We start from the raw sequence: 121896 nt of genomic DNA, 5'->3' as shown, positions 1-121896 counted from the left end.
TTGTAAAATCCTTTCTCAAATATTTACCCGAAATGGCCGATGTTTCTTTTGAAAGAGTCTTATTTTATCACGCCGAATGGCAAGACGCATATCGTCAACTACAATACATGTTTGCGAAAACAAAAGAGAAAGTGGGAGGACATGGAAGAGGGGAGGGTAAAATAAAGAGAAATATAATCGAGTTTCGCGAAGGGCTACCGCAAACGGACGATTATTCTTGCGATCCTTTCGCACCAAAATTGGTGATAATCGACGATCTTATGAGAGAATCATCCTCGTGCGACGTAATTGTGGATCTTTTTACAAAGGGTAGTCATCATAAGAATCTCAGTGTTATACTCATCACGCAAAATCTATTTCACCAGGGACGCGGACAGCGCGACATATCTCTTAATTCTAACTACATAGTCGTCTTCAAGAACCCGCGCGATCGCGCTCAAATTCGCCATCTCGCGCGACAAGTGTACCCCCATGACCCAAAGTTTCTAGAAGAAGCATACTTTGACGCAACCTCACGCCCTCACGGATATTTATTACTCGATCTGAAACAATCGACTCCGGACAAATATCGATTTCGGACAAACATCTTTCCCGACAATGCGTTGCATTACGTCTACGTATCGCGCAGATCATTCTCAAGTGTATAAAAAGTATGTACTAGCGTTCGCGTGACGTCAGTTGCGAGAGACTTTCACACGATGAAAGAAGCGGTAGCAGCGTCAGACAGTGCAACGAAAACCGCTAGACGTTCGATCGGAAAGAGAAACGTTTGTCTTCTAGAGGCATTGTGTCATCTAAACAAAAATCAACGCACCTCCTTCCTGCGAACCGCGGATGAAAAATTTATTCGCTGTATTTGCGAATGCGTTTTCAACACACTCAATGGTAACGTTGCGCTCGAACGACGCGAAAAAAATCGTCTGAGCAAATACAAAACGGCGCTGCGTCGTATCGCGTCAAAGCGTGGAAATTGGAAAAATAAAAGAAAGCTATTGGTACAACGAGGTGGATTCTTATCCTATATCATCGTTCCTTTAGAGGCCTTATTTTCGCGAATTATAGACAGGGCGACGGATTAAAACACAAGAGAGAAAATAATATTGAGCGTTATGGAAAGAGCGAAAAAAATGGTTTTAATTTCTACGAAAAATCTCGAGAGAATGCAGCGTCAATTACATCATCCGCAGCCGACTACCGACGGTGTACCTCTGGTGGAAAACACATCGGGGAACAACGAAAGCGCTAATAATAATAATTCCGTGCGAACTCCCGGGACTCCTTTATCCAGACTCGATGCGGAGTTGAGTCAAATTCTTAATTCACCCTATTCGAAGGACGAAGCCGAGAGATGGAAGATGTACAAAGAGGTTCTTTGGCGATATCTTCACTTTGTACGAGTAGCACGAGGACGACGAAATCAAGAGGACGACACGCGTAACGCCGAGGAAGAAGAAGAGGAAGAAAAAGACGAAAATGCGTTGGACACACGTGAAGGAGTACCGGTGCACGATCTCACGGGCTCATTCGTTCCGGACTCTAGTCGTACGAGAAGCTTCCCGAAAGAACACGACACAAGTCTCGAGGTGATGAAAAGCGTCGGAAGAATAGTGGAAAGCGTACCGAAATCTTACCGTACCGAAGCTCGCTTACTAACGAAACACCTACTCGATAAAACATCGTCGAGTAAAATTAGCTGGGATGAGCAAGGAGTCGTGACTATAGACGGTAACGTCGTAAAAGATTCAAATATCTCAGACCTGATAAACGAGGCGATGCGCGATAGAAAAACCGTGAAAGCCGTGGGAAGAGTTCAGTTCGCGCGGTTACTTCACGACTTGAACATTCCCTCCACACTAGTGAGAAATAAAAAATTATTAGCAGTCGGTTCTTCGCAAAATATCACGAAACTTAGCAGTCCTACGGCGAGTTCCACTCCTAAGAGAAACACGGATTCTCCGGTAGCGAGACGCCTGCTCGATTGGAATAAATTGGAATAACGGGTCTTGAAAAATTGTACTATGATCCCGCGCATTATGCCGGTTATTCGGCTGTCGATAATCTGTTTCGCGCGGCGAATTTATCCCGTAACAATGTCGTGCGATGGCTCGAAGCGCAAAATGCGTACACACTGCATCGTCCATTGCAACGGAAATTTCCACGAATGCATTACAACGTAACGAATATCGACGATCTGTGGGAGGCTGATTTGATCGAACTCCGAAATCTCAAAAGTTACAACGACGGATATGCGTATTTACTCGTGATTATCGATGTACTTATTGTTAGTAAATACGTCTGGGTAGAACCATTGCGCGACAAGACGAGTAATTCCGTAATGGGAGCTTTCCAGTGCGTGCTCTCGAGAAGTAACGGACGCGTACCCGTATACCTACAAACGGACAAGGGTAAAGAATTTGTCGGGCGACCGCTACAAAAGCTTTTGGAAGAAAATGACATTCGTTTTCGCGTAGTCCGCAATCCGGATGTCAAAGCCGCCATCGTCGAGCGCTTCAACAGAACGTTGAAAGAACGAATGTGGCGTTATTTTACGCATAAAAATACGCGACGCTACATCGATGTTTTGCAAAATATCGTAAACGCCTATAATCACACCCGTCATTCGAGCACCAGAATGCAACCGTATGTCGTTACGAGAGAAAATGCACGTATCGCGCGTGAAAATATAACGCGTCAATGGAGGAGCAACGACGACGAAGCGAACGAGAAACGTCGAAAGGCTAAATACCACGTCGGTGATCTCGTTCGTATCAGTAGAGCAAAAGTCGTCTTCGAGAAAGGATACGAGGCACGGTGGAGCGAGGAGATATTTCGAATTCACCGTATACTTGATTGGCGAAAACCGCGTGTGTACGAGCTGAGCGATTAGCGGGAGAAGTCATAGACGGCATTTTTTACGAACAAGAATTGGCTCGGGTTGAGAAAAACTTGCAGGAGGAGGAGTTTATCGTCGATTGTGTGATAAGAAGTCGGGGTCGCGGTAATAATAAACAGGTGCTGGTTAGCTGGCGTGGTTATCCCAGCAAGTTTGATTCTTGGATCCCTGCTTCAAGTTTAACCCCGCTTGTTCGAAATGAGGATGGATCAATTTCTCTTGATTCTTCCCAGCAATAGTAGTATGCGTTATTTTCCGGACAATGCAACCACTTCCTTCATTACAGAATTACCCCATCCTATACACTTACACGGCGAATGGGAAGTCGCGCTTAACGAGATCCAATTTTCCACTACTTTTTTACACATAAATCACGGTGAAAATGTCATTAGATTCGTCGATATTGAAAATGGTCGCGAGACGAGGAAAGGCGGGACGACGTTAACGTCGACGCAAGGAGTAATACCGAATGGTATTTACAAAAATATCGAGGAACTTATCTCCGTTATTAATTCGGCGTGCAAAAATGCGAATTCGCATATTAATTTGACACTAGAAGACGCTAGTGGTGGTAAAATCTTGTTCGAGATTACATGCAATGAAAATAAATGCAATCTGGTTCATCATATGAACGTTTCCGATAATCTTCTACGAATACTCGGTTGCGGTGGGGCCCTAACGACTAGTGAAATCGAATTCTATACAACACTTACTGCAACTAATCCTAATTCCAAAGATATTTTTACAGCACCTTTTATCAAACTCGGGTTTAAAAGAGAACAAAGAGGGCGCGCTGGAAATTTCTATACTCTCGAACCACACGGATTGCTGCGCGGTATTCCCGATAAACTCTTTGTTTATTGTGATATTTGTGAACCTTATATAACCGGCGATGTGCAAACTCCACTTCTTCGAATAGTACCGGTCGAGCTGCAGCATTACGGTCATTATTACGCGTACGGAGCGAATCAAGTGAAACATTTCTCCGTCCCGCATTATATACCATTACGACAAACGTATTTTCGTAGGATTGAAATAGATATAAAAGATCAATTCGGAAAAAGAATACCATTCCAATCGGGAACGCTGACGGTGACGTTGCACTTTAGACGTTTCCAGTAAGAAAAAATCAGTCGGAAAAGCCGCACGCTATGACTAGACCGGAGGACCATGAATATTACGATATACAAAACGGAGGTCGGAGTGAAGGAATCACACGAGTTTTCGTCGGAGCACCCTATCAACGAGGACACGGAATCGGTAGTTTTCTCGGAGGATTATTCAGGAGGGCGCTTCCTTATCTGAGTAAAGGTGTACGAGCGGTTGGTAAAGAAGCTTTACGCGCCGGCATTAGCGTGATGGAGGATGTTGAAAATAATACACCGTTCAAGGAGGCGGTCAAATCTCGTTTCAAGGAATCGAGTGGAAATCTCAAAAGAAAAGCCCAAGAAAAAATAACTAGCTTGATGAAGGGTACAGGTTATAAAGTATCAGCGAAAACAGCCGCGCTTCAGTTTCCTTTCTTCAGTCACGAAAGACGCATCGCGGTTCCTAAGTGTCGTCGTCCTCATCGTCAGACGAGCAAAAAGAAATCGTCGAAAAATAGCAGCGTGCGAAGGAAAATCACGAAGAAAAAAAAGACAACGAAAAAAAAGAAAATTCGCACAGCGGCTAGAAAGACCAACAGCAAAAAGCCATCCGGCACCACGAGGCGTCGTCGAGTCAAGAAACGTAGTGTAGCCGACATATTCTCTTAATCAGTGCGTGAATTAGGAATTTACGGAGCATGTCCTTTCTTCATACACATTCAAACGAGTGTTTAAAAAGTGAACTCGATCTCTTTTCTTTACCACTCACACAAACCAGCATCGAGAGTTCGCAATGGATTTATTACAAACTCGTAACGTCGCTCGCGGACGATGCGCCTATAGAATTCGTCATACCTGGTCATGGAGAAGATTATCTAGATCTCACGCACACCATGCTGAGCCTTCGCGTACGCGTAGAATCTTCTCCCCTAGCAGGAGGCGGTACCGCCGTTGGCACCCCCGAATTCAAAGTAGGCCCTGTAAATCATTTACTGCATTCCATGTTCAACCAAATCGACATATATTTCAATCAAAAACTCGTGTCGCCCCCAAACAACGCTTACGCGTATCGGGCTTACATCAAGGCGTTATTAAATTATTCTTCACCCGCAAAAAACTCCCATCTGACCTGCTGTCTGTGGGATATAGATACCCCAGGTTTAATGGACGCCCTCCTAGAGTCGCAAACCCCAAATCAGGCTCTCGTGAGACGCTCGCGTTACATTCGAGACGAACAGGCGCTAGATCTCATAGGCCATCTTCACTGCGACGTTTTCAATCAGGATAAATTCTTAATCAACGGGGTGGAAGTTAGAATGAGGCTCGTTCGCTCGAAAGATTCGTTTTGCCTTATGGAATCTAATTCACTGTCAAAAATACGCCTTCTAGACGCTAGTCTGCTCGTTAGAAGAGCAAAGATAAGCCCTGGTGTGTTACTCTCGCATGCGAGAATGTTGAGTAAAACCACCGCCAAATATCCTCTCACAAAAGTCGAGGTTAAAACATTTACGATTCACGCTGGACTCGTAGGGGAATCGATAGATAATGTAATACTCGGACAACTGCCAAAACGTGTAATAGTCGGTTTTGTCGATAACAGAGCGTTTAATGGTGATAGAAAACTGAATCCGTTTAATTTCAAAAACTACGGTATAAATTTCTTTTCTCTGTATGCCGATGGTATGCAAATTCCCAGTAGACCGTTACAACCGAACTTCTCGAAAGACGAAGGCCTTTACGTCGAAGCCTACCACACACTCTTCTTGGAAACCGGCATTCACTTCTTGAACGAGGGAAATTCTATAAGTAGAGAGGATTATGGTCAGGGCTACACTCTTTTCGCTTTCGATCTTATCCTCGACTTGTCCGCTCATTGCACCGGACATTGGAATCTCGTGAAACATGGTAGTTTGCGATTAGAAGTGAAATTTGAAAAGGCGCTTACCGCGACTATTAATTGTATCGTTTACGCAGAGTTTGATAACATTCTAGAAATAGACTCCTCTCGACAAGTTATCGTCGATTTTGCCGGTTAGACTTTTATAACGCCAAACCCCCGCCTCCCACCACTACTACTACACACATTTTTCCCTCACGTCTGTTTTCTTAAATGGCGTGTGAAGCAGCGGAAACAGATTCAGTCCTGTTCGAGACACGAACGTCGTCGCTTCGTTTGAAAATAAAGAGTGAGTACTTGGACATAACTATGGATATAGTCATTGATATACAGGGTTTCCGCGATGCCGCCGAGAAGTTTATTCCGAAAGAAGTAGCTGTCGTTGCGATTAACTCACCAATCATCGGACACTGGATTATGACGCCTCCCTATCCCTTTGACGATTTACCCGATAAATCGAGACGAGAAAACAACTGGCTTTCGCGAAATTATCACGGAATCGAGTGGTTCGATGGTGAAATCTTAAATGTTTCGTAATACAACTACGTGAAATAACACGTCGAGCGCGCTACATCTATAGCAAGGGGCAGGAAAAGGCACACTATCTGAGGCGTCTACTTTCCAGAAACGTATATAATCTCGAAGGAATTTCTCCGGCATTTAAAAATTTACCAGAAGTCAAAGAGAGCGGACATCGGTGCTCTCACCACGGCTTTCGATTTTGCTCTACAGACAAATTTCTTTGCGCGTTACGCAACGCTTGCAAATTGAAACGCTGGATAGTCACTCAAAACACTAGCAGCGAGTGTAGCATCGTTTCGAGCTGCGATGATCTTTCTCATGAGAATTGGAGCGTAAGCGAAAAAACCGACAGTGCTGTTTTTATGAAAAAGAATAAAAATCTTGATATAATTCGCAATATCGAAGCGTGGCGTAACGCTACGGAAGAAGAAGAAGAACAGACGGAAGAAGAAGAAGAAGAGAAGAATCAATCACTTTATTACATTGCAAAAGATACACCGTACGTAAAGAAAGAAGAAGAATATCCTACCGATAGCTACGCTCAACAAACCATCTCCGTTAACACACAATCATTCGAGAACGTCTACTCTTTGCGTAAGGAGGTAAACCCCTGCGACTCTACTATACAAATAATTCCTCGCACGCGAGCACCGTCTTGTTACGCGACAAATGAATTCGTTGGAAATCTTACACGCGTTGCATCGTCTCAATGTCAGATATGCGGGAGTCTATCCTGCCGACAGACTACCGAGGGTGTGGACGAGGTCGACAGCCATTGTCGCTAATACAGACGAACATGACCGCCCCGGAAGACACTGGGTCGCCTTTTACATCGACGAGCATGGTACTGGCACATATTTCGATAGTTATGGAATCCCGCCACACTCGGATCAACGATTTCATCTGCGACTTCGACGAAATTCCATCACGTATCGATGGAACACCGAGCAGCTACAAGGATTTTTTTCGCAAACATGCGGTCAATATTGCTGCGTGTTTCTTTACTATTTGTCTCTTGGTTACAGCTTTCAGCAATTTCTTCGTCTTTTCACCAATGATTATAACCAAAACGACAAACTGATAGTATGCTTATATCGCAAAATTTTTCTTTGCAAAAAGAATGAGCAAACGAAACTACCTACTAGTACTTGTAATATTCAACGATGTATTTTAAAAAATTTAAAATAAAACATTTTTTTTCATATATTTAACATTTCTCGATGCGCGCTTTGAAATAATATTTTTAGAATGTATTTAGTAAGTCGAATAAAATATTTTTATATTTTGACTGTAATGTTCAATTATGTATTTTTAAAAAAAATTCCAAATAAACGATTTTGTATTTCATTTCTTGCATTCGTTTCCTTCCCCTTTTCGCATGTTCCTGCACGCTCCACTCGCCATCGTTAATTTTTACAGCACGCTTAATCTGCGAAAACGGGTGGCTGACGCTCACCCCGTTCACGCAATTCGCGCGCGCGGCCCCTTAACCATCACACCAAATATCAAACTAAAAGTCGCATGATCATTCGTCGCTGCGACGTCATTTTTTTGTTCGCTACACGTGCCAGAGAGTCCGGGGTACCTCATATAGACGCGGTCCCAGTATAAATACGCCCCTTCCCTTCACATACTAGAGGCGACATTGTGACGTCGTTTGTTTACATGTCCCATACTTGCCAGAGAGTCCGGGGTACCTCATATAAACGCGGCTCCAGCACATATACATCCTTTCCCTTCGCAGATTAGAGGCGACTGTGTGACGTCGTTTGTTTACATGCTCCATACCTGCCAGAGAGTCCGGGGTACCTCGTATAGACGCGGCCCCAACATATATACATCCCTTCCCTTCGCAGACTAGAGGCGACTGTGTGACGTCGTTTGTTTACATGCTCCATACCTGCCAGAGAGTCCGGGGTACCTCATATAGACGCGGCCCCAACATATATACATCCCTTCTCTTCGCAGACTAGAGGCGACTGTGCAACGCCGTTTGTTTACATGTTCCATACCTGCCAGAGAGTCCGGGGTACATCATATAGACGCGGCCCCAGCATATATACATCCCTTCCCTGCCAGGTCCCATAGCCATAAATACGACACACCATTTTACTATCATTAGATGTATAGGTAGCCCAGCAGACTAGGACCAGGACTAGAAATCCAGCGATCCAGGTTCGAAGCCAGCTTGGATTTTTTCAATTCTGAAAAATAAAAATCATTTGTCAACACCCGCCATCTTGTCAACAGCCGCCATCTTGTAGACGTCCGCCATGTTGGACCCACTGCCGCCATCTTTTCCCCCTCCCCTCCCTGTGACGTCATTTGTTTTGACGCCAGACCAAATGTAGGTCAGTGGGTCAAATATGGGGTAGGTAATGGGGGTTTGTTGTGACGCCCCATACCTGCCATATACTACTAATATATGTATAGATATTTAGATATTGTTAAATATACTGTTATATGTAGCAAAATAGAAATATAATGCAATGTTCTGCAATGAAACATTACGTTGTGTTATATTTTAAATGTCCGTAATGTAGAAAATTTTTCGTAGGCTTTTCAGAAATATTGTAAGAAATGTAAGATTTCAAATATTTAATATGTTGAAGATTATTACATCATCTATGGATGGCAAACTATGTACTGAAGTACACAAGTATTGGATAGCAAAAGAAATGAAAATAAATGAGATATTTCATCACATTGAAAAATACAATATTACACAAAATGTAAGTATATGTGTGTCAAAGCTTTAATATTGTTCATGTTTGAAACTCTTTGCCTTGATTTTTTCTTATTTTCTGCACTATTATCTATTTTTAGAACGCACATATTTTCAATAACTTTACAATTAATATAATAACAAATATTTTTTTTTACGAATTTGATTGCATGAAATATCTATTGTTTTTTCTCTATTTACAAGTTAATAGATATATAATATTAATTAATATTTATTTTATTAAAAATAGTATTAGTTAATAGTTTATAGTAGTAAAAAATGCTTTCTATTAATGATAGTGTTTATTGAATATATATGCATGTTTGTTCTTATATCAGTTATGGTTGATATGCTTATATGTAAAATCTGCAATGTATGTTTGTAATGCTTAAATGCTTTAATGCTTTAATATATATATGTGTGGGTGTGTGTGTGTGTACTTGTAATGTTTGTCAACTTACGTAACATGTTTTTAATGTGCACTTATAATAGCATTTGCTTGGTATGCGTTTGTTTTTATTTTATATAAAAATAATAAACGTTTTAAATATTTTTGCATGATAATAATTTGCAAAATTGATACATTATTAATAAGGTTTTATGTTATATAGGGACACCGATATGAAGAAAAAGAAAAGGCTCTCGCATTAACGATGTACAAAACGATGGGGAAGCGTGCATATACTTGTTTACGCGAAGTTTTTACAGATATTCCCTCGATTAAAACTCTACAGTTAGCGGTACATAGAATACCTGTGACCACTGGAATAAACCCTTTTATTCTGACACATTTGGAGAAAATAGCCAAATTTGCCATTGAAAGATAAAGTGTGCATTCTAATGTGGGATGAGGTTTCTATTCAATCTTCTGTCATCTATGATATCCGAAAGGATATTATATGTGGTCTTGAGGATTGGGGCACCAACCGTACCGCTAAAGTAGCAGATCACGCGTTAGTTTTTATGTTACGTGGTTTAAATTCGGGGTGGAAATTGCCAATTTCGTATAGTTTTTGCAGTAAACAAACTAATACCGCGCAGTTATTACGTTGCATTAAGAAACATATTCATGATGTTAACAAAGCAGGCTTTTACATCGTTAGTACTGTTTGCGATCAAGGGTCAAGCAACGTTGCCGCAATAAAAGAATTATTGTTGCGCACTAATATTAAACGAAGATTGGAAAATAGGACTGAAAGTAAGTATTAATATTTGATAGTATATAATAGTTATAGGTAATAATATTTTAATATTAAATTGTAATTATTAACTGTTAACAGGTGAAACTTTCGAAGTGGATGGTGTGGAAATCGTTCCATTGTACGATTATCCGCACTTAATCAAAGGTGTGAGAAACAATTTATTAACGAGAAACTTGTTAATAAATAAAAAGAACACTGCTTCCGTGGCATCGTGGGATATAGTGAAGACTGCATGGCAAATGAACAGGACCATGAACACCATTCGACCGCAATTGAAGAAACTAACTGAAGAACATATTTTAGAAAAGAAAATTAAGAAGATGCGTGTTAAATACGCGACTCAAGTGTTGAGCGGTAACAGTTGCGAGTTACATTGAAACGTTAGCTAGATCGAAGTATAGCAATTGAGTACAGCAATAATTAAAAGCAATAAAGATATATGTATTCGTAGTAGAAGCAATTTAGTGTTATTTTTTTACATTAATGTTTGTTACAGGTACCGTATTAATAGACAACGAAGAAAAGAAAATAAATGAGGAAGAAGGACTTGCGACAGCGAAGGCGGTGAACTTTTTCAACAATCTTTTTGACTCAACAAATAGTTGCGATAAAGTGAAGGATGACAATTGTGAATTGCGGTGTCCAGTAGTTGAGAACAGTGTACATCATGCGTTCTGGGTGAGTGCAAAAGAAACATTAGGAAATATGGTTTTTATAGAAAAAACATCGCGGAAAATTGTCAACACAGTGCGAAGTATAAAAAATTGGAATTTTACTATTAATAACTTTCAAAAATTATGGAAAATTGTTCATGTTAAATTTAATTTTAATAAATTATATACGCGATATTGTAATCAAGATCCGTTAGAAAATTTTTTTGGTCAAATTAGAAGTCACGCTGTTCGTCATACCAATTCGACACCTGCACAGTTTGAAGAATCGTTCATCACTTTATTGGTGAGCAACATGAAGTCTATTAAAATCATTGGCGGTAATTGCGAAATCGCTAATGATGGCTTCATGTTGTTTTCATTAGAAGAGTGTTTGAAAAGTGATGCTTCAAATGTTCAGGTGCATGATGTTCGCAACGATGATTGTGATGAACCCGTGGAATTTATTACTGATAAAAATGTTTCGGAAAATTCTATTGTAACATTATTGTTTGAAAAATTAGAAGAAATTAATGTAACTATTTAAAAAAAATTAATTTTTGTTCGGAATGTGAGGAAAGTTTTAAAAATAGTAATTTTCCAATTTGTATTAGACAAATAATATGCACTATAAATAAGTTGTTAAAAACACGAGCCCACCAAAAAAATATTTTAAAAGTAATTATTAAACATTTTGAAGAGTGGAATATTAATTTGGATTGGTATGAATGTATAGAACATTATAATAGTATTTTTAAAATAATAGTACGTATAATAGCGATAAAAACTTTAGTATGGTGGTGCAAAAAGAAAAATTGTTTAATATTAGATATTAATAATTTGAATATTTATTGTTAATATGAATTAAAAAATTGTAAAATTGTTATATATTTATAAGTATAAAATTGGTATGAAATATGAGTGTGTAATTAGAAAGATGAATTAGGTAGGATTCTTCTACTCTGAATCATCTGCCTGAAGAAGTCATGTTTTCCTTGCGGGCATTATCCGGGAAGGCGTGCCTTCAGGTATTGGCAGTGGTGGTTGTGGTTGATGATCTCAGAGGAAAGATCGGCTTCTTTGCGGTAGCGGGATATGCCGATCTAAGAAGAACTTTAGCTGTATGATGTATGAATGTGGCATGTATGAATTATGTTTTATTTACAGTTGTATCATTATTGTATTATTTTTGTTAGGTATGAGTGATGCATGTTGAGATGCTGTGGTGCATGTAATTATACATGCTTTGCATCTCATTTTTTAATCACACCGGATATTTAATAAATATCTATCCGACAGTCCGCAGTCTGTTAAGTGGGACGGAAAAATGAGCTGCATTGCATTTTTATGTATTATAAATTTGTTATTTTTGTAATGTTGTATTAAAAATTACAAAATATTAAATTAATTGTTTTAAAGCTAAGTAATTATATATATATAATATTATACATATAAAATTTATATAACAAATAAATGTTATGAAAACTAAGAATAATGTCTCTCAATTTTACTGTAATTAATAATAATCATAATTAATAATAATAATGAGTCAGTAATCAGTACAGAAATGTGTGTATATATATTGTTACGTCCTGATCAGACTTCACGATTCTTTTCTTTTTATTAAATACCAGACCTAGTAAACACGGGACCAACAAAAACTCTTAAAGAATATTATAACGCCAGAGCTGTTTTTCTCACGAGACACCATGAGTTCGAACTTTCTCACAGAGAAAAATAGCAAGGGGGATAGATATTTGAAAATACTTTGGTCGGTCAGCGTGCCTATCGTCGTCAGAAAAATCATAAAAGTCAAAACTCGCGGTAACCGGAGTCCTTAGTCGACTCCAGATGTTTAAAGTAAGAAATAAAAACTGGCACTAGCTAGCCATATATTTGGATTCCGCCTACGGGAACCCTAGTAGATAGGGTTTTACCGAGTGACGATCGGGCAATGACCACAGTCGCACGCCTAGAAGGCATGACACCTGATACGGTGCACGTGTTCAGTAGGTCTGGGAAACCGAGATGCATTAATCGCACTCTCCACGCGATTCCAGGGCCACGCGACAGTCGTAAACTGTCAAATTTATTAGATCAGTGACCCAAGGTCTCGCGAACTCATATACCGATTCTCAACCCTCCAATCCGAAAGCCGGGAATCGGGGCAAGCACCTCTATAGACCACCCTTCGTTCCGTCGATCGGTCTAAAGACTACGCCCACCTAGATCTTAAGACACTGAGATGCACCCCACCTATACTAATTAACACCAACCGGGTTACGCCACCTCAAAAACCTACCCCCATCGCTTATGGACCCGAAACGACGCTATTTCTTATTCGTTAAGGCCCCTTTCTTCCTACCCCCATTCCAAGTAACTTAATTACCTAAACCTAATCCTATTAGCTAAAAATGACGCCACCCTCCCCCACATTAAAAATCTTCTCACAAGACTAATTCCTATTCGATCCCCGCTTCAAAAACCTAAGATTTTCCAAATAAATCCACCCCAAGGAAAGGGTATAAAAACCCGTGTTTTGGTGGCTCCAAACCGTCAATTACACACAATTAGTCACTCAGTTTATCAGGCGAGTTTGCCAAGTTCTTCAGACAGTTTTTCGAGTGGTTCGGGCCGCAAAATAAAAAAAGTCGATACTTTGTCGCGACCAAGTGGTGCATCTCAACCAGAGGGTCCATCACTCTGACGACACCATCCCGCAGCAGGGTGCCCACGTTTTTACAAAGGGTGCGACGCCTACACACCATCCCTCAACGGGGCGCCTGCTCAAAACCACCGCATACACTCAACCCAATCCGAAACTATATTGTAACGAGTAAGTTAGTTCATTTGTTTTATTTTTCTCCTCATCAGTATTTTCTTTATTCTTATTATGTCCTCCGTCCCTATTTCGTTTAAAATTTTTGTATTTATCAGTGAGAACTGAACGTTCGGCGCGACCCAACAATCGTCGGAACCGCTCGGACCTTTCGGCATTCGCTCTCTGCATAGCTATATTCCTCCCACCATACATCAGATACGCGACGAGGGTCACCGTAAGACCCGTTAGAATTAGGAGACACACCCCACGTAGTAACTCTCGTATAACCACACACACTCAAACCGACCCACCTCCGGTATCACCTTCGATTCCTCAGGAATCTCCTCAGCAATCTCCTGAACCCTTTCTTGACCTTTCACCACTTCCTACCCCCAGGTCCATTTCTCCGATCCTAGAAGAGCTCCTGGACTACAGACCCTCTTTGCCCGTCCGTTTCCACCCTCCTCCAGTAGAGGCTCAACTGGAGGAACTCCCACATAACGATCCGAAGTTTGACAATATATCCGTCAACTCCGAAGCCACCACCATTGAATACGTCGAGCCTCCTCCGCATCTTCCTCACCCTGTATTCACAGGGTTCGACTTTTTAAATCTAGTCCTCTCCCCAGAGGAATAATCCACACACACACACACACACACACACGCGCACACACACACACACACACACACTTGTAAAAAATACACAAATAAAATTATTAACACCTGCAATTAAGAATTAAGTTTTGTATCGTAATTATAAATTTATTCGAATTAAAATGTTGTCTTTAGTAAATTAAACTTTGTTCTTTTTCATTTGACCACACCCTCCTCGTTCGTCACCCCCTCACACCTTCCCTCTCAAATTGCGCACAAAAGTTCCGTCCCAGGTAATAGGGATTCAATTCCTTGACCCAAAAAGGGAACCACGAGCGGTTGACTCGTTGACGGAGTAAAAACGACTCTTCCAGTCGCTGACCCGTCGCAAGTCCTAAACTTGCCGCTCGGCTCGTGCGGTCAGGCCCGTTTACGTCGATCGCCGAGCCCAACGAAAAAATTCTACATCTATCAGGACGTAACAATATATATATGTATATATATAGGTTATATGTTCCCGCGCGTCCCGTTAGTTCCTTATTTCCGATGGTACAAGATATGGTGGCGCTGAAACCGGTCCCCCCATTTTAACAAGAGCGAGTGTCGACCCCCTGACCAGTAATGCGATATTTCCCACAGCGGTCCCGGCTCCGCTGCCTCACACAATCTTACAGAAGCGCTACGTCACGTATCCGTGTGAGCCCTGTGAGAGAGAGAGAGGGAGAGAGAGAGAGAGAAAGAGAGAGAGAGAGAGAGAGAGAGAGAGAATAGAAAGAGAGAAAGAAAAAGGAGAATCAAGTAGAGAAAGTAAATAAAATCCATACAGGGTGTTAAAGAAAAACTATTCAATATTTTTGTGATAGATAGTGCACGTCATATTGAGTAAAAAATCTTAGCAAACATAAGTCAAAAGTTGAACCATTTGTGAAATATATCATTTTTGTATATTAGCATCATGATTGATTTACATTTTTGAATATTAAAATTTACATTTTTGATGTAGAAGCCAGTAGTAAATCAATTATGATGCTAATATACAAAAAAATTAATATCTCAGAAATAGTTGAGTTTTTAACCTATGTTTATTAAGGTTGTTTTATTAGAAATATATATGTGAAATAAAAGTACATATTAAACTGATATATTGTATCTTTTTCTATGTTATATATAAAGCTAAATAGCGCGCGCCTGTATTGTTCTAGTATATTTATAAATCACATGGAAAAACAATTAGCATAGATTTGAGATACAATCAGCCAATCGTTTCTAGAATTAAAAATTTTAATGATGCGGAGACCGCTTTAAAAGCAATAAGTAAAAAAAAAACACATAATTTACATGTACAATTATGAATTGTATATTGTTATTATTATTTACTAAAAGCCTTTTGTTTTTGTATATACATATATTTTATATTTTATTATATTATTCTTTTTTAATTTTGTATAAGTTATTTTTTTAAATTACTTACGGCACCAGTAAAAGGTATGAGAACACCTGCGAAAATATTCGCTAATAAATCAGTAGCTTAGCATCCGATTATCATACAGAAATTAATAAAAAATTAATTTGAAAAGGAGATTCTGAGCTTTTAAGTTGCCGAGATTGTGCTGATATATCAATTTGTCTTTGAACTCCGTTCAATTTATTAACGTTGTTTTTATATGTTTTTCTTTTTTTATTTCAACCAGCTTCCCGTTTTCATTACATTGATTAAGATGAAAATTGTAAAAGGCTGATAGCTAAAATATATGTATTATTGTTCAATAAAGGTCTTTTACACAAGAATATGAAAAGAACAAAATTATAACACATTAATAGCTTTAAAGTATAAAACGTCTATCATAATATAGTTCAATAAAATTCATGATAAGCCACAAATTACGTGAATGTCATAAGCCGAACGTCTATCCTATACTCAAACATAGTGTATAAATCAATTGTTACTACAGATGCCAAAGGCTTTTAAAGAGTTGTCTAAACGGCAAAAAAATCGCCGTCTTTGTGCATACGCGAGAGAAGACAGTACTGACACATCTGAAAATCAAAATTCGGGCACCATTAACGCCATTGAAGAATCCAATTCAACAAAATCATGTAATGAAGGAGTAGTACATGATGATGAAACTATTCATGATATTGACGATTATAATGTGTTATTACCTGAGGAGGAATGGAACACGATTGATGGGGAGGATGAAATAGCCTATACTCAAGAGGAGTTTCTACAAGAGAAACTATCACTTTTGAATGATTTAACAAATTGGGCAATCACTCATAAATTAACTCTGATTTTGGTAACTAATTTATTGAAAATATTGAGATCTCATGGCATGACGGAACTACCAAAAGACGCCAGAACGCTTTTACAGACACCTGCTAAAACCAAAATTATCGAAATGGGTAAAGGACAATTTTGGTACAATGGGATAAAAAGCAATCTATTATCAGCTCTTTCGGATGGCAAAGTTCAACGACCAATGACGAAATCGTTACTTTTTAATATTGATGGCATGTCACCATTCAATAGCTCTGTGCTGCAATTTTGGCCAATTGTATTTATCATTGACGAAATGCCTCATTTACGACCGATGGTTGCAGCGGTTTATTATGGCGAAAGCAAACCGCCATTTCAATTATTCTTTGAGCAATTCGTTGAAGAATTGAAAGATGTTTGCAGTAATGGATTGATCATTGATGGGCATAAAATAAACATTGTAATAAAATGCTTTGTTTGTGACACGCCAGCTCAAAATTTTATCAAAGGTACAGTTTTATTAAATGTTTTATCGCGTACACTCTAAATTTGTAGAAGATATTTTATTCCAAGGAGAGTGATGGTTGCGTCAGTCTTGCTTGGAGTGATTTTCACTGAATTTTTACTCCAACAATCCAAAGTAAAAATTCAGTCCGTAGAAGTGAAAAATCACTACAAATAGAACTGGCGCAACCATCACTTTCCTGGCGCAGTTATCACTTTCCATGCAGTAAAATATCTCATTCCTCAAAATGTACAATGTAAACATATTAATTACATTAATTCATTATTTTAACTTATGAATGTCACATTTGATCCAAAATCCAAAATCGTGTGACTAGTGTAACATAAGTGTTGACTGATAGTCTGGCATATAAAGGTTATAATCATGTGATATGTTGTGTGTCGAAAGATCACAACGTAATAATTATAGGTTAATTAGGCAATAGCAATAATAAACATTTAGAAGGCCATTAATCGAGGCCACTTCTCGAGAATCCTGTGACAAAAGTTATTTAATTATTAAACAATTAGGCGCTGACGCGAGCACTCGTTCTTAGAAGCCCGAGTGTCACTTGCGTCTAAAGTAGGTTAAACAGATCAGCATTTTGGTAACACAATGGATCGATATAGTTCAAGTCTCATTGTGTTCCGAATACTGATCCGTATAAATTAAGGCGGCACACAAGGCGCCGCGGGTTTTTTATCAGCAAAGTTCCGGACGAAGCACGACACGTCGCGTACACGCGTAACCACGGTAGTACGGTCGCCGAATAAGTGAGGTGACAAGTGTAATAAGAAAATACCAAATAAAAGTTATTCTATCTATTCAGAAAACCTTAATTATTCCAAACTCTCCGAGCCAAAGCCCCCTTGACCAGCACGGCGAATCCCGAATCTATACGCAGCGCCTACCGCTACCGAAGTAGGCGCAACAGATAATTGTTATTTGTATATCATTATGGATAAATAATAGGCACTCCGAGTTCAAATACTGAGTACGGAAGTTGTATAAAATGCACTGTAGTTGGCGAATGGGATCGAAAAGGAAGACACATGAGTTACCCAAGAATTGATTGTCCTCTTAGAACTGATGAGAGCTTCCGCAACAAAACAGACGAAAGTCACCATAAAGAGGATACTCCTTTAACACAGCTACCAATAAATATGATAGAAGATTTTGTTGTCGCGGATTCCCTTCATTTATTCGACTTAGGTTAATTTTCAATTCACACTTTTTTACTATTGCTTTGAGTAGCTATTTTTTTAAATTTAATATAATGTTATTCAGGTCTTATGCGCAAATGTCTGCATGGTTGGCGCGAGGGCAATTACAATTTCCGCACGAAATTGTCCACAGCCCAAGCGGATTTAATGTCAGAGATGCTAAAAGAATGCAATGTAACCAAACTATCTGATTTTCACCGAGCGATAAGGACTCTAAAACATTTAAAATATTGGAAGGGTTCTGAATACCGAGTATTTTTACTGTACCTTGGTCCGGTTATTCTGAAAAATATTTTGCCCACTGAGGTGTACGAACATTTCTTGCTACTTAGTGCTGCTGTTACCATACTTTCATGCAAGCACTATCAACATTATTTACCGGTTGCTGACACGTTTTTAAAACGATATATTAAAGGATTCATTCAGATTTATGGAATTGATTCTATTAGCAGCAATGTTCACAATTTATGTCATGTTATACAAGATGTTAAGAAGTTTGGACCTCTTCCTGGCATTAGCTCATATCCATTTGAAACGTGCCTTGGAGATATGAAAACATTAATACGCAGTGGTCACTTACCGTTGAGCCAAATAAGTAGGAGAATTACTGAATTATCAAAATTACATAATTCAGGTTGTAGAAATGATCAAGGCACATCAATACATGTAACACGCGAAGTAAGAGCCGAAATTCCCGACTTGCCAATGTGCAAGGTTTTTTACGAACAACTCCATTTGGCGAATAATTTTATTTTATGTAATGATGCAAAAAATAAGTATTTCCTGAAAAACAATGGAGATATTGTATTAATGAAAAATGCTACTTATCTTGAAGACAAAATTCATATATATGGTGCTTGTCTTCGAAGTAAATATAATTTTTTTTGTGAGCCTTTTGCTTCATCTTACATAAACATATATGCTTCGAAAGGGAAGATGGTAGTATCATCGGAAGGAGACAGTAAATATATATGCAACATCCATAATCCGACCTTACATTTGATAAATGACATCAAATGTAAATTATATTGCCTTAAATATTATCGCGAATTCGTGTTCTTTCCAATATTACATACATTAGATGTCGAGATTAAAACGTAGATATGAATTTTCAAATTTGTATATTTGTTTTTTAAACATATACCTATATAAATCTTTGCTCAATCTTGAATATATTATATATAATTTAAACAGTGTGTATATTACAATTATTTTGCTTTGCATGTACCCCCGTATTAATAACGACATAATGCTAGTTTTATGTTGAGTTTGTTAAGCATATTGAGTAGAATTTACAGTCACTTCCAGTAAAACAATAAGGAAAGTACTCTATTTCTAACCATTGTGGTTGAAATTTTAATGTCTGAAATATTTTTTTCTACAGTAATATAATTTTTATTTAATAACAAAGATGTGTCTTCTTTAATATTACTTTTGTGATACGTAGAATTTACATGTCTAGAAATGCTCGTGTTGCAAGAAATATTTTTATCACATATAATGCAATGAAACAAACTGTCATCTAATGGTACTTTCTGTATCCAATATTTATATCTATCATCGCGAAGCCAAGTTTCTGAAAAGCTTCGCTTGCATTTCTTTTGTAATAAATCACACATTTTTATAGTGAATATAAAGCAAAACTATAGAAAACAAAAAAAAACGAAGATTCAAAGAAGAAAAAAAATAAGGAAAGAGAAGAAAAATTACGTAAATGTACAGAAATGTTTGAAAAACTTACAGTCGAGACTGCCTAAGCTTTTTCAACGGAAAGAAATGGGCGACATATAAAATATTACTATTAAAATTTGCCGTGCTCTTATATATACCACGCAATGCAGACGCGGTTTACGCGCAAAAACAATTGAGAATCGCAAAAATGCTGCGCATTTAGTTTTCCTTAGTTCCTTAGTTTTTCACAAATTGTGAAAAAAGCGGCGTTTGAAGAACGTGGACGCGACTTCGATGCGCAGAACGCTATGCGCATCGAAGTCGCGTCCACGTTCTTCAAACGCCGCTTTTTTCACAATTCGTGGAAAATTAAGCGCAGGTTGCCATGAAGAACGCTTCGTCCGGTAAGTAATTAATATTATAAATTGTATTTTTGCTAAAATTAACGTTTTACGTTTTTAAAGTAACTACGTAAAGTTATTATTATAATTGTATACATAATATCTTTGAAAAAAAGAATATATATATATATATTTTTTTATTTTTACAGAAAACGCAATGCAAGTAGAAGCTCCACATTTGCAGCAACTGCTGCTGCAAGTGCAGCAGCAAATGCAGCTGCAACATGAGCGGCAGCAGCAGCGGCCTCAACAACGGCAGCGGCCTCAACAACGGCAGCAGCCTCAACAACGGCAGCAACACAACAGCAGCAGCAACAACAACAACTGCAGCTGGAGCGGATGCTGGAGCAACCGCAGCAAAAAAAATATAGTAAGGTAAATGTCCCAGTGGTTGAACGCGTTTTAATGTTTGAACGATGCAATAAATATTTATAATTATTAAGCTTTCTATACATAGTTACTAAATATATTAATATTTAAAATTTGCATTTTTTAAATATTTATTGAAAAAAACGAAGATTCAAAGAAAAAAAAAATTATAAGTAAAGGAAAAAATTATTTTTACTATGACTGTCTACTTTTATTCATGCTGTCAGCGATTTCTTAATAACTTAGCTAAGATATGCCGTTTACAATGTAAGTGTATATTTTCTATATAAATTATGCTTTTATCAAAAATTAAAGCTATTTTGATTCGTAAAACAATTTACTATTAAAGTAAATTTTTTATTTTAATAAATAAATTTATTTAAATATAATAAATTTAGTGTTTATTTACTAGTACTCAAAAATTTAATTTTGCCCAGTTATTGATCATTCGTTTATTTATCGGTACGATTACGTTAGAAACACCCCAGACAGCACACATGTCTAAAATCGGGACATAAGACATCTTAAAGACATCATTAAGACGTCTTTTAGATACCGTGTCTAAAAGGCGTCTTAATGACGTCTTTAAGCCGTCTTATGTCTCGATTTTGGACATGCGTGCTGTCTGGGACTTGTACCAGTAGAATAGACGACAGCACACGTAAAAATAAGAGTACTTACTTTTTGTTTTCATTGTAATTTTTCCGTAAATATTTTTATTTTTTAAATAATCTATAATTAATTCGATAGTAAAACTTAATGACTAATATGTATTTATATCGTAATAATAAATGTACATGTAAAATATCATGATGACACACAAATAACCTAAAAATTGTATGTCAACATTTGTTTCATTTTTCGTTAACTTTTCTTATATTTAGATAATTTTGAAAGAATGCCGAAAGAAAAGAAAAAGAGACTTGAATATGGACAAGCAGATGTCAATGCTGCTTTAGAAGCAATAAAGACCGGTATGTCATTAGGAGTTGCTAGCATAAAATTCGGTGTGCCTAAAAGCACACTTTACATAAAAAATAAGGAAAAGCTTACAGTTAAAGCTAAAATGAGTCCATCAACGTATTTAACAAATGAAGAAGAAAGTGGATTAGTTGATTGGATTTTTTTTCTCGCTGAACGTGGATTTCCAATAACAAAAAACCAATTATTGGATAGTGTTCGACAACTTATTATTAAACTGGAAAGAAAAACACCTTTTACTAATGATAGACCCGGTAGACACTGGTACGAAGGATTTCTTCGTCGTCATCCTGAATTAACAACAAGAGTTGCTCAAAATTTAACACATACTTGTGCTTCAGTAACAGAAAAAGAATTACGTAATTGGTTTAATGAAGTCCATTCACACTTGATTAAATTAAATTTATTGAACATCCATCCTTCTAGAGTGTTCAACTGCGATGAAAGTGCATTTTTTTGATGTACAAAAGCAGACCAGGTCATCGTTAGAAAAGGATCTAAATCTGTGTACAAGGTAGTCAATGCAGACGAAAAAGAAAATCTTACTACTCTATTTATGGTAAATGCAGCAGGATCTATGGTTCCACCTATGATAATGTATTGGTATAAAAGAGTACCATACAGTGTGTAACGGTGCGTATTTTCACGCCTCACGGGCGGTGCGTAATGATGCGGAATTTCGACGATATGCGGATTTTTCGATGCGGAATTACGACGGTGCGTAGTTAGCGAAGCGGATTCTTACGACGCGGAATAACTCGTCGGTTTGCCAGAATTCGTTCGTGTGGTTTATCGGGAGACTCCAAATTAACAAAAATAATTTAAAGAAAAATAAATATTTATTCAATAGAGCGTGTAAAAAGAAAACATTTATAAATGAGTACATAAGTAATCGGTTAATACTATCTAATATCTCAATGGTATAAACGGATACAAATATCGGAAGTAAATATTTATTAATGAGTACATAAATAATTCCTTATCGGTTAGACGAGTTAATGGTTTCAACGGTATAATTCTAACTGTGAACGAATGAACTTTGATCGGAAAATAAACTGCGTAAATCGTTGGTGCGCCTTTGGCTAAATAATAAACAAATTAAACTATTTCATTCTTAAATCGGTCGGTTCGTACGGTACGGAGCAAAGTAATAAAAAATAAGCGATACCGCGTATATCCGAGCCCTGCGGAGTCGTCGACGGTTGCCGGTGCGCTGTGTCCGAAGACAGTGAGAGACTTCTCTCGTGCAAGGGATATCGGAAGTCGAACGCCGGGAACATCCGACCGAGGCAGAGAACGCCCTGCCCCTAGAACGACGGGAAGTCGGAAGTCGAACACCGGGAACACCCGACCAAGGCAGAGAATGTCCTGCCCCTAGAACGACGGAGAGTCGGAAGTCGAACGCCGGGAACACCCGACCGAGGCAGAGAACGCCCTGCCCCTAGAACGACGGGAAGTCGGAAGTCGAACGCCAGGAACACCCGACCAAGGCAGAGAACGCCCTGCCCCTAGAACGACGAGAAGTCGGAAGTCGAACGCCGGGAACACCCGACCGAGGCAGAGAACGCCCTGCCCCTAGAACGACGAGGTATAGGAAGTCGAACGCCGGGAACACCCGACCGAAGCAGAGAACGCCCTGCTCCTAGAACGACTATCGGGATGGGAGCGAGTACGACCGGAGCTTCAGAGTGCGCCCTGAGGCTTGTCCGAGTCGTACTCGGGGGAATGGTCTCGATCTGTTCCGCGAGCCGGCTTTTATACCGGTCGCGCTACCCCCACTTGGGGTGCTACTCTACCCGGTAGCTACCCCTTCTTGAGCTTTTACCCTCGAGTTGGGGGATCGGAATGCGGCCCGAAATGGGGGTGCTCACGTGGAGCCCGCGTGACGCTTAGTAACAGCGCGTGCTGTTACAAGTGTATCCAGTGAGTTTCCAAAAGACTGGCACATTGGATTATCAGAAAAAGGATGGATGACTGCAGAATCGTTTTATGAATACATTTTAAATTGTTTTCATCCATGGCTTATAAAAAATAATATAGAATTTCCAGTCATTTTGTACGTCGACGGACATTCATCCCATTTGACGTTGCCAGTGGTTGAATTTTGTCGAAAAGCAAGAATCGAATTAATTGCATTATATCCTAATGCCACTCATATTTTTCAACCATTAGATGTCGCTGTATTTCATCCACTTAAAAATGTATGGAAAGAAGCAATTAATAATTGGCGATTAGAAAATGGGGGCGAACGTTTGAGAAGAGAAAAATTTGCTCCATTGTTAAAAAAAGTACTAGATTCTGAATTTAACAGAAACTATAAAAAATGGTTTTAAAGCTTGTGGTTTACTACCGTTTTCGGCTGACGCAGTAAACTATAATATTATGAACAAAAATAAAAAAAATGCACTGGACGAACAAGAAAGCAATGTCACAATTACTACTCTGAATAATGATCAAAAAGAATACCAAACACATTTACAATTTTTTGAACAGAATTTAGAGAATAAAATATTACAAAGTTTCAAGACAGCGCTATTAAATGGTTTAAACAATGTTGAAATTCAAAATAAAGGTCTTTTTTTATATTGGATAACATTGAAAAATAAATCTGGTATATCTTAAGATTTTTCTATTATTAGAAATTTTATTTAGTAACTTTAATTAATATTTGATTAAATTTTTATACATTATTATTAAGTATATAAGATTGTAAATATGGTATCTTTATAATTAATTTAATATTCCTTTCAAAACTAATCAATTTAGGAGAAGAAATTATTATTGAAGAATATAAGAAAGCAGAAAATGTAGATTCTGGTTTAAGAAATAATAATGATATATTAATAGATTCAGATAAAGATATTAATACTTTAGATATAATCATGCAACCAGACATAGGCTCTGAAACATTATTAAATGAAATTGGTGATATTTCTAATTTACATAATGAAGAAAATATAGAAACTGTCTCAGCGCAAGCAATAAAAATTACTAATACTGATGTCTCAACCCAGTAAACAAAAAGATATCTTTTAGATGCCTAATTGCATGTCTTTTAGATATCTTAGAAACTGCTCAAAAGACCTTGAAAAGAAATCTAATAGATGTCTTATGCAACACTTTTAGACTTCTTTAAGAAATTTTAAAAATATCTTGAATTATTCTTTACGATCTTCATAAAGATATCTTTCAGACAATTTCGAGGTATCGTTAAAATATTTTAAAAATATATGTTTAAAATATGTCAAATATATATGTGTGAACGGTGTGTGTAACGGTGACATTGATGAGTGACATGTATGTATTGCGACGTGAACTGACCTCGGAATCACGCCAGATCCGAGGGAGCACGCCCAATGGAAATCGGTAGCTTGCGGTATCGACAATAAATGCTCGATTCGGTAACTTACGGTATCGGAAGCAGATGCTCGATTCGGTAACTTGCGGTACTCCACGCTCGTCGGGAGCAAGGTAACTCGCGAAATCGGCAATAACTGCACGATTCGGTAACTCGCGGTACTCCACGCTCGTCGGGAGCAAGGTAACTCGCGAAATCGGCAATAACTGCACGATTCGGTAACTCGCGGTACTCCACAAAATTCGGGAGCAAGGTAACTCACGCGATATCGGTAACCGGAAATGGGCGCCAGGTGCGAATAATCGCACCGCGGTATCGGTAACTTTAACAGTTCACAAAATTGCTCGGCCGCTCCCCGCTCAGTATATGGCAGAGGGGCGCAGTTCTTTTACTTAACGTTAGATATCTGGAGTGAGAGGCTAACGCAAGAATAACTCAATAATTAACAGTTAACAATGATGTATTTCAGTGATTTAGTTTACAAGGGTAAAGATGCTTAAACTATTCGGCCGGAGCCGATACGGCGGAAATAGGTTGATACGATGGTAGGGCCCTTCGCCCTATAAATTCGGTAACGAGAATCGAGTTCGATGCCTACATCAAATCTCGGGAACGTGATTACGATAATTCGCCGCTGATCCGACTATATACAGCCAACGAAGGACTTATATTTTGATCATCCGATACGGCCGGTGAAGGCCAAATAAATAGACTTTAAACGACGGTAGCCTAACGGTCAGAAATGATATGTCGCGGGTCGGCTATTTTTCGCGGGCTCTCACGCTTCTCGCCGAGACGCTAACTTTGCGGTAACAGCAGTCTCGCGGAGAACGTTCCCGAATCAAAATCCGCCCGCGAACATTCACCCACGGTACGGTGCTAACGCGACCAAAAGACGGTAATAATCGGTACTTTCAAAACGGTAACGGAACGACGGTAGCAATCGGTATCTTCGAAAGAACGGTAACGGTAGAACGGTACGGTAACAAGACGAACGACAAACGAAACGGTAACGAGAAGAGACTGTCGGCACTTAATTCCCGCAAGTCGGAGAGACTTTTTACGCGCTATCCGGAGCCGGCTGGACATGCGGTAATTGAGCGTAATTGAGCGCTCACGGTATCAGAACTATGGTTAATTGTGTGAGAGACACAAAATACAGACATAACTCACGCTACCAGCCATAACCGGACGGAACTCTACGGCTACCCGAGAGGCGGCTTACAACGAGTGGACGTCTTCGGCGTCTTCGGTGTCGTCGGGCTGAGTCCCGGGTGTCGTCCTCACGCACTTGCGGCACACCGAACAGTGGCTCTTCTCGGCTCTGCACGTAGGTCCTCTCCAAGTCCGCGTCGCCTTCCTGCGCATCCTGCCGATTTTCCGAAAAGGGGGGCCCCTGAGAACCGCCCACAGTTCATCCAGGGCGCCCCCCTCCGCTCTCTGTGGTTTCCTCAAATCTTTCGGCCGTTAATCGTGTCGAGGAGTCGATGTTCCCGGAAGAGACTGGTTAGGCTGGCCGGGCCATACTCCGGTCCTTCCGGGTGCAGCATCTTCGGGGTCCCCGGAGCCGTCTGCAGCCGGGCGAGGTCCGCTGCTGCGTGTTTCTGCGTTTCTTAGACTCTGTGGCTGAAACCAAAGCGGAGTTAGATAGGGCTTGGATGGCGGAGGCGACGGGATCGCGGTACCTGACCTTATGCCGTGGGGTCACTGACGCGTGACACCCGTCGATGATCCCTCGGCGTCCGGTCTTCCTGGCGATGCTGCATCTTCGCCCTGAGGCACAAAACACGCAACGCCGCCCGCACGGGGTCTCGCCTTACAATTTAAAAAACGATATTAATGACATAAAACGGGAATGACAATACAAACAACGCGTACAACTTGTGGAGTCTCGCGGGTTGCTCTCTCCACGCGAGGAGCAACACCAGGACTCTTTGCTCCCTCGGCCGGGCCATCGCCCTTGTGACGGCGCTCGAAAAGCGTCACGTCACAGTATATGTCACTCAATGTTACCGTTACACATACACCGTTCACATATATAGATAGATAGATAGATAGATATATTTATTTGTTCCCCTCAGGGTTACAATCTCCCTCTCCTTCTCCTCTTCCATACACATCCAACTTACTTCTAACTTATTCTAACTTACTCTAACTTATTCTATTTATACTCTATCCTTAACCCTAAATCTACATCATGAGTATTCACGAGCCCCTCTCTCTCTCTCCCTCTCTCTCTCTCTCTCTCTCTCTCTCTCTCTCTCTCTCTCTCTCTCTCTCTCTCTCTCTCTCTCTCTCTCTCTCTCCCTCCTTCTCCCCCTCTCTCTCTCCTCCTCTTCTCCTCTCCTCCCTCCTCTCCTCCCTTTTCCCTTCTATCTCTCCCTCTCTCCCTTTCCATCTCTCTCATCCACCATTCCCCTTCCCCTTCCTCTCCCAGTATTCTTTCTACTACTTCCTGCCAACTTTTCCCTCCTTCCTCCCATTCTCTACATTCCTCCCAAATGTGCTCCCACGATTCTATCCCTCCTTCACACAGCCTACACCTCCTTTTTTCCTCCTCCTCCCAATACCTCCCTTCTCTCACCTCACTTCCTAATCTAAACCTCGCCACTCTCTTCCACCTACTTTCCCCCCACCCTTTTTTTAAATACCCCGGTATCCCCTCCCTTTTCACCATTCCATACCACTTATTATACCTTGATTTTTCTATTCTTTCCCATCTTTCCTGTCTGTCCCTCCTTTTCCCTTCCTCTACTATCTCCTTCTCCCATTCCTCTCCCATCTCTCTCCTCCTCTCCATTTCTTTCATTTCTATCCCTCTTTTCTCAAAATATTCCTTTCTTTCCCCCTCCCAATTCGATCCTATTTTTCCTTCCTTACTTCTCTGTCTTATTTCCTCCCAACATCTTCTCACTAACTCCCCTCCCTTACCCTCCCTCAATCTTCTTTCATACCTCCACGCTCTTATCCCTGCTCTTTCCCTCAATTTCTCTCTTTGCATCTCCTCCCTCACCATATACCCCGGCGTCCTACTCTCCACTCCTAATATCCATCTCAAATATCTTTCCCCTACTTTCTCCACTTCCTCTCTCTCCTTCCATCCCCAGATCTCCACCCCATATCCCATCACCGTCCACACTAACTTATCAAAAAGCCATATCCTTCTTCCCCAGTCCCTTCCAAATCTTCTTTTCCCTATCCCCCACACCTGTCTCATAACCACCACTGCTCTTCTCACCCTTTCTCTTATTTGCGCTTCCTGCCCCCCATTTCTCTGTATCATATATCCCAAGTATCTATATTCTTTTACCTCTCCTAGCTTTTTCCCTTTCCACCTCCAATCCTTTTTCCCCATCCTCCCTCCCCTCCTCCTAAACCTTAGGATTTTCGTCTTTTCCGTGTTCAGCACCAAATTTTTTCCATCCAGATAACTTTCCAACCTCCCTATCATGCTTCTCATTTCATCTTCACTCTCCGCCAATAACACCATATCGTCCGCGTACGACATTGTATATACCCTACCATCTCCTAACTTTACCCCACCCCATTTCACCTTGCTCATCTCCTCCTCTAAATCCGCCATCAATATATTAAATAACAAGGGACTTAGCGGGCACCCCTGCCTCACCCCTCTCGTCGTCCAAAAACATTCCCCTGTCCTCTCTCCTACTCTTACTCTGCTTTTAGTTTCTTCCATACTTTCCATACTTCTCTCTATAATCCCCTTTTCAATCCTTCTTTTTTCCATATCTCCTCTCAATACTTCCCTATCTACCATATCAAATGCCGCTTTCAGATCCACAAACAATGCTACCATTTTCCCTCCTTTCCTTTCCAGCTGCCTATTTATCAAATAATTCAGTACATATATATTATCTATCGTTCCCATTCCCTTCCTAAAACCCGCTTGATTCGGTGATAAACTTTCCTTTTCTCTCATTTCCTCCTTTAACCTTTCCGCCAATATCATCATATATACTTTATATGCTGTCGGCATTAACGTTACTCCCCTATAATCCTCTACCTTCACTCCCTCCCCTTTCTTAATTATCGGAATTACTTCTCCTTCTCTCCACACCTCCGGCCATCCTTCCCCTTTCCATACTCTCCTGCATACACCCCATAGCCACTCCTCCACCTCCACACCTCCATATTTCCACACCTCTCCTGGTATTCCGTCTTTTCCTACTGCCTTTTTCTCCTTCAGATTTCTTATCGCCCTTTTCACCTCCCCTCTACTCAACTCTTCTCCTCCTCCCTCCTCTGTTTCTTCCCTCTTCCTACCTCTTCCTTTCACCCTGTTTTCCACTCCTCCCAACATATCTTTGAAATATTCTTCCCATTCCTCCATTTCTATCTCCTCATTCACTCCCTTCCTTCTCTTTCTCTCTCTATTTATTATCTCCCATACATCCCCCTCTTTTTTTGCCTCCATCGCTCTTCTCTCCCACCTCTTATTCTCCTCTCTCTTCTTCTCCTCACACAATTCTTTGTAGTCCCTTTTCTTTTCTCTATATCTCTTCCCCTCCCCTCCCTCTCTCCTCCACCTCCTCATCTCCCTTCTTAACTCTCTTTTCACTTCCTTACATTCTTCATCCCACCACCCTCTTCTCTCCTCATTCCCCCTTTCTCTATCTTCCCTCCCCCTTTCTCCTAATACCCCTCTTATCCTCTCCTCTCCTTTTCTCCATACCTCCTCAATTTCTCCATCTCCTACCTCCAAATTTGCTAATCTCTCTTTGAATCTCTTTTTCCCTTCCTCATCCCATTTCCCTCTCCATGCCTTCTCCCCTCTTTTGCCTACCTTTCTCCACTTTACCTTCCCTTTTATCTTTATCTCAATCGGCTGATGATCCGACTCTACCCTGCTCCCTATTCTCATTTCTCTCACCCTTTCCTTAGTCCTGCTACTGCCCAATATGTAATCAATTACCGTATTTCCCTTCCCTCCCGTGAATGTATATTCTCCTCCTTCATCCCCCTTTACCCCTCCATTAAAAATTTCCCACCCTTTCTCCCTTATACATCTTAACAATTTTTTTCCCTCTTTATCCACCTTCTTATCTCTCGACATCCTCCATCCATCCTCCTCTCCCCTTTCCACACTTCCCTCTATTCCCCCACCTTCTCTCCCCGTTCTCGCATTAAAATCCCCTCCCATCAATATTCCCTCTTCCTCCTCCTCCTTCTCCATCCATCCCTCCAACTCCTCCAATGTCCTATCTATCCCTTCCCTCCTAACGTATACTCCTATTATCTTCCATCTCTTCTCCCCTATTTTTATATTCCCCACCATTATCCCCTCTTTCTCCTTCTCAATTCCCGTCCCTTTCTCTAATATATCCTTCCTTATCCCCATAATCATTCCCCCCATAGCTCTTCCTTTCTTATTTACTTTCTTTGCTTCCTGCATCCCCCATATAAATCCTCTCGGTAACCACCTCTTTATCTTCTCCCATCCCTTTTCCCCCACCCACGTTTCTGATAATACCATCACATCCCAGCTCTTCAGATAATTCCAAAATTCTTTATCCTTGTTTCCCCTTCCCGCCACATTCCAAAATAATATCCTCCATTCTCTCTCCTTCTCTCTACCTTCCCCTCTCTCTCTTTCCCTTCCTCCACTTTCTTGTCAATCTCTCCCTTCTCCAATTCTCCCCTCCTCTTTTTTCCTTCCCTCCTCCCTCGCCGTTCCTTTCCCATTTCTCAATACTTCATTCTCCTCATCCCATATCCACCATTCCTCTTCTATTCTTACCTTCCCGTACACTCTCCATACTCTTTTTCCCTTTCTTCTTTCCTCTTTCGCTATTTCTTCCAATTTCCACTCCATTCTCCTCTCCCTCCATGTCAAGTCTTCCCTAATTATTTCTTTTCTCCCCCTTAACTCCCTCTTCCTTCTCATCACCTCCCTCTTCTGCTCTTCTTTTTTTAACTTCACCCACAGCGTCTCCGTTCCCCTTTCTATATTCCTTCCTAACCCCCTCATTTCCTCTATCTCCACCTTTGCTCCAATCTCCGCCATTAATCTCTCCACCGCCTCTCTCCTCCCCCCTTCTCCCACTTTTAACTCCTTAACTATTACATTCTTCTTCCTCTCTTCCCTTTCCCTCCTCTCCAACTTTCTCTCCAATTCCCTTATTCTACTTTCCACCTTCCCTTCCTCCCCCACCTTTCTCTTCTTTTCTCCTTCTTTCTCCTCCCATCTCTTTTCCATGTTTTCTACCCTTCCTTCCACCTTTTTAAGTCCTTCTTCCCACCTCTCTCCTTCCTTCCTCCATCTTTCCTCCCTCTCCCTCATTTCCCTCAACTCTCTCTTTAAATCCTCCACCTCCTTCCTCAACGCCTGCTCTTGCCTCCTTCCTTCTTCTATTATTTTCTCCGTTATTTTTTCCTTCAACTCTTTGTTCGCCTTTTCTCCATTTATTTTCATCTCTTTTACCTCCTCCATTAATCCTCTTATCAAATTTTCAATCCCCTCCCCTTCTCCTTTCCCTCTCTCCGGCGACCTCATTGTTTTTTTACATGTCCTGAACACTTCCTCCTCCCCCTCCCCTCCTTCTTCTCTCCTCCTTTTCCACATCTCATCTACACTCACACTCCTATCCCTCATCATTATTTTCCCCCTTGCTCCTCTCACACTCATCTTCTCCCTGTCACGCCTGCGCACTCTCTCTACCTGCCTCTCCCTAGTTACTCTCCCGCACTCTCGCTTTCCAATCTATCTCCTACCTTCTCCCTGACCGACTCGAGCCACTCGCTTACCTCTCTACCTTCCCTATGTTCCGCGCCTTTCACCTTCTTATATCACCTGTCTCTTTTCCTTCCTCTCTCCTTGCCCTTATTCTTTCTATCCCTGCCTCTCCACTTTCTCTCCCCTTCACATGCACCTCCACTCACACCCCCTCCACTCTCACCTTCCCTCCTTATCTCTATACCCTTTTCTCACTTAATTTTCTCTCACTACCGAACCACGTATCCTTCTCACTACGCACCGGAAACGGAAGTCCCCGTTCACATATATATATTTGACATGTTTTAAACATATATTCAATGTCATTGACATTATCGTCGTTTGCCTCGGATGCTTAAAAAACATCAATTTTTTCACAATGTTTCTCTTTCGTATCATTGAAAATTTTATTTTTATCAAAGTTTGATATTTCCTTTCGTCAACGCCATTGTTGAGATCGAGAAAGATCAATATATTTTTTACGCTTTGGCATAATTTTGGCCGTTCTAAAACTTTAATATGTTGCGAGTCTTTCCGATCGCAACCGTAAGTTCGAGATCCGCTTGGGGAACAGGACGCACTGCTTAGAGGTGTGGAATAACTGGACGCAAACCTTGTCTCGAACAATTTATTTAATCACTCACAAACCGCCAGGACGGTGTTAGATTTCCGTGAGCCGTGTACGGACACGGGGAAACGAGTCGGTGTATTCGCGTATCGTAAACTGAATCCGTCGCTGCTTGCGCGCGACTGTATTTATACGAATCGGCAATCAAGAGTTTTGTAATATTATTGATATGTTATTGTTGATATTTCTCGGATTGCTGATTCGTGTCACCTTGAATCCGAGGTTGTTTCTCTGCAGCCTCATCGTTATTCTTTATTTGCTAAATAATTCTTTCTTAGTATTTTTATTTTGGTATTTAACTTAATTAACCTTATAGCGACACGTTGTGTTACGACACACAACATCCCTCCCCCGCGAATGGAAGGAAATGTAGGTACGGAGTTTCCGTGCGGAGTAGGCGGTGCGAGTGTATAGTTTTACAGTTAGTTCTTGTCCTACCGTCTACCTATTATTCCGCAGTAGTCTTTCTTTTTCGTAATAATAGTATTGCTCCTATGCCTAGTGCTAATACAATAATCACGATGGCAAGCGAACTTGTGACCACAGGATACAAAGTCAAGGGTTGAATAATTTTTCCCTCTGTTAACTCGTCGTCTACTTCTCTTATTTTTTCTCCCAAATCTATTAATTCCCTTGAATTTTGTATCATCTTTTTCAATTTTAACGGTTTGATTTCCATGCTCGTTTCACCATTAGTTATACCTTCTATTTTTCCCGTTAGATTAAAACGTGGTATATATGCCTGAATGTTCGGGCCTTCTATTATTGTTCCTGTGTTCAGGGTCATGTCCTTCGCAATTATTTTACAATTATTTAATAGAGTTATTCTACCTGTTCGTGTGATTTTGGTCTGTATTTCCTTATGGTTTAAACAAGTAATCATTACGTCTTGTTCGCTGTTAGTCGAATATAACCAAGAATTTTCCTTCGTTAATGCTATCCAAATAGTTTGGTTAAAACTTACATACTTATTTCCGCAAATTGCCCTTTTTGTCAAACCTACATACAATTGTACTTCACATAACGCTCGAGGGTTAATATTATATATCGGACTATCCGATTTACATATATATTTCTTGTCTATCTCAATACATTTTTCTAAGTTTTCTTCGCTTATCGCTAGATATACAGATAATTCTAAATTTACAGCAAACAATTGTTGGTTAATCTCGGTAAATACAAATATCCCGCGTTGGTCAGGGACAGGTAAAGGTATGGCTTTTATTAACCTGTATTTCGGATATGTTACAAGTGGCAATTTCAACGTTACAAATATAGTCTCATTCTTAACATACGAGTTTACACTTGTAATTTTTTCAAACGTTGACCAATCACTTACATCTAGCTTGAGAGGAAAATACGTTCCGCGTGGTAAATACGGCGCAGCAGCCCGCATTTCGGCGAAAATTCGTTCGACGGGTAATAGACTCGGATTCAACATTCCATGCGACGCCTGCGTTAAGAAATCATACACATTTTGAATATCTCTGTCGGAATCTGCTAGCATTCTGTCGAGTAATGCACAGTACTCGTTGATTTCCTCACGTTTGATGATTAATAAAGTACCATTAAAAATGCGTGCGTCTAAGTCGTACAACAATTCGTTATTTTCGTCGATCATCTTTTCCAAATCGCTTATGTGCGCTATTGTAGAGTTTAATATTTTTAATTGATGCCTCGTGACATGATTAAAAGTACTCTCGCTATTTTGCAACAGTGTTAATTGCTCGTTGATGCGTTTCTCATCTCCGGCATCCATAGTGCCGAATAAATATTTCGCTACCTTTCCTATCCCGTCAATTAGACCGCGTTTCTTCTCGTTCGGATTTCCGTAAACTCTTTTTAGTTTCTTCAATAATGCTGTTATTCTAACTTCGTCTTTTCTAATTAATCGTAGTAAATTCGCGAACTGACTCTTTTCTGCTCGTGTAGAGTGTATCGTGTTCTTTGCGCTTTCCGCTAATTCTAGCCATTCTTGTACACGAATATGTCGTTTTCCTAATGCCGAAATATCTACAGTTATCACGAACTTCCAATATGATTCGATGACGTTAATCTCACCTACTTCTTCAAAGTATATTCCTGGTTCGTGTGAGAATCTTTCTATCTCCACGGCTAAATTCGTCTCGGTTTTCGTTGCTGACATCAGAGTTCCAAGAAATATAATGCACCTACAGAATAAACTTTTCTTTAACTGTTTGTCGTCATAACTTATTCTACTGCTTAATATATTCCGTCATATTTTTATTCCTCCCTTTTTTTTTTTAGTTTTCTACAAATAATTTTAGACGATTCGCATGCACCGTTATCTCTTTCCTCCCCTTTTTAATAGTGTAGTTTACTTCCGAATTCCTTTTTACTATTACGTATGGCCCGCACCATAACGTTTCTAATTTCTTTGAACGTCCTCGTCGTAACGTTTCATCATATAATAACACTTTATCACCTTCCTGGAAGATGACTTGATTAGCCCGTTTGTCGTAATACCGTTTAGCTTTTACCTTTTTTTTATGCTTTTCCGGCAACCGGTACGGTCGCGTGTTGGCGGGCGCCGTCCCCGGCCGCGTCGCGATCTCGTGTTTCATCGCCACGGTATGAGTCAGCGGTTCTCCTTCTATATGAAAGATATCGCTGTACTCTTCACAAATCTTTGCTATTGCCTTTTGCTCTTCCTTATTCAAATGTTCAATTCTTAATGCGTCTCTTATTTTCTCCAAACGAGACATTGGCTTATCTGTTGCCTTGTTAACTTCAGTATTAAATACTTGAATTCCTGTTTCCGCTTCTAACAATGTTAACTCTACGTGTGGAGTCTGTATGTCTACTGGCTTATCGGTAGTGTTGATTACGCTTATGACACAACCGTAATCTTGAGCTGTCGTCACGCAACCTCCTATGATAATTCCCGGCTGCATTTCCAATGCATGCACTATTCCTGTCATATTTTTATTTGTAGTGGCGGATATTATGGTCTCACTTCGTGACTTCAATGTGACTGGTCGGCACGGAAATAGTTTAAATTTGGTGTCCCCTATCGTTAGTCGCTTAGTGGGGTAATCCCATTTCATCACGTGCTTTTTAAGGAAATCAACTCCTAATATTCCTTCATGACTTATCGGAAAATTGTCCTTCACCACATGCATTTTATGCGTAATAACTTGCCCTTTCAATAGTACGTGAGCCATTATCGTGCCCAACGTTTCGGCCTTCTGTCCAGTAGCGCCTATTATCATTATCTTTTCATCGTAAACTAAAGTTTCTTCTTTTAAGGTTTTCAATTTAATTAAAGTTATTGCAGCTCCTGTATCTACGAGCATAACTGCCCGTGCTGCTCGAATTTCTTGCATAGGTACTGCTAATAAATCTAGATTAAGTTCGGCCTGTGCATATTCGCCTACTGATGCTATCTGCAATGTTTTTGCGGGTCGTGCTGTTTTTATGTTTGCCTCTTCTCCTTCGCCTTGCTTGGCGTTTTTCCTCGTTCGGGCGTCGTCCTTGTCTGGCCTTCCATGCAATGACCAACAGGTATCTTGATTGTGCCCCGATCTTTTGCAATGTTTACAAAACATGTTCATCATGTTGACCTTCTGGCCGCTAGCTCTCGGTAATTGATACCGGTTATTATAATTATGAAAGCGTCCTATTCTGCAATCACGCCCTTCATGACCCAATTTGCCGCATTTGATACATTTTAGTATCTTTTCTCTTGCGCCGTTATTATTACTGTATTTGTTATAATTCCTATTTTCGGAATACGGACTTTGCAATTTTTCTTCAGCCGTCGCTATCGCAATCGCCTCTTGTAGCGTTTTGTAATTGCGTGCGCGTACTATAGTTTTAATGCTTTCGTTTAGTCCGATTTGGTAGTTTTGTAGCGCTAAGTTTTGTATAGTGGTCTTTATTGTATTTTTCTCCATGACCGTGAGACTTTTTCCATCGATCATCGCTTCGTAAAGTTTCATCGCGAGCTGATCTGCTCGTGTACCGAAAGCTTGGGCGTTCTCTCCATGCTTCTGCTTTAGCGTGTTAAATTCAATTTGCAAGTGCGTTATACTCTTATGAGTTGTATATCCTGCTTCTATTTCTCGTTTTAATTGCACGAACGTTTGAATATCTCTTGTTTGAAAATCGAGCAAGACCTTTCCCTTTAACTTAGTACACAGTATCGCCTTCAGCAACTGTAATTCTTCCAAAGGGTCTATACTTTCCACCGCGTAAGTACTCGCGCTGAGGAACTCTTGTATTTTAGCCTGTGACGTTCCGTCAATCTCTGGGATTAAGCTTCGCGCTTCTTTTAGTTGCATATACCCATGCATGGCTATCGGCCTATTTCGTATATCCGACATACCCCGTCCGTATGCTACATCCGCGTTATCAGTTACGCGCCTAGTAGTCAGTGGTACATTCAATTCTCGTTGGCCCGGTATAGCTAAGAGCCGTTGCTGCCACTCTTGCTGTTGCCCCCGTACGTTTTCTATTTGTTCGTGGAATTGCTCTTGCATTTCGGTCAACTGTTGTCTTATTTCGCGCACAAAGTCCATCATTGTATCTGTTAGCTCTGAGTTTCGCGTCGCGTCTTCAGTTTTTGCCCCTGCGTTTTGCGTCATTTCCTTTCTTAGTAACTCAATATCCCGGTCGATTTCTGACTCGGTAGTCTTCGGTAACTCTTCATCATTATTCATTTTTACTTCAGTGCGGAACTCGTCTGGGTCGAAAACGCAACTATCATAAGATGTGAGTGCGAACTCACTGTATTCCGATACGTGACTCGGAGTTCTACTTGGCAGATGCCTACTTTGTCGCGGTTTTTTGTCCTCGCGAGTAGCTTTCAAAGCACTGTCGAGCCCTAGCAATGTACGATTGCGCTCAACGGTTGGTTTTTTCGAAATGGTATCTGTGTTCGCGTCTCCGGTACTTTGCTTCTTATTTCCAGTTTTCTTTCCTGTCGTCTTACTACGTTGTTCGCTTACGCTCAACGCTCGTTGATCTTGGTTGCGGATCAACCGAGATTGGTTTGGTTGGGATTCTATGATTACGCGCTTTTCCTCTCCGTTCGCGGAACTATCTAACGCCTCACTATGACTTCGGTCGTCGTTCAACCAAAATTGGAAGCCTAATTTCTCTCGTTTCCCGGACATTCGCTTTTCCTAATATTATTTCTTATTATTGACTTACATTAGGCCGCTCGCTCGCATGATGCACGCTGCTGGTTAGCTGATCCGTTGTTGAGGTAGGTCGCGATCCTTGCCTGTCGTCGTCCTCTCGGGTTACGCTGACTCAGCTTGGTCGTTGCTCCGCCAGGCACCTTTCCGCCGCTTTGTTGCCCGGACTGTCGTCGCCTTGTGAATCCAGGCGATTTTCCACACTGCCTTCTCACCTCACTTTTGTAGCTCCAGGTGATAGATTCTCTCAGTGGTCCCTCTGTTACCACTGCCGATATCCGATCATCGGGTGTCCAGAATGAACTTCGGTAATTGCGGATCCCACCGCTGCCACCAAATTTATGTTGCGAGTCTTTCCGATCGCAACCGTAAGTTCGAGATCCGCTTGGGGAACAGGACGCACTGCTTAGAGGTGTGGAATAACTGGACGCAAACCTTGTCTCGAACAATTTATTTAATCACTCACAAACCGCCAGGACGGTGTTAGATTTCCGTGAGCCGTGTACGGACACGGGGAAACGAGTCGGTGTATTCGCGTATCGTAAACTGAATCCGTCGCTGCTTGCGCGCGACTGTATTTATACGAATCGGCAATCAAGAGTTTTGTAATATTATTGATATGTTATTGTTGATATTTCTCGGATTGCTGATTCGTGTCACCTTGAATCCGAGGTTGTTTCTCTGCAGCCTCATCGTTATTCTTTATTTGCTAAATAATTCTTTCTTAGTATTTTTATTTTGGTATTTAACTTAATTAACCTTATAGCGACACGTTGTGTTACGACACACAACAAATATTAAAATGATATAAGGCTCATAAGATTTTCAAAATCAAAATTATTAAAAAGGAGCGTAAAAAGCCAAAAAGCAAGATGATCGTGCAATAATTTATTACTTAATTTACATAATCATAAACGTTTCGACTTGTCATCAAGCCCTTATCAATATAAATAATAAAAATAACAAAAAGTCGCAACGCATTAATTATAAAGAAGTGAGAACATGTTACAGTTTATTGGAAAAATCCATAGAAGAACAGCCGTAACGTTCGAAATCAAACGACATTAAGACTGTAATCAGATCAAAAGAAAACAAATAAGAATTCCTATTATATTAAAGCCGCTAGTCGAAAACAGAGTTAAAATAATGTTACATACTTGTGGTAAAATCATAGCGTAGGCGAAAAGAACAACCCCTCAATAGTAAGATAGAAGAGAAGCACTTAGGTCCATCTTAACTGATGGTCAAAATCTTAATGATTATAAAAGAGTGAACCAAATTAAGGTGAAAGTAAAGAGAATGAAAGGAAGGGAGGGGAGGACGGAAAGGCAAGGAGTAGAAGAAGGGAGGCATATGTAAAATGGAGGGGGTAAAAATGTTAGTGTAAGAGAGAGAAGTAATAAAATTATAAAGAAGGAAACAGATTAATAATAGGGAGATAAGCATCGGGTAACCTTTCAGTGTCATTCTGATTATTCAAGCCTGCACGTTGTCTCTTAATAAAAACCATTTCTGAAATCATTCTTTTAGCATAAGAAGGTTCACCGTCCAATATTTTTATTGGTCAAGAACATTGAAAAAAAGTTAGACGAATTCGATGAGCAGACCGCTTTTTCAATCAGAAATAAATGTATCCAAGTAATGGAGAGATTCTACAAAAAAGATCCTACTCACAATTCTAGTGACAAAAAATTGATTTTATGGCATTCAGCCACTAAACGGTTCTTGAAGTCTAACTCTGATATCATCATCACCAGAGCGGACAAGGGCAATACCACGGTAGCTCTCCTTATATATCTCCTTTAAACAGCAACACGCAGCGAAACAATGTCTCGTAAAATATTAAATTATAATTATTATAATAATTATAGCACTGGGAAAATAAATATACGTATTCAACAAAGATTTTCAAAGATTTTTACTGGACTGTAACCGACGGTAACAACCAAGAAAGTGAGCATTGTGTTTTGATATTAGGAATTATATTTTATAGATGTATACAGAATTGACCGTGAGACGTGCGAGTGAATAAACGCAAAATCTTGAAACAGACGAAGACGGAAGAAGTGTGTTAAGATTGCTGTTTTCGTATTCAGCTGTTGTTGTATTCAGCTGTTTTGATAGAAAAATAAAATATATACAGAAATTGTTGAAAATTAAATTACATATAACACTAAACTTTCATACATTTATTTTCAATAATTTCTTTATACATTTTATTTCTCTATATGTACTTTATACTACTTTATAACAATCTTCAAACCATAAAAGAATTTTTTAATAGACGGTCAAGAATTTAGAGAAATTTACTTTTATTTTAACTTTAATTATTTATTTTATTTTTATATTTATTTCTTTTATTTTTGCACAAGATATGGTCCATCAACATCAAGACAATAAAAATTATTTTTACCTTAAATTATAATTTTAAAAAAGTGGTACGATAGGGCTCCAGGCGACGATTCACTTAAAAAAAATCGAACGCGCCTAGTTAGTGAAACCTCAAAGGTGGTGTGGAAGACCACTATTAATAACACTTAAAATTACTAATGAACTAATAATACGCTACACATACTTTAACATGCTAACAAGAGTGCAATAAATCTTCGATCTATTTGACTGCATTGTATGTTACCGTTTCTCCACTAATCTCCACAGTACAGTAACTTTTGCTAATATGCAGTAATTTAAAATAAATAGTTAAAAATTTTCCAGGTGTGTAATCTTTCGATAGAGATAAATATTAAGAAGCAAGCGTGGCTAATCGATTAAGGCGAGTGGCAGGAATATTGAAAATCTTGTATTTGAAAACTGCTTTTGTAACATTTTTTTTCTTTTTCGATATTTGTTTCTAGCACTGTACCATCAAGTGAATCATTAGATAATGCTTTTGGCTAAAAAATATTATTTTATATTTATTAACAATAATTGCACATGTTAAATTGCACTTGTTGCAATATGTATGTTGTAAAATGACTTCATTTTTCTATTTATAATAGCAAATTAGTATTCTTTTTAAAATAATTAGTTATTAGTTTAACATATGCAAATATATTATTAATATACGAAATAATATTTTTTAGCCAAAAAAACATTATTAACTAACTTACACTGTTAGAAACAAATGTGGAAAAAAGAAAAAAAAAAGTTGCCAAAATCAAGTCTCGAATACGGGACTTCGAATCCGCTAGGCACTCGCCTTACTCGATTAAAAGCGCTTGTTTCTGAGCATTTGCCGTCCGCAATGTGTTTACGTCGGCTCGATGGTAGCAAGACAGAGACGTCCGCTCTCTCTCTATAGCCGAACGGCCGAGCGCACACAGACGCGTGACGTAAGCGCTTCTTACTTGTGTTGGGGCTCGAGAGCCGCGAGCCCGGTAGTAGATATCGCATCACTGTTAACACACGTACCGTGCCAAATACTTATAGGCGAAAACGATTGCCGCGCCATCAAGCAGTCGCGTCGTGCAACACGACGTCTTTGCGATACCGTTTAGAGTTCTTTTCAAAGTGCCTTCAAGATATCTTGCTAAAGATATCTTTTAGATATCTTTTAGAACTTCCACCAGCAAAAATGTTTACTGGGAATAAATTGCGTACAAGGTTTGTAAATTTAAATTATATTATTTTATTTGGACTAATATATAGTAAGCATTTTTATCCACGTATTATTCTTTCAGAAATTCAGAACAATGGCGATTTAAATGACTCTATTAACAATATCAATATTAATTTTAATAATCATGATTCTACGCTTGATATTACTCCAGGATTAATTGAAAGTGAATCTGCTGTGCCAAGAGATATTTCATCTTCATTTAAAAATACTTTATTTTGGCCGAAATTGACTGAAAAGAAAAAAAAATCGAAAGAAAAAATTCCAACGGTTGCCACTTCCGAGGAATGGTTACAATACCATTTGTATAAGGAAAATGAAAAAACCAAAAAGCAACAAGATATAGAAGAAAGGCGCAAGAAAAGAGAAGAAATAAGAGAGAAAAAAAAACAAGAAAGAGAACTAAAAAAGAACAAATAAAAAAACGAAAGAAAAAATAAATACAGAAAAAATTTATTATTAATTATAATGTTTTTATGCTAATTAGAATATATGTAATTGTAATAGGTTAAAAATAAATTTCTTTCAATATGTGCTCATAAAAAAGTCTTAATAATTATTTCTACAGTTATAATCTCATAATGTTCAAACATTGGGACAGCTTCCCGGTAAAAAATTTCTCATATATAATCATGTAGCATTTAATAGAGTTATACAATATTTTACATAATTGTGTAAAAATATGTATAATTATACATGACGAAATATAAAACGTTATATATATATATATATATATAAATGGAGCGACTGCAGTATAGAATTACATGTAAGTACTTTTTATACATACTTATATATAATGTCCACAATATTTTATATATAATTATATATGAATCTCTGTTAGTCTAATATATGATTATGTATAAGTCTTGCATCATGTATAAACATATATAAGTAAGAAACAAATTTCAGATATAGTCATACGCAATTGTATATGATTTTGTATAAACGAGAAATTCTGGCTAATTGTGTCACTTTTTCCTTAATTTCACTTAATGCCTTGATTTAAAAATATTTTACTTTTCTAAAAGTTTCTATACCTTTTTCTCATCGCGCGCGTGCATGCAAGAGAGGAATATAAACAAAATAAAATAAAAAAACACTATTTTACATTTATAAGAAATATATGTTATTTATTGTATTTCTAAATAATATGAGAAAAATAAATAACATGAGATATAAATACATTTTATGAATGATACAAATAGTTCGAAAATTAGTGCTTGGGGTATTTAAAGAAGAGATTTTTAAGAAAGGACCTCATCAAGTCACTCTTACTGCCCATACAGCACAGAACATTGCAATTACATTGCAGCAATGTTACAATCTTGCAAGTTGCAATGTAATATTGTTGAGACATTATTGCAACCTGTAATTGTAATATTTCATGAGAATGTGACAGCAACATTCCAGTAACATTGCAATAGCAATATTCGGTAATTGCTAGTTCGTTCGTTTACCGCTATGCGACGCGCGTTGCAAAATCTATCTCGTATTTAAGTTTTAGTCATGATGATTATATGAAACTTGCAAAGAGTGACTAGTAAGATTAAAGACATAGTAATTATTTTTATCAGTTTAATTTTTCTGATACGACCTCAACACAGGGAATTCAGATATTGAACTGATTGTTCAAAAATTGGACAGATAAATGTCCGAATAAATAAAAATATATGCAACATTATTCTAAGATTGCAATAACAATGCATTATTGCAAATTCATTACATTGCAATATTACTGTAATCTTTCGTTACAATCTTCCTAAAAGCGGACATTTTAACGTTGCTGCAATCCCACAGCAATGATGCAACAACATTTTGCAGTGAATTTGCAATATTGCAACATTGCGATGAAAGATTGATGCAATGTGTATGCAATCTTTGTGTACTGTATGAGTATATATATATATATGATGTGATGTATGTATGATTATGTACTTTATGTTTGCGCAATAAAAACACAACAAAATAAAACAAGAAAATGTATATTTACTCATACACACCTTTATATAATCATATATAAATATATATATTCATATTCATTTATATATAGGTGTATCTATTTATGTATGGACAAATTCGGTATATAATTTTGTATAATTAGATATGTACTATTTTTGTCTAATTATGTATGAGAAATTTTTTACCGGGTTCGTTTAATAATAATAAGGACAAATGTGTTTTTACCGTCTAAACATTGGGACTTTTACATAGCTTAACATTTTATTATATTTTTGTATGATAAAATTAATTAAAACAATTGTTTCAATACTTTTTAAACAGTAAAGATATCAATTTACAAGATAAATAAAAATTCTTAAGAAAATTTCTTATTTTTGTATATTGAAAATATTAATAAGTGGATTAGTATTCTTAATCGTTCAATCACTGGGACATTTACCTTATGTAATAAATTTTGAATTATTACATTATTAATACACATATACAATTGTTTTATTTTATTGATTATTTATATCAATATTTATCTTGTAGGAAAAAAAAGAAGAGGAGCCGGTCGTGCACGAGCCCGCTGGTACGTCCAGCGGGCTATTCGCGGGGCCGGAAGAGGCAATCCAGCCAGAGGAATCGGAGGCGGGAGGGGCGGCCGTGGCGGGAGAGGTGGCCGCGGCGGAACACGCGGAAAACCATATGTACAAAATATTTTCATTAATTATTGATTCATTTATATATATATATATATATATATATATATATATATATATATATATATATATATATATACAGGGTGATTCAGAACAACCCAGGTGTCCTTGCACAGACGTATTCCTGAGTTAATTCTGAGACGATTTTTCCTTTACAAAAATTTTGTCCGCGGCTTATTTTTCAAGTTATAAAAGAAAAGTTATCAAATCACGGGACGAATACAGAAGATAAGCAGGAGCGGCGCAACTGGGCGCAACTCCATTCGACACGGATGATTACAGGACGCACGTTGCGATCAAACACACGTGATGAAACACGCGCCACACACACACACACACACACACACACACACACACAACTCTCTCTCGCTTTCTTTCTCTCTCTCGCTCGCTTACTTACTTTTACAAATTCGACGTCTTCATTCTGTTTGACGGATGAATAATTTTACCGGGGATAAGCAATAAAAATTTACACAGCACTTGACATGCAACAAATCCATACCGAGATTTATAAGACATACATTTTTTTTTCGTATCACGTATCGAATTTACTCACGTAAATGAATGATTTATAAATCGATTCATTACTATTAATCACTGCCGAATAATCATATACCGCTTACTTTTATTAAGAAAAAAGTACACACTACATGCAATTACAGTAATCAATACTTTTACAGATTTACACACACTCACACACGAATCTATCGGTTTGTTATTACTACCGATTAATTATTCGGTGACTAAAAATTATTCGAAGGATACGCCTAACGTTTACACAACGCACGTAGCTCGATGCGGAGACAGTACTCGATGTAAACAATGAACCAGATTATGTTTTTATTGAAAAGTATTGTTACGCCTGTGCTTTTCGCCGCTGATGCTGTGTGTTACAGCTGACGGACCGATCGATAATATCGATCGGTCACTATAAGTTCAAGCCGTATGGCATTTGTAAATAAACAAGTTGTTGCTAAGAGAATGTAAACAATCGATATTATCGATCGGTCCGTCAGCTGTAACACACAGCATCAGCGGCGAAAAGCACAGGCGTAACAATACTTTTCAATAAAAACATAATCTGGTTCATTGTTTACATCGAGTACTGTCTTCGCATCGAGCTACGTGCGTTGTGTAAACGTTAGGCGTATCCTTCGAATAATTTTTAGTCACCGAATAATTAATCGGTAGTAATAACAAACCGATAGATTCGTGTGTGAGTGTGTGTAAATCTGTAAAAGTATTGATTACTGTAATTGCATGTAGTGTGTACTTTTTTCTTAATAAAAGTAAGCGGTATATGATTATTCGGCAGTGATTAATAGTAATGAATCGATTTATAAATCATTCATTTACGTGAGTAAATTCGATACGTGATACGAAAAAAAAATGTATGTCTTATAAATCTCGGTATGGATTTGTTGCATGTCAAGTGCTGTGTAAATTTTTATTGCTTATCCCCGGTAAAATTATTCATCCGTCAAACAGAATGAAGACGTCGAATTTGTAAAAGTAAGTGAGCGAGCGAGAGAGAGAAAGAGAGCGAGAGAGAGTTGTGTGTGTGTGTGTGCGCGCGCGCGTGTGTGTGTGTGTGTGTGTGTGGCGCGTGTTTCATCACGTGTGTTTGATCGCAACGTGCGTCCCGTAATCACCCGTGTCGAATAAAGTTGCGCCCAGTTGCGCCGCTCTTGCCTATCTTCTGTATTCGTCCCGTGATTTGATAACTTTTTTCTTTTATAACTTGAAAAATAAGCCGCGGACAAAATTTTTGTAAAGGAAAAATCGTCTCAGAATTAACTCAGGAATACGTTTGTGCAAGGACACCTGGGTTGTTCTGAATCACCCTGTATATGTTTACAAATAAAAAAAATGTTAAAAAAACAAAAATTTTATGAATATTTTTATTTGTAGTTTCTTGAATGGTGTAATCGTAGCTAAATTCGAATAATAGAGATGTGTGTGGGTATCTGTACGTGTGTGTACGCGCGCGTACCATACACATCTATTATTTATACGTGAATATGATACTAATATATATGTATATGTTTATAATATACATATAGTTTTTATATTGTAATATACATAATATTTACATAGTAATATATTTTTTGTGGTATTTTGCAATAATATGTGGTATAATAGGGCTACAGGCAAAGATCCACTTTAAAAAAATCTAGCGCGCTATTAGTGGCACCTCATGGGTGGCGTGGAAGGCCACTATTAACTACTAATAAATTATTAATATCTTTCTTTTAAGTTTAAAGAGGAAAATGTCAAGTAGCAAGCGTGGCTAAACGGGTAAAGCGATTAGCTAAAATGTTGAAGATATTGTGTTTGAAAATTGCTTCTTGCAACTTTTTTTGCACATGAGTTTCTAACAGTAATCAATCAAATTATTTAATAATGTTTTCAACCAAAAAGTATTATTTTATATTTATTAATAATCTTGGCATATGTTAAAGTTGCATTTTGTTGAAAAATTGTAAAATTATATTTTATTTTTCTATTGACAAGTCATAGCAAATTAATATCTTTTTCAACAGTTAATAATTTAACTTATGCGTATATTTTTAATAAATATAAAATAATACTGTTTAGAAAAAAAATTTATTTAATTATTTACTCGATTGTGCATTAGATTGTGCGTTAGAAAGAAATGCGAAAAAAAAAAACAAGTTGCAAGATAAAGTCAAGAAGACGGAATCTTTATTATTCAAGCGATTCGCCTTACTTGATTAAAAACGCTTGGCTTCTTAGCATTTTTTGTACGTAGCATTTTTCGCGGGCTGGGGAAGTGACAAAATATAGCATGCTACGCTGACGCGTGCGCACACGGACGCGTGACGTGCAGTTCTTGCTTGTGTAGTACCCGCATGGTGGGGGCTGTTCCCCTCATGTTGCTTTGTTGCAGGATGCTCGATCTTGCAGCACTGATTGAAAGTAATCCACGAGCCTGTTGTCGATTCTCTGCCTTCTGATCATTGTTATTTGAAATGTTATTCAAGACTCGTTTTATTGCAGAAAAGCTGTGTAAAAGTGCTTGTATTGCATCAGCACGAGCTGACCAATCTGGTATCTGACATTCTTTTCACAATAGGCGAATGAGTTCCACCATCAGATAATGCAGTAGAAAAAAGATTCCACCGATAAGTAGAAGCAGAAAAAAATGTGTATAGATTTCCAACAAATTCAAAAAAAATTAATGCTTTTTGACAACATTCAGCAGCACACTTTCCAACCAAATTTAATGAATGTCCGGAGCATGGAATGTAATCTGCAAACTCATTCATCTCTTTAATTCGTGCTTGTAAGCCATTATACTTGCCACTCATGTTACTGGCATTGTCATAACTTTGACCACGGCAATCTTTTATATCAATGCCATTTTCCTTTAAAAAGTTAAGTAAACTTTAAGCGAGCTGTTCAGCTTTATGCCCTTCCATGTCCAAAAATTTTACAAATCTTTCAACTGGCCTAGACGGCAAAACATAACGCATAGTCAAAGTCAGTTGGTCCACATTAGATATATCTGGAGTTGAATCTAATGAAACAGAATAATACTTATATTTTTTCACTTCAGAGACAATGTGATCCAGTATACTGGATCCAATCAGATTGATAAATTCTTCACATGTTGTTTTCGATAGGTATGATTTATGTCCCTTTCCTTTGTTTGCATGAGTATTTATATGGTCAGCCAAAAAAGGATCAAACTTGGCCACTAATTTTAACAACCCTAAGTAATTTCCGTTATAAGGAGAACCAACAGTTTCATTACTACCACGAAATGAAAGACCTCGTTCCGCTAAAAATTTGATTACTTCAATTATTCGTTCTAGAAGTGTGCGCCAATACTTTTGTTCATATTCTATTTCCTTCACAAGTTGGGAATCAACTCGTAAACATTTATTTTTGCGCGTCAACAATGAAATTAAAGCTTGTCTATGTGAAGAACTTTCTTCATGTCAACGTAACAGATTGCTTGCATTTTTCCAATCATTAAATCCCTCTTCAGTAAACTTTGATGAGCTTCCTGAAGTCATAACTTTGCAAGGGAAACAGAATAAGCTTCCTTTGCTTTCTGAATAGCATAACCAATTTCTTGCAAGTTGCTTATTTGTAAGTTTATGAACATGTGTGAAATAAAGCTTCTGACAGTACCGAGGTTTCTTTTCATTTTCATACAATCGCATGGATGAAGAGAAGTCACTATTTTTATGTTGACATTCATTATTTCCCTTGGCTATCCAATATTCATGATCAGAATCATTTAAATTGTTTGGCCATTGCCCAATGTCTTCAGAATACTTGTTCTGTTCACATGTTTTTTTGCATTCAATAGATGTTGATGGTTGTTGTATGTCTTCTGCCACTAGTACTAGTTCACTAGTATTGGTTGTTTCTATTTTTTCAGTTTCAGCAGTTACAGCACCATCATCATGAACCTCAAAATATGTTGTCAATTTACGTGTTTTTGATAGCACAAGTTGGTCTCTTCTTTCTTTTTCCTCTTTTGCTTTGCGTTTTGTACTTCCAGAAGCATATTGCCGCCCAATATCTCTGACTCTACTGTTCATTGCTATCTGCAATGTAACAGTCCAGAAAAAAGTGGCTGTGAGAAATAAAGAGCGTTCAGATATGAGAGTCAAAGCGCGTTTAGCTATGAAAGCCAAAAAGCGTGATGTAGCTATGAGAGGCAAAGAGCGTTTGGCTCTGAAAGCCAAAAAGTTATAAGAGCTAAAAACGAATTTATCTGTATTTAAAATAATACGAGTTAGTTTTTAAATAACAATGTTAACGAGTATACTCTAGAGATTATAGAATATTTCTACTTATAATGCTCGGCAGTACGCGCGGCGTTTGCCTCTTAAAATTCACGTGGCACACTTCTCTTGCGGAAACCAGCCTAGGCTGCGTTCGGAAATCACACACTGTGTGAAACTCTCTGTATATTGTTTAAATGTGATAAATATAATGAATATATATAATACGAACGAACGAATATAATAAATTATATATATACAGGGTGTTTCATTTTAATCCCTGATCTGCTCGGGCCCAAGTAGTGCTGAGCCCAGCATCTTGTGTCTCAACCCTGCATGTGCAGGACAGTCGCTAAGTACATGAAGGCTTGTTTCCTCGTCGTCTCCACATGCCCTGCACCTGGATGTATCGCTACGCCCAAGCTTGTACATGTGGTAGTTTAAGGTGCCATGACCCGTCAGTATGTGTACCGCTGTCCTGGCATCTCTCCTACTCAGAGCCCTTATGCTCCAAGCCAGTTCCCTATTAAGAGTATCTCCCATCAGAGCTCTAGCCTGTCTGCATTTGGACTCAGATTCCACTCTCCAGTGTCTTAGATGTTCTCTGCGGAGCCATTCTTTGATCCTCCCCCTTCCTAGACAAAAGGGGATTCCCAGAGCCGGCCCCGGTCCTACCATCGTTATCTCTGAACCCGCTTTTGCCAGCTGGTCCGCACATTCATTACCCTGGATGCCTGAGTGACCAGGCACCCATGTAACGGTGACTTCTCTCTCTCTCTCACCAATTCGTTCAGAACGCCTCTGCACTCCTGAACCAACCGCGACGTTATTGTCGGAGCCCCCAGCGCCTTGATGGCTGCCTGGCTGTCCGTACAAATTCTGATGTGCTCTCCCGCTTCTACCCTATTCCGCACGGTCTGAGCACAACTTAGGATAGCCACAATCTCCGCTTGGAATACCGTGGCATAACTGTCGAGAGAAATGCTTTCCTTCCATCTCTCTCGACTGCCAAAGAAGCCGGCCCCGGAGCCCGTGTCAGTCTTGGAGCCGTCCGTATACCAGACATCCCCTCCACGCACTCGGGCCCCTAAGTTTCCACCTTCCTTTTCCCACTCCTCCGGCCTCGATATATGCACTTTGAAGCGCCTATCAGAAGCCCGAATAATAGGTATTCTGTCCTGTCGCATCTTGAATATCGGATCCAACAGTGAATCCAACAGAACGTCTTCCGGCAGCCTCGTATGCCGGGCTCCCTTCTTCCATTTTAGTTCGCATCTTAGACGGTATGTCGCCACTGCTGCCGCAGCCACCACCACCTGATGAAACGGTTCGATGCCGAACATTACGCCCATCGCTGCCACTGGTGTCGTAACCATAGCACCCAGGGCCCCTCTCAAAATCAGAGCCCTGACATGCTCCAGCGCAACTTTGGCTGTTTTCTTTCGCACCCTAGTCCACCATACTACGGCTGCGTATGTGAATCTGGGGCGAAATATGGCTGTGTAGATCCAATGTATCATACTCGGTTTCAAACCCCAAGTCTGGCCAAAGGTCCTTCTGCACATCCAAAAATACTGGCACAAGCTTTTGCACCGGTTACGAAGGTGCTCCTCCCAAAGCAGTTTCCTATCCAGGATAACTCCCAAATATTTCACTGATTCGGTCGGAACTAACCTTACTCTTCCAAGAGTGGGTCCCACAATGGTGCCCACCTTGTATTTGCGAGTGAAGACAATAAGGCCGGTTTTCAGTGTTTTAGTTGCTTTCAAGAAAAAATATGTAATTTACAACATGCAACTGCATACTTTTTTTTAAAACTAATGTGTTTTCTTTATACCAATTGATTCGTCTCATTATTTTATGCATAAAAGTATTAAGGTAAGATTCCCAAAAATTGAATGTTTTACAAGATATTTTGTATTTTATGTCAAAATGCTGTAATTTACAAGCTTTATAACTCGAAAAGTACGTAATGAAAAATAACTTCATAATAGTGTTTTGAAAAACTCTTGACACCAGCTATTAGATTTTGGAATAAAAAATTGGGGTTTCCATTTAAAAAAATAACTCTGACCTTCAAATGACCTTGAAAACTGACTTCAAGGTCAAAGTCACTAGCACAAATAGGTGACCCCCGTTGTCCTGAACAACTTTTGTCTGAACCATTTTTCTGTATCTCCTATAGTTTTTGAGAAATTTCAGTGCGTCACTTAAAATGACTCACCCTGTATATATATATATATATATATATATATATATATATATATATATATATTATTTATTATATTCGTTATATTTAATATATATACTGGATGTCTTATTTTAATAAATACAGTTGATTTTCTGAAAACTAAAAGAGATACGAAAAATGTTTCAGATAAAAATGGAACGATTTCGAAGAGGACATAAGATGGTGCCATTAGTTTAAAGAGTGATGGCAAAAAGTCCTGTTTTTTAGCCCATTTTTTGGACCTCGAATTTCAAACTTTTTTTTATGCCAAATAGTACTGTATGATGGAACATTAATCCCAAAGAAATTTTAAGATGAGCATAAGCGCGGTTCCGGAGATATAAAGGGTTGATGATTTCTCATAATCCATGAAAGTACACGAAACTCTTTAAGTATCCATACCAAGGAATAAAATATATATAACAAAGTGAAACATACCATTTCTTATGGATTTTTATACCGGATTGAAATATGACCTTAGTTTTCGTCTAGCATGAAAATTCCCCGAAATAGATGGAGTTGAAGTGACACGTGACACCGCCTTTTACGGATCAAGATGCTTTTCTGCTGAGAGTCCCCTTGCCTCTTACAGATTGGGATGCTTTTTTAAGGTGAGTCCCCTTGCCTCTCACAGATTGGGGTGCTTTTTTAAGGTTAGTCCCCTTGCCTCTCACAGATTGGGGTGCTTTCTTAAGGTGAGTCCCCTTGCCTCTCACAGATTGGGGTGCTTTTTTAAGGTGAGTCCCCTTGCCTTTCACTATGCAGGGTTGTTTTGTGAATCATAATAGATACATTGCATATTTCAGGATTGGGTATTTGTATCCCATGGTATTGAGCAAATCCAAGGAACCATACAATTGTCATTACATGACTGCAACAACCTGCAGTCCGAGCACCACTTTGACAAGTACAATAGTACTCACAAATAGAATCCCGTCCAGTTTTTGCTTTATCTATCAAAACAAAAATGTAGTGATACTGACCACCACGGTAACGAGATTTCATATGCGCTTTAATCAATGTAGGTTCTTCAACTGAGATACCATACTTCTCATAGTTCAAAGCTGCTGACGGGTGCTTCGGTCTTGGATTAAACTTCTGCACCAAGAATATATATTCTTTCTTTCTGATGCTCTGCATAGTATGAAATTGCATTGCGTATTTGATAAGGTCCGAGACTCAAGTAGTACAGATCATCCATCGAAAGTTCAGGAAATCCAATGAGTCGATTATTTTCTTCATTATCGAGTGATGTATACTCGACTCCAAAGAATGATGCTCTCAGTTGAGGAAGATTGAATTCTTGGACGATGATTTGCAAACGATTAGGGACATTAAGTCGAGATTTCAGAGTCTGTGCTATGCTTTCATGCATAATATCACTCAGAATTGATTTGTGGAATAAATTCAAGAGAGCAAAGGCGATATAGAGAGAGTTGAGATCGTGTTTGAGAGTTCTATTATGTGCTGGCAAAGAGAAAATCTTGAATTTCTTCTTGCGGCGACCGAAGACTTGCTCTATCACCCAGCGACATTTTTACACATCTTGAAGCATTTGCTTCTGCGGTATTGAGTTGGCCAAGTCCTGGACAATAAGCTTTCAAATTCTTCTCTTTAGTTAGGAAATTCAGCACATCACGAAAACTTCTATCAACTAATATCGTATCACCCTCGTGAATAGTATGCAAGTCGTTCGCGTATCTCTGGAAACAATCCCGTAATATTGTCGCATCATTATGCGTTGCGTCAAATAGTCCAAAAACGTATAGAATGAAACCATCTGAAGAGCAACCTACCATAGGTTTGACCAGCGGCATTTTTTTCTGCTCACTCCACATATGTTTTTGTCCTGCATAATTCGCAGATTCTTGTGCTAGGCAATAGGTGGCATCGAATACTATGCAGGCTTTATCGTCGGGAACGTCGAATAGTACTTTTGACATTGGTGTCGTATGAGCAAGGAATACTGAGCAATCATTCCGATTGATGAATTGTGGAACAAAGTTTTTATGGAAATCTTCTCTTGCTGAATTCATATGGTTTTCAATAGTCCTCCGACAAACACCGAATAAGAATGAAAGTTGTTCATCAGAAAGAGAAGTTCGCATTTTACAAAGTAAAACAGCAACATGCTTAGGTTGACATGTTACAGAAAAACTGCATACAGTTTGAAATTGTTCTTTATCGAGAGCAAACCAATTTTTGAAGGTCGTATTATCAATGGAGTCGATATTATTTACATCGAATGTTTTTTCATTTTTCCCTTTCAGCTCTTGATAGTAAATAAACATAAGATCACTGACTGTTTTTTGTTCTTCAGCACTTACTTTTTTTGTAATTTGCTTCACAAGTGGCCAAAATGTAGAATTATCGACATGATTGCTACACATACGAGCATTATATTTGGTCAAGAATTTATAATCCATGAGTAGTTTACAACGGATAATTCGGGGAATTGCGATCAACTTCGAGGGGTTTTCACAGCCAAAAGTGCATCGCGAATGAGAATTAATACCTTGACGATAAATCGAGAGATCAGGTATATCTGGATCATCATCCATCTGGAATCTTAAGATGATTTTTGACTGATTACTAAATTCGTAACAGTTTTTACATATTTTGCTCTGTAATGGAATATGATTCAATTTTTCTAATTTTTGTTTCTTTGGATTATTTTTTCGCAAATTGTTAACCATCATCAACGAATTTGATGTGTCTTTAATAGGAAAAAATTGATCATTTTTCGATCTTTTTTGGTCATTACAGCCTAAACATTTAGTGAAAGGCATTGTCTTATTGAAGAATCAACGATCGTCAAGATATGAAAAAATATACCTGAAGAGACAAGAGAATGTAGAAAAAATTAAGATAAAACAAGAGAAAAGTAGCGAGAAACCATAGATATATATAAAAATAGACCGAGCGCTTATATGACACAAGTTAAAGTATCGTACAAACAAAAAAATGGAAAACAAACAAGCAAGAATAGAATAGAATACATTAGAATAGTATGTAGATAGATTTTTGGAATATACTTCATGTGATAGTACAATATTTCAACTGCGAGAGAACTTGTCAATGCGTCATGTAGCGAGACTCTATCTTTCAGGGTGCTTTATAAAGCACGCCTCCCCCTCCCCCTCTCCTCCATAAATGAAATAGTGGTGAATAGTAGATCGTTCATTCTCTAAACAATGAATCCATTCGATAGAATATATCCTCAATATTACATGAACTTCAGCCACGTATTTTTCCTTATGCGATATATTCTGACTGGAAATCATCACTTTCACCCCCTTGTATCTCCGGAATCGTGCCTATGCTCATCTTGAAATTTTACTGATGAGATTAATCTTTCATCTAATAGTACTATTTGGCATGAAAAAAAGTTCGAAATTCGAGGTCCAAAAAATAGGCTAAATTTGCCATCACTCTTTCAAAGTAATATCTTTTACGAAACAAACAATTTAATAATTTATTTAAATATTGTATTAGAATTAGTATTATAATTGTTATAAACAAATGCGGAAAAAAAATTGCAAGAAGCAGATCTTGAATACGGGATCTTTACTAAATTTTAGTCTTAGAACGCGCTTTATAACATATTATAGAAATTTTTTTGTTCATTTATCACTCAGAATACAACCGAGCGCTCACAGATTTGCGTATGATTCCCACTTGTGTGCATGGCCCCTACCATTCATATTGTCGTACTGCAGGATGCTCGAGTTTTCATCACTGTACGATAGTAATATAGGATGTACAGAATCGCTGAATCGGGATTGATAGTTTCTAGGCATTTTGCGCGGGGCCCTTGAAAACGCGGGGCCCGTAGCATATGCTACTTTTGCTACTGTGTTAATCCGACACTGAATGTAATAACAATTACCGTGCTGCGGCAAGGCGTTACGCTGAACGCTTTCCAGATAGAAGACACCCTAGTGATATGACAATACGCAGTTTAACTGAAAGAGCTCGCGGTGGACATCTTGCTCGCCCAAGATCTATAGAGAGAAGGTTACCTCACGCGCAAAGAGGGACGAGCGGCAAGAGGGGCACATGCTGAGCGGGGTGAGCGGCAAGAGGGGGGCAATGATGATCTCATCGTCAAACAGTAGCTGTCTCTCTCGCACGCTTTAGTGTTTTCTCTCTCGCTTCTTTAATATAGAAATGCTTTGAGTTTTTATCGAAAAAATACTTTTATTTTGTAAAATATTGATAGCACTGGAAATTGCGTAATAAAAATTGAAAAGTAAATTAGAAAGGCGCTATAAATTACATATATTGCAAATTATAGCGCTAGATATTTAACGTTTATAATGTTAAATATCGCTACAACAAATGCATTTGTGATACAAATTGCTTTGTACTCGTATTTAGACTGTAATATCAATGAAAATAAAATATAATTTGGGGATATACACAAAAAACATCATTTGTAAAGTAGTAAAATAAAAGAAAAAATAGTACATATTTAAAAATTATTTTTAAAATAATATTTACTGCTTATATGCATTATTTACAAAAGAAATACTATAAAGAAATTTATTTTTTATATTTAATTGTGAAAATCTCAAAAATTATCAAGAAATTGTAACTGAAATTCATAAATGTAAGTTAAATTATTTCTTCGGTTTTGTTCATTTGAATATGTTAGGGGAAATAACAGACAAAATAATTAATATACGCACCTTCGATTTTTACTATATAACCTCTTAAACTGATACATAAAAGTCAATAATGAGAGCGAGTGACAGAGTTAGAAACAGTTAGAAAAGGAAGAACTTTGAAAGAGAGAGACAGCTACTGTTTGTCGATGAGATCATCATGCTCTCTCCTTCCTTCATCGCCCTTCGCCACCAAGCTGTTTCTAGCTCCCCCTTTACTTCATCGTCCCTCGCCCACAACCGGTTTGCCTGAGGTAACCTTCTCTCTATAGATCTTGTTGCTCGCCAACGCAGGCGCCACGAATACAACGAAAATGATGTTCGTGCTGTGAATATTCTTGCAGTTATTTGTCTTGATCCTCATATTGGCAGTCGCCAAATTGAAAGAGAAATTGGTATACCACGAAGAACGTTTCTAAGAATTATGGAAGTCCTCAAATATTATGATGCCTACCACATAACTTTAGTTCAAGAATTAAGGCCAAATCATATTCAAATGCGTATTAAATTTTCCCAATGGGCTTTACGAATGATAGAACATGATCCGAATTTTTTCAGATATGTGCTTTTTTCTGATGAGGCTAAATTTTATAATGATGGACATCTTAATAGGCACAATTGTCATTATTGGTCAAATGAAAATCCTCACTGGCACAGATCTGTAGATCATCAAAATCGATGGAGCTTCATGGTATGGTGTGGAATAGTAAATGGTTAGTTGATTGGTCCTTATTTTTTTGAGCGAAATGTTGACACCGCCAGCTATTTGGAGTTACTAAGAGATTGGTTGCCAGGACTGTTAAAAAATCGATTTAGCAACAAGACAAAGAATGTGGCTCCAGCAAGATGGTGCAGCACCACATTTTGCACGAATCGTACGTGACTTTTTAAATGAGAGTTACAATGGGAGATGGATCGGACGAGGAGGTCCAGTTGCCTGGCCTCCTTGCTCACCAGATCTCACATCACCAGATTTTTATTTATGGGACTTTTTGAAGAATATTGTTTTTGAACAACGGCCAACAACTAGAGCAGACATGGAAGACCGTATTCGTTGAGCTTGCGCAGCAATTCCCAGAGAAACTTTGCTAAGAACAGTGAAAAATTTCCAAAGGCGTTTAAGTTTGTGCCTTGAAGCAGATGGAAGCAACTTTGAACATTTGCTTCGTGGTTAACAATTATACAATTGATTGATACAATAGTGAGAGGCAAGGGGACTCACGGTAATAAAGCACCCCAAAGGAAACAGAACTTACTACGTCCACGTCGTTGTTTCTGGGTAGCGCTAAAAGTAAGGATAGCACATGTAAGCAACAACTTCCGAGTGCTTGTGGAATATTTAACCTTGAATTGTCCTTCTCAAAGTCACACAAACAAACTTTAAAATATCATTTTTGACGTTAAATATTTTCCGCTTTCTTCGAATCCGGTGTCAAAAATATGGGTTTTCATTTAAAAAAATAACTCTGACCTTCAAATGACCTTGAAAATTGGCTTCAAGGTCAAAGTCACTAGCACAAATAGGTGACCCCCATTGTCCTGAACAACTTTTGTTTGAACCATTTTTCTGTATTTGGCTTACTTACGGAGAAATTTGGGTGCATAGATTAAAATGGCCCATCCTGTATATCTCTCTTTTGTAAACATAGAATATAATAAAATGTGGTATAATAGGGCTACAGGCGAAGATCCACTTTAAAAAAATCTAGCGCGCTATTAGTGGCACTTCATGGGTAGCGTGGAAGACCACTATTAGTTATTACTAATTAATTATTCATAAATCTTTCTTTTTTCAGTTGATAGAGGTAAATGCCAAGTAAGGTGAGTCGCTAGAATATTGAAGGTATCGTATTTGAAAATTGCTTCTTACAACTTTTTTTCCGTTTTTACACATTAGTTTCTAACAGTAATCGATTAAATTATTAAATAATATTTTCTACCAAAAAATATTATTTTATATTTATTTATAATATTCGTATATGTCAAACTTGCATTTTATTGCAAAATTGTTAAATTATTTTTTATTTTTCTATTGACAATAGCGAGTATTCAGTATTTCTTTCTAGAGTTATTAATTTGACATATGCAAATATTTTTAATAAATATAAAATAATATTTTTTAGCAAAAAAACATTATCTAATTATTTATTTGATTGTGCACAGTTAGAAAGAAAAGCGGAAATGCGGAAAAAGTTGCAAGAAGCAGGTCTCGAACGCGTGATGTTTAATATTCTAGCGCGACTCGCCTTACTCGATTAGAAACGCTTGATTCTTAACATTTATTGTACGTTGTGGCGACCGAACGGCCGAACACACACGGACGCGTGACGTTCTCGCTTGTGTGGTGCTCGTATGGTGGGGGCCCTGTCCCTCACGTTGCCTGTTGCACGAAGCTCGAGTTCGCATCTCTCTTTTACCATCCCGGAAAGTGGATGTAACACGGACCTAAACCAACCAGCGCTCTTTTATCATCCCGGAAAGTGGATGTAACACGGACCTAAACCAACCAGCGCTCTTTTACCATCCCGGAAAATGGATGTGGCCATGTAGTTCCAGGCAGGCTGTAAAATGGATGTACGCGCCGCTAGTGTACGGCCTGGTAAAAGCGTCGTACGAAAAACAGCAGCGTGGCCCCTCTCAGATTTCTCTCTGCTATCACACACAATTTCCATAAAGTTCCATTACTTAGCTAGAACATAACATAATAAAGTTGGCAAGACACACGATGATCCATAGTCCATAGTACAGTGGCGCCATATGTAATAGTGGCAATACCGCACACTCAAGTGACAAGTGACTCAAACGCGATATTTTAAATTGTGTTGCTATTAAGAAAGTGTTTTATTGATATAAAAAACTATTGACATTTTACATTAATAATAAAATTGTACGGAAGCATTCTACCGTTCTTTTCGCTGGTAGGTACACATAATGTTTTTTATGGCACAAATATAGAGAAGACGGAGAAAGAATATAGGTTAATTTTTATGTTTTGACCTACAAAGAATATAAAATTTTAATTTTAATTTATTTATATTTTACAAGATATGGATTGGGTGCTGCTTATATATACGTGGATATATGGATATATACTTTTACGTAGAAGACGTGATAAACGATAGATTAATCGGAAGTGGTGGGTGAGACCAATTAATGAAAACCGTAACAACCAGGGAGACTTCATGTTCCTATTCCATGAATTGAAAGACGACACGGAAATGTTTTTCCGGTATACACGCATGAGTGTTGACGTCTTTTATTCTCTATTGGAGCTGGTTTCACCAAGTTTACAGAAGCAGAATTGGCGAGCTCTCTGTCCAGAACAAAGATTAGCTGTAACTTTGCGGTAAGTTATATATATATATTGCACCTGGTGGAAATTCTAATTTGAAATTACAAATTTTCTTAAAAATAATCTTACGATAAGTTTTTTACCATAATGTATATAACAATAACAATAAACTAAATTTGCTTATGATAATTTTCTATGATCGTTATTCGATAATTTCTAACATTTTAGGTATTTAGCTACTGGAGATCAACTCCTTTCCGTTGCACTGGCATACCGGATTGGTCAATCAACTGCATCGTCGATTATTAAATATACTTGCAAGGTGATATCTAGAATTCTAGCTCCACTCAACTTGGACAAGCTGTTAAATACAAAAAACTTGGTGTACCACAAGGACGGATATAGCTTCCTGGAAGTGATAAATCGACACCATATTTTTTCATCGGTGACCAAGTCTTTCCATTAATGAAAAACTTTATGCGGCCTTTTGCTGGACGTCGATTGGAGGAAAAAAAAGAAAATATTCAATTATCGATTATCTCGTGCTAGAAGGACAATAGAAAACGCATTTGGAATTTTTTGTTCTCGTTGGAAAATTTATCGTCGTCCAATATGTTTGGGTATCAGTAGCATTGACGACTTGGTAATATCTACTGTTTGCTTCAACAATTTTTTAAAAACCAAGGATGAGGAGCGTGCGCCAGGAAATTGAACATATTGCGATGCTCAATCGATTGATAGAGAATTGGAAAGCGGCGAAGTAATTCCAGAATCATGGAGAAACAATTGTCAACCGGAACAACTAATACCGAGTAGCGCGCATCGAGCAAGCCGAATTGCAATGGAAACCCGCGATATCTTAGCAGATTATTTTATAACACCGGAAGGTGAAGTTCAATGGCAGTACGATTATATTAGAAGAGGCAGGAACAATAATTAACTTTCAGAATATTAAAGTCTCGAAGTACTGGCTGTAAAGCTAATATGTGAAATTAAATATATACATTATAAGTAAATATATATGTGTAAGAGTCGAGCCTGGGGTAAAATGAACCGTAAAGTGTATAATAAATTTAGATTGATGTCAGGATGAAAAAATAACTTTATTACTCGGTATTATACACCGTAAAATACAGTATCAAGGCGCAACGCATGTTAGCGCTTGGACGGTTCGACTCAGACTCCTTTGTCCGAAGTCACGCTCATGCAGCCCAACTCACATCACCTTAGCTCGATCACGTGAGCCAATGAGAACACAGAATTATTGCCGTTGGCGGGAACCCACCGGATTGGTCTGGGGAAACCCAAGTAGCCAATGACGACTTAAGGCTGACATTCACGCTTCAGATTGGCCGGGAACACAACACTCTAGTGACTAGCCTCTTACAGCTCGGCCAGCCTGTAATTGCATTCGACCCGAATGTGTAATGCTAATGGAATACAATGTTAAAAAATACAACAAAAGCTTTTAACAACAAAAATATGGATGTACATATGCTGTAACTTATTGATTATCACAAAATAAACTTTCAAACTTTCCGCTGAGCATTGGTAATTAACTCGATGCGTTTATATCACATTTTCCTTAAATTAGACAAAATACTTTGGTTAATATCGCAGATAGACAGTATCGCAAGACTAAACATTAGATAATACAAATTGCAAAAACGTAGAACTTATAGACTAATCGCGTAAATATAAACCAAACTTACATACTATACTTAAGTATATATTAGTCATTATCTGGCTTGACCCACGGCTTGATCCGATCAGGTGACAAAATAGAGTTATAAGGTCGCGAAGTTATATTAAACCCTGGTACGTCTTGTACCACGTAACGATTGTTATCCAAAACCTTAGCGATATGATAAGGCCCCTTATAACTTGTTTTCAACTTTTTATCCTCTCCAGATTTGAGGATAGTGTCCCTGATTAAGACGAAATCTCCCACTTTATATTGGGTCGGTTTTCTATGTCTTTTGTCATAATAAATTTTATTGTAGTCTCGAATTTTATTAGAGACTTCTATAGCTAATTTGCGACTAATATCGCGTTCTTTATCGCAATCAAGTTCAATTCTAGCAATATCGTTCAGTTTACTGACGAGAGAAACATCGGAATGACCACGCAAATCGTATCCAAGCAGCAGTTTTGAAGGTGTCGTTTTAAGCGATGAATGATACGTATTATTTATTACGTACTGAATCAGTTCTACCTTGGAACTCCATGTTTGAGGTTCATCTACGACTTTCTTTAGAGAAGTTTTAAGAAAACGATTTAGGCGTTCCACGAGACCGTTAGCCCATGGAGCTGCAACAGCTACTTGACGGTGGCGAATGTTTCTTGCCTCCAAGAACTCAGAAAACTCATGCGACGTAAAGGCAGTGCCTCTGTCCGAAACCAGCGATTCAGGGTTACCGAAGATATTAAAGACGGAAAGGAAATGTTGTACTACTTCCTTCGATCCGGTAGACCTAACTGAAAACAACCAGGTAAAACGAGAGAAAGCATCTACCAAAAGTAAGATGTGTTTGAATCCATCAAAGGATTCAGTGAGCGGACCGAAATGGTCACAATGCAAAATTTGCATAGGTCTATTGGGATTGTCGACTAACTGTAACTCTCCTTCTCGAGAATTAACTGAAGAATTTGCGATTAAACAATCTAAACAGTTGTCTATGTAATTACGTACTCTTTTACGTAGCGAAGAAAACCAGTAAGTGGCGCTAATACCTTTAAAGGTTTTTTCTGTCTCACAGTGAGCTTGCTCATCATGGTAGACCCGAATAATATTCCGAATCATTGATTCTGGAACGACAAAACGCGGTTTGTCTGGCCCCTTTTTAAAGATTAAACTATCGATTAATTCGAATTTATCGCTTTCTTCTAATTCTAAATTTTCCGCTATTTCTTTAAGTCTGCAATCTTGCAGTTGCTTAAACTCTAAATGTCTTTCTAGAGGTAAGTTTTCAACATAGCACGCAACGCGGCTTAATGCATCTACATGGCACATTTTGTGTCCTGATCTATGTGAGACTCGAAATTTATAATTTTGAAGTCTTAATGTCCAGCGCGCTATACGGGGGTTTAAATGGGCTTTGTTTACTGCGTAAACTAGAGCGTGACAGTCAGTCACGACTGTGAATTGCAATCCATACAAATAAATGTGAAAACGTTCGATTGATTTTACAACCGCAAGCATTTCAAGCTCAAAACTATGATACTTGGCTTCTGCCTGATTGGTGGATTGACTATAATACGCTACAGGTCCCCATATTCCCGTTTTCTGTTTCTGAAAAAGTATAGCTGCTAACGCTATCGCACTGGCATCGGTATGTAGCTCAGTCTCGGCATTGGGATTATAAAGGCTAAGGACTGGCGGAGATGTCAACTCCTTCTTTAAAGTTTCGAATGCGATAAGACATGTGTCATCAAAAACGAAATCGACTGACTTCCGAAGAAGGTTATGTAACGGTTTAGCGATGGACGCGTAACCCTTTATAAATTTCCGAAAATAATTAGTAAGGCCTAAGAACCTTTGCACTTCAATGACCTTTTTAGGCCGTGGAAAGTTTTTGACAGCATTCGTATGACGTGTACTTAAAGTGATGCCATCCGGTGAAATAATATAACCGAGATATTCGATTGAAGTCTTCAAGAAAAGACATTTATCATAGTTTAGATAGAAAGAATAACTTTTTAAAAGCAATAGAACTTGTTTAAGGATCTCGAGGTTTTCCTCAACTGAACTTGAAGGAATAAGAATATCATCGATGTACACTATTACTGCGTCTTTCCGGATTAACGGCTGAAGAATGTGTACTATCCTTTTTTGGAATTCGGCTGGAGCTTCGCAATAACCGAAAGGAAGTTTTTTAAATTCAAATTGCCCGTCTGGGGTCGCAAAAGAAAAATACTTAGGGTGATCAAGATGGACTTCAATCTGATGGAAACCATCCTTAAGATCAAGTAAAGAAAAAACTGATTTATCTGCTAGACGAGATAAACAATCCTCAATCAAAGGAAAAGGATATTTTTGTTTTATCACCCGATCGTTCAGCGGCCGTAGATACGCATAGACGAAGGGATCCGTTCCTTTTACGTACCGGAACAATCCGTGCACAATACGGCGACGAACTGTATTGAATAATATCTCGCGCTAATAAATCGTCAGTAATTTTACGCATTTCTTGACGCTCGGAAAAGGCGAATCGCCTTGGCGCAAACGCATACGTTGTATTATCTTTCAAGGCTACCTTGACCGAATATCCGTCCTTGACAACCGGAATTTCTTTATTTTCAACTTCCGTTACGATGTCAATCAAATGCTTTTTAACCTGAGTGTCAAAATCAATAGAAATTCTCTCAAATAACGATGAAATAGACGAAGATGATTCTTCCAAGACATCAGCAGATGCGACTTGCTGTATTAGACGGAGATTATCGTCCGCAGCTTTAGCTGATGGACTGAATATTACGGTAATCTCGTGCTTGCGTAAGAAATCACGTCCAATTATAATATCTGCAGCAAAAACATCGTTTTGTAACACTTGAAATTCTATATCTGTCTTAAAATCAGGTAATGATTCAAAGCAAATGACAGATGAAACCGTTCCTAAGACTGGAATAGGTAAGCTATTGAGACCCATATATGAACGAATTGCCACATTAATTGACGTAGTACGGTCAAAGTACCTGTGAAACAACGAAGGACGAATGAACGAGGTAGGACTGCCAGAGTCCACCAACGCAAACAAATTACAGGTTATATTATTAATAGTAAGAACCTTAATTTGCGGATCAGAAATTTCCAACCTTTTCGCCGACTGCGGCGCAATGGACGCTACCAGTGAAGACGACGAGTCCGCTGGGACGGCAGCTGCTGCATCGGCTGAGGCATCGACGGCTGCAACAACAGGTTGCTTCGTAGGCAGAGAAGTCGACTGCTGGAACTGCTCCTTCTTCTTTAATTTCAAACAATCCGAACGGATGTGTCCTTTGTTTTTACAATAAACACAAAAATTGTCTTTATTAACTTTCGTTGAGTCAATGTTTTTAACTGTAGAATCACTAGGCTTCATTTTCTCAGCCTTGTAAAATGAAGATTGTTTTTTACCAAGATCACCACTTACAATAGTGATATTATGCATTTTCTCAAGAAATTGATCCACTGTGATTGCATCAAGAGAAGCGGCGGTTGCTCTAAGAGACGCACTTCCAATACCACTGATAAGAAAGTTAATTGCATCACTGTCAGACAAATTCATATTTTGCATAAGTCTGAGTTTATTAAGAGCATACTCCTGGAAGGTTTCTTTTGTAAAGTTCCACCTTCTCGCTTCCACTTTCTGCACTATAACACAGAACGGAATTTGACGATGAAAACGCCTGATGACTGCCTGTTTGAAAGATGTCCAGGTGTCATTAATGGTTCCTGTGTCGAGATCAAACCACTCGCGAGCCAGCTTCGTTAATTTACTCGTGGCCGCCAAGAGCGTAATGTCCTCGGAAACACAGTGTATACGCGATACGCGTTCAACTTTTCGTAACCACAATTCAATGTTCTCATCTTGCGTACCACCAAAACTTGGTATTTGTGATGCAAGCAAACTGATTGCCTGTGCTGCTGGTACTGAAGAAAGCACAGAATTCCGAGACATACCTGACGTGGCGGTAATAATGCCCGGCGAGGCACTGGTGAGTCTATCTGACCCGGCAGGATTAAAACCTTGATCAAAACTACTGAACGGCAACTATAGTTGTCCGACAGGAGCGGGCGAAGCCGATGGCCCTGTACGCAAAGCCGATAAGACTTGCTGAAAGGTATCCCGTTGTTGCCTCATTTCCGCTGCAAGAGAAGCACAAATTTGTGAAAGATCACTGACAGATGGTGCAGGCGGTGCAGTATTGCCAGACACAGCACTTGTAGACGCCGCACTCAAAGAGTTTTGAACTTGTGGCACAGTATTACTGGCTGTCACTGTGTTGCCACATGTCATTGGTCTTGGCCGCATGTCATTTAGCGGACCAAATTGTTCCAAATGCGCCATAATTTGGTCGATCCAACCAGCACGGGATGGCAGCGGCTCAAGGCCGTATTGGCGAACCTCGGCTTGCAAATCCTCGTTGGAAAGCTCTTCTAGACGATGTCGATCCATGTTCAAGATGGCGTGACGTCAGAGAGATGCAAAATGGATGTCCAAGATGGCGACGAACACGAAGGACCACGCGACTCGGAAAAGATGGCGACGCTAACCCGTGAACCGGCAAAAATAGCGACGCACACCACGAACCACGTGTCGTGTACTAAAATATGATTAAAGGCACTATCCTGTATAAATTAGCCCAGTCTAATACGCGGGAACCGGAACCACCAAAGCCAACCGCGACGAGAAACACAAATACTCGTAAAAACGGCAACGCACGTCAAGATCAATTGTGACCCCTAAAGACGACGCCAACGGCAATGTCCCGATTTTTAATATATGTCTCACTTCTGAACTGTAAGAGTCGAGCCTGGGGTAAAATAAACCGTAAAGTGTATAATATATTTAGATTGATGTCAGGATGAAAAAATAACTTTATTACTCGGTATTATACACCGTAAAATACAGTATCAAGGCGCAACGCATGTTAGCGCTTGGACGGTTCGACTCAGACTCCTTTGTCCGAAGTCACGCTCATGCAGCCCAACTCACATCACCTTAGCTCGATCACGTGAGCCAATGAGAACACAGAATTATTGCCGTTGGCGGGAACCCACCGGATTGGTCTGGGGAAACCCAAGTAGCCAATGACGACTCAAGGCTGACATTCACGCTTCAGATTGGCCGGGAACACAACACTCTAGTGACTAGCCTCTTACATATGTAAATAATTGTTAGAAATAACATGTGAAATTATCATTAAAAAAAAAAAACAAATTTTCAGAAAAATTTCTTTATTCATAAATAATTTTTACAATTTCTTGTATCTTTAATTTACTCTTCTCCTCTGGCATTTTTTCAAGCTCTGTTGCGATCCAATTTGCAAATTTTTTACAATTGCTTTCGGGCAATCGTGGCGCCTGGTTTGTAACCATAGTTTTCAATGCCGCTGAAACCTCGCGAAACTCCTGCTCCACCGAATCTGTATTTTTCCTTTTTCTTGTCCAACGCCCAGTAATCGAGCTCGGGGATCTCGAGATGCTTTTCTCTTTTTCTTCTTCAGCATCAATTAATTTTTTTTTTTTCGAGAACCTTTCTCGCAATCGCAATCAACGCCTTTGACAATGTTCAACTAAAATTTTAATAATTAATTTGTACAAATATCAATTCTATACACTTATTTCGAAATATTTTAAATATTTTAAAAATAAGAATTTGAATTTAGTTTGCATTAATGTAGATATTGGTTTTTCTGTAAGTATATATATTATTCATTGTAATTTTACTTACCGGAACAGTTTGCAATAGTTGCAATCTCAATTCAAGATTGCTCCCGCACCACCTGATTCTTGAAATTTTTATGATTTTTATGATTTTTGATGTAAAGGTGCGGATAACCCCTAACTAAATCTATTATAAACGCGTCTGTATCATTTTCATTTTCCACAGTAGATGTGTCTATATTATCGTCGCAATTAAGAATAAAGTTGTTGTCGTAACAATGATCCATTTTAAACGTTTTTTTTAACTAACTCCTTTGTTATTCATTACACTACAAAGATTCACTTGAATAAACAATACAGAAAAATAATGAAGCACATGAAAGATAGTAGAAGCACATAACCTAATATAACTACACGCTACGCTGTCAGTAACGTTGCAATGGAGATGAACGCTACAATCTGATTGGTAGTCCATAAAATCTCTATGGAAAAATTTTAACCATACTGAATTTTTCGTCACTATGGCTATGTCTTATGCCTATGTTATGGCACATTATGGAGACGGCAAATCCAGCAACGTGATTGGTCAAAACCTTATGGACGCATTTATGGCTATGTTATGGAAACTGTGTGTGATAGCCTTAACTGTTTGAGATAGCTCTGTTCGCAGATGACATCATCATTGCTCCTCTTGCCGCTCGCCCCTCTTTGCGTATGAGGCAGTGATGCGATCTTTCCCACAGCGATCCCGGCTCCGCTGTCTCACACAACCTTACAGAAGCGCTACGTCACGTATCCGTGTGAGCTCGGCCGTTCAACCAATGGAAGAGAGCGAACGTCTCCCTTCCACCGAGCCGACACAACAGACGATAAATGCATGCTACTTGCATGTTAAAAGCAAGCGTTTCTGATTCAGAAAAGAAATTCTGAGACGAGTGGCTGGAATATTAGAGATCACCTGTTCGAGACCTGCTTCGTGCAACTTTCTTTTCTTTTTTCCGCATTTGTTTCTAACATAGTAAATCATTAGATAATATTTTTTTGCCCAAAAAAATAATATTTTCTATTTATTATTAATATTCGCATATGTTAAACTAACAATTTTAGAAATAATACAGATCTGCTATTGTCAATAGAAAAATGAAGCTATTTTACAATGTTGCAACAAAGTGCTAATTTAACATATGCGAATATTTTTAATAAAGATAAAATAATTTTTTTTAACCAAAAACGTTATCTAATAATTTACTTGAAACAAATATCGAAAAAGGAAAGAAGTTACAAAATCACAGTTTTCAAACACGAGATTTTTAATATTCTTGCCATTCGCCTTACTCGTTTAGCCATGCTTGCTATTTTACATTTATCAACATGAAAGATTACACACCTGCAAAGCTTTTAATTATTTATTTCAAACTACTGCATATTAGCAAGAGTTACTGCAGTAACTACATATACATGTACTGTGGAGATTAGTGGAGGAACACAGTGACATATTAAAAATGCAGTCAAATAGATGTAAGATTAGTAATTTTATTAGTACTATTAATAAGTAGTGGTCTTCCGCACAACCTTTGAAGTTCCACTCATAAGTCGAAAACTTCAAAAAACGCGCCATAGCGCGTTCGATTTTTTTTTTTAAGTGGATCGTCGCCTGGAGCCCTATTGTACCACTTTTTTTACACCTATTATTTACAGGTTAAAATAATTTACAGTAGTTGACACTGTATTTTTGTATCTATATACTTACTGTACTTTGTATACTCACTGTACTTGTACTTTTGCGCGTTGCGCGTATATTGCGAGTTGGAAAAATTACTTTATAACTTTCTATGAATATAAAATATATTTTGTATTTATTATGTCTGTAATGCTTGTAAAATGTTTATTATTTTATTTAAAAATTATTATATGTTATTTTGATATTGGCGGTCCATTATCAATATGCAGCATGTAGCATTATATTACTTTTTTTTTCATGGGGCTACTAGCATATAATGTCTTTGCCGACAAATGAGAGACAAATGGTTTTCATCAATCACCATGTTTAGAACCGTTTCTTTTATAGATTTTAAAGCCGATTTTAGAACACAAAGAGCAGTCACATTGGTAACCAAAAGTTTATTGCGTTTTTTTATATCTGATAAAACAAAAAACACTCTTTCTGAATCAGCATTCGAATTTGGAAGTGATCTAACAGCATTCAAAAAAGATTTTAGATTGGGATATTTGCAATGTTAATAGAGTTCTGACTTTTTAAAATTTCGTTTCACATGTCATCAAAATTTAATTTTGAAAGATTTTCTTTTTCTACTTGTGTAAAATCATGATATAAAAGATACCATTCTTTCTTTAAACCATCTTCGTCAAAACCACCAAAAGTTTGAGCGATAAAAGAGACATCATTGAATGATATTTCTCTGTCACTATCCGATAAAGCTACGTTTGCTTCTAAAACTTTCAATTTAGACAAAAATTTGTCATTAATTGGTAATCTTTTACTAATTTCTTCTGCAGCAGTGACGCAAAATTGCAAACAATTCTTTTGAACATTTACAACTATGTATGTGTGTCCTTCTTTCATTAATTTATCGAGATATTCCTCACATTCGAATCCTAAATTTACTTCATTTAGAGATTTTTGATTCTCTTGTTGAGAAAATTGAATATTATTACATACATTTTTTAACAATTCTGGTTTCAAAAAGTATTCACAGATTGTGGTTAGAAATTTTACTGATTTTGGTTGCAATAAATGAACTCTAGTTTCCGCTGCTTGAAAAAATGCATTAAATGAATTAAAAGTATTTAAAATATGTTCTAAAAATAAAAAATATGCTTTTACATCATGACGTTGCATTACAAGCATTAAATTTTCTGCAGACTTTGATTTTTCTGTCAACACTATATCAGTAAAAAAAAGCTTGAGAGAATCCCAAGATTCAAGAATTCTTTCAATACATGAATGGTGAGAAAACCACCGTGTATCGGACAATCGTAAAATTTTGCGACTTGTTTCCAAAAAGTAATCACTAAATTCTCTATAAATAGCCAAACGCTTGGGACTACTGTTAATATAACTTGAAATATTTTTTACAAATTCTTCGCAATATTCTGGTGTATTTCAGCACATGCAGAATGTGCAACTAATGCAGCGGAATGACATGGACATGAAATAGTTAATAAATGTTTACAAGTTTCTTCCAACTTTCTTTTAAATGATATATATTTTCCTGTCATAACAGGCGCATTGTCGTATGACAAAGCAATAATATTTGAAAATGAGATCATTAATTTCAACATCTCAGTTTCAAATGCATTACATATTTTGTCCGCACTGCTACTTTTTGCGTCGATATTAATTAATTTAACTAATTGCGTGCGAATATCTAATGTTTTAGGATCAACAAACCGGACAAGAAACGTCATCCATTTTTCATTACAAATATCAGACGTTTCGTCTATAAAAATGGAAAAGTTAGTATTTTGAATGTTGTTCACCACACGGTCTGTTTCAATCGGACATAAAACGTTAGAAATAATATTTGTACATTTCTTTCGACTCATACACATTTTTTGTAATATGCTAGAATCTTTTCCTATTTCTTGAAAAAAATTGAGAATATCTTTCGCAGTTCGAAATGGAATATTTATATCAGCGATTAACGCAGCATATCGAATTTCTGCTGATTTTCTTCGCTCTTCAAAAGATAAATCTTCAAAAGATAAAAGCGATTCGTCTCTCATGTCGACATCTTGATTTGATATTTTTCTTTGTAATTTACATTGTTCTTTGTGTTCTTTGGAATTTTCGTGACAATAGACGTGCGATATATCACCCATATAAGATTTATTACAAAATGTGCAAAAAAATAAACGCTCGTCATGTGACACTTCGCGTAACCATGGCTTAAATAGCTCTATATCTAACCATTGTTGCTGAAATTTAAAGTTGCTGGATTGTCGTGATATTTTGTTCTCGGACTTACATCATTATCTGATAACGATGATAAATTTTCTTTAATTTTATTCTTATGACACGTAGAATCCGCATGTCTTGCAACATGCGATGTGGAGCATGACATATTTTTGTCGCATATAGTACAATAAAAAAGGTTTTTATCTGATGATACTTTGCGTATTCAAGATTTAAAGCGATCATCATGAAGCCAAGATTCCGAAAAGCTTCGCTTACGTGTATTTTTTTATTTATCACCCATTTTTCAATTAAGTGAAAAATAGATAAAAACAGTAAATCCGAGAAAAATAGAGAAAATAAATAATAATTCGAAAGACTTACAGTCGACATCCTTGCAACGCGAGTCCACTGTCTGAATACAAAAATGTTACAAACACATATAGAATATGTTTACTTGCCAGTATAAGGTGACAGAATTAATTCTTCAAGACGCCAGTTTCGTTTCAACAGCAGCACGCAGTGAAACAATGTCCCGTAAGTAGAGAATAAAATTATAATTATGCAACGTCTCGTCCGGATGGATACATGTAGTAGCGTTCCGCTGCACTATCCTCAACAGGATCTTTAAAAGATTATAAAATTCAAAAAAGGCGCGTATCTTAGCGCGCGCCTAGCGACGCCGCGGGTTCTCATTGTTTTCCTGTTGTGCGATTCCTCAATAGGTCTTATAATAATTTTCGGTCATATATAATTTTGGTTTTTCAGCAATGGGTAAATCAACGCATAAAACGAGGAAAAGGAAAAGATCACCTTCTTCAGATCGTCTCGCAGGTCTTGAGGACAAGATGTCCCGCCTAATTGATATACTAACACAGGGCGAGGTTATGGCGCCCAGTCGCCCCGTTCTGTCCTTATCTTCGGCCGCTTCCCCGATGCCTAAGGAGGACTGTATCGAGACAGAATCTCAATCTGTGAGTTACCCCGTGGTACCTCTTGCGAGTCAAGCGGGACCAACGGACCCACAAGGTGTGTAGGTTATTGCGGATCTGTATTTGCGAAATACAGGCGGCATTTTTACACAACCTCTTCACTCGAAGTATCTACCTTTCTGTTTACAGTGGTAAGTGATACTCTAGGTAAGGATGAAACATCCCCTAGTCCACCTAAACAAGTATTCATAGAGGATAACTCTCTACCTGTAACCTCTGCTACGGAGGATGACTCATCTCTGGCTAGGCAATTGTTTGGTTCCGATCTAGAGGCGGAGGAATCCTCGCCTTGGAACGAACTAGTACTACAGAGATGGCAAGAATTGTCACGTAAAGGGCTTCCTGCGGATCAACGCGAATCCTTGTTAAAGAAATACTCTCCCAACGAGTCGGTAGCTTTTTTTAAAACTCCTATCCTGAACCAGGAATGCAAGGTGGCTTTAAAAAACAACTCCATGGTTAAAAGAGATGAATACGCGTGGAAGAATCAAAATCAGGTAGGCATAGCGTTGTGCGTCCTAGGCGTGGCGATTTCAGAACTCCTCGGGCCAGTTATTCAGAACTCACTAACCGTTGAGGCCCGCCTTGCTATAACAAAAATTAACGAGGGAGCTAAGATTTTAGCAGACTTATTCTATCAACTATCTCAATCTAGAAGGGCACAGATTACGCCTGCCCTTAACATAATTGCCAAAAACACGGCTAAAACAATCCCGGCCGACGATCTCCTGTTTGGCTCATCCTTTGGAGAGCAAATGAAGAAAGCGGCCTCCATGGAAAAATCTTTTAAGGAAATTGTTAAAACACCACTGACAATATCCAGGAGAGTACAACAGCCAGTCAAGCAGCCTACTCAGGTTATTCCTGCTAGATCGGGAAACGCCCGTGCCCCTGTAAAATATTGGAGATCGGCGACAAGGAGGACAGGGGCAACGAACAACAACCGCCGATCGTCTCATCGTTCCAGATCACAACCAAGGAGACGCTAGGACGCGAGGAGGTATTTATCGCGGGTAGACTTTCGAGTTTTCTTCACAAATGGAAGGAAATTACAAAAGATCCACTTATCATGACTCCAAACCATCACTGGCTATAGGCTGCCGTTCGTACAGCAACCGCCTTCTCAGCCCAACGAAACTCCTAATTATTTATCTAGTTTTGAGAGGAAAGTTTGCGCTCAGAAAATTACTAGACTCCTTCAGAGAGGTGCAATCGAGGAGACAGAGACTTGCAAAGATCAATTCTTATCCTCTTTCTTTATTATTAAGAAACCATCGGGAGGATGGAGGTTTATCCTCAATCTTAAACGCCTCAATCAGTTTATCATTGCACCACACTTTAAACTAGAGGACTGGAAGACTGTTATTCGCCTTATCTCTCCAAACGATTTCCTAGCCTTAATCGATTTGGAAGAGGCGTATTTCCTCATTTCCATCCATCAGGATGATAGGAAATTTTTACGATTCAGTTTTCAGGACCAACTTTATCAATTCAGGGCTCTACCCTTTGGGCTAGCATCAGCCCCTTATATTTTCACCAGAATTTTGAAACCGATTGTATCCTCTCTCAGAGAAAAAGGTTTCTTTTCGGTGATTTATCTCGATGATTTTCTCCTTATCGCGCCCACACACAATCAGTGTGTGAAGAATGTCGACGCTACAACGAGCCTTTTATCATCATTAGGCTTTATTATTAATACGCGTAAAAGTGTCCTTAATCCTACAAAGTTTTGTCGTTTTTTAGGATTCAACTTTGACACTAAGCGCTTTGCAATTGCTATTCCATCAGAGAAAAGGAAAGATCTTCTACAAGCTACTCTTGCCATGCTTAATAGAACTCACTGCAAGATTCGCCTTTTTGCAAATTACATCGGCTCTCTAATTTCTATCTGTCCGGCTGTCCAATATGGTATGCTTTATACCAAGATACTAGAAAGAATTAAGTTTTTAGCTTTAACTGCCGCGAATGATAATTATGAAGCTCAGATGTCGCTTCCGATTTCTATTAGAGAAGACCTTTTATGGTGGAAGGCTGTATTCACGGACGGGACACAATATAATCGTATTAGATCGGGTCTTTTTGACCTTGAAATTTTCTCTGATGCCTCCCTAACAGGATGGGGAGCTGCATGCAGAGGTGCCCGGACTCATGGCTTTTGGTCACCAGAGGATAAACAGCATCACATTAACTATTTGGAGCTCTTGGCTGTTTTCCATGCCCTGAGATGTTTCGCATCTCACCTTCAAGATTCAAATATCCTCTTAAGAGTAGATAATTCCACAGCTCTCTCGTATATTAACCGCATGGGTTCGATTAAATTCCCTAATTTATCCAATCTTTCTCGTGAAATTTGGCAGTGGTGCGCGGATCGTAACACGTTTATTTACGCCTCTTACGTCCCTTCGGCCCAGAACTACGAGGCAGATGCTGAATCTTGCGTCGTATCGGAGGAAACAGAATGGTCTCTTGCGCAAAATTATTTTGAAAAAATTAACTCATGTTTTGGTCCCTTTGAGTTTGATCTCTTTGCCACATCAATTAACACTAAATGTCATCGATTTGTCTCCTGGCTTCCGGACCCGCTAGCATACGCGGTTGATGCTTTCTCGCTCGATTGGAGTAATTTTTACTTTTACGCGTTTCCTCCATTCATTTTAATTTTGAAGGTCCTACGAAAAATCATCAATGACAGGGCAGAAAGAGTGGTTGTTGTACCCTGGTGGCCGGCCCAACCGTGGTTTCCTCTTTTGAATCAACTTATAATTGAGCAGCCTATCTGTTTTAAACCAGACAGTAACATGCTGTCATCCCCTTTCAGGCGGATACACCCAGCTTGGAACAGAATTTCCCTGGCAGCCGCGAAACTATCAGGCAGGCTTTTTCACTGAAGGGAACACCATCCGCAGCCCTGACAACATTGATTGCTTCTATTTCAGACGCCACAATAGCGCAATACACTAAGCCGCTCAAACTATGGTGGTACTTTTGTAAACAAAATAGCGCTAACTGCTTCTCTCCGTCGCCCTCTCTAGTATTAGAATTTTTATCTTCCTTGCTCTCTAAAGTAGGCTCTTATGCTACTCTAAACTCCTACCGCTCGGCTATATCTCTTATCTCCTCTAACGAAATCGGTTCTCATCCGCTAATTAGGACATTCCTTAAGGGCGTCGCGAATCTAAAGTCTCAACGTCCCCGCTACAATTATATCTGGGACCCATCGCCGGTTATCAAACATCTGGCTATTATGTATCCACATGCGAGTCTCTCGCTGGAGTTATTATCAAGAAAATTAGCCACTCTCCTCGCTTTTACTACTGCCCAAAGAATGCAGACCCTTGCAGCTATCCGGCTTACCAATATTAGTATAGCGGATTCGTTGGTTATAAAAATTCCCGCTAGACTTAAGACTTCCGGGGTGGGTAAACCCCAACCCTTGCTCTCATTCACCCCCTTTTTGGAGAAACCCAAACTATGCGTTGTTTCCTTAATTAAATTTTACGTCAGGGTTACCCGCGATCTCCGTCAAGAGAGTTGTGACTCTCTTTTTATATCTGTCCGCGTCCCACACAACCCAGTGACTTCCCAAACCCTGAGTCGGTGGGTCAAAACAGAGTTGAACGCTGCAGGAGTTGACACAGGCATTTTCTCGGCACACTCAACTCGTCATGCGTCAACATCCCTTGCAGCAGCTAAGGGCATTAGCTTAGATGAGATTAGACGTACAGCGGGTTGGTCTAAAACCTCGGACGTTTTTGCAAGGTTTTAAAATCGGCCTATTATTAAAGACTCGTCGCTTCATACTGCGGTTCTTAACAGTGCTTAAATTTATTATTAATTACTTATTTACCAAACCCATGTACAGGAACATCTGAACTTGTCACGGGTTCTTTCTTTTTATTTCAGTTTAAACTATCACATCTAGATAAACTGATGTTCTACATTTTTCATTCTTATAAGCTTAATTATGGAATATGTTTATTTATTTTTGCATTCAGCATTGGTAAGCTGATTTATAAAATACTCTTAAATTATTATATTCTACGTTCAAATGTATTTTATTTTCTGTATCTCTTGTAGTTACAAGAGTCTGACGCATTAAAATGTTCTGTATCTCAGACTAACTAAAGTTCGACATTAATTGCATACAAATCTGAATGTTAAACATTTACATGTATCCATCCGGACGAGACGTTGCATAATTGGATAATTAAACGAACTTACAGTGAAGTTCGATTGCAATTATGCTGTCTCGTCCGGATGGAGGATCTCTCCCTCCCACAACCTAAACTCAGATTTGTTTACGTTAAACTTATGAGCACCCGCGGCGTCGCTAGGCGCGCGCTAAGATACGCGCCTTTTTAGAATTTTATAATCTTTTAAAGATCCTGTTGAGGATAGTGCAGCGGAACGCTACTACATGTATCCATCCGGACGAGACAGCATAATTGCAATCGAACTTCACTGTAAGTTCGTTTGATTATCCAATTATTCGTATATAGAAAAATATTTTATACATGTAATTATACATGTAATTATAAGAACTAACATAAGCTTTTCAATCGACCGTAACCGACGGTAACAACTAAAAAGTAAACAATGTGTTATGATATTAGGCATTATATATTATTGATGTGTACAGAGTCGACCGCGAGACGTAAACGCGAGTAAGTAAACGCAAAATCTTGAAAGACGAAAGAAGTGTGTTAAAATTGTTAGCTATTTAGATAGAGAAATAAAATATGTAGAGAAATTATTGAAAATTTAATTACTTATAACATAAAATATAAAATATACTTATAACATTAAATATTTTATACATTTATTTTCAGTAATTTCTCTATATGTTTTTTTTCTTTATATTCTTTAACAATCTTAAACTTTTAAAATTTTTGATAAATCTCGAACGGTCGAGAATTTATATAATTTAACTTGACTTTTATTTTTATTTTAATTTTTTATTTTATTTATATATTTATTCTTTTTATTTTTGCAGAAGATTTGGAGCAAAAAATCGCTGCACAGCAACAATTGGATCAGTTGATGACAAATCAACAGCAGCTTCAATATCAGATAATGTATTTGCAGCAGTAGCAGCAGCAACATCAAAAGGAGTTGCAAGGACAATTTAATGAAAACGGTATTTGTCTATTTGTACTAAAAGTGTTTAGATTAGATTCGTTAAAATTAATATTTCTGTCTTATAATAATAATTTAAACAATAATTTATAGTGTAATAATAACCGGCAATAAATAATACAATTTTGCACTTTTTAATTACTTATGCTTATTTTTCAGATACAAACGAAGAACAGGATCGCTGACCAGGGTGGTCGAGATGGCCGAGATGGTCGAAGGGACCGTGGTGGCCGAAGTAACCGAAGAGGCCGAGGGGGCCGAAGGGGCCGAGGAGGCCGAGGGGGCCGAGGAGGCCGAGGGGGCCGAGGGGGCCGAGGTGGCCGAGGTGGCCGAAGGGGCCGAGGAGGCAGAGGGGGCCGAGGAGGTCGAAGTGGCCGAGGAGGTCGAGGTGGCCGAGGAGGCCAAGGAAATATTATTTATAAAAATATTTATAAAAATTGTACTTTTTATTAAAAAATAAAAAAATAATTTTTGCAAATTATGTTTTTATTTATATAAGGTGTCCCATTTTAAATAATCCACTTAAATATCTCAGAAATACCGCGTTAAAACAAAATTTTTCAAATAAAAGTTGTAGGATTTGGAGGGGGAAAGAAGATAGGGATATTAGTTTGATCTTGGGTGGAAGCGTTTCTGATATTTGAAGGTCATTTTTATTTTTTCAAATGGAACTAATTTTTTTATAGAAATCGATTTCTTGTAATATTTATCGTAAAAAGTTATAAGGGTAGGATGGCCAAAAATTGAATAGATAGATAGATTTCACGAGATATTTTATACTTTAATTTGACGTAATTTTGCATAAACTGTGAAATATCTCGTTAATTATTCATTTTTCAATTATCTTGTCTCAATACTTTTATGCACAAAATAATGAGAGGAATTAATTGGTATAAAAAAAAGACATAGTTGTCGTTAAGAAAAAATTTAGCAGAGCTATATTTAAGTTATATCTAGTAAATATGATATAGTATACTTTCTTCTTAAATATATATATATTTTTTTCTTAAATTCAAATATGTATTTTTTTACACCAATTGATTCCTCTCATTATTTTGTGCACAAAAGTGTTGAAGTAAGATAATTGAAAAATGAATATTTAACGAGATAGTATATGTAAAATTATTTGAAAAATTTTTTTATTTAACTCGGTGTTTCTGACATATTTAAGTGGATCATTTAAAATGGGACACCTTGTATTTCTCATTACTCTTAATAGCATTACAGGCATAATAAAATCAAAATATATCGCCAATATACACGCAACGCGCAAAAGTACAAGTACTGTGAGTATACAAAGTACAGTAAGTATATAGATACAAAATTACAGTGTCAACTACTGTAAATTATTTTAACCTGTAAATAACAAGTGTAAAAAAAGTGGTACAATAGGGCTTTAGGCGACAATCCACTTAAAAAAAATCGAACGCGCCATAAGTGGAACCTCAAAGGTGGTGCGGAAGACCACCACTTATTAATAGTACTAATAAAATTACTAATCAATTACATCTATTTGACTGCATTTTTAATATGTTACTGTGTTCCTCCACTAATCTCCACAGTACATATATATGTAGTTACTGCAGTAACTCTTGCTAATATGCAGTAATTTAAAATAAATAATTAAAAACTTTGCAGGTGTGTAATCTTTCATGTTGATAAATGTAAAATAGCAAGCATGGCTAAACGAGTAAGGCGGATGGCAAGAATATTAAAAATCTCGTGTTTGAAAACTGTGATTTTGTAACTTCTTTTCTTTTTCGATATTTGTTTTAAGTAAATTATTAGATAACGTTTTTGGTTAAAAAAAATTATTTTATCTTTATTAAAAATATTCGCATATGTTAAATTAGCACTTTGTTGCAACATTGTAAAATAGCTTCATTTTTCTACTGACAATAGCAGATCTGTATTATTTCTAAAATTGTTAGTTTAACATATGCGAATATTAATAATAAATAGAAAATATTATTTTTTTGGGCAAAAAAATATTATCTAATGATTTACTATGTTAGAAACAAATGCGGAAAAAAGAAAAGAAAGTTGCACGAAGCAGGTCTCGAACAGGTGATTTCTAATATTTCAGCCACTCGCCTCAGAATTTCTTTTCTGAATCAGAAACGCTTGCTTTTAACATGCAAGTAGCATGTATTTATCGTCTGTTGTGTCGGCTCGGTGGAAGGGAGACGTTTGCTCTCTTCCATTGGTTGAACGGCCGAGCTCACACGGATACGTGAGCGCTTCTGTAAGGTTGTGTGAGGCAGCGGAGCCGGAATCGCTGTGGAAAAGATCGCATCACTGGTATGAGGTAACCTTCTCTCTATAGATCTTGAACTGGCCCGACCTCGCAAAGAGCGAATAGGGCAACTTCCTCTTTCTTACAGCTCGGCCGTCCTGAAAGGAACGTTCGTCCCGAACGGCATTTATTAACAGAACAAAACAATTGCACATGAGCCAAAATAATTCACAGTTTACATAAAATTATATATAAAATAAAATTGAAACGTCGCGAAACAAAATAAATTGCGTTAAACATTACATCTCAGAAATTTTAACCTGACTTAATTTAATCCGATTTATAAACGTCCCTAACAGCACATGTAGATACTGAGAACAATCTGGTAATATCGCAAAAGTATAATTGTAATATTCTCAAAACATTCTCAAATGTACTGCGATGTTCGTAGTACGTTCTAGGAATCATCGTATGTCCGCGGTACCATCTTCCATAGAATTTCGCAGGAAGGTCTATAGCTTAAAGACAGTATCAAGATAGGATAAAAATGGGAATGTTGCAGTAGATCACATATACATGCACACATTTACACAGCCAAGCGCTGAAACGCGCGCGCGTTCATATATTGTATAGGATAATTTAGATTAGGTTAATTAATCAGTCAATTTCTTATTAATTGATATTTTTATTTCAAAATTACGACCGTAAGTGTAGGCTTTATTTGGAAACGATGTACACTTTATAAGAGTTTCAAGACGACTACTGCTAGCTCTCGCTGAGTTCGCCCTTTTATACATTTGTTACAAAGGCTCATATCGTTAAAGAAATGCCGCTGCTGTTTTCGGTCGGCGGCGCGACTTTGATTCGGCGCAGCTTTGATTCCAATATCAATGAACGCCGAACTATAACATTACGCAGTTATATAAAAACATTAGTGTGATCGGTATGATCTGAGAGGTCGGATACTTTAGATCCTACAACTCGTCCATCCTGACAGATTGACTGTCTCAGTCAATAATACGGCGCATATATTAGTTACGCTAACTTAACGTTCTTAATTATAAAAATAATAATAAAAATAAAATCCAATACATAGTCATATACATATACATACTAAAATCAAACAATATAAAAATAATACGTTTACGCTTTTATTCGTGTATCCAAGGTTTCATGCGGTCGGCGGACACTACACCGTCATAGGGTATTTGAGTAATTTGAAATCCGGGGATATCACGTACAACATAGCGATCGGACCCCAAACTTTTATGTATCATATACGGCCCTTTATATTTCGGGATAAGTTTCTTATTTACTCCTGCTGTAGTATCTACGTTCGCAATTACGACGTAATCGCCTTCGCTATAAGTTGTTGCTTTTTTGTGAGCGCGATCGAATAACTTTTCATTCGCAATTTGACTCGCTACTATTTTTTGTGTAGCTTCTTCTCTTAAGCTTAACGCCGATAAATCTCGATTATAGTCGCATAAAATTGAGCGTAAAGGATCATTGACTTCTCCTAATTGTTCTATACCAAATAATAACTGACTGGGAGTGTTTCCAGTTGATCTACACATAGTGTTATTAAAGGAAAATTCTGCCAAATGAATCGCGTGATCCCATTTGTTAGGATTGTCGCTCAATTTAGCAAGCATCGGCGTTAGAAATCTGTTCATTCTTTCTGCTTGCCCATTGGCTCGAGGTGTACCAACGGCTATCAAAACGTGTTCTACATATTGTTCTTTTAAAAAATCTTTGAATTCGCTAGACGTAAATGCACTGCCGCGATCGCTTACAATACGTCGCGGTTTGCTATAAGATCGGAAATAGTCTTTTAAATGTTTTATAGATTCACTAGTTGTAGTTGATTTGCACGGATAAAGACGTATGAATTTCGTAAACGCGTCTATGATTAAAAATATATGTTTATAGCCTTTGCCTGTTTTTTCGAGAGGCCCGTAATGATCAATGTGATAAGTTTGAAAAGGTATGTTACCTTTCGGAATGCTATGTAGGTATCCTTCTGGCTTTCCGCTAGGCGGAGAGAATTCAATACATTTTAAGCAGTTTTCTAAATACTTTTTTACTTTCTCCCGCATATTTGGGAACCAATATACTTTGTTGATATTAGCAATTACTTTACTGAATCCGACATGACCGAGGTCATCGTGACATGTGCGTATAACATTGTTCTCCATCGTTTGTGGTACGTAAAATAATAACTTTCGTTTATTGACTTTCCGATATACGAGGCCGTCTCGAAGTTCGTACGTCTTATCCTCGCTTTCCTCTAGTTTATCTCTGATTTTGCATATTTCAGTATCTTGGTCCTGTTTAATAGAAAGAACGCGTTCAAATGTGTTGCCTTCTAAAATTAGAATATTATTATAGCGGCTGAGTGCATCTACATGCGCCATGCGTTTATTAGATCGATGTACTATCTCGTAATCATACTGTTGCAAAAACATTGCCCATCGTGCAATTCGCGGATTAACAGTTTGTTTGCTTAACGTGAGACGAAAGCTATCACAATCGGTGATTATTTTAAATTTAATTCCCGATAGGTATACATGAAAACGTCTTATTGCATATACGGCAGCCAGACATTCCAGCTCAAAGCTGTGATATTTAGATTCTGCCAGTGATGTTTTATGACTGAAGTACGACACTGGTTTAAATTGTTCTTTGATTTGTTTTTGCAACAATACTGCGCCAAAACCGTTTATACTCGCGTCACAATGTAATTCCGTGTCTGCTTTAGGACTATAAATCGCTAAAATCGGTGGGTTAGCTAAATAGACCTTTAATGTATCGAACGCATTGTTTTCCTCGACTCCAAATTTAAAATCGACACCCTTTTTTAACAAATCATACAACGGTTTCGCAGTAATGGAAAATTTTGCTATAAATCTCCGGAAGTAGCTTGCTAAACCTATGAATCGCTGTACGTCTTTCGTACTCCGGGGTATTGGGTAATTAATAATTGAGTCGACATTCGCAGAGCTCGGCTGAATACCATTCTCGTCGACTGAGTATCCAAGGTATGTTATTTTACTGTATAAGAAATAACACTTATCTAATCGGAATCTGAGATTATGGTGTTGAGCTTTTTCGAATACTTCGCGCAAAATAATGAGATGTTCGTCAATCTTTTCTGTGGCAATCATTATATCATCCATATAAATTAGTACTTTATTTTGTGTAATCATCGATCGAAATATATTATAAATATACCTTTACAATACTCTTGGAGCATTCGTGAGACCAAAGGGCATTTTTAAGTATTTATACTGCCCCATAGGTGTTATAAACGAAGTATATTTAACCGAAGATTCGGCTATCTTAACGTGATGAAATCCGTTTTTCAAATCAAGGCAACTATAAACTCTTTTTTTCCTTTTAACTAATCTAAATGATCCTCTATTATTGGCGTTGGAAAATTATCCTTGATTGTAATCTTGTTTATTTCGCGATAATCGACACATAACCTCAGATTGCCGTCTTTCTTACGGACTAATACGATAGGACTCGCGTACGGGGAAGTACTTTCTCGAATTATTTTTTCTTTAATTAAGTCCTCTAAAATAATATTTAGTTTTACTTTGTCCGCATACGCCAGTCGTCGAGCACGGAAGCTAATAGGTTGCTCGTGTTTTAGACAAATAACCATTTCCGGTTCGACGGATAATACTACTGGTTTTTCTTTCGATAAATATACAGTGTTATACATATTTTTTAGAGCTTTAGTTGTATTATGCGAAACATTTGGATTAATATTCAAGTCCGGTTCATCAGGTGATTGCCTGTCGTAATCTATATGCATTATTTGCTTATCGAAATTATCTTCTTCCTGAGTAGCGTCAGATACTTTTCGCGAAACTTTAATTGTTTTTCCAAATTCTATATTTATCGTGGGGTCTGCAATAAAATCTCTCCCCAACAACGCTATACTACTCATTGTTTTACTTGGTACTACAAAAAATTTAATACCGATATCAATATTGTCAATTTTCACACGCTTTTCGAAAATACCAAGAATTTCTATCTGCGAGCCATTAATACCGGTAAATTGATAATCACTTTTTTCAACGGGAATACGATAAGCAATTGGCGCGTAATCGGACTTGATTAGGCTAATAGGTGATCCGGTATCGATCATTGCCTCAAAAGAATATTGGTGCTTATTACCTTCGTCGTCAGGAATCGTATAATATACAGATACCGTATAAGGTTCTATTCCAGCAATCGGTTGGATTAAATTCGCCTCGGTCAGCTGTGCGCTCTGCTTCTCCACCAAACGGCCAGATCGTTGATCCGTTGATTTTTCGGCTGTCGCTCGTGGTTTTTTGCAGTCCGATGCACGATGTCCTGACTCCTTGCAGTTGAAACACTTAATAATCTTCTTCTGCGTAGGACTCGTTACAGCTTGCTCGGTTGTGACCGTCTTATCTTCCTTTGCGCTCTTCTGCTGATTTTTATCATAGGTATTCCGTTCGAACTTCAAGGTGCTTCGGAAAGTGATACTCTCGAACGCTTTCAGCATGTCTGACACGTTTACAAACTGTTGTAAGCGCGCTTGATCTCTCAATCGCGGATCAGGCACACCGTCGACAATATAATCAATAACTTCGTCGTTATCAATGGGAACTTGATTTGCCAAAATTATCTTTTCATGACAATAATCACTGAAGGATTTGCTGGATTGCCATACTCGTTTCTCGAAATTCCTTCTCAAAGTCAACTTGTTCGGTCGCTGATCGAACATTTGTTTCATTTTCTCGAGCAGATCTGTCAAGGCTAATGTTATATGCTCGGGTTTCGAGTGAAACCAATTCAGCGCTCTGCCCTTTAACTTCGAACTTATTAATATTTTAATGTCTTTATCACCGAGATCGTAAGTGTCCCGCAACAGTTCGACCTGCTGACGCCATTTGAAGTACTCGTTTCCAGAACCATTAAATTCACTTAGCAAGTCTTTCAGTCCTCTGATATTGCTGCTGGTATTTTCACTTACGGTTGGGCTTCTAGCGACGGTCGCCGATGTACGATCTCTTATTTCGGCTTCACGTCTCATCAGATCTAGTTCACGTTGAAGAAGATCTCTCTCTCGCCGGACGAGTTCGAGTTCACGACTTGCTGCGTCGTTTGTTACCTGCAGTGTGTTCTGGAATTCTCCACCCATTGCGTCTTCTTCTTCCTCATTAATTGCGTTAGTCTCTTGATTTTGTATTTGTTCCCACACGTCAGGAGCCTTCTCTTGAAGTCGCAGAATCAAATCTGCTTTATTGCCTGATGAAGGAAGGTTTCTTGCTCGAAGAAGGTCCTTCAACTGTGCAACGTTATATCCGGACGAACTTCCTGTGCTCGCCATATTTAACGAATTTTCTCCCGTACAACTACGGAAATCGACGGTATCAACAGTCACCTCCTTTCGTACACTACGAAAAATTGCTACCACGCACGGCACACGTTTTACGCAAGTACTCGTGACACGACTCGTTTCGTATCACGCACCACGGTGGACTGTATCGTAACGCGTCGAACCGATTATTCGTAACTCACGGTTTCGGATCACGACTTCTAACACGGCTTCGAATCACGGCTAATCCCACTTCTGAAGTTTGTAGGCTTTATTTGGAAACGATGTACACTTTATAAGAGTTTCAAGACGACTACTGCTAGCTCTCGCTGAGTTCGCCCTTTTATACATTTGTTACAAAGGCTCATATCGTTAAAGAAATGCCGCTGCTGTTTTCGGTCGGCGGCGCGACTTTGATTCGGCGCAGCTTTGATTCCAATATCAATGAACGCCGAACTACACTCACCCGAAAAAAAAGCGGTACACTGAAAATGTGGGAAAAATTCATCAAATTTCAACTGACGATAACTTCGTAAATAATAAAGATAGAAAGTTCTATAAAATATGGAAATGAAGCTAAAAATCTCTACTTTAAGAATCAATTTATTTCAATGTTGCAAAATAAATTTATTGAAAATGGCGGATGACAAAACGCGAGCATGCAAAATTGAAAAATAATGGTTCGAGTTTGCGACGGTGCACGGTATAAACAAAAAATTGTAGCTTATTGGGATCAAAAGCGTACGAAAGTACAGAGTCTCCTCTTTAAAATGCTTTTTTATGCATCTCGATACGATGATTTTTCGCCGAGAGATTCGCATTTGAAGAAAAAGGCAGATTCTTACTTCAAATGCGAATCTCTCAGCGAAAAATCATCGTATCGAGATGCATAAAAAAGCATTTTAAAGAGGAGACTCTGTACTTTCGTACGCTTTTGATCCCAATAAGCTACAATTTTTTGTTTATACCGTGCACCGTCGCAAACTCGAACCATTATTTTTCAATTTTGCATGCTCGCGCTTTGTCATCCGCCATTTTCAATAAATTTATTTTGCAACATTGAAATAAATTGATTCTTAAAGTAGAGATTTTTAGCTTCATTTCCATATTTTATAGAACTTTCTATCTTTATTATTTACGAAGTTATCGTCAGTTGAAATTTGATGAATTTTTCCCACATTTTCAGTGTACCGCTTTTTTTTCGGGTAAGTGTATAACATTACGCAGTTATATAAAAACATTAGTGTGATCGGTATGATCTGAGAGGTCGGATACTTTAGATCCTACATAAACATAAAAATATTTACATAAAACTTACAATATAAAATAAAGTTTTAGAAGCCTAAGCTAGAGAACTTCAAAGGAACGACTGCGAACTGAAAACAGTTTTATGTTAAATCATCTTTTTAAGACATTGTTTAAAAAATAATTAAGAAAATGTATTGTATATTTAACCAAGAACCAAAGAGGTGAGAGGCAATTATAATGCAAGTTTACGAACATAACCTTAAAATATTTTAAGCAAAATAATTTAACAAGTACATAAAAAATAATAAAAATATTACAAAAATCATATACAAACACTATCTAGCTCTTACACTTTATTCACTATTTTGTGAAATAAAACTTAAAGGAAAAAAGGATTACCTTCGATATCAGTAAAACCTCGGATACATGGTGTTACGTGGTGTCACTTGATGGCGGGCAAGCGGGAAAAGGAATTACGTATGTAAATGGCGCAGGTTAGTGCTGGTCTCGTCAAACCTGAGATTATACGCGCGCGATAGAAGTGCGTACGTATCACTTCCGTACGTTTGAGTCAAACCTGAGATTATACGTGTGCGAAAAAAGTGCGTACGTATCACTTCCGTACGTTTGAGTCAAACCTGAGATTATACGTGTGCGAAAGAAAACCAAATAATACTGCAAAAGATATTATAGGATTGATCTCAGTATTTAACGGATAATCACAGTAGAATGAGTATGAAAATGGGATGATACGCAGGATATCGTGTGCTGTTAGGGGTGTATTGAGACTAGTTCAACACAGTCTTTTGTTGGAATATTTCTTATATTTAACATCAAGTAAAATTGACCAGAATTACGGAAGTCATGTCTTAACCTAATGGAATTATAAAAGTTATTTATTCGTATGATTTACAATTTTCGCACTCTGAACATAAATCAAATTATAAGTCATAACATAAACTATGAACCGTTTGCAACAATTTTTAAACATTTGTAGATAAAGTTTGACGCAACGCCAAATCTTATATTAGCGCAAAGTCTTATGTCGATGCAAAAGTCTTAAATTAACGCAGAAACTTATATTAACGCAAAATCTTAAATTAATGGAGAAACTTACCCAGATAGCACATGATATTCTTAGTATATTCTATAAATGTACGAATGTACGGAGAATATACGAGAATATTTTCACAATATTCTTAGAATATCTGAAATATGATATCTTTTTTGAGATACACTAAGAATATGCTCAGAATATCTGAAATATAATTTTCATTTTTAGATATACTGAAAATATGCTTAGAATATCCAAAATATGATTTCCGTCTTCAGATATACTGAGAATATGCTCAGAATATCCGAAGTATAATTTCCGTTTTCAGATATTGTGAGAATATGCTCAACATATCTAAAATATAATATTCAATTTTTGTAGTATTCCTACAGATGGCGGTATGAGTGCTATAATCTAGCGTTTAATAAATTGTTAGATTACAATCTATTCTAAGTGTATCCACGTGAAAAGATTGTGTGAAAAGCATGTGAGAAGATTAATATTGTATTAATACAATATTAATACGAGTGTTATTAATACAATATTAATACGAGTATTTATATAAACGATAAGTAATATCAAGAAACGTCTTAATTATATATATTTCAATTTCATAATAAAACCTAACCTGAAAGCATAACTTAAGTTATGCTAATTAGCCTAAAAATTGCAATTATAATTCAAATCTTTATAAATATATTTCAGCATTATTGGATTGCAAAACATTCAGTTAATGGTCACATGCGATTATTTATTTACGTACATTTTTGATATTGGTATATTACTTGTATAAATATTTTTTTTCTTATATTTTTCTTTTTAAGTACACATATTTATATATAAAATGTCACATAAAAAATCAGGAAAAAATATATATTCTTTTTCTTCGCGACATCGCCGTAGGCTTATTAAACAAGAAGTAGATGTAGTATGTCATGCTCTCTTTGATAATAATGCATCATGTAGCAATTCTGTTAATATACATCAACAATCTTGCGATCAACTAATTAGTAATAAAGATGATTATTCAATATGTAGTTCTGAACATGATACGCGCAAAAGTATTGAGAAAGATGATAGTGATGAAATAATAGAATTGGAAGAGAATATTGTAGTTTACCATAACGTTAATCAGGTAAACATTCAACATGAGATAAGTAATGAGGATGATAATGATTGTCAATATACACAAAGATTTCTTGCATCTTGGGCAAATAAATGTAAAATTTCACATTCAGCTTTATCTTTATTATTAAGTGGATTAAAAAAAGTAAAGGGTCTTGAAAAATTACCTTCGGATTCACGAACTCTTTTAAAAACTCCAAGATTTACAAATATATTAACTGTTGCTCCTAGACAGCGTGTAGACGGGGCATTACGGATTTAATCGAATTCTCTTGTATTGAGTTATTTTGTAAAATACATAGTTATATACTTTGTTAAAATCAGTGTCGTTAATTATTACGATTATATCCAGTCGTTTCCAAGTCCAAGTCGCGTCGAAGATCAGCCGTTTATTTATCGATCTTGAATAAATAAGGTCGCGCAAAGTCAACGGTTAATTATTCGAAATTACAAACGTTTAGTCGAGTGATATAATAAATCTTTTATTTGAACTGCTCTATAAAATTCAGTAACACAAATTATTATCGAGGATCTCCTCGTAGATTCGTAAGTATCTTACACAGTAAAAAATAAAATGTTAATTTTAACATTTTTTGCATGTCCCAGAAAGTCCACTCTAAATTTTAAGTTAAAATAACTATTATTCATTGTGTTACTTATTGACAAATTAAAAATGTTAAGTAATTGACACAATGTTTTACATTTAGTTTTGTTATTGTGACTTTAAATGTGATGTGAAAATTACATATAAATTATTTAAAAACTACATAAAAGAGTAGTTACAATAATTCATAGAAAATGTTAATAGAACATTTTCATTCGTATAATATGAATAAAAAAATTGATTTATTTTAACATAATTCTTTAGTTATCTAAAATAGTAACATAAATAATATGTTAATATTTTTTGTGTTAAAATATTAACATATTATTTATGTTACTATTTTAGATAACTACCCAATCAGCAGACAATATTTTAAAAATGTTTTTTAAATATTTATTTTTGATTAATTATACATTTAATGCAAAACATGTTTATTAAACATTAAAATAATATTTATTTTACATTTATATTTCATTTATAATTTATATATTAAATAAACATTTAAAAAATAATTATTTTATATTAAATTTACATTTATTTTATATTTACTAGTTATTTTGCAACAAACATTTAAAAATCATTTGTTGAACGTTTGTTTAATATTTTTTTTATATTTAATTTTTATTTATTTCATATTTACTAATCATTTTGCAACGAAAACTTAAAAATCATTTTTTTGACGTTTGTTTCATATTTATTTTATATTTAATTAACATTTATTTTATATTTATTAGACATTTACAACGAACATTTAACAATTATTTTTTTCACATTTGTTTCATATTTATTTTATATTTAATTTTTATTTATTTCATATTTACTAGTTATTTAGCAACGAACACTTAAAAATCATTTTTTTCATGTTTTGTTTTTATTTATTTCATATTTAATTAACATTTATTTTATATTTATTAGTCATTTACAACGAACAATTAACAATCATTCTTTTTACGTTTATTTCATATTTAATTTTCATTTATTTTAATTGTTTTTTTGCAACATGCAAAATTTATCATTTATAACAAAATTTTTAAATAAATAATATGTATAAAAATAAAAAAAAATTATATTTCATAATAATATTATAATAATATTAAAACGATTTTGAAATAAATTTAAATTAAATATAAAAAATAAATATAAGACAAACGTGAAAAAATAATTGTTAAATATTCGTTGTAAATGACTAATAAATATGAAATAAATGTAAATTTAATATAAAAAAATATTAAACAAATATTTCAAAAATGATTTTTAAATGTTCGTTGCAAAATGACTAGTAAATATGAAATAAATGTAAAGTAAATATAAAATAATTATTTTTAAAATGTTTATTTAATATATAGATTACAAATAAAATATAAATATAAAATAAATATTATTTTAATATTTAATAAACACGTTTTGCATTAAATGTATAATTAATCAAAAATAAATATTTAAAAAAGATTTTAAATATCTGCTGCATAATGTTGAAATAATTAATAATAATTAATAATAACACAATATCATACTTTTTCCAAGGTTGTAAATCTCGAAAAAGTATTTCACATTGTATGTCTGCTCTTCTCTATTTGATAGATGAACCAATCGCGCACACGAACCGATTGGCTCTCACTTGTGCATGCGTGCCGGCTCTTATATCTTGTATCATTAGGTGCGTTCAGCAAACTCAACAGTTGTAGATTTTCCGCTGAATCTCGACGTTAATTTATTGGTTTTAAAATGATATGAGCCAGTCACATTGGATTGTTACTAAGCGGTTTGTTCTGTTGAACGCGGCCATTGATTATGACGTTATGGTTTCTGCATATAGAACGCGACAATGTTTGCAACGCGGCAAGACGCAACGCGGTAACCAATCAATTTTTTACTCTTATGGAAAAGTTGTAAGTTGATTGGCTACCGCGTCGTCTTTTGCCGCGCAGCAAATGTTATCACGTCCTGTGTGCAGAAGCCATCTTCTATCTTCTATTGTCTTCTATCGTGCAATCGTGCTCAGTGCTCAGTCGTGCTTGAATTCGATCAGCCAAGTGTGTATTTTATACGAGTACATAAATATATCAAGAAGCATTATTACTTTTGCATCAATAAGTTATCGCAGGTATGTATGTAATAATAATATAATCTTATCAAATAAATTAAAAACACATTAAAAAAACAAAACCGGATGAAAATATAACCTCTCTGGTGCGGTACATATATGGCACGTGGTCTTTCTTTGTGAGGAAATCTATTTTTGCATTATTTTTATACTTCTAGCATTTCTATATTTTTGTTTACATTTTTCTACTATTTTTTAAAATAAATTACTGCTATTATAAATGAAAAATGCAGAAAGTTTAAGAATTAAAATGTTTTAAGATCCTATACACACAAAGAACCAAAGCATTAAAGTATGAAAAAATAAGAATTATTTGCAAATCTAATAATATATATATATTTTATATTTGTTCTGCACGCTTGTCTTACATTTGTTTCTCTTATTTGTGAAATTATTTAACTGTGCGATTTTTGTGAAAGATATACAGGGTGTCTGGCAATAATCGCCCCACCGGTCATATACAGGTAGAGGAGGTCAAATCGAGTAGAAAAGTCCTTTACCATTTTTTAATTTTCATAATAAGTACTGAGTAATTAACGAAAAAAGATCGGCGAATCCGCGCGAGTAAAGCGCGCGCGGTGAAAAGGACATCCCACTGCTATGCGATCACTAGGCGCGCGATGAAGCGTTGGGAGGAGTGCTCTACAAATGACAATGGCAACATACGAGCGGCGCGTAACGCTAGATCCTTGTGTCCTAGTGATCGCGTAGCAGTGAGACGTCCTTCTCACCGCGCGCGCTTTACTCGCGCGGATTCGCCGATCTTTTTTCGTTAATTACTCAGTACTTATTATGAAAATTAAAAAATGGTAAAGGACTTTTCTACTCGATTTGACCTCCTCTACCTGTATATGACCGGTGGGGCGATTATTGCCAGACACCCTGTATATAGGTAGTGAATGTCTGAAGAACTAATTATGCAAATCCCTTTATGTATACAAAATACACTCAGCGCAGAAACCGACTCCCACCTCACCCCCCATTCACACCTAACGAGGCGACAATATTTCGACAATATATTAGCTCTTCGAACTTTTGCATATTATCCTGAATGATCTTTAACTGCATTAGTGAGAAATGTACTGTCAGTTATTGCGTGTAAAAAAAGTTAACAAATGTATTATATATGATCTCAGATTTATTGATCGGCAATGTTTTTTTTTTTTTTTTTATTGACGGATCTTACTCGATAATTATTGATTCTTGAATATTATGAGTTTGACATATTTTTTGACATATTTATACACATTTTTCTTGTAAAATGAAAGACACTAAATGAAATGTTCAGCATTGCGCATTTTTCAGGCTTGAATCTTTTATGCTAAAAAATTATATATACATTTATTATATTTATAAAAGATATAATATATATATAAAATAATAATTTTCTTTCAAAAAAAATTATAACTATTAAAAAAATCTTAGAACCTTATTATTAGAGCCCGGATTTTCCGCCGGCCGACGTACCATTTTGAGTCGACCGTAGCGAGTTCCTCACAGCTCGCTTCACTTCGACCCGCTCGACGAGCGCGACATGGTGGGGAGAACTAGCTACGGTTGCTCGATCTGAGAACTTAAATCCGGGCTCTACTTATTATACATATTAAAACTTGTATAAAATATATTCTACAATTTGTTTTATATAATCGGTTATTTTATAAAATGGTCAATTAATCTATCTTGTTAATATATTATAATTATTGAATTTTGTTTGTAAAAATGTGAAAAACATGATCATTTTTATTAATATGCAATTAATATGCATAAATTTGACATTAAAATTTATATAAAGTTTATATTTTAGACGCAGCTAAGTATGCAAAAAGATGTACCATTCCATAAGTTGTCCAATAAGGCCAAAAGGAAAAAAATTATTGCTGAAGAGAATAAAATCAATTCGACTAATTCCTCAACTGACAATGATGAATCGCATATTCAGCAACTGCATACTTTTACTGATACTCATATTGAGCCATCAGATCATTTTAACAGCAAATCTTCATGCAATTCTATATGCAGCCAATCCGAACTTTTCAAAATTTCTGATCATCACTCCGAACTTTCTGATAACTTTGATTCTCCATCATCTCTACATTCATCATCTAATTCTTCAAGTTTCTCTCAATCTGATAATAATACTCTTAACCCGCAATGGAAGGTTCTCAAATTTCTTTGTGGTTGGGCTTTAAAATACAACATAACACATGAAGCAGTTTCTAGCTTGTTAGCAGGTTTGAAAGAAAACCATGAGTGTTTTGTTGACAATGATGAGTCGAATACTAGATTTCCTACCGATGCTCGAACTTTGCTTAAAACGAATGTGAAATTATTTAAGAAAATTGTTGAACCAGGATCTTATATACATATAGGATTAAAAAATCAATTACTGAAAATTGCCCCTAAATATTTTAAAAATGTTTCCACTTTTAAATTACTGATAAACATTGATGGTTTACCTCTATTTAAAAGTTTGAATGGTCAAGTATACCCCATTTTATGCACTGTCGTGTCCATACCTAAGTTGCGTAAATCAGTTATTCCTATTGGTATATATTATGGCGATGCGAAACCTCTTGATTTAAATATGTATTTGCAAGATTTTATTAATGAAATCAATGAACTTATAGAGCATGGTCTTAATGTTCGTAATCACACAGTATTTTTAGATGGTACCTATTTCGTTTGTGACGCACCAGCGAAAAGTTATATCATGGGAATCGTGTTGCACACAGGTTACAATTCCTGTACTAGATACGCTGTCCGCGGTGTTACCTCTAATAATCGACGTATCTTTATTGATTTGGAGCGTTCTTCTCGCACTTGCCAAGATTTTTTAGAACGGAGAGACTATGATTTTCGTCGTCGTAGTACTCCACTAATTAATATTACCGATTTAGATTTCGTGCATCATTTTATTCTCGACTATTTACATTTGCAATGTCTTGGCGTAATGCGAACAATGCTAATGAATATGTAGTTCCAAGGATCTATACCTCACAAACTTTCCGCTACACAAATCCGAATACTGTCAGATCATCTTGTTGAACTAAAACGCTACATTCCCGCAGACTTTGCAAGAAAGTGCAGAGAGCTGTACATCATTATGCGATGGAAAGCGACAGAATACAGATTATTCCTGTTGTATGTAGGTCCTGTTGTCTTAAAAACTATTTTAAGCGATCAAAAATACACACACTTCATAGAATTTCATTGCGCGATGAGAATTTTATTAAATCCAAATTTATGCAAAGAACAACAATTTCGACAATTTGCTAGAGATATTTTAAAACATTTTGTTCAATCGACTGAAATATTATATGATAAAAGTTTTATTACGCATAATTTTCACAATAACATACACATAGTTGACGATGCAGACTATTTTGTAGACAAATTAATAGATTTCAGTTTAGATACAATATCTGCATTTCCGTTCGAAAATTATATGCAAAATATAAAACGAAAAGTTAGAGGACAAAATAAACCACTTGAACAAATTGGTCGAAGAATTGGTGAAATCATGAAGTTTCAGTTAGATTATCCAATGCAAATCTCCAAAAATTATGATGAATTCCCAAAACTTTTTTCTCCACATAATACCAGTCCAGTATTATCAAATTGCAAACGTCAGTATCGTGGTTGTGCTCTTTCTTTATTTAAAATAAAAAATTATGTTCCGGATAATATCTGTGGCATTGCCGACGGTGTAATTATTCAAGTGGAAAACATAGCTTTTTCTGATCATTTACAAGTTCCAGTTGTCATCGGTAGGGAATTTATTAACAAATGTGACTTTTATAAGGTACCTATCGAAAGTTCTCGAGTTGGTATATTTAAAGTTACACAGTTATCAGTAGTATATGGCAGGTATGGGGCGTCACAACAAACCCCCACCACCTACCCCATATTTGACCCACTGACCTACATTTGGTCTGGCGTCAAAACAAATGACGTCACAGGGAGGGGAGAGAGAAAAGATGGCGGCAGTGGGTCCAACATGGTGGACGTCTACAAGATGGCGGCTGTTGACAAGATGGCGGCTGTTGACAAGATAACGGCTGTTGACAAGTAATTTTTATTTTTCGGAATTGAGAAAATCCAAGCTGGGTTCGAACCTGGATCGCTGGATTTCTAGTCCTGGTCCTAGTCTGCTGGGCTACCTATACATCTAATGATAGTAAAATGGTGTGTCGTATTTATGGCTATGGGACCTGGCAGGGAAGGGATGTATATATGCTGGGACCGCGTCTATATGATGTACCCCGGATTCTCTGGCAGGTATGGAACATGTAAACAAACGGCGTCGCACAGTCGCCTCTAGTCTGCGAAGGGAAGGGATGTATATATGTTGGGGCCGCGTCTATACGAGGTACCCCGGACTCTCTGGCAGGTATGGAGCATGTAAACAAACGACGTCACACAGTCGCCTCTAGTCTGCGAAGGGAAGGGATGTATATGTGCTGGGGCCGCGTCTATATGAGGTACCCCGGACTCTCTGGCAGGTATGGGACATGTAAACAAACGACGTCACACAGTCGCCTCTAGTCTGCGAAGGGAAGGGGCGCATTTATACTGGGACCGCGTCTATGGCTGTGTTTCAAAATTGATTACCAGCACTGGCAGCACTGCAAATGCCGTTCCAAAATTCACCATAACACGCTGCGGCAGTGCTGCAAGAGACTAATGACGTCATTAATTTTGTCGTCACTTCCTGCTGTGGCTACTGCGGTTACAGAGGTGAGGCAGTTACAGCATGATGACGAGTGCAATACGAAACATGGAGTCAAAAGAATTAACTTTAATTGACGCGGAAAATAATGTTGAATATTCAATAATTGTGTCGTTGAAAGACGCCGAAAAAGTAAGAAATGGTAAGTACATTTATAATTTTTAAAAATCTATCTATCTACATAAAAATTGACATAACCTATATATTAATTTAATATTTATTTATTGTTCTTATCTTATATTTAAATATTAACAGATCACGAATTTGCATACGCCTTATTAGAAAAAGCAAAAAGAAAGAAGCAAAAAGAAAATCGTATGGAAGTAAATCTAAAGAAAAGAGTTATATCAGAATCAGGTAAAATTATATTTATGTTTATTATTGATTTATTTATTTGTAACATTTATCCTAAATATTATTCTAAATATTACATTTATCCTAAATATTTTCCTAAATATTATAAAAAGTTTAATAAGAAATATTCCTCTAAATCTAAAAAAATATCAAATTAATATTTTATAGAAAATACAGACACGGACGTAGTTGCTAATGTAAACGACCCAAGCTGTAGTGAAAACGATTCAACTTTCGAGTTAAAAGGTAAATTAAAATATAGATTAAGATTTAATTAATTTTTAAGAAAGAACATTAAAATTGTTTTCTATTTGTCTAGATCAACATATATGGACCCGTCCAGAAACAATGCTGCTTATAAATATATATAAAGAACATATGGCAGATTTCAATAATCCTAAAATTTCAACAAAACGATGCTGGAGCATGTTATCCAAAAAAATGGAACATGCAGGATATCAAATATCTCCTACAAAATGCGCAACAAAATTTCAAAGTCTAAAAAGGTCATATAAGTCCGTTACAGATCACAATAAGAAATCTGGAAATAGTAGAAAGCAGTGGGAATATTATGAGGTATATTATTTATTAAAAATTTGGAAGTAAAAATTATTTATTATTAAGGATAATGTATTGTTTTGTAATAATAAATCATTACAAAATAGCAATTGTAATAATCAATTATATATATTACAAAATTATATACGAAGTTAAGTAATGTTATTACTTTTAGTAACTTTGAGTAAAGTGTATTATTATTTTGTAATAATTTATTATTATATCTTTTATAATTATTAATGAAATACATATTATAGAACGAAGAAAATCTTTTTTATGTTAGATCATGCACGAGATATTTGGTACAAAACCATGGATTGAACCACAAGCAATAGCTGGGTCTAATGTTGCTATTACAAAAACTGATATAAAAAATAATTCAGAAAGTCCAGAAGGTATCATAATTTATTATAAAATATAATAATAAAATTATTAAATACAATGATTAGATTATCAATGGTCATATTTTATAATACAGAATTATATTGAACAAGTGTAGGACTCATTTTAAATTACTTTTTAAAAGTGATTAGAATCGTAAAAAAAATTATATGAAATATATAAATAATATTAAAATTTAAAAAAAAAATATTTTGTTATTATTTTTATCTCAAATTATTACTTTTTTTGTTGCAGCGCCAAAGAAACGAAAAATTAATCACGTAGTAGAAAATTATTTTGAAAAATCTATACAATTTAAAGAAGAAAAAGAGAAAAATGCTCAGAAAAGACATGAAAAAAAAATGGCTTATCTAAGAAATATAGAAAACTTAATGACAAAGATGCTTGAAAAATAACATATGTGTTACCGTTATAAGTTATAATCTAAACTTATTTTCATTTTACTGTTATATTTTAAATATGTTAAATAATCCTATTATTGCTGCGTATTTTAGTTTATTATACATATTATACATTATTATATATATATTCTGCAGTATTACCGAATTTTTTTTATTTAATATATATATTTGTTTCATAAAATTTTATTTTATGTAATAAGATGTATGTAATTGTGATATTCTTTTTTAAGTTTTATTATTTCATATGTAATTTTATGTCATGAAATTGTGATAGTTTTTCTTTACGCTTATTATAAATAATAATAGGATTATCAATAAGTAATAATAAAGACTGATAAAAATACAAATATTATAAAAGAATTGATTTGCGTGTCAAAAAATTGTTCAAACATTGATTAATAAAAAATATATATCAAGAAATACAATCTACTTGGGCTTGAGATCCTCTCATCAATATATATATTATAAAAGAAGTTTGTAAAGAAAATGATAAGAAAAATAAATATGTTTAATGTATAAATATTGTTCTTATTATATTAATGTTTTACAATGTCTGTGTATTTATATAATAATAACATTATATCTATTGGATTCTATTAAACACTGAAAGTTTTGTATATTTCAAAGTAAAGAATAATAATGAAAAATATAGTATTTTTTCTATAACTTTATTTTCAAGATAACTTTATTACAAATTATAATTTTCATTTTGCAAATAATACATTATTGTATTGCGTTTTTCGACACCTTCCTCTCGCAGACCTTGTATTACATTTTGAGCAACATTTTGTAGACATTCATTTTGCACAATAACAGGCACATCTATGTAATCATCGTGATTTATACAAATATTGTGTAGAATGCAACATGCAACTATATATTTCGGTATTAAATCGGTTCTTCTCATAGGCAATGTATCCAAAAGACTCCTAAATCTTCCTTTCAATAAGCCTATAGCTCTTTCTATCATCATTCTTGCTTGAGATAACCTTGTGTTATATGTAATTTGTGCATTTGTTAAATGTCCGTTGTCTTTAAAAGGAACCATTATACATTTCTGAATGCTGTATGCTGCGTCGCCTAATAGATGACTATTTTCAGAAAAGTGTTGCTCTGTGCATAAGTTTTCAAATCCTGATAATCTGAAAACTCTCATGTCATGCACTGACCCTACCTGTCCTGCATAAACATGAGTAAATTTTAATTCATGATCACATATTACCTGAAAAAAAAATTATATTTTTTTAGAATAAAGAACTATCCAGATATGTCTCTAAAAATGTATAATCAATCAACTTGCAATATCTCGGACCGATTTCTAGTAGCATGGACATTAGTCTTAAAAAGACGTCTAAAAAATGACTAACAGATGTTTTTTAATCATTTTAAAAACGTTCTTTTAGTGATTTTTGTGCTGTTAGTATAATGTTAAAAAATATCTTTAACAATTTTAAATATACCTGTAATTGTATGGAGTGATAGCCCTTTCTATTTATGTAAGCCTCTGGATGCAGTTTTGGTGTAGCAATTTTAATATGTGTGCCATCTATTGCTCCTATTACTTTGGGAAATTTGTATCTGTTTTTAATGCATGTCCAAATTTCTTCAGCTTTTTCTCTATTCGGCCATGTGATAAATTTGTCAAGATGTAAATACAAAGCATTTACAACTTTTCCTACACATCTCCAAGCAGTTCCTTTGCCAACATCAAATCGATCAGCAACACATCTATAATTAAAAGATTTAATATCATTTATTTTAATATTGCATATTTTTTATAAGAAATCCTAACTATAATCAATTTAACTTACCTATAAGAATTAGGAGTTCCCATCATCCATATCGCTAATAACAAAGTTTTTTCTGGTGATATGGTATGTCTGCCACATCCTTCAAATTTGTTCGATAATTGTTCACTTAATAATTCCAATAAAATCCGAAATGTTGGTCGACTGAGGCTATGCAAATTACATTAACATATTATCATATTTATTGGATTTAAACTGTATATTGTATGTAAGTGTCTTTCAATTTTCCAAAATTATTTTTGCATATTTATATATATATATATAATATATATAAAATATAAAAATTTAATTAAATATAAATTTTATTTTCAATTTAAACCAATAATTTGTTGTGTGTCGAAAGACCACAACGTAATAATTATAGGTTAATTAGGCAATAACAATAATAAACATTTAGAAGGCCATTAATCGAGGCCACTTCTCGAGAATCCTGTGACAAAAGTTATTTAATTATTAAACAATTAGGCGCTGACGCGAGCACTCGTTCTTAGAAGCCCGAGTGTCACTTGCGTCTAAAGTAGGTTACAACAGATCAGCATTTTGGTAACACAATGGATCGATATAGTTCAAGTCTCATTGTGTTCCGAATACTGATCCGTATAAATTAAGGCGGCACACAAGGCGCCGCGGGTTTTTATCAGCAAAGTTCCGGACGAAGCACGACACGTCGCGTACACGCGTAACCACGGTAGTACGGTCGCCGAATAAGTGAGGTGACAAGTGTAATAAGAAGATACCAAATAAAAGCTATTATATATATATATTCAGAAGTGCTTAATTATTCTACACTCTCCGAGCCAAAGCCCCCTTGACCAGCACGGCGAATCCCGAATCTATACGCAGCGCCTACCGCTACCATAGTAGGCGCAACAAATTTAATAAATAACTTACCGAAAATGACTTTTAAAATCAACATCGGTATATTGCCAAACAACATCTTCGATATAATTTTTACAACGAATTTTGGGTATTTTTGATTTTCGCTCGTAATAATCATATATTATTTCTGCTAAATCTGATTCTGAATCACTAGACTCTTCATCAGTAGACTCAAGTGTCACTTTTAACATTGTTTCAAAGAACAAAATTTTTTGCACGTTTCTTTGCATATTCACAGGTTAACTTTCACCGACAGCACTGAAAATATCGTTCCAATTCGAAATCCGTATTTACACTATTAGCATGCTTACCAAAATTGGAACGCTGTTGGTAGCATGCTTTTATGACGACATACTTGCAGCGCTGACAATCAATTTTGGAACACACCCTATATGAGGTATCCCGGACTCTCTGACACTCTGACTATAGCGAACAAAAGAATGACGTCGCAGCGACGAATGATCATGCGACTTTTAGTTTGATATTTGGTGTGATGGTTAAGGGGCCGCGCGCGCGAATTGCGTGAACGGGGTGAGCGTCAGCCACCCGTTTTCGCAGATTAAGCGTGCTGTAAAAATTAACGATGGCGAGTGGAGCGTGCAGGAACATGCGAAAAGGGGAAGGAAACGAATGCAAGAAATGAAATACAAAATCGTTTATTTGGAATTTTTTTTAAAAATACATAATTGAACATTACAGTCAAAATATAAAAATATTTTATTCGACTTACTAAATACATTCTAAAAATATTATTTCAAAGCGCGCATCGAGAAATGTTAAATATATGAAAAAAAATGTTTTATTTTAAATTTTTTAAAATACATCGTTGAATATTACAAGTACTAGTAGGTAGTTTCGTTTGCTCATTCTTTTTGCAAAGAAAAATTTTGCGATATAAGCATACTATCAGTTTGTCGTTTTGGTTATAATCATTGGTGAAAAGACGAAGAAATTGCTGAAAGCTGTAACCAAGAGACAAATAGTAAAGAAACACGCAGCAATATTGACCGCATGTTTGCGAAAAAAATCCTTGTAGCTGCTCGGTGTTCCATCGATACGTGATGGAATTTCGTCGAAGTCGCAGATGAAATCGTTGATCCGAGTGTGGCGGGATTCCATAACTATCGAAATATGTGCCAGTACCATGCTCGTCGATGTAAAAGGCGACCCAGTGTCTTCCGGGGCGGTCATGTTCGTCTGTATTAGCGACAATGGCTGTCGACCTCGTCCACACCCTCGGTAGTCTGTCGGCAGGATAGACTCCCGCATATCTGACATTGAGACGATGCAACGCGTGTAAGATTTCCAACGAATTCATTTGTCGCGTAACAAGACGGTGCTCGCGTGCGAGGAATTATTTGTATAGTAGAGTCGCAGGGGTTTACCTCCTTACGCAAAGAGTAGACGTTCTCGAATGATTGTGTGTTAACGGAGATGGTTTGTTGAGCGTAGCTATCGGTAGGATATTCTTCTTCTTTCTTTACGTACGGTGTATCTTTTGCAATGTAATAAAGTGATTGATTCTTCTCTTCTTCTTCTTCTTCCGTCTGTTCTTCTTCTTCTTCCGTAGCGTTACGCCACGCTTCGATATTGCGAATTATATCAAGATTTTTATTCTTTTTCATAAAAACAGCACTGTCGGTTTTTTCGCTTACGCTCCAATTCTCATGAGAAAGATCATCGCAGCTCGAAACGATGCTACACTCGCTGCTAGTGTTTTGAGTGACTATCCAGCGTTTCAATTTGCAAGCGTTGCGTAACGCGCAAAGAAATTTGTCTGTAGAGCAAAATCGAAAGCCGTGGTGAGAGCACCGATGTCCGCTCTCTTTGACTTCTGGTAAATTTTTAAATGCCGGAGAAATTCCTTCGAGATTATATACGTTTCTGGAAAGTAGACGCCTCAGATAGTGTGCCTTTTCCTGCCCCTTGCTATAGATGTAGCGCGCTCGACGTGTTATTTCACGTAGTTGTATTACGAAACATTTAAGATTTCACCATCGAACCACTCGATTCCGTGATAATTTCGCGAAAGCCAGTTGTTTTCTCGTCTCGATTTATCGGGTAAATCGTCAAAGGGATAGGGAGGCGTCATAATCCAGTGTCCGATGATTGGTGAGTTAATCGCAACGACAGCTACTTCTTTCGGAATAAACTTCTCGGCGGCATCGCGGAAACCCTGTATATCAATGACTATATCCATAGTTATGTCCAAGTACTCACTCTTTATTTTCAAACGAAGCGACGACGTTCGTGTCTCGAACAGGACTGAATCTGTTTCCGCTGCTTCACACGCCATTTAAGAAAACAGACGTGAGGGAAAAATGTGTGTAGTAGTAGTGGTGGGAGGCGGGGGTTTGGCGTTATAAAAGTCTAACCGGCAAAATCGACGATAACTTGTCGAGAGGAGTCTATTTCTAGAATGTTATCAAACTCTGCGTAAACGATACAATTAATAGTCGCGGTAAGCGCCTTTTCAAATTTCACTTCTAATCGCAAACTACCATGTTTCACGAGATTCCAATGTCCGGTGCAATGAGCGGACAAGTCGAGGATAAGATCGAAAGCGAAAAGAGTGTAGCCCTGACCATAATCCTCTCTACTTATAGAATTTCCCTCGTTCAAGAAGTGAATGCCGGTTTCCAAGAAGAGTGTGTGGTAGGCTTCGACGTAAAGGCCTTCGTCTTTCGAGAAGTTCGGTTGTAACGGTCTACTGGGAATTTGCATACCATCGGCATACAGAGAAAAGAAATTTATACCGTAGTTTTTGAAATTAAACGGATTCAGTTTTCTATCACCATTAAACGCTCTGTTATCGACAAAACCGACTATTACACGTTTTGGCAGTTGTCCGAGTATTACATTATCTATCGATTCCCCTACGAGTCCAGCGTGAATCGTAAATGTTTTAACCTCGACTTTTGTGAGAGGATATTTGGCGGTGGTTTTACTCAACATTCTCGCATGCGAGAGTAACACACCAGGGCTTATCTTTGCTCTTCTAACGAGCAGACTAGCGTCTAGAAGGCGTATTTTTGACAGTGAATTAGATTCCATAAGGCAAAACGAATCTTTCGAGCGAACGAGCCTCATTCTAACTTCCACCCCGTTGATTAAGAATTTATCCTGATTGAAAACGTCGCAGTGAAGATGGCCTATGAGATCTAGCGCCTGTTCGTCTCGAATGTAACGCGAGCGTCTCACGAGAGCCTGATTTGGGGTTTGCGACTCTAGGAGGGCGTCCATTAAACCTGGGGTATCTATATCCCACAGACAGCAGGTCAGATGGGAGTTTTTTGCGGGTGAAGAATAATTTAATAACGCCTTGATGTAAGCCCGATACGCGTAAGCGTTGTTTGGGGGCGACACGAGTTTTTGATTGAAATATATGTCGATTTGGTTGAACATGGAATGCAGTAAATGATTTACAGGGCCTACTTTGAATTCGGGGGTGCCAACGGCGGTACCGCCTCCTGCTAGGGGGGAAGATTCTACGCGTACGCGAAGGCTCAGCATGGTGTGCGTGAGATCTAGATAATCTTCTCCATGACCAGGTATGACGAATTCTATAGGCGCATCGTCCGCGAGCGACGTTACGAGTTTGTAATAAATCCATTGCGAACTCTCGATGCTGGTTTGTGTGAGTGGTAAAGAAAAGAGATCGAGTTCACTTTTTAAACACTCGTTTGAATGTGTATGAAGAAAGGACATGCTCCGTAAATTCCTAATTCACGCACTGATTAAGAGAATATGTCGGCTACACTACGTTTCTTGACTCGACGACGCCTCGTGGTGCCGGATGGCTTTTTGCTGTTGGTCTTTCTAGCCGCTGTGCGAATTTTCTTTTTTTTCGTTGTCTTTTTTTTCTTCGCGATTTTCCTTCGCACGCTGCTATTTTTCGACGATTTCTTTTTGCTCGTCTGACGATGAGGACGACGACACTTAGGAACCGCGATGCGTCTTTCGTGACTGAAGAAAGGAAACTGAAGCGCGGCTGTTTTCGCTGATACTTTATAACCTGTACCCTTCATCAAGCTAGTTATTTTTTCTTGGGCTTTTCTTTTGAGATTTCCACTCGATTCCTTGAAACGAGATTTGACCGCCTCCTTGAACGGTGTATTATTTTCAACATCCTCCATCACGCTAATGCCGGCGCGTAAAGCTTCTTTACCAACCGCTCGTACACCTTTACTCAGATAAGGAAGCGCCCTCCTGAATAATCCTCCGAGAAAACTACCGATTCCGTGTCCTCGTTGATAGGGTGCTCCGACGAAAACTCGTGTGATTCCTTCACTCCGACCTCCGTTTTGTATATCGTAATATTCATGGTCCTCCGGTCTAGTCATAGCGTGCGGCTTTTCCGACTGATTTTTTCTTACTGGAAACGTCTAAAGTGCAACGTCACCGTCAGCGTTCCCGATTGGAATGGTATTCTTTTTCCGAATTGATCTTTTATATCTATTTCAATCCTACGAAAATACGTTTGTCGTAATGGTATATAATGCGGGACGGAGAAATGTTTCACTTGATTCGCTCCGTACGCGTAATAATGACCGTAATGCTGCAGCTCGACCGGTACTATTCGAAGAAGTGGAGTTTGCACATCGCCGGTTATATAAGGTTCACAAATATCACAATAAACAAAGAGTTTATCGGGAATACCGCGCAGCAATCCGTGTGGTTCGAGAGTATAGAAATTTCCAGCGCGCCCTCTTTGTTCTCTTTTAAACCCGAGTTTGATAAAAGGTGCTGTAAAAATATCTTTGGAATTAGGATTAGTTGCAGTAAGTGTTGTATAGAATTCGATTTCACTAGTCGTTAGGGCCCCACCGCAACCGAGTATTCGTAGAAGATTATCGGAAACGTTCATATGATGAACCAGATTGCATTTATTTTCATTGCATGTAATCTCGAACAAGATTTTACCACCACTAGCGTCTTCTAGTGTCAAATTAATATGCGAATTCGCATTTTTGCACGCCGAATTAATAACGGAGATAAGTTCCTCGATATTTTTGTAAATACCATTCGGTATTACTCCTTGCGTCGACGTTAACGTCGTCCCGCCTTTCCTCGTCTCGCGACCATTTTCAATATCGACGAATCTAATGACATTTTCACCGTGATTTATGTGTAAAAAAGTAGTGGAAAATTGGATCTCGTTAAGCGCGACTTCCCATTCGCCGTGTAAGTGTATAGGATGGGGTAATTCTGTAATGAAGGAAGTGGTTGCATTGTCCGGAAAATAACGCATACTACTATTGCTGGGAAGAATCAAGAGAAATTGATCCATCCTCATTTCGAACAAGCGGGGTTAAACTTGAAGCAGGGATCCAAGAATCAAACTTGCTGGGATAACCACGCCAGCTAACCAGCACCTGTTTATTATTACCGCGACCCCGACTTCTTATCACACAATCGACGATAAACTCCTCCTCCTGCAAGTTTTTCTCAACCCGAGCCAATTCTTGTTCGTAAAAAATGCCGTCTATGACTTCTCCCGCTAATCGCTCAGCTCGTACACACGCGGTTTTCGCCAATCAAGTATACGGTGAATTCGAAATATCTCCTCGCTCCACCGTGCCTCGTATCCTTTCTCGAAGACGACTTTTGCTCTACTGATACGAACGAGATCACCGACGTGGTATTTAGCCTTTCGACGTTTCTCGTTCGCTTCGTCGTCGTTGCTCCTCCATTGACGCGTTATATTTTCACGCGCGATACGTGCATTTTCTCTCGTAACGACATACGGTTGCATTCTGGTGCTCGAATGACGGGTGTGATTATAGGCGTTTACGATATTTTGCAAAACATCGATGTAGCGTCGCGTATTTTTATGCGTAAAATAACGCCACATTCGTTCTTTCAACGTTCTGTTGAAGCGCTCGACGATGGCGGCTTTGACATCCGGATTGCGGACTACGCGAAAACGAATGTCATTTTCTTCCAAAAGCTTTTGTAGCGGTCGCCCGACAAATTCTTTACCCTTGTCCGTTTGTAGGTATACGGGTACGCGTCCGTTACTTCTCGAGAGCACGCACTGGAAAGCTCCCATTACGGAATTACTCGTCTTGTCGCGCAATGGTTCTACCCAGACGTATTTACTAACAATAAGTACATCGATAATCACGAGTAAATACGCATATCCGTCGTTGTAACTTTTGAGATTTCGGAGTTCGATCAAATCAGCCTCCCACAGATCGTCGATATTCGTTACGTTGTAATGCATTCGTGGAAATTTCCGTTGCAATGGACGATGCAGTGTGTACGCATTTTGCGCTTCGAGCCATCGCACGACATTGTTACGGGATAAATTCGCCGCGCGAAACAGATTATCGACAGCCGAATAACCGGCATAATGCGCGGGATCATAGTACAATTTTTCAAGACCCGTTATTCCAATTTATTCCAATCGAGCAGGCGTCTCGCTACCGGAGAATCCGTGTTTCTCTTAGGAGTGGAACTCGCCGTAGGACTGCTAAGTTTCGTGATATTTTGCGAAGAACCGACTGCTAATAATTTTTTATTTCTCACTAGTGTGGAGGGAATGTTCAAGTCGTGAAGTAACCGCGCGAACTGAACTCTTCCCACGGCTTTCACGGTTTTTCTATCGCGCATCGCCTCGTTTATCAGGTCTGAGATATTTGAATCTTTTACGACGTTACCGTCTATAGTCACGACTCCTTGCTCATCCCAGCTAATTTTACTCGACGATGTTTTATCGAGTAGGTGTTTCGTTAGTAAGCGAGCTTCGGTACGGTAAGATTTCGGTACGCTTTCCACTATTCTTCCGACGCTTTTCATCACCTCGAGACTTGTGTCGTGTTCTTTCGGGAAGCTTCTCGTACGACTAGAGTCCGGAACGAATGAGCCCGTGAGATCGTGCACCGGTACTCCTTCACGTGTGTCCAACGCATTTTCGTCTTTTTCTTCCTCTTCTTCTTCCTCGGCGTTACGCGTGTCGTCCTCTTGATTTCGTCGTCCTCGTGCTACTCGTACAAAGTGAAGATATCGCCAAAGAACCTCTTTGTACATCTTCCATCTCTCGGCTTCGTCCTTCGAATAGGGTGAATTAAGAATTTGACTCAACTCCGCATCGAGTCTGGATAAAGGAGTCCCGGGAGTTCGCACGGAATTATTATTATTAGCGCTTTCGTTGTTCCCCGATGTGTTTTCCACCAGAGGTACACCGTCGGTAGTCGGCTGCGGATGATGTAATTGACGCTGCATTCTCTCGAGATTTTTCGTAGAAATTAAAACCATTTTTTTCGCTCTTTCCATAACGCTCAATATTATTTTCTCTCTTGTGTTTTAATCCGTCGCCCTGTCTATAATTCGCGAAAATAAGGCCTCTAAAGGAACGATGATATAGGATAAGAATCCACCTCGTTGTACCAATAGCTTTCTTTTATTTTTCCAATTTCCACGCTTTGACGCGATACGACGCAGCGCCGTTTTGTATTTGCTCAGACGATTTTTTTCGCGTCGTTCGAGCGCAACGTTACCATTGAGTGTGTTGAAAACGCATTCGCAAATACAGCGAATAAATTTTTCATCCGCGGTTCGCAGGAAGGAGGTGCGTTGATTTTTGTTTAGATGACACAATGCCTCTAGAAGACAAACGTTTCTCTTTCCGATCGAACGTCTAGCGGTTTTCGTTGCACTGTCTGACGCTGCTACCGCTTCTTTCATCGTGTGAAAGTCTCTCGCAACTGACGTCACGCGAACGCTAGTACATACTTTTTATACACTTGAGAATGATCTGCGCGATACGTAGACGTAATGCAACGCATTGTCGGGAAAGATGTTTGTCCGAAATCGATATTTGTCCGGAGTCGATTGTTTCAGATCGAGTAATAAATATCCGTGAGGGCGTGAGGTTGCGTCAAAGTATGCTTCTTCTAGAAACTTTGGGTCATGGGGGTACACTTGTCGCGCGAGATGGCGAATTTGAGCGCGATCGCGCGGGTTCTTGAAGACGACTATGTAGTTAGAATTAAGAGATATGTCGCGCTGTCCGCGTCCCTGGTGAAATAGATTTTGCGTGATGAGTATAACACTGAGATTCTTATGATGACTACCCTTTGTAAAAAGATCCACAATTACGTCGCACGAGGATGATTCTCTCATAAGATCGTCGATTATCACCAATTTTGGTGCGAAAGGATCGCAAGAATAATCGTCCGTTTGCGGTAGCCCTTCGCGAAACTCGATTATATTTCTCTTTATTTTACCCTCCCCTCTTCCATGTCCTCCCACTTTCTCTTTTGTTTTCGCAAACATGTATTGTAGTTGACGATATGCGTCTTGCCATTCGGCGTGATAAAATAAGACTCTTTCAAAAGAAACATCGGCCATTTCGGGTAAATATTTGAGAAAGGATTTTACAAAGACCGTTTTACCACAGCCGGTGGGACCGCTGACAATAGCCGTCCAGGGATGTTTCCAGCGTACGTCCATCTTGTGAAATAAACACCGCTCGTGTCTTCACTAACATAAAAAAAGCCGTGCAACGGTACGATGAAGTAAGCTTACTATCGCGGCAGGGGGCACTCCGCGGCGGAGGTGCGCTCGCGCCAGCGTACTTCGCGGCGGTCTTTTACGAGCTGATTCGGACCGGAGAAGCTGGACAAGCGTAAATGCTGAACAAGCGGAATTGCTCGCGTCAGCGCCTGCGCGCGCGGGGGAGTGAGTTCATGAGCTTATGATACTCCCCCACGATGAAAAGCTGCTTTCCACGGAAAGAATTGGGCAAAAATAGTCGTTTTACGTGAATGTATGTGGGGAGAGAGAGAGAGAGAGAGAGAGAGAGAGAGAGAGAGAGAGAGAGAGAGAGAGAGAGAGAGAGAGAGAGAAAGGGGAAAATAAACTTGGAGAAAAATCATTGGAGAATTATTTTTTCAGAATATAAATACAAAGCAAAAACGATATAAAATATAAACAATTTTATTATTTCTTAAATCTTTACATGACTTTTTTCTATAATTTTATCATTTTCTTAGCCTATTCTTATTCTATTTTTACAACACAATTTTTATTTACTTTTTACAAAAAAATTTATAAACTTTACATATATGGGGAAAACGTGCGTGTAATTATTTAAATAATAAAATAGAGTGAAGGAACAGCATCGTGAAATAACAATTAGCGTTCGGATAAATATCCATAAGGGACGGAACAACGACTGTCGAGAAATCTACGTTTTAGCAACACGGGTGTGCAAGCTTTCACTTCGTCGCGTGTTATTATTTCGTGAAAGGCTGTACGTCGAATTGCTCTGAAACGTAGATTTATCGAACGCGATTCTACCGTTGCCGACTCCGTCCCTTCCTCCTCCTCCTCTTGACCTTCTCGCTCTTTACGTAATAATAATTCCCTAATACTATTAAAATTAACTAAGCGTGAGTTTTCGAAATTTAGAGTTATGCCCTTTACTTTGCAAACTTCTCGCGTTTGCCCTTCCACTGTGCGAACCACGTATGCGTAAAATTTCGGACCACCCGATACAAACGCCTCGATATAGCTACCGCGACCATAGCTCTCGAGTTCGTCCGTCATATCGCCTAGGAAATTACCTTTACGCACTTCGTATTCATCGGAGACACCGCTGCTCACGTAAATACACGAGTCGGTATCGTAATATAAAACGCGACGATCCAATTTATCTAAATATTCGTATAATACAAAACGCGCCTGTGCCGTCGTGAAAGCCGCTATAACCACGTTAGTAAGAGGCGAGGGTACGTCCAGCTCTTCTCGCAGTCGCCACGAAACATACATCACTTCCTTGTTTACGGGTAATATTTCGATTATCTCATGCTGAGGACTCGTGAGTAAACTCGCTAAACGCTGTTGAGTTTTTACGATCTCGGTATTCGGCAGGTTGGATCGTTGACCAAATTTCCCCCAAAAAGAATTTAAACATAGCTTCGCGACCGAGCGCAAACCAGGATTTTTCGCGATGTTTTGCTTATCGAGAACGACACCCTCGGTTTTCTCGTAGTCGCGAAGATATTGTTCTTTAGACACGTCATCCTCACACTCGCTCGGCCATCCGCTGGCTTCTTGTTTCAATTTTAAAAACGTGTTTATATATTCCGTGAATAATCCACCCTGCTGTGTATCGGGATCGTAGCGAGCTGTGGTGTATTGCCAAATCTCACAAACCCTCGTTACGAGATAACCTTTGTCGATGGCTTTGCGCAATTCAAGCGATACCCACGTACCCTCGAATTCTCGCTCGGACGGCTCGTGGGTACATTCATCGTGTGAAAATGTTTCGCAACAACTGCGACACAACGCGAATAGTAGCTTTCCACGCACGCGATAGGGTAATACGGGGTGAAAGAGATCGCTCGGAGGGAGTACCCTGCAACGCACGAGACCTTCGACGGAATCAAAATTGTAACACGGTCCTATGCCAATTAGAGTCGAGCATTCCTCCGCGACGTACACCGTGGGATGTCCGATCGGGAAAACCCCGATCTTCAGTACGTACGGGTACAGAGAACACACATCCACGTAACGTATCTTCTCCGTATCCGTAATCTCGTACCGCGTCACGATGTTCCCCGTACGTCCACCGTAGAACGCATCGCGCGGGTTGAGCGGCTCAATTTCTATCATCGGGTGATTTTGTAAAAATTCACGCATTTCCCTATTTTCCATCATTTCGCGATCAAAGACGCATTCCCACTTCTCTATCACCGAGTACCCCCGTCTTCGAAGACGATACGTTGTTGCGATGGTGCGCTCATAACGCAAATCAATCGTATCGCCGCGTTCGTTGTTTACCGTTAGTTCCCTATCGCGATTAATCTTAAAACACGACGGACATTCGTGCCAAAAACAACCGTGGAATTGCAACACGTGATAGTGTGTTATACCGTTTTCCACCGACTCGTAATAACCATCGACTAGCGTGCCGTCTTGCAGACGATATTCCCGAGTGCGTCCTGCGTGGGTGATGTTATGTCCGAGCTCGCGCTCCTTCCACACCAGCCACTGAAACGCCTTCCGCGATTGGGTATTCGCGCGTCTGTACCCGCCCGGTGGAATTATTCCAATTTCTCTTTCACGTAAAAAGTTTTTTCTAAAAACCCTCATACACGTGGAAGCGATGGTTGTGCATTCCTCGAACAGACACACGCGACCGCACTTCAAGAAAATCTTTCTGAAAGACATACACGCGCGTCTCAGAATATTCACGTCGTTGCGACAGTAACGCAATATCTCGCATTCGAAATCAAACACATAATTCGTACGAATCATTTCCGCGTGCCACGCTAAAAACTTTTCTCGCTCGTTCGTATTCATACTATCGGGTGAATAATATCGAATATCCGGCAACGGACCGACATATGACTGATTATCGTTGGTATTAAATAAATGCGGAAAAATGCCTTTGTCCGAAGTATTCGTCAGGCCAAAAGCCTTCGGTAACTCCAATAAACGCATTGGCATATAATTAATACTATCGATAAATTTCGTATGTCCCACTGTTAGTACTACAATTTTCGTCCCGTTTAAGATTACCCGCGGTTCTAAGGCGGTTCCGCTCTCAACAATATAACGTAGGATAAATTGCGCATCGAATGCTTTCGCGTTATGAGCTATACAAATTATGTGTTTAAAATATTTAGTCGGACGTGTCGCGAAATCTATAAACTCCTTTACAGGATCACGACGAAATATGTGTAAAGAAAATATATTTCCTTACTTAAATACTCTTGCGTACACGCGTAGATAAAATAGAGACCGCTTCGAACGGTAGAACAAAACGATACAGCTGAATAACCGCTGACACGTGTGACAGTTAGAATTTGAGAAGCTGTTTGTCATTGTAAAATTATATCGTCGTTATAGAAAATATAAACTTTAATTGTCGTTTCTTTGTTTACAGGTGAGGGTATTTGTAAATAATGTAAATAATGTAAATCGTGCTAATATAATTGGTGTTAATAAAAGAACTTTGTTTACAGAGCAACACAACTGAGTTAACTAACTAATTAATCCTTCAGGATAATTAAGAGTCTTATAAAACGACAATCTTGTTTATCAAATGGAAAAGATGAAGAAGTTACAATTTGAGTTCAAAGTGAAGCCAGGGAATGATGGCAAGTCAAATATTATCTGCATAACCTCAATTACTACTGAGGACGATAGAACGTTCTTAATACCAGAGGAATATCAAACAGCAGGTAATCATAAAGAAATAGTAAGAACAACTACATATGATATGATAAAAAAAAAGCTTAAAGAAAAGACATCAATTTAGAAAGGTTTGGTTAGAATTAACTGACGATTTAGCCAAAATTTACATGGATCAAATGGGGAACATAAAATTTGGAGAGGAATTTTTAGAAGAAGTCACTGAGGAACTTGGAACAGCTAAAACACAAGAAGAAAGCAGCACCTTGAACAAACTTTTAGAAAAATTAATAGAAAATACTCAAACGGCTAAGCAAGAAAATTTCACAACAATTTATAATAGAAAAATTTACAAGCAAAAATACTAATGCAAATCAGTGGATGGAGATATTTGAAAAAGAGTGTTTACGCTTTGATATAACCAGGGATGAAAAAAAAATTGAAATTCTTAGACTCTTCATGGATAAGTCAACTACAGACTGGTACAGCTCTATGATAATAAAATTATCTCTAAACTCAGAGTGGTCAGTATGGAAACAAAAATTTTGCGAGATATTTGCTAATAAAGACTGGAGTCCAGTGATATACACACTATTATTTAAATATAAGGAAGGATCACTACTTGACTATGCGATAAGAAAAGAAAAACTATTGCTAGATATGAGAAATTCTATAGATGCAGGAACATTAATAGATCTTATTGCAGCTGGATTACCACAGGTAATAATCAACAAAATTGATAGAGAAGCATTGAAAGATACAACAGATCTGCATAATGAAATTAGCAAATATGAGCACATAGTTAATAAAAAAAAGGTCTTTACAAAAAAAAGTGACACAATAAATACAAGGAAAGACAATGAAGAACATAAACCGTGTAAAAATTGTGAGAAACTAGGAAAAACCAATCGTTATCATCCGGAGAAAAAATGCTGGTATAAACAAAAAAAACATGATCAAGGACAGAACATTTCGATAAAACATGTTAATAATTCGGAAATAGAGGCAGAAATTAATAACACGGATCAAAAAAACGACCAATAACACCATTAATAAGAATCAAATTACAGATAAATGATAAGTGGACAATATTTGGAATATACGATTCAGGATCCAATGTTTCTATAATCAATTATAAACTACTAAGATTGAAACAAGAAGAAAATAACCTTAATAATGAAAATTTGATGACAATTAATGGTGTTAAAAAATCAAGTGGTTCAACAAACCTAAAAATTAAGATCTTTGACATAGAAGAAAAAACAAATGTGGTAATTGTTGACGATGAAAACTTTAAATATGACTTTTTAATCGGACTCGACATGATAACAAAATTTAAATTATGTCAAGACGAAAATTTAAATATAATACAAAAAATTGATATGGAAAAAAGGACAAACAATAATGAAACAGAGAAAATTTCAGAGGAAATGAGGTCTGAGGTATCAGATATTAAAAAAGAAAACAAAAATACAAAAGAATTTTTAGTAAATTTCAATAAGCATATAAAAAAAGAAGATTTTGTCATAAATATGGAACACTTAACTCCATATCCCAAAAGAAATAAAATAAACGGAATATTAGAAATATTTAAGTCAGTATTTGCCAGAGATAAATACGATATTGGCTCAGTGAAAAACTATGAAGCAAGAATAGACTTACTAGTTGATACATACTGTAGTAAGAGACCATATAGGTGCACTATGGAGGACAGAAAAGAAATTGAAGATCAAATATCTAGATTACTAGAAAAAAATCTTATAGAAGAATCTTATAGCCCATTTTCGGCACCAGTAACTCTCGCGCTTAAAAAAGAAGAAAACAAAAGATCTAGGCTATGTGTGGATTTTAGGGACCTAAATAAAATAGTTGTCCCTCAGGCCCAGCCATTTCCACTAATGGAGGACCTGACGGCAAAAACAAGAAACTGCATATTTTTCACAACGCTGGATATTAACTCAGCCTTTTGGTCGATCCCTCTGAGAATCGAAGACAGAAGAAAAACCGGATTTATAACGCAGGAGGGGCATTATCAATGGACATGTCTCCCTTTTGGCCTAAAGACAGCCCCAGCCATCTTTCAGAGAATACTCAGTAACATATTAAGAAAATATAAATTAACTAGTTTTGCAGTAAATTATATAGACGACATCTTAATTTTCTCGAAGTCTTTCTCAGAACACATTAATCACTTAACACAATTGCTACAAGCTATAAAAACAGAAGGTTTCAGAATAAAATTTAAAAAATGTACGTTTGCCTCGGACTCAGTAAAATACCTTGGTCACATTATCCAGAATAATTCAATTAAACCAGTAAAGGACAACTTAGTAGCAATAAAAAATTTCCCAGTTCCAAAAACACAAAAAAACATTAGACAATTTTTAGGGAAGATAAATTTTTATCACGAATATATACCAAACAGTGCAATAATTTTAGATCCTTTACATAACTTATTAAGAAAAAATCAAATTTTTACATGGACAGAGAAATGTCAAAAATCGTTTGAGAAAGTAAAACATATGCTTTGCACAAAACCAGTCCTAGCAATATTTGATCAAGATTTGCCAATAAATATTTATACAGACGCTTGCTTGATAGGTGTAGGAGCAGTTCTGAAACAAATACAACCGGATGGGAAAGAGAAGCCTGTAGCATACTTTTCAAAAAAATTAAATGAAGCTCAGAAAAAGAAAAAAGCTATTTACCTGGAATGCCTAGCAATTAAAGAAGCTGTGAAATACTGGCAATACTGGCTGATAAATAAATCGTTCACAGTTTTCTCAGACCATAAGCCGCTAGAAAATATAAATCTAAAATCAAGGACAGATGAAGAGCTAGGGGACCTAACTTACTATCTTTCGCAGTATGATTTCAAAATCAAATATGCTCCAGGTAAGGAAAATCTAGAAGCGGATTGTTTGAGCAGAAATCCGGTCTTAAGCGAAAATGAAAATGAAGATAAACAATTAAAAGTTGTAAATTCAATAACATTGAAAGAAATCTTAACAGATCAAACAAAAAATGAAGAAATTCAGAAAAATAAAAAGAGATTTATAAAAAAGGATAATGTGTACTATAAAAAAGTTAGAAAAAAAGAAAAAATTATTCTAACAGAAAAATTAGCTTTGAAACTAATGAAAGATGTACACAACAAATTGTGTCACATCGGTATAAAACAAATGCAAAAAAAAATAAGCTCCATATATACATCAACAAATTTAACACGAAACATAAGAAGAATTTGCCGGAATTGTGAGGTCTGCATAAAAAACAAATCCAGAGGTCGGGACAAACTTGGTCTAATGTCTCACTTAGGTCCGGCCACAAAACCATTTGAAATAGTCTCGATAGATACAATCGGTGGACTCGGGAGCTCAAGATCGACGAAGAGATATTTGCATCTGTTAGTAGATCACTTTACGAGATTCGCATTTATTTTAACATCGAAAACTCAAAGTACAAAGGATTTCATAAAACTAATTACGAAAATCACTGAAACGGATGACATTAATATGCTACTAACGGATCAATATCCGGGGATCAATTCAAAGGAAGTCAAAGACTTCTTAGAAGAAAAGTCAATAACAATGATTTTCACAGCAGTCAATGCACCGTTCTCCAATGGTCTGAACGAAAGATTGAACCAGACACTAGTCAACAAAATCAGATGCAAAATAAACGAGAGAGGAAATAAGAAAGCATGGACTACGATAGCTCAAGAGTGTGTAAATAAATACAATGATACGGAGCATACAGTCACGGGTTTCGCTCCAAGATATCTGTTATATGGGACAGATGTTACATTGATACCAAAAGAGTTAAAACAAGATGTACAAAAAGAAAACTGGATTAAGGACCGAGAAACAGCCATTGAGAATACAAAAAAATCACACGCATACAACAAAAGTCTATTTGACAAAGATCGCAAGAACTATAACTATAAAATAGGAGACATGGTATACGTGGAAAACGGCCATAAATTAAATAGGAAATTGAATAGGAAAAAATTGCACGAACTAAATATTGGACCAAACGAGATTACAGAGAAGATTTCGGACTCCATATACAAATTAAACATCGGTCACAAAAAGAAAGAATCCAATTTTTTTCACATCACAAAGCTAGTTCCGGTACCTATAAGAAGCATAGAAGAAAAAGACTGAATTAGATTTAGCTACAATAAAAATTTTTGCAAATTTTCTTCCCCAGGAGGGGAGATGTAAAGAAAATATATTTTCTTACTTAAATACTCTTGCGTACACGCGTAGATAAAATAGAGACCGCTTCGAACGGTAGAACAAAACGATACAGCTGGATAACCGCTGACACGTGTGACAGTTAGAATTTGAGAAGCTGTTTGTCATTGTAAAATTATATCGTCGTTATAGAAAATATAAACTTTAATTGTCGTTTCTTTGTTTACAGGTGAAGGTATTTGTAAATAATGTAAATAATGTAAATAATGTAAATCGTGCTAATATAATTGGTGTTAATAAAAGAACTTTGTTTACAGAGCAACACAACTGAGTTAACTAACTAATTAATCCTTCAGGATAATTAAGAGTCTTATATATGTATTCACGAATACCGCACCACCGACAGCGCACCGAAGTATCCTCAATCTCGGCACACGTTTCGCAAATCTGTTGCGCGACGCAAAGTGTAGGTACGTGAATATTAACACTCGCGGTACCTTGAAGCGTGTCATCCTGTCGCGTCTCGAAATCGTAAAACACGAATGCGACGCGACTTTCTGTTTTAAGTACGCACTCACCCGCGTTTTGTTGTTGCTCTCCTTCCTCTCCCAAAATGTGCTCCGTGTCGTTAGTACGGAAATTAGCTTTGTGAGGGAGAGGAAGCATGTGACAAAGATGATTCAACGGCTGGGCAGAACGACACTTTGAACAGTAAGTCACGCCGTATTCGTGTTGTCTATTACGCTCGATTAAACGACCGCATTCTTCGCAAAAACATACGATGTTGCAAACGCTACGAGACGATTGCCCATCGTATGATTTTTGCGCACGATGATGCTCAAGACACGCGTGATTGAAAAATTCGCGATTACAATTTTCGCAATGAATACGCTCCGCGTCGAATCGCTCGCACGAAGGTACCGCGTAACACCGAGGGCATTTATTTGAGCATCGGTGTCTCCCTACATCGCTGCGGTAACCGACGTTACACGGTACACAATAACCTCGGCTACCCGCGGCGGCTCTTAAATTTAAAATAACGCTGTAATGCCGTAATTCAGCGTGATGTAATAGGTTTAAACACGCGACCGGTTCGCGATGTAGTGAGGCTAGTATCGCATTTCCATCAAATAAGACCCGTGACCAAAAGTTTCCGCGCTATAAACCATTATCGCGATGCTTTCCGCGGCTAGATATTGCTGAAAATGCTCGATTTCGCGAATACCGCAACCCTCTTCTGGAATTGTAATACCGACTTTCCTCGTTAAATCACGTGCCAACTCACGTTGTAACGAGGAATGACGGTATCTCACGGCGTTCCATCTTTCTTGTAGACTACCCGTACGTAAATTACCACGTTCATTGTAAATTTGCGCCGTTACGAGTGCGCGAGGAAAACATAAGTTATCCGAGTTGGATATCGTTAAAATCGAGCGTTTACCAGCGATATCAAACGCATTACCCGCACGACCCGTAGGAGGAGTGACACGGTAAACGTGGATATTGAATTCTTGCGCTACGTTCAAACCCCCGGAGCTTTGAGCTAACGAACTCACGAGGTTCCAGATATTCTCGTGAGTCAAATCACGAGATGGTCGGAACGAAATACCCGCGGGCTCGTGTGAAAGATTCGGGGAATCGAAACTAAGTCCGATGTAATCACCGGGAACACAGGAAAGTACCGCGTACGCGTGAAGCTCGCGAAACGCGTTTTCTAACCACGCGTAAACCTCCTCCCCCTCTGGTAATGATTGAAGGCGAAAACCAGCCTCTCTCCATACTACACCGAAATTTCTAAACTCACGCACGTTTTCCCTTATTAAATCTAAATAATTAAAATTATCCCCGTTATGATTCGCGATCTGTTCCGGCGCACCAACCTGATTCTCCGGAAACAACGCTTCCTCATCCTCTTCTCTCTCCAGTCTCCCCTCCCCACGAACTCCTATCTCGTTGTCGTCGGTTTCTTCGGCTTGATTTTCCGCCGACTGCTGCTGCTGCTGCGTGTTTTCTTCCATTCCTCCCCCTCCTCCACCAAACTGAAATGGAAAAATCGAAAACAAACGAATTAATTTATCTTTAAAATTATTGTTTTTACACTTCCATACTCGAATTTTACGCGTTGTTAAAATTAAAAATAGTAATACATTTCATATTAAATTCTCTCACCTTTATACAGGATTATTCCCTTTCTTGTTCACCGTTGATCGTGTTGATCATTGATCACTAATATTCCGGCGAGTAAGAAATTTCCGGGAAAACAATTCCTAAAAATTTCGTCCGGTTAGAATAAAGGTATTCGAGTATGAAAGCGTTATCTATGCGAAAATGTATAATTGTATTTACCTCTTTCCCTCAAAAGTTCCTCTAGAGTCTGTTCTTCCGTTCCACTCAGCTCCTCCCCCATATCTTCCTCTTGTATCTCATCATCATCATCATCCTCATCCTCCTCCTCCTCCGAATCTTCTATTATTATTGTATTTTCACCTTCTTGGTTAAACTCTAAAAAATTCACCATTGTTTTTTAGCGGATAAAAAATTTTTATCCATTTTCTTACTGCGATAAATTTCTCATTACTCACCTGGTGAAAAAATCTCTTCCTCGTCAAATGAACTCACTTCGTGAATTCCAACTTCTTCTTCCTCGCTCTCGCTATCCAAGTTAACGAGAGGTGGCTCAGGTGTGAACTCGATACGTGCACGCCCTAAAAATATTTAATATTTCATTATTTTAAAAAAATTTACAATATGAAATGCTTATTTTTCATAAAAGAATGTGTGCTAAGACTCACGTTAGGGTCCGGCTTCGGGTGAAGTATCAGCCCGTCGCCTTATTCCGTGAGGAGGAGTATACTCTTCAGGGCGTGCAATACGTTGCACTCCTCTCACCCCCGCGATCCTGCGAGGCGATGCGTTCCGATGTTCTACTCCTAAAAGATTTTACTCTTTTAATTTTTGAAAATTATATATACATATATATATAATAAAAATTGGAATATAAACTCACCGTTTTCACTCGCTTCCGAAATCGATCGATGAAAATGAAATAATAGAAAAGCTATATGCCCACCTGCATCCTCCACTTCTCCATCACCGAAAATACTTCTCATTTCGATAATTTCACCCGCGTAGATTACAAGTCTCTGATAGGAGGCAAAATGCCCCAAGCGAAATAGCACCGCTAGCACTGCACTAGGACACACCCCCGCAAATTTCGCAAACACTTCAAAATTTTTTTCATTGTTGTCTGATAACAACGATAAATATCTGCTCACATCGAGTCCGCACAAAGCGCGTGACAGTAGTAAGCATGTCTCGACGGTTTTTTTTAAATTCTCAACCATTTTCGCGTACTAAGATAATCTCGCCCGAATTCACGATACGAAGAAACACGACGCGTGTTGTCCACTACACTGAGAATTTTGAAATGCGATTTTTCTCCGTCTCAAACCTCCTATTTATACCTTCAGTCGGATCAAAAAAATCAATCGGTTTCAAGTTGTACATCTTTCACAAAGATTTCCGCACATTGGCAGCAACTTTACAAAATGTATATTACTTTAGTGTTCGAAGGGTTTATCAGACAAAAAATACCCTTCGGACGATGTCGATATTCTTTTCTTATAACTTTTTATTTAATTGAGGGTTAGTACGTGAGCAAAACTTAATTTCGAAAACTCACAGTAAAAAACTTTCACGTGTAATATAAAAAGGTTTACATATGCTTACCCTATTGTAAATTGCTTCTTTTTTTAACGGTACGGATATTTCCGATCTTTTTTTTGTCTAACCCTTTAGATCCCATATGTTTAAAATGTAATTTTTCCAGGGTCCAAGTGTAAATAAATAGTTTTATCGGATTGGAGATTTATAGTTTTAGAGCTTTTTAGGATGAAAGCTCGTAAAAATTCCGTTGACTGCAATATTTTAATTTTTTCTCATTCCTCAGTCCTCAGTTTCTCTTCCTTTTGTACCCTTTGATTTTTTTCCGAATAATTGTAATGCGAGACTGTGCAGGATGTAACAGCGCACGAACCGATGTCCTTACTCCTTCTTTTATCAACGGTCGTTTTTAAGAGAGTTCGAGAAAATGTAGAAGCAATAAAATCGTATCCAATCAGATGACTCAAAATTTTTATGCGTACGCATTTTCCCACTACTTTTCCGATTTTCTACTCCATGCGATTGGGAAAATTTTAATCATTCGTTTTCTGACATTCGAATGTGCGGGTTCAGCAGCAGCAGCAGCAGTAACAACAGCAGCAACAATAAAGAAGATACAGCATTTTTGTATTTTATTTTGTGTCTACGTGAAAACTAGTATCATGAGTAAACGCAAAGAAATTTTAAATTCTAAACATCACGAAGTGCGCGGTGACGTTTCCGGAGCAAGATACTTCAATGGAGAAAAATTTGAGCAAAATTATATGATGTTAGCCAACACCACTTACGGACTCAATTCCTCATATACGAAAAAAATTCATGTTGGATTGCAAACTTCAATCAACGATGACGAGTTTGATTTCCAACCCGCTGTTAAATTTACTTCCAAGGGAGCCGAGGGCATTTGCTTCAACATGGTGGAGTGGCAGCAATTTCAAGAAAACATGGAACTTATGACTGATTATTTAAATGGAAATAGTGTTAAGTCTAACTCTATTATTATCAAGAAGATAATTATAAATTTCACCACCACCTATGGAGCAAGAGCCCTGCTATTGAAATATCAGGAGCAAGAAGAGCCTTCTTCGGGAAGTAACTTGGCTGCAGAAGAAATCATCCATACTCCGAAGAAACCACGAACATATTCCTACGCAATAGCAATGCAAAAGACTACTTTTCTCGGACTGGAAAACTTACTCGATTGCGTAAACGCTAATTTAAATCAGTTAAATATAATCGCAAACAGTGTTAATGATTGCTCTAAATATCTTATTAATGAAATACAGGTAAATTTACCCAACAAGAACTTCATCGAAAGTAACATTGTAAAACACACTATAAACACTAATTGTCACGATATTCAACATAATGTACGTTTGCAACTAAAAGATTTAACATTTCTCGATACGTACTTTGAAATATTTTTAGAATTAATTGCACTTTACTTCAATCAAATTGTACGGATAATCAAGTTGCAGCGAAAATTGTAATCTATACGAACGTACATTTTTCTTGCATATATGGATTTGTTTATGACTCTCTGAATACTCTCCAAATAAATAAAATATTTTTGTCTATAACGGTCAACCATGTACTTTTAAGAAAAATTGTTGCAAATAAACATATTTTTGTATTCCATTTCTTGCATTCGTTTCCTTCCCTTTTCGCATGTTCCTGCACGCTCCACTCGCCATCGTCAATTTTTACAGCACGTTCAATCTGCGAAAACGGGTGGCTGACGCTCACCCCGTTCACGCAATATCGCGCGCGCGACCCCTTAACCATCACACCAAATATCAAACTAAAAGTCGCATGATTATTCGTCGCTGCGACGCCATTCTTTTGTTCGCTATACGTGCCAGAGAGTCTGGGGTACCTCATATAGACGCGGTCCCAGTATAAATGTGCCCCTTCCCTTCGCAGACTAGAGGCGACTGTGTGACGTCGTTTGTTTACATGTCCCATACCTGCCAGAGAGTCCGGGGTACATCATATAGACGCGGTCCCAGCATATATACATCCCTTCCCTTCGCAGACTAGAGGCGACTGTGCGACGCCGTTTGTTTACATGTTCCATACCTGCCAGAGAGTCCGGGGTACATCATATAGACGCGGTCCCAGCATATATACATCCCTTCCCTGCCAGGTCCCATAGCCATAAATACGACACACCATTTTACTATCATTAGATGTATAGGTAGCCCAGCAGACTAGGACCAGGACTAGAAATCCAGCGATCCAGGTTCGAACCCAGCTTGGATTTTCTCAATTCCAAAAAATAAAAATCACTTGTCAACAGCCGCCATTTTGTCAACAGCCGCCATCTTGTAGACGTCCGCCATGTTGGACCCACTGCCGCCATCTTTTCCCCCTCCCCTCCCTGTGACGTCATTTGTTTTAACGCCAGACCAAATGTAGGTCAGTGGGTCAAATATGGGGTAGGTGGTGGGGGTTTGTTGTGACGCCCCATACCTGCTATATACTACTTATATTTATTACTATCTAATAAATTTCTACAGTACCATTAATGTTGTGCATGCAAAATATATAAGGATTAGTAAAGCATACATACGTTAACATTAGTGAAGCATTAAAGCATTTACAATTTAAGCATTTTAATAAAGCATATATTAATATCTTGTCTTTAATAAAATATATATTAGTATGAAGATATAATATTGTTGGAATGCAATAATATTATTTCA

General features: G+C 37.6%; 5 protein-coding genes and 3 pseudogenes across 6 annotated transcripts; 5 read left to right on the top strand and 3 right to left on the bottom strand.

Annotated features, from left to right (window-relative positions):
• Window positions 1–2711: 2711 nt before the first annotated feature.
• LOC137001190 (uncharacterized) lies at window positions 2712–103968 on the top strand. The gene is made up of 2 exons (XM_067359566.1): window positions 2712–4624; window positions 102886–103968. Exon 1 carries the CDS (start codon window positions 3092–3094, stop codon window positions 4013–4015), a length of 924 nt encoding a protein of 307 aa, XP_067215667.1. The 5' UTR covers window positions 2712–3091; the 3' UTR covers window positions 4016–4624; window positions 102886–103968.
• On the top strand, window positions 20056–23203 carry LOC137001192 (uncharacterized; annotated as a pseudogene).
• LOC137000983 (uncharacterized) lies at window positions 55746–56797 on the top strand (annotated as a pseudogene).
• Window positions 57352–59842, top strand: LOC137000985 (uncharacterized; annotated as a pseudogene).
• On the bottom strand, window positions 60569–68219 carry LOC137000982 (uncharacterized). The gene is made up of 2 exons (XM_067358708.1): window positions 66345–68219; window positions 60569–66186 (listed from the first exon to the last, which is right to left on the bottom strand). Exon 2 carries the CDS (start codon window positions 64566–64568, stop codon window positions 62922–62924), a length of 1647 nt encoding a protein of 548 aa, XP_067214809.1. The 5' UTR covers window positions 64569–66186; window positions 66345–68219; the 3' UTR covers window positions 60569–62921.
• Window positions 78575–80379, bottom strand: LOC137000984 (uncharacterized). The gene has a single exon (XM_067358709.1). The coding sequence runs from the start codon at window positions 80231–80233 to the stop codon at window positions 79709–79711; it is 525 nt and encodes a 174-aa protein (XP_067214810.1). The 5' UTR covers window positions 80234–80379; the 3' UTR covers window positions 78575–79708.
• Window positions 94421–96920, top strand: LOC137001191 (uncharacterized). 2 transcript variants are annotated; one of them, XM_067359568.1, is made up of 6 exons: window positions 94421–94922; window positions 95036–95137; window positions 95303–95380; window positions 95454–95710; window positions 95976–96087; window positions 96329–96920. In XM_067359568.1, exons 1-6 carry the CDS (start codon window positions 94805–94807, stop codon window positions 96487–96489), a joined length of 828 nt encoding a protein of 275 aa, XP_067215669.1. In that variant the 5' UTR covers window positions 94421–94804; the 3' UTR covers window positions 96490–96920. The 2 variants fall into 2 exon arrangements, with proteins under 2 accessions (XP_067215669.1, XP_067215670.1); XM_067359569.1 differs by lacking the exon at window positions 95976–96087 and having other exon boundaries at window positions 94438–94922.
• LOC137001189 (uncharacterized) lies at window positions 97148–99554 on the bottom strand. The gene is made up of 4 exons (XM_067359565.1): window positions 99195–99554; window positions 98307–98453; window positions 97956–98223; window positions 97148–97717 (listed from the first exon to the last, which is right to left on the bottom strand). The coding sequence occupies exons 1-4, from the start codon at window positions 99410–99412 to the stop codon at window positions 97184–97186; spliced, it is 1167 nt and encodes a 388-aa protein (XP_067215666.1). The 5' UTR covers window positions 99413–99554; the 3' UTR covers window positions 97148–97183.
• Window positions 103969–121896: the final 17928 nt, after the last annotated feature.

The sequence above is a fragment of the Linepithema humile genome, chromosome 7 (genome assembly GCF_040581485.1).
Source record: "Linepithema humile isolate Giens D197 chromosome 7, Lhum_UNIL_v1.0, whole genome shotgun sequence".
In the NCBI taxonomy this organism is placed as follows: Eukaryota; Metazoa; Arthropoda; class Insecta; order Hymenoptera; family Formicidae; genus Linepithema; species Linepithema humile.
This window is presented reverse-complemented; position numbering and strand designations above follow the sequence as displayed.

Bases quoted from the DNA above. Each gene is read 5' to 3' on its own strand.
- LOC137001190 (XM_067359566.1), top strand. From the start codon at position 3,092: ATGAGGATGGATCAATTTCTCTTGATTCTTCCCAGCAATAGTAGTATG.
- LOC137000982 (XM_067358708.1), bottom strand. From the start codon at position 64,568: ATGTCTCGGAATTCTGTGCTTTCTTCAGTACCAGCAGCACAGGCAATC.
- LOC137000984 (XM_067358709.1), bottom strand. From the start codon at position 80,233: ATGAACAGATTTCTAACGCCGATGCTTGCTAAATTGAGCGACAATCCT.
- LOC137001191 (XM_067359568.1), top strand. From the start codon at position 94,805: ATGATGACGAGTGCAATACGAAACATGGAGTCAAAAGAATTAACTTTA. The intron at 95,711-95,975 runs GTATATTATTTA...TTTTTATGTTAG, and splicing joins AGCAGTGGGAATATTATGAG to ATCATGCACGAGATATTTGG. The intron at 96,088-96,328 runs GTATCATAATTT...TTTTTGTTGCAG, and splicing joins TAATTCAGAAAGTCCAGAAG to CGCCAAAGAAACGAAAAATT.
- LOC137001189 (XM_067359565.1), bottom strand. From the start codon at position 99,412: ATGCAAAGAAACGTGCAAAAAATTTTGTTCTTTGAAACAATGTTAAAA. The intron at 98,454-99,194 runs GTAAGTTATTTA...TAATTTGCATAG, and splicing joins GATTTTAAAAGTCATTTTCG to CCTCAGTCGACCAACATTTC. The intron at 97,718-97,955 runs GTATATTTAAAA...TTTTTTTTTCAG, and splicing joins ATCACTCCATACAATTACAG to GTAATATGTGATCATGAATT.